This window comes from Podarcis liolepis (assembly GCF_965112155.1).
Source record: "Podarcis liolepis genome assembly, chromosome: 5".
Lineage (NCBI taxonomy): Eukaryota > Metazoa > Chordata > Lepidosauria > Squamata > Lacertidae > Podarcis > Podarcis liolepis.
In genome coordinates, this window is record NC_139556.1 from 59,955,233 (window position 1) to 60,068,732 (window position 113,500).

Below are 113,500 nucleotides of genomic sequence, written 5' to 3' on the forward strand. Positions count from 1 at the left end.
ACGCTTGTAATAACCATAAGCACACTAAATGCACCCTTTCCCCTTTGAATGGTATGTGTCCTATAAATTAAGTATATGCGTATTGGAAGTCATCATGTCTATGCACACAGATTGTAAGCACATGTATAGAGAAATATACATAGCAATCTAGTGTACAGATATATGTATTTTTGTGTTTTAAATGTATCCTTTTTGGGAACGTATTGTACAATGTATTCATGGTATCTTCCACATTCAGAATACAACTGTGGATATCAATGTAATAGAGTCATAGAGCTCTCTGCCCAGTTGTGGCAGCAAAACACTGATATGTATTATCTGGTTACTTTTTTTTTGGTCACCTTTCTTCGAAGGTCCTTTCCTGACCCGCTCATTACATCCGCTTCTGTTCATAGCTGGCCTAAAATCGATTGTCTGATTACTGTCTTGGATATTGATATATAAGGGAAAGGGTGTGTTGCGCATGGATTGTGTTGGCGTTATGGGTTCACCTTGAGCAACCAGTGAAATGTGACAGAGGCCCCTACAATGCAGAAATGAATAAGAAGCATGACACTTCCCCTTTACCACCTCGGCTATTACAGTGGGACCACACATATTAAAAACTGATGCCCAGAACCACGAGTCCCGATCCCAGAGGTGATCTCTTCAACAACAGCCAACCCACTAGAAATTCAAATAAGACAAATTCAGGGATGATAGGTCTTTTAATGGGCATTAGGCAGGATAGTGAATTGAACCTCTCTGTTGACCAGAAGTAAGAACGCTTCTACCAGGGAGTGTCTATCACCACGTCCTGCTTGTGAACATGAGACTGTCCCACTGGAAACAGATAGATGGACCTTCTGTGATCTGGCAAGTCACTTCTTGTGTTTTTATGGAACTGCCTCAGGCCCCAGGGGTCCAAAGATTCATTTATCATATTTGCTGATGTCAAGGCTGTTTCTATATCTCAGATAGTACTGAGCTTGCTTTTAATTTATGAAATAAGAGGCAAACATGAAGGTCCTTTTTTCTCTAACCCTAAATGTGTGGGGGGTTATTTGTGGTTAGTGAGCAGTGATGGAAGGGCACTCTGCGTATGCTCATTCTATTATTGCTCCTCATATTGTAGGACTCATATTGAAAAATGGTTGCAAGGCTAAATCCTGAAAATCTCTCACAAACGTGCTTTCTCTGAGTTCCTTGAAAAACATTGAGACCTATAATTTGTCTTCATGTGTCCTTACCTTGAACTGGAGTGTCATAAAGTAAATAAGTCTTTATCTTACCCTGATTTCATAGCATGGTCCAGTCTGAGGTATCACCATATCGGTTGTGATTTCTGCCATGCACCCTTGGTGCCCTCTAGAACATCACTCCTTTGCAGTCAAAAATAGTTGTTATTGTGAGAAGATTTCTACACACACACACACACACACAGCTATAACAATGTTCCAGCACAACCCAAAGAGACTGTGGTGAATTCTTCCATGGTTTGCAGGGGGAAAGTTGAGCATACAACCTCCATGTAGCAGTGTTAATTGTTCTAAAAGGAGGCCCATCGGATAAATGCATTTGGTTTTCATGCATTACTAGATGGATGCCCCTTAGATTCAACTTGTACACAGTACAGTTTGGGTTTCTGCTATATCTTTTCAGTTGGAACTTACTGTCCAATCCTGCAGATGTCAGCAATATGGCCCATTGAGTTCAATGTTGGGTATATATAGGATTGCAGCCTTAATGATCTTCAGGCCCAATTCTGTTCAGAAGCCTTCAACTCTTTGCCTCCAGAATAATACTCCATTAATTTTTCTGGCACAACTTCAGAGAAAGTCTCCCTGATAAGTCCTTACTGTGGAAAGGTTTGCAATTGATTTCCCAATGCTAGTTTAAAAATCTTCATCATATATTCATTCACTTATATTTTAAATTTGTATCCCGCTTTTCCTCCCAAAGGAACCCAGGGTGGCAAATGTCAAAACAGCAGAGTTCTATGGCAGAATTTGTACTTAATACCAGGCCTTCAGAGGTCTTTAATAGAATGTCGTAAACTTCATTGGCTCTTTGGTCACTTGTGGGGTGGGGGGAAGAAAATATTAACACTTAACATTACCAAAATTATGAAAACATCCAGGGCTTAGTCTTCTGTCTATTGCCATCGGAGTCATAAGGAGAACCCAGGAAGAGCCTTGAGTCTAGACCAGGCATCCCCAACCTTCGGCCCTCCAGATGTTTTGGACTACAATTCCCATCATCCCTGACCACTGGTCCTGTTAGCTAGGGATCATGGGAGTTGTAGGCCAAAACATCTGGAGGGCCGCAGGTTGGGGATGCCTGGTCTAGACAAACATTCAAGTATTCTACTATACTTCATCACCGGAGACATGGAACTTAAATATTGTCTTGAATGTCTTGTTTCATCCTAGCCCATTCACCCCTCCCCCAAATCCTGTATGTATGGCAGAAATTGAGAGAAGACTAAACTGGGAAATAACCTTTCTGTGCTCTAGAGTCTAGACTAAGGATGGAGAACCTTTTGCCCTGCCCACCTTCCATGCTGGCTGGGGCTGATGAGAGACAGAATACAACAATATCTGGGAGGGTACAGGTTCCCCATTCCTGTTCTGAATTGTAGATTATTACTATTCTATGATGAGGACTTCCTAAGTTTATTCAGCACAGGCTCGTCTATAATGCTGTCTGCTGAACAGACACCACCACTCCAGATTTTTCATTTCCTCTTCTTAATTTTACATTTTATGATTTGGCAAACTTTGGAGATCAAATATGGCAATGGTTGGTTGCTAGATTTCAACCCACAAATCTTATTGTTGCCAGAAGCAAGAAGATGAGGGTTTATTGTTGCGCTTTTATTATGTTAACTCTGTACACTGCCTTAAGATTTTGTGAAAGGCTGTCTAGTTTTTTTAAACTATAAATAAACATGTATAGAAAAGAAAGAAAAGAGAATAGTTTGAAACTGTGGGTTGGTTTGGGGGGTGGGGCCAGTGCCAGATACAAACACAGATGGCGCCAGTAAAAAAATGTTGCCTATAGAAAACAGCTGTGGAAGCAGGAACAGCTATGAAACACATACAAAGATATCCTAAAGCATAGCTGTCAACTTTTCCCTTTTCTTGCGAGGAACCCTATTCGGAATAAGGGAATTTCGCTTAAAAAAAGGGAAACGTTGACAGCTATGCCTAAAGTGGTCAGTCCACAAAGTTAATGCACAGCTGCCTTCACCCTTTGTGGTGGAGCCAGCAAAAAAAACAAAACCCAGGACAGGCAAAGAGTAAGCTAAACATTCAGTTCAGGAAGGGACCAAAGTGCCAGAGTAGAGCGCGTGCTTTCTATACAGGACGTCCCAGGGTCAGTCCCAGCTTGAACGGCCGAAGCAGGGCAAGAAGAAACCCGCCCCATAGATCTTGGAGGTCCACAGTGGAGAGTTCTTCGCGGGCTCGCGGAAGCTCCATGCCTCCATTTGCTCCAAATGTCTCAGGGCTTTGTTTCATCTCGTTTTCAGTTTACCCGGAATGCGTTCCCTGCCTAGTTTTATTAGCTGGAAAAGCTTCGCCGGACCCCGGTAAGGAGAGGGCTGTAGACGTAACCAGTGCAGCACTACCTCAAACAGGGCCCGGCTATATTTGCACGCCTTATTATTTTAATAAGAGGAAGGGTCTGCGACGTTGGAACCAAAGCAGGCCAGCAATCAAAGCGACCGTTCCGCAGCGCGTTGATAAGACGGTCCATCAATGAAATGTTCTCCGATTTTCAGGATCGGGCAGTAATTTTCGCTCCCTCCCCACCTCCCCCAGCTAGCGAGCTGCCTGGCAAACTACGCACAATAGCTCCTCTAATGACGTCAGGTGGGGAGCTCTAAATCATATCCATGATGGGGGGGGAGGGGTTCAAAATATTAGGATTCTCCATCAAAGGTAGTCCGTGAACTTCTGACCAGGTTCTTCTTTCATCAGATCCTCACTTTTCAAACAAGACAAAACTTAAAATTAGGGTGCAAAGTGGTGGTATTTTATCATTTTAGAGCTGTGAACGCACTATACCTGTACCTTTAAGCTCATTCCCCCCCCCCTCAAAGAATTCTGGGCACTGTAGTTTGCAAAGTGTTGCTGTTTAGCCCCCACTCTCAACTACAGAGCCCAGAATTCTTGGAGAGGAAAAGAAAGTGCTTTGAAGGCACAGCCGTGGTCTTGATTTTGAAGATGCGGTAATCCAACGGACGTTTGCTTACGATAAGTCTCGCGCATTTTAAGCACACCCCGCGCTTTCTGACCTTCAGAACAAAGCAGCCGTCTCTCTGCGGTGAACTTACGGGAGGAAAAGAACCAGACAAGTCCTACAAATTGCATATGGACCTGGAGAAGCCTTGCTTCTAAGAGTGCGCACTTGTCCTCACAAGGACGGTGGGGAAGAAAAGCACGAAGCTATAAAGCAACCCACGTTCAATAATTTTATGTAGATTAGCACAGTGTCTGTGCCAGTCTCCACTCGCCTTCAAGTGGAAATCCTGGATTTTTTTTGATGGGGGGGTTGCGGTTGGAACAACTGGAAGAACCCCTACATGAATTCCTTCCATTTTCAACAGAGGGTGGGAAGCTACATACACCTGGGGAAAAAAATGTGTGAAGAATGATATTTAAAATCATAATTTACACGAAAAATGCTAAACAACATACGGAAGGTGTTTGTTTTACTTCTACATACCGTAATGAAAGGCGGGGAGTTATCTTCAATCCATACAGAAATGTACACCTTACCGTCTTTAATTAAAAGAGATTGCAATACATAGACCTATGGACAGCTGAGAGCTTTGGACAATGGATTAGTTCATTCGCAGCTGATTAAGCGTGCAATCCTATAGACATTTTCTTGGGACCAAGTCTCCGATTTTCTAGGGAAATGGGTGTCGTGATTCAGGCAAGACAGTCTTTCGAAGGGTTACAAAAACCATTATTGTCCCCAGAATCACTTGTATTATTAAAGTAAAGCCCTAGATAACTCTGTTAACTGTTTGAATAAGCTTGATCAAAAATTAATCGTCATAAATCGAGACAAGTTAATTCCCCATCACTTCCAAATCACCCGAAATAAATTTATTTAGAAAGAGCACATGGCGAACTTCTAACAGTCCCTGAAAGTCAATGTGACATACTTCTGTCCCAGAGAACTTATTTAGTATGGGAGTGTTAGCTGACACACATTCAAGCATTCTACAAAACTTCACACACCAGAAACCCACCCAACTGCTTTGAAACCAATCAGTTGGATGACGATGGTTGGGAATGCATAGGCTGCCTGAAATCCTCTGAATTTCGGACAGTCACCAGGCTAATTGTAAGCAGAGAGGCTCTGGCAGAATGAATGCTCTGGCAGAATGAATGCTCATGAATGATCATTCTTGTCTAGGTGGAAGAGACTGGACCAACCGACGGACGGACAGGGCATCACTTCCGGTCCTTACCTTCACCCAATTGCCAGTAGCTGAATTCCAGGCAGGGCTTCATCCACGAGTCCCGCAGAGGTTGCATTGCCAAGGCAGAACCAGGTACTGCTTCTGAGCCATTTTGCTCGATTCCTTATAGTACTGTTCGGCCCGCTCTGAATTGGGATTAAATACTGTTCCGTTTAAATTCAGGGTTTGTTTTCATACTGACGTCGATAAACTCGGGATTTCTTTCAGCCAACTCAATCTTCCTTCCTGCACACCTGGCATGAAATCATTCCCTCTGCATCACTTTTCCTGGGCCCTTGGTCTGCCGTCACCTGCCTTTTTAAGGACTCTCCTGTCAACAGGAGCCTGGAGCCTTAAATAACCAGGGAGCAGGCAGGTGTGGCTTGGGCTGCGTCCACACTATACACTGAAAGCGTTTCTCCCGCCTCCAAAGAATCCTGGGAGCTTTCGTTTGTTAAGGAAACTGTAGTAAGCTACACCCCCCAGGGTTCTTTGGGGTGGGTGCTTTAAATGCATGGGGCGTGCTCAGCCTTCTTCTCTCACCGCTGAAACTGAGAGAAGCACCATATTCCAGACTTCTACTGCGAAGCCCTCGCATTTATTGATGTATCTATATCCCGTCCTTCCGCCAAGGAGCCCAAGGTGGCATTCATGATGCTCCCCTATTTTATCTTCACAACAGCCCTGCAGGGCAGGTTAGGCCTAGAGACAGTGGCTGGCCCAAGGTCACCCAGTGAGCTTCATGATTGGAGGCAGGAAGCTTCTGAAAACCAGTTGCTGGAAACCGAAGGCGGGGAGAATGTCCTTCTTGCGGGCTTCTCATAGGCATCTGGTTGACCACTGAGAGAACAAGCTGCTGAACTAGATGGGCCCAATATTGGCATGATCCAGCAGGTTCTCCTTGTGTCCTTGTGGCTGAATGGGGATTTGAACTCCGGACTCCCAGATCCAACCGTCGGTCCACTACACAGCACTGGCTCTCACTTGTTTGGGCCACTTCTTGGCGCTTGGAAGTAGCATTGCCATCGCTTTCCTGGTCCTACTGCTATGTCTTGAATGTCAATGCAATCTGCTGACCCACAGATATGGAGCCGATGGAACTCGTGGGATGGAGATAAAATGACCGGGAAAGCCTCGACAATTTTATGTCTTAGTCTCCGACTCCTGTTGAAGTCATAGGATTGGGGCCAGAAAGATATACTAAGCAGTCCTGGACGAGAAGTTCACTTCCCAGGAGTATCAAATGGCCGCTGTTGCCTGGTAAGAGGTACAGATTTGGGGTGGTCAAAATAAATGGTATCCATGACAGAATCTCAGTGATGGAGATTTGCTTAAACACTGCTACTAGAAATTCGCTAATGATTGAGGAGCGTTGAGAAGAAGTTGAGAGGCGGTGAGGGGTGATCTTTAGAAGCTTCAGATAAAATCTGAGTAGGGTTGGCAAGTGATCTAATATTTTTTAGAAGATGAGCCATTTCACTGACCGATTAAAATACCCGAGGATCTCAGCGGCGAAGATAAGGACCGCTGGTTTAAACGGTACAGGCATATCACGTGTTCATAGGGAAAATCTTCCTTAAACTCCTTATAAAAGTACGGAGAGAGAGATTATTTACAACTAAACAACTTCGTTTTTAAAAATCTGTCTGTCTGTCGGTGATATATTAGCTAATCATAGGAATGATCTATCGGTGTTGTCACAGGTGTAAACAAAATCCTTCATTGGTTCAGTTGGGTCATTTTAGAATCTGGACGAATCTGGGCTTAATGGTTTTAGGCATTACTTCACTCCCTTCAAAACGCGGTCAGCCAACCCCGCTCAGTTTATCAGCGTTTGTGGAAGGCTATGGTAAGGCATAGTCGCGTTCTACTCCCATGTAATCCTTGTTTATCTTTATTGCCCTTTTAGTTCATGCTCACCGCAATCCATGAGCTGATTCAATCTAGACTAGGCTCTCACTGAGATGGCAAATCTGTGTTGAGGCTGTACCACTTCAGACTGCAAGTGGGCGCTCACGCACTTGAATGCTCCTTCATCAAAAAAAAAAAAAAACAATAAGGTTCTCCAGTCTCTCTTGTTATGTGTTTTCTAATACCTTCCTTCCATCTACCTCTGAAGAGTCGAGAAGGTGGATGAAAAGCCATCATCATTTCCCTCCCAAGGAGTAGGAGAAGCCATGTCTTTGCGAGCATGCAAATATGCCAGCATCCAGGTGAAGTGGTACAGCCCTGACCAGGGAAAGCTATTTCACATGATACTGCTGCTTGTGGAACTGAGCCTTGGGGGCGGGGAGTGTGTTGCCCAACGCTTGTTTTGGAAACTTAGACGTGTACTGTTGTCCGCAAAAAGCTTTCGCTACAACACTCTGTACTGTTTTCTGTTTCTTTGTTTTTGCTACAACAGACTAAGACGACCCACCCTTCTGGAAATTGTTCCAAGCTGCCCAATAAATCCATGGCAGAGGCAGGATCCGAACTGCTGTCTCCCGCTGATTGAACCGGATTGACTAGACCAAAACCGCCGCCGTTCCAAGGCACGTGGCCCTTGCGTGCTTAGTTGACTTTTACCTGCCTGGTATATTTCCGTGCGGCCGGGGCGCCTCCCTCTCCAGACACAAAAGGCATTCCTGCGGAGACGCACACTTGCCCCGCGCGTCCAAAGCACAAACAACCGAGCCCATCTATCAAAGAAGGAGAGAGAAGGCAAGGATTAAGGAGCCCTAAGTAACTTGATTCCCCCTCTCCATCTACTCTTGCTTCGGCAGCCCAAATAGCAACAGCAGGCACGCCAAATATCTCCATCTCAAAAAATGATACCTTTGATGTACTGAAACAGATGTAAAAGGTTACGCCGTGGAACCTGTGCATCTGCTTACAGGCATCAGCCATTAAGGGGAGAGGGGTCAGGGGTTAGATTATGTAACGACCCAAAGGAAGCATCCAATATTGGCCATGAGGACCGCTTTGGAAGCGCGACCGTGGGGGTGTAAAAGTATGTGTGGCTCTACCCCACAAGCGTGGCGTGGTTTTCTAAGGACCGCTGCAGGTGCTCCCTAGGAGGGTCTTGAGATTGTGGGTGCTGGCAGTGTAGGGTGTGTGGTAACATTGTCTTCCATGAAGCTGTGTGCAAACGTTGATGCGCAGGCCACGTGCGTAATGGTACGTAGGTACCGTAATAGGGGATTTATTGTGGGTGGGCATGTATGGCGACACTGTTTTCTAACGGTGCGGCTACAGCTATGTATTTCTGAAAGGGGGGCGGGTTCTGAGAGAGATGCGCACTAAGTCCTAACACTTGGATGTAATGCATGTATATAATGTTTGTAACAGTGGATGTATATATACACACACGTGTACATATATGTGTGTGAGAGTGTGTGCACACATGCCTGCGGGCACAGCTATCAGCACAATCCCATTCAAATTCATCTGGAGATATTTCTATAGGATTGCAGCCCTGCAGCGAATCTCGAAATGATCTTAACTCCGAAGTACATTTGGAGTGGTGGGAACTTAAATATGCGTAGGAGTGCAACATTTATGCCTTTGCCACTGATCCAGCTACCTAGGTGTGAATTAAGCAGTGTATGATTTAGATAGGGTCTCTCTCTCTCTCTCTCTCTCTCTCTCTCTCTCTCTCTCTCTCTGTGTGTGTGTGTGTGTGTGTGTGTGTGTGTGTGTGCAGAACTACAACAGGAAAGAGGAGAGATGCGACTTCAGCTTCAACCCCAGAATCCGAATGAGGGAAGGAGAAGAAGAAGAAAAAAAGCGCCTTCCCTTTCAACAGGGACTCATGCATCAAACTTCAATTTTCCGGACGATTGAATTAGTGATTTTTTTTTCCTCCTGAACTAAAATACACTTAAGTCTTTGGGATTAATTACCACGTTCTGGTCTCTCAGACGGTAGTATTAGTTATCGTTGCCACGTCTGACATCAACCCTGACACCTCATAAAATAAGGAACTGAATTTCACTGACTCAACCGTCTCCCTCAGTCCCGCCAGAAGGGAGGGACGCGGGGAGAAGTGAGGGGGGGGGTCCTCACTGTTACCTTTGGGAGCCCAATGCGAAGCCAACCAACAAAGGCGAGCCTTTAAGACAGCAGGAGGCAAATTCGGGTCTTCCCTCGGCTCCCAAAGTGCGGGGGGGGGCTAAGGATGGTCCTAAATTAAGGCTGAGGTGTGTCTCTGTGTGTGTTCCTGTAAGGGAGGTGAGGGGCGGGGCGCTCCAGCGCATCTCCCCCTGCAAAAAAAAGGGGGGGAAGGAGCCGAGCTGCAGTGGGATCAGATCTGCACATTTCCGGGGCCAGGAGGGGATTGGACAGTGTCAGCAAAACACGGGGGCGTTTCCGGCAAACATTTGTCGCCCCACGTGCGAGCGCACACACGAGCGAGTTTAAAGAACCAGGCAAAATGTTGGTGATGGCGGAAGCATAATTATGGGAAGGCACGCGATTCTCATAGGTTATGGAAAGGGGTCAGAGTAAAACTGGGGTTGGGGTCCAGCTGGAGGGTTTCTTTGTCTGATTAACTCTCCGGATGCGCCCGAAGCATGTCCGCATTCGCACCCAGCACCGCCGCCCCGTCCCCCACACTCCCACCAAGGCAGGAGGGCGAACCCGGCGCCAGCTCGGAAAAGCGCACCTGCTGGTGACAAACAACACCCAACGCGGATTCCGTTGGCTAAACACGCGCTCCCAACACGGAATCGGCAGCTAATCTAGCGCGTCCTACAAGCGCAAATGACCCCCCAGCCTGCCGCTTCGCCGAGCGGCGCGACGCAAGGGGGAAAGCGCGGATCCAGATGACACTCGCGCAGCAGGCCTCTTGTCCCACCTCGCGCCCCCAGGGCTCAGGACAGGACAGGACAGCGCCCCTAAAATAAAAAATTCGGGGTGGGGGAATTTACATGACAAACAGACAGCTAGAGGGAGACTAGCTCAGACCCAGCGGTCTGGAAACTTCAGAGAAATTACAGTAGGATCAATGGCATAGGGATAACAGGGGGCGGTAAAGGGGGAGGGAATTAAGGAGGGAGGGAGGTCCCAGCAACACAGTTGCGCCCCTCCGGAATTAATTTTTTGACAGGCTTATTTTTCCTGCAAATAATAGTTGCTCCTGGCTATGCAACATTGCATAGGAAGTAGAGTTGCGTATGACTTTAAGGATTCAGTCGTTTGCACCGTCGCGTAGCAAGTCCTCCTTTGGACAAAGTCGGGCTAAGTTAGTTCTGAGTGAAGACACAAAGGAGCCAGCTTGCAAGATTGCAGCGCCAGGCAGACACTTGGAAGGTTTAGGGTCCTGGTGTCAGACTTGCTTGGTTTCAAATACTTTATTCCACACAGAGGTGCCATCAAAAAGCACCCCCGCCCTGATCATTCAGAAGTCTGCCCAACTTACCCGAATGGGGCTTACTCCCTAGTAATCGCCCAAAGGGATCCAGCCTAAAACTCACCGCTCCCTCCGCCCGCACGACGGAGTCTCTCATTTCTGAGAATCTCCTATTAGAAGAAGAGGAAGACATTGGGTGTCTCTGTAATTCCAAGACTGCCAAGTTTTATTCGTGCTAATATTGAAACCCGGCTTCCGCTCTTCTTAATCAGAGAGATACCTATTCCGTTAGGCGTGTACAAATTCTTTCTAAAAACAGACATCCAACAAAATATGACCGGGTTTTGTTTTGGGGTTTTTTTAAATGCCGATCGCCCCGCCGCTCGTCTCTCCCCCCCGCTCCCCACCGCCCTCTTTCCCCGCCGTCCCTCTTTTGGCGAGAGATAACAGTCTCCCTTGCTCGGGGCTTTTGTGTCGAGTGGTGATTTCATCAAATGTCCACTCAGCTTTGGCACGTCTGGGTGTCAAGATGTCTCTTGTTTCGCCTGGAACACCCCTTTCCACAAAACTCCGTCTGTCTCGGAAAATATACAACCTATCAAGCTCCAAGTTGGGGCTACCGGAGAGAAAGAGAGATACAATATACCCTGAGAAGGAAACATGTATCGCTTTTGTCTGGTTATAATTTTTCCTCCCGGTTTGCGGGATGAAGTCTCAAGAGTAAAAAAACTGCGAGGAGACAAGAGGGAGCAGGCAGGGCTCCCTTCCACCGAAGGGCCACGACGACCGGTTTGATCCGAAGTGGCATCTATTCAAATCCGGCATGTATTTAACCATCGTGTCCCCCCATCATTATTATTTTTTAATCAGCCCTTTCCATTAAAAGCAGAACGCGGGGTGAAAAATACCATATAGCGAGAAGATCAATCCCTTGCTCTAACCGTCTGAGTTCTGAAAAGTCTTATTCCATCTAAGCTGGAAGAACAGTCTGAAAACCAGGAAGCTTGAAAGACCCATTCGCGAGAAAAGAATGGAAAGCCTTGCCCGGGCTCTTCCCTCTCTCGACCCCTAACCTGGTCAGGCGGGAATCTGTCCCCCACTGGACGCGGTGGGGCTTCCGGGGGCTCGTGTGTCGCGCTTTGAAAGGTTGTTGACAAACCCAGCAAAGCGATCTGCAGTCAACAATCGGCCCCGTCTTTTCTGGCCAAATTAACATGCTGCAAGAAAGGGGAGGGGGGGGGACCCAAGCTAAAGAAATCAGCTCTCTGGCTTGTAATGCCACGTGTGGCAAACTTGTGTGGTGCTTCTCTGGCTCCATCCATCTCTTGCGTTTGAACACTGGAGTCAATAGCTCACAAGTCCAAATGAACTCCGGTGTTATCCTACCCTCTCCTCAACCCCACACCTCCTCTCTCTCTCTCTCTCTCTCTCTCCTCCCCTCTTCAGCCCTCAATCTCTCTATTCGAAAACAAAACAAAAACACATTTCCTTGCTTACATTGACTTGCATCGGTTTTTGCAGCCTCATTAAATCTATTCGAAGACAAAAGGATAAAAAGCTTGGGAGGTGGGGCGGGGGGGGGGGAGAGAAGAGAAAGAGAATCCGGAGGGGGAGGGGAGGGTAAGAGCAAATAAAGAAAACAAATAAAGCCCTTTAACTAGATCTTCACATAAATGTCACAGTTTCTCAGCCTTTTACGATTTGCCTGCTTAGCATAAAAACACTTAAGGACAAGATTGAAGGCTTCGCGTGATATCTGGACAGAAGTCAAACAAATCCATTGCAAACAGACCCCCTCATCCCCCTTTAAAGGGAAAAGGGGGGGTGGGAGACAAGTGCTCTCCCAAATAATACTAAAGAAAGTGCCTTTCATTGTAATTCATAGACTTGTTCCAAATGCCAAGAGAGAAAGGAGAAGAATGGGCGGCCCGTCTAAAGGCGCAGATGCCCCAGCGCAGGGGAGGAGGGGGCGATGGAAGTGGGGGGCGGAGGGAGGAAAGGGAGCTCCACTCCCATTATTGTGGAGTTAAACAGTGGAAGGGAGGGTTAACCTAATCCATCAAATTGTCTGGAAATTGTGAGGAAAATTCAAAAACCATATGGTCTCCAAGCGGTTCGGTCCTTTTCGCGACGGAGGCGCACGCTTGTTTCAGCATGGCGAGCCGCAGGAGGCAGAGCATGCTCCATTGTCGCTTGTCACTTCACAGAAGAGGCCTCATTTGTCCCCAGTTTTCATGCTTTACGCTAAAAATTACAACGCCATCCATTTTCAAAGAGGAGAAAGATTGATTTCGCCTCGGAGAAACTGGCCCCCCAAAAACGCTCTTCTCTCTCCCCTCCCCTCCAAGCCACGCTGTCCCCCCTCTCGTCGCCGGAACCCAGTTCCTTCTCCCAACCCCACCTCCCCCCCCACTCTTTTAACTAGGCCACTATGTACACCAGATTTGTGCTTCTCACATAAATTTTACCAAGAATAGGGAAACACCACGTTGGTGGGTCAAAAAGGCAGGGCGCGGTATTTGGGGGGGAATACACGTTTAGAAAGACATAAAGGGGGAGCTGTAAATTAAATTAGCATTTGGTACATACGCGATAGTAAAGAAAGCAAAATTTACCTGAAGGGTTTTTGTTTGTTTGTTTTTGTTTTGGTAGCTCTGCAGGGGGAAAAAATTAATCCCCGTTTTCTCTTTAATCCCCCGTTTCCCTTTGCAGTCCCCGCCCGCGCCTCCTTAAAACAAGCGATTCTAACATGTTACTTTAATTGTCTTTATGAACACTGGACGACTCCGCCATGATTTAGGGATAGCTCTCAATTATTGTGTTTGTTTGTTTTTTTAATGTTGTTAGATGCAAACTGAGGGAAGGGCTCTTATCTATGTGTGCTACGTATGAAATGCGTATATATGCAAAACACGGATGTATTGCTGCTTAACCGTGTTTTCTGTATAGGCTATATTTTGGAATGGAAATGTATGGTGTATGTGTGGACACACACACACACACACACACACACACACACACACGGCTCTATAAGCCATTATTTTTATATCCACGGATGCTTCTGGATTTGGTGACTTACATGCCTCACCAGCCTTATTACTTTAGGATAACGCTCCCACCCAAAAAAGAAATACAGTTTCAGTTCTAAGTAGATTTCTACGCGTAGCTTGTATGAAATGCAGATTTCCCGCTGTCAGTTCAGCCACCCCAAAATGCTGGCAACTTGGTGACACCCAGAGCTGAAACACATTTGTATCACTCCCCAAAGTGACGAAAGGAACATCTTTTATATATAACAACGGATAAACGGGATATCTAAAGACTTTCATTCCCAAAGAAAACCTTAAAAAGTGTATATTAAAATTGTAAAGCTTTTATTGTGTCGGAAAAAGACTTGTCTGTACAACTCTAAGTGACAAGATATAAAGCAACACCGTCCCTGTTGTAACTTAAATAAGCAGGCCTTAAAAAAATTATTTTTACAGATCAAAGAAAAACATTTCAAACCTGTACATTTGTATTTATAGCGTTAATATTCCCATCTGTTGATGGCTGGATCTGTTCTTCATTATTGTTGATATTATCATTTTGAGCAGCGGTATTAGTCTTATTATTTCGGCAGCATGCAAAAGAATTCTAAAAAAGAGTAAAAAATAAGTCTAGATTCTTTTCTTAAAACTACCTTCATATAAAAATACGAAAGGTAGCTTTCTTTTTCCTTTTTAATAAAAGCACAACAATAGCAGTAAATGGTAAAAATAGCTTTTAATTGGTAAAACGAGGCAGAAATCTCATTGGAGACCGAGTCCTAGGCGCTGGGGGTGGGAAAGAAAGTATATATTTTAAACTTGCGATAGAACCCAAACCCCCACGATATCCCAGAAAAATAATAATAATAATTGAGAATTAAACAACCAAACAAAAAAGCCAAAGAAAAGGGGGTGGGGAAGAATCGTGCATATAGGGAGCATGCGAGCAAAGGGAACTACGGTTTAACTTAATTCTCACATAAAGTGGATTTTGAAAACCTTTCAAAACAACCGTCTAACCAAGCATCAAAGAGGTGGCATTTACTCCAAGGTTAAGAGTCCTTTTATAAACAACAAAAAAGTATATCGTTATTATTATTCTTTTTTTAAAAAAGGCAAACCCTCAAAAAAAGAAAATACCCAATAGATATGCTTAAATATTTATACAGAAGCTATCCATAATTGCACCGTTCCAAAAAAAAAAAAAAAAAAGTGATAGCTACCTGGTTTGGCAGCCGTTGGGATATTGTTTCCTACTTTAATAATAATAATTAACAATAATTGTGATTCTTTTATATTGCTTATTGCTTTTGTTGAAAAGAAACCGCCTTTACTGAGTCGCCAAGGAAGCTGATTTGCAGTTCCCCCTAAAGTCCGGCGTGGGTTTTGTTTTTGTTTTTTTTTTTTTTTTTGTTCTGTTTATTATTTTTTTTATCCCCGGGTGATGAGGAGGGCGCAGGAGCGGACACTTTCTCTCCTTGTGTCTTGGTGGAAGGGAGCGCGAGGAGGAGGAAGGCGGGGAGGAAGAGATTTGTCAATTTCTTCGTTTGTTTTTGTTTGCGGGGCAAGAGAAGGGCGGGAGAGAAGAGGGGGAGGAAGAGGAGGAGGAGGAGGAGAAGAGGAAGAAGAAGAAGCAACCACCACCACCCCTCAGTCATCCACGTCAATTTCCACGTCTTCGTCTTCCGAGCAGTCCTTGCTGCTGCCCGGCTGGTCCGTGAGCGGAGAGCCGGGGGAGAGCTGGAGGTGGCTGTTGCTGCCTTCCAGTCCATGCTTGGGGAGGGCAGGCGAAAGGGAGCGCGACTTCGCTCTCCCTTCGGGGGTCGACTCCAGCTCGGCAATGGCTACCAGATCCACCTGGGTGCTGGGTCCCAGTTTCTTGGCAGACTCCACGTCTGCTTTCATCTCTTCCAGGTCCCGCTTGAGCTTGGCCCTGCGATTCTGAAACCACGTTATCACCTGCGCATTGGTCAAGCCCAGCTGCTGCGCTATCTGGTCGCGGTCCGCGGGGGACAAGTATTTCTGGTACAAAAAACGCTTTTCCAGTTCGTAGATCTGGTGGTTTGTAAAGGCCGTCCTAGACTTCCTCCTTTTCTTGGGGGTTTGCCTCTGGCCAAATATAGTCATCCCATCCCTTCCTGAAAATAGGCAGAATAAGGCTTTTCAGTCTCACGCTCACCCCCCACACAGGCAGCCCAACGAGACTTATCCAGTCTCTCTGTCTCTCTCTTGCTCTTTCCCAGGCCACAAAGCGATAGGAAGCCATCCGGCACCCCCAAAAACACCAGCAGGCCCCTCTTGCCATCTTCCTCCTCCCCCCTCCTTACTCTGGGGGTTCCCTTAACTGCATTGGAAGAAGGGAATTTAAAAGCAAAACAAACCACCGATTCAGCCAGGAGGACTCTCGAATCCCAGCCCAGAAGGAGGAAAGTAGGCCTCTACTATTCGCCCCCAACATCTTAATGGCCAAGGGGACTTGATGGAGGCCGGAGGGAAGAAGGATAATTTGGGCGGGCGGGCGGGTGGAAGGGGGAGCCGAAACCGACTGGGTGCACAAACCAGGCTGCAGTAGTCACACCGATTTCACGCGTCGGCTGCCTCCTCTCTAAAGACATAGCTTGCGCCTGGGGGAGGGGGGAGGGCAAGAAACCGCAGAGCGTTTGCGGGATTCCTCTCAAAACGGCCCGGCGTGGCTGTAGGGGCCAGAGATGGGGCTGCCCCCTTCTTGTCCAGACCAGAACCCGCATCTGTGGTCCTCCCTAAGCCCTCGCCGCGCCTCCATCCTCAAAGCGCCAAGTTCTCCGCCGATGCTCTCCACAAACGCGCCACCATCTCTCTCCCCTCGCAACACCCCCCCCCACCCCCAGCTAGAAGGTAGGCAGGGAAAGGGGGCAGGCAGCGAGCCCCTGATCAGCCCGAGCTGCGTGCGGCGGGTCTTACCTTCGGCGGCTTGCAGGACGCTGACTTCGAGCCCCTTGAAGGTCTTGCTAGCCAGCTCCTCGAGGGCGCACAGAGGCGACGTTTGCGAGAGCAGCGCCCGACTGGAAAGCGGCAGGGCGGCCGGAGGGTGCTTCTCGGCGGCCGAGAGCAGGTGGGCAGTCCCGCAGATGGTGTAACTTCTCCGCACCGAGGGCTTGTTGAGGATGTCCTCGATGCTGAAGGGCGTCAGGGGCTTGTTGGAGTTGGCCGGCGGAGGCAAGTGGTCCAGCGGGCTTCTCCGGCGCTCCTCTACCGAGGCGGCTTTGCCGTCGTCTTTGGAAGTCATGCTTGGCGGGCGTCGGGGATTCCGGCTCCTTCCCCACCGCAGCACCCCCTGTGCCCCCTTCCTACTCTCTCTCTCTCTCGCTCGCTCTTTGCCTGAAATGACCTCCCTCGCTTTTCTGCAGTCGCCAACGCAGAGCAACCGAAAAGGAGGCGGGGAGCAAAAAAAAGAAACCGAGGGAAAAAATTAAAACAGAACAGCCCCCCTCCAAAAAGACTCCCCAAAACTTCAGGTCCTCAACTCCACCAGGAGGCAGGTCTGCTGGCCCTGGAGAGAGAAGAGGGAGGACGGGGCCAAGGAGGGCGGTGGGAAGCCGTCCTTGGACGGCCAGGAAGGGTCCGCAGTCCTGGCTGGGAAAGAGGTGGCCGAGGCGCTCCTGTCCCACTTTATTTCTCTCGCCTCTCGCTTCTCTTCCCAGCTGCTATTTTAGGAGACACCCCCCAAATCGTCCCAGATCTGTCTTTCGCCCCCCCAGCTCGCCCTCTTCCCCCAGCGAAATCCGGAGGGGGGGCTCCTCCAGAGCGAGGGGAGAGCGAGAGGCGCCGGAGAGCCTCTTTTCCTCGGGCTGGGGGGAGAAAAAAAGACGGCGAGAGGCAGAGGCGAGGTAATTGACTCTTGCTAACAAGTTATTGTTGATTGGGAGGCGATCCCTTCGCCTCAATGACACTTTTCGCCCCCTCTCGCTCTGCCTGTCTCTTTCTAGCTCCCTCTCTCAAGTCTGGCCAATGCAGGCTCTTGCAACTTGGTTAGGCCATTAATTGGGAGGCGGATGGTAGGTGGAGCCCACTTGAATTATAATGTCGAAATACACTTGTCATATTCTGTCCCCACTATTTGCTTGGACGTATGTATTTTAAAATTACATTACAGCCAGGCTTTATTGCATCAGGATAATACAGTGTGCTTGGAGGAAAAATTAAATAACCCTCCAAAATCCCATCAATAGTTCCTTTCCAGATTCCCCCCTCCCGACTTCGATTATGATTATGATTAATATTTTTTTTCTTTTTTCTTTTTTAAATATTATTTCTAACCAGAGGCAGAAGGAACGAACAGATCACCAGGTAAGGGAAATCTTTCGTTCAAAAGCTTATTCTAATCTTTTCTGTGTGTTTTTTTCGCTTTCCCCCCTCCCCTCCCCCCCAAATAATATGCACTTTATTTTTCGAAGTTGTAATTCCGTACCTTTAATTCGGTATTTAAATGGTTGTGGCTGATGTCTTAAAAAATAAATAAATACCCGTCTGGTTAGCAGGCGACAAAGACCTACGACATAAACTTTTTGTACTGTTTTTCCTTTCCTTTCAGCATGCTTTGGAAGAAATAATTATTATGTGTTATCTATTTATCTACAGGGGGACGCAAAGCGTCTCTGCCTTTGCGTGCGCTGTTGTACTAATTCTGTAACCATTTATGTCAGGTTATTGTTTTTCTAAAAAAAGAAAATAAAGAAAATATTGACATATTGTTTGATGTATTGGTGTAGGACTTTCACCTTGATCCAAGTAACATGGCGACCTCCTGCCTTTGAGATCAGGGTAACCAAATACGCAGTAGCTGTTGTTAGTTCCTGCTGAGACTAGTTTCTTTCCAGTATTTGTAATATGGGTGATCTCATTGGGCTCAAGCATATTATTATTATTATTATTATTATTATTATTATTATTATTATTATTATTATATCATCACCATCACCATCACCATCATCTCTACATGTCAAAGAAGGTGGTGCGATCACAGAGCTGTGCATAGACTTTCGGTAAATATATCATCGCTGGTAATACCTAGAGGACAGCAGAGGGAGAGCGAACGAGAGCGCTCAGTCCCCCTATACTTCTAGCTAAATCCTTCTCTGCTATAATTCAAGTGCAAAGGGCCACCAAAGACGGAAGGGATATATTTCATTTCCCTTAAAAACTCCAGATGATTCTGACAAGGAGGGTTCCCCCCCCCCACCCTCTCTTTTCTCCTCCCCACTTTCCCTACACCAGCCTCGTATGGCTTCACTCAAAAGCTGAGCAGAAATACGGCTCTTTGGTGGTGACGGTGCTGAAAGGCTTGGGGACCCGCGAGGTGGAGGCTTTTCTTGCCCTCTCCTCCCCCCGCCCCAGAAAGGCTCCCCGAGTGACTGGGAGCAGGGCAGAGGGTCGCCGAGAATCTTTGAGGATCCTTGTCCTTGAGGAGGGTTTTTTTTGTTTTAACCAGGGGGTGGTAGTAGTGGCGGTTAAAGAAGAAACCATTTTGGTTCTCCCTTTGGAACGAGATGAAAATATGATTACAGCATCACGTTTCCGGTTATGATGAGGATATTATTCGGCAGGCGATCTTGCAACATCCCCGTGCCCTTTATGAGATCTGTAGAGAGAAGCGAGCCCTTTTCAAGAGGGGGGAACGAGGGGAAGGAAGGCGGGGTGGGGGGTGGAGAGAGAGATGTAGCCTTCCGAAGGCCCTTTGTTTATAAACAGAGGAACCCTCCAGTTATTTCGGTGGAAACCAGTTACATAAACTAGGATCCTGATCCCTCCCTCCTTCTCACGCGCCCCTCCTCTGAAATCAGTGTAGCCAGGCTGGCTCTAGGCTCGGTTAAAGTCAAGTGTTGTTGTTGGTGATGCTGCTGCTGTGGAAATAGAGACGGGATGAGCCGGTGGAATAGAGACCCCGCGAACTGGGGACGTGACTCTTCCGCCTGCATTTCCAGCGCTAGGAGCCTTTCCACAAATGATTACCTGGGATCACCGTGCCTCCCCTCCCACTGCCTCGCCCCCCCCCCCATATTCCTCTCATAGGCTCCAGTGAGAGGAAATAAACCGTTCCCCAATCCCCTCCCCTGTTATTTATTATCTGTCCCCGAAACTTCATGTCTGTAAAGCTAAAATTCCATAAATCTCTCCGACGCCTCCCGTTACCAACACGAGCAAAAACCAGAGGCACCATATTTTAACGCCGCCGCTCCTATGGAGAAGGGAGTTCGGATCCCCGCTCTGTAGTCAACCACCGAAAGAGCAAATATTTAACTACTCCTATAAACCACGGTATCGTTCCAGGGGGAACAAAGAAACTGAACAAACAAACACAAATAAAAGAGGGTGAGAGAGAGGCAACAACCCGCGTTTGCGGTGAAATCCAAAGGCTCGCGGGTAGAAAGAAGCGGATTAGTTTGCTTCGTTTAACCTCGCAAACAGAGCGGTTACAAAAGCGACGAAAACGAGAACGTTATTCGTCGCTGGGGTTGGGCTAGATGATCCTTTGGGTTCCCTTCCAGCTCTACAGATCTATGCTCCTGTAGCTCGTTCCTGGCTGTGGACGAAGGTGCGGGAGTGTGTCGGGGACTCTGGGTACGAAACATGCCGCTGCCGTTATTCTGGATTAAGTATCGCGGTGTGAAGAGGGCCGTCTTAGATCCGTGGATAGTTCCCCCGCCCTGCGCATATAGACAGGATATGGGAAGGGGGGATTTAATGCCTTTCTCCACTTCCCAACCTGAGCACTCAGGTCTTCTTTCAGACCACAGGGGAACCTCTGGAGACGGGGGACAGGCTCGCCTCACCCCCACCTTGACTCCCATCCAGACGCGCCTCCGTTTGTTTGTCCTCTGCGCGCGGATGCTGGCAACAAACACCGAGAGAAAGTCAAAGGGCTTCTCTCCTTAAAGCGCCCTCCTTCCCCCTCTTTTTTTTATTGCTCTCTGGGAGTCTCTTTATGCAGTGACCTATTTTTAAAGGCCTATATTGGGTTATTCATCATATCAAATACTGCGAGGAGATTAGGGGAGGGGAGAAATTACCCTGAATCTAAATCGTTAGGTTCCTTGCCTTGGCTTTGCCGAGAGGGGTGGTTTCCTTTCTTTTGGCTTCCTGCTTTGATAAATGATTGGAGTCTCTCCATCACGAGACACACGCAGAGAGAGAGGAGCAGTAGCTCGTTGTAATCAATGGCAGTTTCCTTTGGAACAAGTGTGCTTTGACACAGAGGTTCAGCGGGCATCTTTGAGCAGATCAAGAGATGCCTGCCGAGATTTGATCGGCCTGAGAGCTTCGAGGTAGGATGCCTCGGAAGCTCGGTTTTAAACCGAGACAACAATGGTGGGGTGTCGGGTGAGGTACACCCATAAAACGTCGGTCCAGGCTTGTGTTCTCTCTCGGTGTGGACTGGAGTCACTTTGGGTTGGGTAATGTATACTGAGCGCGCTGCAGCTCACCCCATTTCAAAAGAAGAGGGCGTCGGGGGAGGCCTGTCCCTCCCAAGACAAGCCGAGAAGCTGTCGAGGAGACTCACATCCTCCTTCCCCCCTGCAACTTAGAGGCGGCTGGGGCTGGTGCTGCGCCTTAATCACATCAGCTCAGTGGGCTAGAGACCTTTCACAACAGACGTATCTAAGCAATTTACTTCAACTTAAGCGTGCTTAGGATCAGATCGGCCAATTGGCTTTGTCCCCTGCGTTTGAAATAAATAGATCAACTTTTTCTACACGCGCCTCAGAGGAACCCTTGGATACTGGTGGCCTGCCCTTAAAAGAAAACGACCCAGATAAATGAAAAAGAAAGCAAACAAACGAATGCATACTATTTCACTCACACAGACCCTTAAAAGATTTGCACACGTGTTTAGAATATTGCTTAATAAGCGTGCTTGCGTTTCATTCTCGCGAGTCCTCTTTGCAAGGGCTCGCCACAGCCCGCCCATGCGCGCGAAATGTGCGCACCGGTGAAGTCGACTTGGAATAAGATTGAAAAGAGCAGTCACACGAAATAAAGTAGGTCCCGACTCTCCTCTCCCGGTGGATCATCTCCACTGTTATCTGGGCAAGCACTATTGACTACGTCACTGTATCAACGCCCTGCTATTAGCCGAGCAAGGCACGGAATTAAAAAATTCCCTCCCTTTAAAGTTCTGGAATTGTTTGGACTATACTCCCCCCCCCTTTACTCGTTTCCCAGCTCCATAGTTGCCTTGAACCATGGTCAACATGGTTAAGAAGGGACCTATTTGGAGAAATAGGGTGGGTGAAGATGAAGATGAAGATGATGATGATGATGATGATGATGATGATGATGATGATGATAGGAGCCTTGGTTGAGCAAACCAAAGGCCTAGCTACTCCAGCATCCGGTCAGCCAGGTCCCTACTCAGAGCTTAAGTTTAAATACTGGCGATATTGGGAGTTCCGGGAAAAGAAGAACACATGCTGACCACTTCCGTCATTTATTTTAACTCTTTTATGTCTGAAGGGTGTGTGTGTATGTGGAGGGTGGGGATCGAGATCTTGCTGGGGCTAAGGAATCTCCTGTGTTCTTAAAGGAGTCTCTTTTTGCTGGGAGGCGAGACTGGTGCGTCCTGCAAAGAGAAGTGGTTGAAATGGGATCGGTGGGCTCTCTGGAGTTGCTCCAGACTCCGGGTGTCCCGAGGTTTTGTTTAAAAGCCTTTGCGAACACAACGTTCACGTTTGCTCTTTTAATCCGGAGTTCATTAATTCGAAGTAAAGGCAAGTGAGTGATCCAGAAACTACAGATGGGGATTTGGAAGTGTAAGAACGAGCTCTGAAAGTGTCGGAAGGGCTAGAGGTTGATTTAATGTTTAGTATCTTCCAACGCAACCTGAGTCTCCTTCAATAATGCCAGCATCTGCATTTGTGCTTGCAAGCGATTGTGGTATAGACAGAATATTGTTGTTTTTAGCATGTGTTATGCTTAGAACTAAGCAAAAGAGAAACACGAACAGCTAGATTCTAAAGGGATTGTGCATCAGAATTGAGGTAGTTTGTTCTTCTGATGTGGAAGGAAGCTCTTCTTGTTTCTAGCAGTTTCATTTTGCTGGGGGGTTGATGGTTGAAATGCTAATGCTAATGCTAATGCTAATAATAATAATAATACCCCACTCATCTGACTGGGTTGCCCTAGTCCAAGCTTCCTCAAACTCAGCCATACAGATGTTTTTGGCCTAAAACTCCTATGATCCCTAGCTAGCAGGGCCAGTGGTCAGGGATGATGAGGACTGTAGTCTCAAAACACCTGGAGGGCCGAGTTTGAGGAAGCCACTCTGGGCGGCTTCCAACAAATATAAAAGCATAATAACACATCAAACATTAAAAGCTTCCCTATACAGGGTTGCCTTCAGATGTCTTCTAACGTTGTATAGTTATTTATCTCCTTGACATCTGATGGCAGGGCATTTTACAGGGTGGGTGCCACCAGCAAGAAGACCCTCTGCCTGGTTCCCCATAACATCATTTTTCTTAGAGACAATGGTGCAGTTATGCAATTTTGGACTATAGACTGAATGGTCATAAATGCTATCATCTCTTTAGATCATAGTAAATATGCAAGTCCCTCCAACTCATTCTGCTGGTTTGCATCCTTGACTTTTGCCCACAAAGTTCTTTTCTGAGTGCACCAGGGCCTACAGCAAGGCTGGAGGAACCGGTGGCCCTCCAGAAGCTTCAGGGCTGCAAGTCTCACTGTCCCTGACCACTGGCCATGCTGGCTGGGGTTGATGAGAGTTCAACAACAGCTGGAGGATCACAGATTCCCCAGCCCTGGCCTAGAGGTCAACTTACCACAAATGACAGGTCAAGGTCACAACCACCAAGAATCAGAAGCGCCCTGCACGTAACACTCCACTGACCTCAATGAGTTGTGACAATAATGAGTGTGCTGTCCATGATATCCCATCCCAAAGAAGGTTTACATCTGTGTATAACTTTTGAGATCAGATCACTCTTTATGGTACAGAGAAAGTGAGATAAACCCCAAGAAAGCAGAACAAAGCAGCTGAAAAGTGGGAGGAAAACTGAGGCTAGGTGGGAGGGAAGAACAAGCCATGTTCCCAACAGACAAACACATTACTTACAAACACATTTAAAAACGTGTTCTTTAAATACATGGTGTGTCCTGAGCAGTTTCCAGTAGGCACTTGGAATTTGGATGGATTCAGTTCCATTTTAAAATGCCATTCCAAATTGCTGATTTTCAGATACCCCTCTAATGACGTCAGGTATAAGAAGAGTAAGTCTTTGATGGCATTGATACCAAATGGGTTGGAGATACCATGGCCCTCTCTGGACTGGCTAAGGTTCACCAAGCCCTACTGGGTAGTTTAAAATACCTGGATCCAAATCTCAGTTCTCCTCCATTGACTTCAATGGGACATGCTCAGATTAAATGTATGAATTTCCTTTGTAACTGGACCATAGATTAGGTTGACAACTATAAGTCATCTGAATTTAAGGAGCCTGAGGAACTGACTTCTCCCCCACCCACTGCCTTCTTCTGCAGAACAGATTATTTTTCTTGAACTGAAGCTAACAAGCAGTTAGCCCTCCAAGTTATGTTTGTTTTGCTTTGTATTCCCAAGGTCTTTCTCTTGAAGGGAGTCAATGACATGTTATTTCAGCTCTTAGTAACCATGCAAGAACCCGGACTGGGTTGGAGCGGGAAGGAGGAAGAAAGATTGCATTTATTTTCAAAGGTGTGACAAAATTTTACCTTGATCTTCCTCATCTCCAATCCTGGGCCACTGTCTGTCACTTCATGTATCCAAGAGGCTAAGTTAATGTTGTGGGCTGTCTGCCTGGACGTTGCATCTCGTTCCGTTGTATTTCAGGACTGATAAAGGGACACTTCGTCTTGGCTGACCTCTGCTAACTTTTGTCCAGGGAAGTGCCACCTGTCACAGAAATATAATTAAAGTCGAAGGCATAAATCATCCAAGTGTTGATCACCAAAGTGACTGCGTACAAGTGACACCTCCTTTTCCCGGCATAGCTGATCCCTGCCTGTCTCTCAGTTAGTTATGTCTGCCTCGTTGAGTCACCCAAACATGTTTTGACTTCTCCTGAGGACAGCGCGGAGACAAGCGGCAATATCAAACCTTTAGAAACACAGATCCCTGTCCTGTGTTTTCCAGAAAGGCCAGCCGGTCCCGGAAGGGGACAAATAACAGGCAGAGCCATGAGGAAGAGGCGTGGGAGAGAGAAAGAGCACCTCGATGTCATTCCCCACTAGCCTGTCTCAGCTTCCTCAGGAATTAAGTCTCTGTGTCTAAAGCACGTGATCATGATCTACCAAGGAAGAGGTGTTTTTGACCATGCGTAGAATGCCTCCCGCTCGCCACTAGGCAACCAAGCCTTTCCCAAAGGGGATCAAAGCCAAAGAGCCAAGGTCAAAAGGCATCGCCTACAGGGAGGCTCAGGTCCTTGCATTTCTCTTTGTACAAATGCAGCATGGTATATTCCAGAGTGTATTGATACGCTGTATTGTGTGCGTTTAAACTCACTGACTTTCTGAGATTTTTACTCATCTTTGTGAACTCTTCCCCGCCTCTTCAGAATCATGGGGATGGAAGTAATCTAAATGTTGTTGTTGTTTAGTCGTGTCCGAATCTTCGTGATCCCATGGACCAGAGCACGCCAGACACTCCTGTCTTCCACTGCCTCCTGCAGTTTAGTCAAACTCATGTCCAACCATCTCATCCTCTGTCGTCCCCTTCTCCTTGTGCCCTCCATCTTTCCCAACATCAGGGTCTTTTCCAGGAAGTCTTCTCTTCTCATGAGGTGGCCAAAGTATTGCAGCCTCAACTTCAGGATCTGTCCTTCCAGTGAGCACTCAGAGCTGATTTCCTTAAGAATGGAGAGGTTTGATCTTCTTGCAGTCCATGGGACTCTCTAGAGTCTCCTCCAGCACCATAATTCAAAAGCATCAATTCTTCAGCAATCAGCCTTCTTTATGGTCCAGCTCTCACTTCCATACATCACTACTGGGAAAACCATAGCTTTTACTATACGGACCTTTGTTGGCAAGGTGATGTCTCTGCTTTTTAAGATGCTGTCTAGGCTTTTCTCCCAAGAAGCAGGTGTCTTTTAATTTCGTAACTGCTTTCACCATCTGCAGTGATCATGGAACCCAAGAAAGTAAAATCTCTCATTGTCTCCATTTCTTTCCCTTCTATTTGGCAGGCGGTGATGGGACCAGTGGCCATGATCTTAGTTTTTTTGATGTTGAGCTTCAGGCCGTATTTTGCGCTCTCCTCTTTCACCCTCATTAAAGGGTTCTTTAATTCCTCCTCACTTTCTGCCATCAAGGTTGTGTCATCTGCATATCTGATAAGAATGGATAGGTTTGATCTAATAATCACCTCTCTCCCACCCATCAATTGATCAACTATCTTTTCCTGCTCCATCTTATTCATCTCCTCTGCATTTTCGCTCTCAACAGTGATTCCTGTTAAGAACCACCTGGGTTCTTGTGCACCAAACCTTATGCAGCATTAAACCTGTTGGTCATGAATGTGCTACAGAAGTGGGTTGGTGTGTGTGTGTGTGATTGGCTTCTTCTAGGGAAGGTAGCCAGGTGTTTTGGACTACAGCTTCCATCGTCCCCAGCCAACATGGCCAATGGTCAGGGATGAGTGGCGTTTTAGCGCAACACTTCTGAAGGACACTGCCTTGGCTAACTCTGGAGGTTCGTTTTCGGAGGAAACCCAGATATAACCTTCTAAACGAGCTCCGTCAGTGGAACTGCTCAGTGAGTTACCATACAACGCAGTAGACCAAATACCTTCCCTGAATAAGATGGTGGTGATTGTGGTGGTGGCCGCGATAACAATAATAAGTCCCAACGTTCTGCACATAATGTAGTAGTAGCTTACGGCAAGGCAATTAAAACACAGTAGAATCAATTACGAAATTTAGGCCCATAGAATCAAGAATTAAGACCAATGGATAGTGCAGTCGGTAGAGCACGAGACTCTTCATCTCAAGGTTGTGGTTTCGAGCCCCACGTTGGGCAAAAATTACTGTATTGCATGGGGTTGGACTTAGATGACCCTGATCGTCCCTTCCAATTCTACAGTTCTATGATCTCTGGAATCAAAAGAGGGAAGTCTGTCTAGACACACTCAGTATCAGTGGCGTAGCGTGGGTTGTCAGCACCCGGGGCAAGGCAAGTAATTTGCGCCCCCTAACCTGTGGATTTGCGCCCCCTAACCCTAACCCCCAGATGTTGCGCGCGGTGCGGCTGGCCCCCCTGCACCCCCCACGCTACACCACTGCTCAGTATTCCTGTGAATTGAATTAGGATTTCACGCCAAGACTCCCCCTGTGAAGACTTGCTGATTTCCACGGGACTTACTCCCAAGTAGGTGCTCAAAGGCTTACAGTTGTGGGGCACAATCCTGTGCATGTTTATTCAGTAGTCGAGCATATTTCCCTGTAAGCATGCAGAGGATTTTTAGCTTTAGGCAAAGCAGAATAATACTTTTCCTGTACTTTGGGCCCACAAAATACTTTGGGCCCTTAAAAGAATCACTCCAGAGTATTCCAAATTATTCCTTCATAATGTTTAGCACTTTATTTAAAAAGGAGAAAACGCATAATGCACAGACCGGATCAACTTTTGCCTGTTTTGTAAGAGGAGGTTAAAAGTTCTGATCAGTATAGTTTCCTTTTTCAACAGCTAGGCAACCCGTTTCTTTATACCTGCCATGAAAGTGACTACAAAAGACCTAATGCAGATTCATTGGAAAGCAGAGTGTTGTGTAAATAATATGATCTTACAGTTCCTAAGGAAGCGTACATGGAAAGGAGTCCAGTTCAGCTATACATTCTCCCGCCCAAGCTCCATTGAGACAAAGGGAAACTGTACAAAAACATTTTCGTCCCCCCTTCATCGCAACGAGACCTGCGCAAGGATCGTATGGAAGACAACTCCACTATGGATTAAAAATAAAACAGAACAACGGCACTGTTGCTGTTTCTTAAGTCACCTTTTCCAGCGAAACATTTCTGTGCTGTAGAAAACAAGAGCAGGGTACAGGAGAATTGTTTACATCTTGACCTTTTCAAATGACCAGGATCGATTTTTAGCTAGCTAGGCCAAATATCAACTTTCAAAAAGGTCTATCCGAACTACGTCGGCTCAGCTGCCCGGTTTTCACGGCTACAATCTTTTACTCTTAACGAAACTTATAGGCTCCTACAGAGGTATCTTTGTCAATGTCAGCTGGCCGGCACAAGTCCTTTAAATACAAAGGAAGCCAACCGGTGCAAACGCGCAACTGAGTTCTCCGTCAACACGGTTTGTAATAAACCTTACAATCCCATTCCTACAGCAATGTAGAAGAGAGGGGGGGGGAAAACAGTTGCAAAAGCCGAGGATGAGTAACATCTGGCAGGAAGAGAAAGTAAAAAAAGCACCACCACCCGCTTATCCTTTGTAAGTATCGCTTATGTTTGCAAACTGCAGAAAGATAGGAAATGCATTTACTTTAATTTCCTATTCCCCAGATATTTTCCATAATCGGTGTCAGACATTAGTTCATGAGTTCATTCCAGAGAAAGATAGAGACACCGAATAGAGATTTTAGTGGGATTTACTCCCAGGGAAGCGTTCGCTGGATTGCATTGCCTGGGAGTAAGTCCAACTAAAATCAATGTGAAGCAAGCACTTAGTCTTAGATGTTCAACGGAGTAATGAGTTTGACTGCAATCCTAAACCCACCTACCTACAGGTTAGTAAGACCCACTGGACTTGGGGGGGGCACTTATTTCTGAGTAAGCATGGTTGGCACTGCGCTGGAGAGTTAATTCGGTTCATATAGGAGCAGTATACACTGCATAAATAGTTCACTTGGGAAGGGGGGTTCCGAACAGGCATAGCAGCATTGGAATCTAGCAGAAAGTTGAAACAGACTAAAAGTTGTTCAAAATCTTTTGTCTGGGCTCCTCCTCCTCCAAATTGGGGGTGAGGATCAAAGGCAAACCCGCCAGAGCCAGAAGCAACACCTCTTTGGAACAAAATCACAAATCAAAGCCTCTGTCTAGCAGGGATACGGCCCTCTTCTTTCAATGCCTATTTACCTATTTCAGGGTTACCTAAGCGCGCTCGCGCGCACTTTGCCACTTGTTTGAAAATAAATCCCACCGAAAGCAGCAGGATGTCCTCCCAATTTTTTGAAGCGGGAGAATAGGTCTCTTTCGCCATTCTATTGTTTCATTATTTCTAGGGTGACCCGGAGGACCACTGGTCCATTCTTGTGTGTGTCAGCATCTGTGCTTCTTGAAAAATTCCGGATTGGTTGAATTTAGGTCAGATTCCGCGAGACGCGTCTTATTTTCTTAGGCAAGTGTGTATCTCCTCAATATTTCTTAAGGCGTGAGAAATTTGTGCGAAGGGAGCAAAAGGATGCACTTTTGCGCTGTAGATATAAAACATATCCCTGGGCCACGGAGAAATAACAACCACACCTATATCTGGGTTGCTATTATCGCTACTTCTACTATGGCTATTCCCGAGGGCACTCCTGTTCTCAAACTTCTGCTGTCCCTTGCAACGGAGGCCGCCAGGAATAGTCTCATGGGGAGTTTACATACTTCAGCTGCTTCTTCAAGAGGCCGTGGGGAGGGAGAAGGTAACTTTAAAAAGAAACTCCGAGAGGAGTAGCCCTGGTAGTCTCTTGCAGCAAAACCAACAAGTGGCGTCGACTAAAATACTAACAACTTTACTAAGGCGCAAGCTTTCCTGGACTGCAGTCCACTTGCATCAGATTCATGAAGAGTTATCCTGAGTTACGTAGATTTGGGGGTGACGATTGCAAGCAGAGAAATGCAGCTATGGGAAAAGAAAAAGGCCGTGCGCGTGGCAGCATCCTCGACCTTGCTTGTCCTTCCCAAGCGAAGGTCCCAACTTCGTTCAAGAGGCACCGCTAGGTGATCCGCTTCCCCCTTTTTCTCTCGTAATGCCGGCTCTTTCTCTTCCCTACGCTAGGAAAACTAGCGTTGCCCTTGGGCGCGCAGTGGTGATCCAAAGGAAAAGAAAAATGAACTGATGCTTTTGGATTTTGGAGTGAAGGAAGGAAGGAATCTGGTTGGAGCGACGCAGCGTCGCAAGCGGCGAAGGAGCAGCGAAGAAACTCCTCGGCGTCCTGACTTGGAAACAGCAGCTGGTTTCCTCGCTTAGTGCGCCTCCAGGTCGCCACCGGGTCGTCTTGGTAGCCTTTCTCTTCGCTTCCACTGGAAGGACAACTTTTCAGGGGACAGCTGCGGCCAAACGTGAGCGACGTCGAGTCCTCCGGGGGTCAAGAAAAGCGGGGGTGGGAGACATCCGGGATTGCCGAGAGACAGAGAACAAACTTGAAGTTTTGCTTTTGGCTGAGTACTGAAGAAGGACACCCCGCTCCTCCACTCCCTTTTCTCTTTGTCTTTTCCCATAAGTTTTGACTCAGTTTTCGGGATGACTGACGAAATTCTGCAGTAGGTACTTAAAAACCCGTACTGGTCACGAATGCTCTGGATTTTCCTCTCTGCGCAAAACAAGAGCAATTTTTATCCCAAGCTCTGATTTCACACGCCAGTATTCTAGCCTTGGACGCATTGTCACTGGGCTGCTTGACCCTCCCGGGCACGCTTACTCAGAAATCGGTCCACCCCCGTGCTGTACCGCTTAATCCCAATGAACAGTGCAAGGGCCTGTGAAGATACCGAAGCCCCACTTTTCTTCTTCCAAAAAATGGGGGATAAGATCAGGGGTCGAAAGCAAAGTCGAAGCAACTTGAAGATGGACCACTAAGAAAAGAAATATCTCAATGCTACACTTTATCTCCAGGTATACACACTCAATCAGTGGGGATATGCTTAAAGTTGGGATTTCCATGCTAGGTAGCTGCAATCCGTTTGCCACGGACTTCAGAGTTTGCATCTGATGAAGAAGGCATGAACCCACGAAAGCTTATGTCACAAATACCACTTTTTATACTTCATAGTGCCATGAGTTTCTTGCCATTTTCGATACAGCAGATTAACACAGTTATTCTTAAACATCTAGTAAGAACAAATCCATGCAAATTTGTTCAAAGTGCTTCCCATGAATTATTTAGCTTTAACTCTTACAACAGTCTTGTAAGGTAAGTCAGGCAAACCCCATAGTGCAGATGGAGAGACTGAGCTACGAGGCTCCTTGGGAGTTCTGAGCTCATGCTTCAAAGCTATGTACCAGGTAGCTGAAATCTAGGTAAATGTTGGCCATGGATTGCAGATTGTACATCTGATGGAGAAAGCTCAAGCCCATGAAAGCTTATGCCACAATTACACTTGTTAGGGTCCACATGCAGCCCTTCAGTCCTCTCTGTCTGGCCCCTTAGGTTTTCCCTAAACCACAGCCCTTCACTAGTCTTGCTCCACACTCACCTTGAATGTTTTTGTCTGGCTGGAGCATAGAGAGGAGCCTGTAAGCATTTGTAGAAGCCAGGTAATATTGACATTATTGCCTTGCTCACTTTTGCCTCTGGCCTGTGGTTCCCAGAAAGTTGTCCAGAAAGTAATGTGGCCCCACATCTGTCGTATACAGTTACCTGGGAGTAGACCCCATTGAATTAAGTGAATTACTTTTGACTGGACATGCCCTGGGTTTTGTTGTGTGTCTTTCAGCAAAGATGCAACAGCAGGCACTTTACCTCATTTTTGGTTTGTTCACTTTTGTTATGAAAATATTATCTCCCATTTTAAAACTTGCACTTGTAGATCCAGTCTTGAAATTATGTATCTCATAAGAAGGCTTTTCTGCTCCTAGTCACCCCATCTCTTAATATCTTAGGAGGCCAAATGTTTGCCTAAGAGATTTTAACCAAAGTTTGCTAAGAGTTTTGAAGTTTGTTGACATGTGCTATAGAGCTGAGAGCATTGAAGTCCACAATTCTCCAATGTGCAAAGCCCCATTGAAACCAATGAGTGTGGGGTCTTCACTGGTTAATTGGTGCAATCAGGACCCTCGTACCTACAGGACTGCCTCTCCTGGTATACCCTGCAGAGGACCTTAAGGTCCATAAATAACATTTTGGAGGTCCTGAGCCTCAAGGAGGTTAGATTGGTCTCAACTAGGGCCCCACCTTTTCAGCACTGGCCCCGACTTGGTGGAATGCTCTGTCACAAGAGACCACGGCCCTGTGGGATTTGACATCTTTCCGCAGGGCCTGCAAGATGGAGCTGTTCCACCTGGCCTTCGGCTTGGACTCACTCTGACCCCTTATATGGGATTTGGTATATACATTTTCCCTTGGCTTTTTTGCTGGCCCATGTAGGACCAGCATGGATAGCCAGCTCAGGTTAATATCTGATGTTTCCTCCCTTTATGGCCTTGATTTATGGGCTACTACTAAAATGAGGCTGCATTTTAAGCTGTATTTTAAGCCATATTTTACATTTTATTGTAATTTATATTTGGTGTTAGCCACCCTGAGCCTGGCTCTGGCTGGGGAGGGTGGGGTATAAATAAAAACATTCTTCTTCTTCTTATTATTATTATTATTATGACAGAGCAATGGTGGATTTGGACATTCTGATACCAGTCATGGCATCATAGCTATAAGCAGCTGTCTTACATTTACTGATTCAAGGAAGGAGCTTAAAATTTTCTTGCGGCAATAAATTATTTGTGTGTTACTTTAATTATTATCATTAATAATCATGGCCATAATACCATTAATATGCTGTTATACATACAGGGCACATGGCTCGTTACCGAGTTTGGTAAGCAAAAAAGGAGATTAAAGTTTAAACTGAAGCCATCTTTATCAACTGTTTTGAAATACACTGGATTCTGACTAGAAACATGAATCCTTTGACTAGTGGGTGAAAAGCAAGGCACTTCATCAGTTAATAGATGGAGTCCCATGACAGATCTAAAGCCATATTTATTTGCAACATAAAGCTTTTGATGGAGAACCCAACATTCCATAATGTTTAGTGTTGAAAGCCATGAGCACAGTCCAGCCAAGGGCCCAGCACCTTAGTCACATCTGTTGAGAGCAATGAAATTTAAATATGCTAACTTCCATGGAATAGCGCTTAATGCTTCCGAAATCTTAAAACTTTTTTTTAAAAAGGTATCAAAATAATCACAATCAATTATTATTGTTGGGTTATTGGCAAATGTTAGCGATATGCAGTTTAACTGCAATGATTTCAGGGGGTCTACTCTGAGTTGGATATCACTTCTTAGTGGAACAGCTGGTTTTTCTATCATTTTCCATTGAAAGGATGTTGGTAAATTATAAGAAAACAACATTCATAGACACATCCTCCTCTTTCTTGCATCACACTGTGTTACAACATTTCCAAATCAAACGAATTAGCCCCCCTAAACTTAACCCCAAAGAGTCAAAGGCTGCAACCCATAGGGATTTTGTGCAACTCCTCATCATTTGAATAGACCTGTGCAGAATATTTTCAGAATATTCTGCTTAAATTGCATTGTTCTAGAACTATTTTCTTGCAAACAATACACCCTAAGACTGCGATCTTGTACTCATTTACATGGGAGTGTCTCACTGACCACAATGGGCCTTATCTTTGAGTTGATTGTACTACAACTTTAAAACCCATCAATGTATGTGGGAATGTTTTGAGTTATTTTGAGTTGTTAAATACGTTAAACATATTTACAGCCCAATTCCTCCGCTCCCCCCCAAAAAAACAGTGATTTCATCGCAATTTACTTCTCAATGAGTTATGTTTGCGATTGGAGTTTAGGTTGGTTAAGGATTCCAGCGGCACTAAACTCCCGGATAAATATTGTTTTACTTTGAAGAATATTGAAGTGGAAGCTAAACATCTAAAGCTACGAATCTGAACGCAAAAGCTAACGTCCTTGCCCTTCTTTTGAATTGTCAATCGTGGTTCGGTGGCCTGTATTAATAAATTTGCCATTTAGTTATTCCTCCATTAATTTGGCTGCTTTGGGACTTGGAATAATCCTTGTTAAAATGAGGAAAAAAAGATTCACATTAGGGCACGGGTGCTAAAACGCAGCGCAAAAGCCTATTCTGCTAGTTCTTTGTTTTGCCAGGACTTGGAAAGTGTTAGTAACCCTCCAGCGAGAGGAACACCCACCCACAGCCTGTGAGAGAGAGAGAGAGAGAGAGAGAGAGAGATTTCAGTGGGTCGTCATATTCCTTCCAAGCTGGATAAGTTTCTTGATCTCAACAGATTAGAGGCTGCTTGTTGACTCGCATCCAACGCCTTTTTAACGACTTCCCAACCACCCAACTCGGAAAAGCTAAGGCGGGCCAGTTTAACTTTCTCTTTACAAACGTTGCCAGCCAGAAATCCTGGTGATTTTGTTGTTGTTCCGAATGTAATATTTTGCTTTTACTCCTCTTCCTTAGACCACCAGACCAATAAACGTGTGAACTTATTCATGGGAAGGGGTGCGTGCGTGGGAGACAAGCCATGGGTGGGCAATGGGGCAATAGCGGAGATCATACTTTGAAAGTTGCAAATGTGCTCTCGGCAGGCTTATCTCTTCTCCCTGGAAGAACATACCATTCTAGTGAAGTTAGAACTGACCCTGGGGGAGCAAGAGAACAGGAATCGCGCCTTCCACCTTGGACTTGCTGTTATTTGAAGGGTGCTACGATGACAGTTTTGTTTTTTGTTTTTTTTAAATCATTCATTTATTTTCCCGGGGAGGGAATGCTGCTGGCTTCAGCATGGTTATGCTAATACAGATCGAAATGCAAAATGATCATTTCATTTCTGAGACCTTTAATATCTGCTTCCTTGGGCGGCTGAGTGCACCCGTGAATAATTTATTCCGGGTGCCAAATGCAACTAGCATTTCTTGAAGAAATTAAAGAGTTTGCGGAATACTCTGGTTTTTATTCATTTCCTTCTCTTTTAGGGGGCAGGAAGATGTGCTTGAAATCAATGGAAACTTAATAACCAGGGGAGGGGGGGGGGAGGAAATCAAAGAAATAATCCCGCCAAAGCTTCTTATAATAAAACAGGTGGCTTTAATAATTCAAGACTCCGAAATAAACAAATCATTGGATTATATCGCAATATGAGAATTGATGCATTTCAGCGGCAATCCGGACAGACAGGGCAATAATATTTTATTTCACCTTCCAATAAATTATCCTAGGAAAAAGTTCTCGCTTCAGATAGGTTTCGGTATTGCTCACTTGGAAGGCGAGGTTCTTCCCGCCCCCCCTGCACGTTAATTTTCTTTTTGCAGTTCTAAGAACTCCAGTGATGAAATTAATTAAAAAGTAATATTTCCCCCCTCTCGCTGAAATAAAAGCGAGGCGGTGGAAATAGAATTAACTCTCAACATTTGCTCCGGATTTAATAATAATAATAATAAAAACTTTCTGGATTCTATGGCCAAGAAAAAGATAATTCGGATCGTTCCCCTTCTTGCTCGTTCCTTCTTTCTTCATTCCCTCCTCCAATAATCTATTTTTGAAGCCAGCTGTAAAAAAATAATAATTGTTTGCCAAATATTACCAATTAAAGCCCCTTTCCCCCCAAACAGGGTATTATCATCACCAGTAAAACAGGAACTCGAAAACACGGACAAGATGTCTTCCTTGAGAAGCATTTGGCGACGAAGCAACAACTTCCTGACAAGTGAAGAAACAGTCCGGTCAAAGCTATTCCCCTTTGGCTGTCTCGCTCTCCAAAAGCCCTTAGGCACAAGTAATCCCCGTGTGTTGAGGTGGCAGTTCCTAAACCGACTTACCTGGGAATACTTCCCACTGCAGTGAGTCTTACTTCTGAGTAAGCATGGCTAGGATTACACTGTTGCTGGCATTGATTCTTAAGGAGGTGCTTACAGGAGGCGTAGGTGGAGAACTCCCATACGCAGGAGGGCTGGCTTACCATAGTAAGGAAATTGAAGTATATGCACAGGAAATTCCATCTAAAGAGTTCCACCATTCTCATGAGACCATTAAGTCCAGTGTCTAAAATTACCAAACCACATGGAGCCCATTCCAAAACACAAACTTTGCTGGGCTAAATATTCATTCGTTCGTTCAAAAATTTATATCCTACATTTCACAATTTTTAAAAGAAGTGCTCCACAATAAAATATACAATATGCAAAATTTAAAATTAAGCTTCAAAAATTTAGAACCTCAAGTATTTAATCACAAATAATTTAAATGGGGTCTTAAGTTTTCTTCTGGAGATGTTGCTGAACGCCTCTGGACTTACATATGTGTATAATTAAAAGCTGGGTGATTGGTAATTAGCACACAACTGAAGGGAGGGAATAAACACAATTATAAGTCACACTTTATCCTCTAGCAGTGTTCAATTTAGGTGGCCAGCAGTCCAGGCTGGCATAGAAGCTATTCCTCCCCTCTTCTCTACTCCAAAAAAGAGAACAATCACACTTGAATGGTGGGTCTCACCACTTTTACATTTTAGGAATGTGCTGAGGTTTTAAAAGCACATATATGCATTGTCTTTTCCTTTGCAATTCCACAATAATCTTCAAATCCACCACATATCTGGAGTGTGAATGTAATGACAGGAATCACATAAGATTATGTAGATTTTGTGCAGCTGGGCCCTAACAATATTTACTTAGATATAAGTGTGTTTAGGATAAGAATAAAATCCTAATGATTAAATGCAGTGGCTATTTACACAGATATGGTCCCTAAATGGCTTCTGAACATCTACCTTCAAGAGCGTGCATTATCTATATAATTATATAACTACAAGCATATATGCCCATATTTAAGTTTGCCTCTCACACTTCATGAAAAAGTAAAGAGAGATTTATGACTAGTATCTCCAAAATAAGATGCACAAAGGTAATTCTTCAGACTTATCCATGCACCTCCTGGACCATTAAAATAATGTGTTCTGATGGCTTTGAAATCCACCTGATTTACCATTTTTAAACTGAAAAAGAAAGAGCAAAGAGATCTCTGATATAAATCTGGGAGGCAAAATCTTTTGTAACCCCTCATATTCCTGTGAATAAATTAACATTCTGCAGTTCATTCTTAGAATCTTAAGTTCTGCTGTTTTAAAAATATTTTGAATGAACACACTTTGTGTAAACTTTGCATGAACATGCAGGATCCTGAGTTCATGTTTTTCTACAACCACTGCTAGTTTTCTCAATTTAAAAACACACACACACTTGTTTCAAGGTTTTCTGAAATCACCCCTTACGTTTATACATGCAAATGAATGCAGGAATAAACATATACTTTTAAACAATTGGTTTAAAATTATGTATCTCTCTCCTTTTATCTTAAATGTTCAGAGAAAAGACAGTCACATCTTGAGGTTTTTATATGAAAAAGAAGCCAGACCATATTTCTGAGTGCAGGAATTAAGGAAAGGGTCTAGTTTCTCCTTTAAAAAAAGTTAGTGGAGAAGTTTACCTCTTTCCCCCTCCTTTGATAAAGTTACCCCCTTAAAGAAAAATACAGCTGTTGCTAATCTCCTCTGGAAGGACTGAGTCAATTGTTATTGACTTTGGACATAGATAATGTTGACAGAGATTTGGAGTTAAGAAGGGCAGTCAGACAAGAATGCATGCAAATGGGTCTCCTCACAACTAGACCCATTGCAGGATAACCTTAAGGGCCCAGGTTTTAGGCTTCGTCACAGGCAGGTGATGAAGGAAAATCCAGGTGAGTTATTTTGGGGGTCATTTTATTTTTATTTTTATGTATATACCTGCCCATCAATAAATATTCCTTGGGTGGCTTCCTTCTAAGCACTTTATATCTGAAGCATCTTCCCCAGCAGCCAGACATGCAAAAATTTCAACTGCAGTCCAGCTGCGATTAAGCATTACGGACAGTTTCTTCTCATCCTAGGAAGATCCTTTTGATCCAATTGTGGATAGAACTCAGTGATGACAATGTTGTTCATGAACTGAAGAGAAAGGACACTCCATGTGAGAGGAATCAGGGACTCCTGAGTGAGAAGATCAGAAATGGCAGACAAGATTCCCTGAAAGATAGATTGCCCACAACCACTGTTCTTCCCTCCGCCCAACAAGGTTCAGCTAAGCAAGGGGATGTTGGGTGCATTAAGAGGCCTCACCAGCATCCCGTGTCACCTCAACACATGTATACTCCAAAAACTTTTCCAAGGTGCAGGGGTTCCATAGCAGGCAAATAGGTGTGGAAAGGGTGTCCTAAAGGCAGAAAATGTGAAAACCAAGTCATGGCTATTGGCCCCAGGTCCTGTTTATGCATCTGGTTGGACATTGTGGGGAGCCTGATCTTCTAGGAGATAGGTCTTTGATCTGGACTCTTCTTATCTTCTTATGAGTTGTAACTCAGTCCCAGATAGCAAAAGCTGCAAACCGATATCAGGGGTTGTTGTGGTGCCCTATGTTGTTCATGTGAGATTGCTAGCCCAAATAAAAAAAGATGATTTTGAGTTTTCTTACACTTTGAGGGTTGTTGTTTTTCTCCCAAAACTCATACCAAGAAGCAAAATAGTAATTGCTAAAGTCATTCTTTGAACATCTGTATTTGTAGATAATTATGAGTAGATTGATTCTGTCTTGCCATGGTGTTTACTGCAATATAATCCAAGACAATTAATGGAGATCAATGGCTTCTAGTCATGATGTTTCTGTGTTCCAATCCACTATCAGAGACAGTATGCCTCTGAACACCAGGTCACAGCCACACCATACATTTAAAGCACATGGATCCTCAACCAAAATATCCTGGGAACTGTAGTTTACCCCCACATTGCTATAATTTCCAGTACCCTTAACAAACTACGGTTCCCAGAATTCTTTAGGGGAAGCTATGTGCTTAAAATGTATGGTGTGGATGTGACTCCAGTTGCTGAAAAATGTGAGTGAGAGAGTGCTATTGTTCTGCTGTCCTACTTCTGAGCTTCCCATAGGCATCTGGTTAGCTTCTGTGGGAGCAGAATGTGAGACTAGGTAGGCCTTTGGTCTAATCCAGAAGGGATATTCTAGCATTCTTAACTTATTTGTCACATTTTTATCCTATCTTTTCTCCAAGGACATCCATTCAATTGCCAATACCATTGTCATTTTGGCACAAGGTCAAGACCCACCTGTTTGCCTGGGCTTTGGGTATTTCTATTTATATTGCAGATGTCTAAACCATTCACATCACAAAGCTATTGGAATGGTGTAAAATTAGATAAAATAAGAAAAAAATATAAAATGCACAGTCTCAATCAACTAAGAACAATTAAAAATATTTCTACAATTGCACAGTTAATATTTCATAAAATGATGGGGTCACATTTCATGGAAATTCAGTGCAATATTAGTGTGTGATTGCAACGAAGGAGACTGTGGGTAATTTCCTTATTTAAAAATGAATCATAATTTTAAAGTTTTGTTATGATGTTTTTACCTGCTCTTGTAACTATACTGCAATTGTGTTGGTTGCATTTAATTTTTTTATTGTACTGGGATCATGTAATGAAGGGTGAGTCATAAGTACCCTTAACAAATAAAACAAATAAAAGCTCATCTGATTCAACACCCTGCTGAAAACAAGTGTAGCTAATATTGTTGCTTTGCTAGAGAGGCAATCCTGGGCCCACACCCCATTTGATGTAATTTAACTTACTTCTAAATAAGCATGCATAGTCTTCTATTTTGCTATGGCTTTCATTGCGCCAACTGAAAATAGACTGTAATGACCAGTTTCCTAGGTGATCCAGGATCTGATTTACTGAGAAGGAATAGATCCCTTTCACTCTAAATGAGCTGTTATACCTAGTGAGATCATTGCAGGTTTTGCTCTAGATCCCCTTTCCAAAGAATGTATTTTTGTGGTATAGGGTGGGAGTGAGGGTAGGAACAGGGGATTCTCTGTTGTGGCCTCAGCCCCTTTTAATCCCTCCCCTAACCCTACTGAAATTTCACATGCCGTGACCCTGCTGAGTTTCAGAAAACAGCAGAACGTATTTAATGAATCCCCATTACTGTACTTTCTAAAGTGAGATGTGTACTGTATGTTTATTTTATACAAAGACTTCTGATGCAGATTTTATCAGTCATACTTCAACACAAGGTTATACGTGCATAAACACTCTGACGTGAACAAGCATGCTTAACTCTGTGCTGGATTCTTATAACAGCTGTGATTATGATGTTTGTGATCTTTAGGGGATTAAGGCTGCAATCTAAGCACACTTAATAGGGAGTAAGCCCCATTGGACTCACTGGGACTGACTTCTGAGTAAACATATTTAGGATTGTACTTTTTTGTATTGGCATCTGACTCAAACTTTTTCAGGATGAAAAGTGCTTTGAATTATTCGAAAGACAAAGCAGTACAGAATTCAATACATAAATTGCTATATTCATCATTATTTTGCCGCTACACAGTCACATTCAGCAGTATTTCACTGCCTCTGTGTTGTATTTTGTGTTGCTTTTGTCTTCTCTACCACTTGATATAATAGATTAAGAAGCACCATTGCTTTACAGTAAGATACAGGCTTTTGTGGTTATTCTCCTTTGTATACGTTTGGCTTATTATTAATTTCCTTTTAAGCAGCCAAATAATGAGACTGTCTTGCATCCCTCTGCAGCATGTCCTCCTCATATTGACATCTCATTACCTGCAGGATTTAGCTTTGACCTTAATTTGCAGAGTTTCGTTCTCCCACTGGTATTATGTTAAACTCTCATACTTTTCTGGTTTAATGGAAGAGCAGAAGACAAACTGAAACAGAGGTTCTCATTCTTGGAGGTGGAAATAGCTATACAAGTTTCCCCAAGGATAACAAAGACAAATTAAAGATGGGGAGCTCATTTGGCAGCCATCGCTTTTATCCTGCATCTGGGAACAGAGAACAGAAAGGTTCACGCATGTGTTGATCTGTGTCCCATTGGCCTCTAGCGCTATCATTCAGCGCAACAACCAATGAGGAAAACACTGCCTGCACAGTTTCAACTTCCTGTCTTTTTCATATATGCACATAGCTTGCTGGCGGAAAGCAGGGACACACATACTGCCTAAAGGTCCTACAATTGTCAGATCTTCTGTGCCATCAGAAACTCTAGTACAGTGGTACCTCGGGTTAAGAACTTAATTCGTTCTGGAGGTCTGTTCTTAACCTGAAACTGTTCTTAACCTGAGGTACCACTTTAGCTAATGGGGACTCCCGCTGCTGCCGCACGATTTCTGTTCTCATCCTGAAGCAAAGTTCTTAACCTGAAGTACTATTTCTGGGTTAGCAGAGTCCGTAACCTGAAGCGTCTGTAACCGGAGGTAGCACTGTACTCTGTGATGCTAGAGGGCCTTTGGAAGTCATGACCCAAACCACTCACTGATTAATGGAAAATTCTAGGATCCGAGGTCCCAAGTGCCATCTTGGGACAACTCAATGAGTTCCCAAGTGCCACCACTATAGCCTTCTGCAGAACATCACTGCTTTTTCAGAATTCTGCCTCCAACAGCTCAGCCACTAATTTCCAGTCACTCAAAAAGGGAGAAAACAGGCCCCACTGATTTCCCTGGGAGCTCTGTCCTCGGAACTGTACTCCTTAAAACAGTATCCCTATCACTCCAGGCCGAGGGCTGTTTGCAAAATTAATCATGATCATAAATAATAATTAATAAGAAGAAATAATGAATAATAAATACTAGACACCCTATGGCCAAAACCCCCTTGGGACTTCACACATCTAATTAACAATATGCACAATTTACTGCACAAATAAACCTACAAGCAGGGATCAAGAGTTCCCAAGGAAAATGACAAATGAGGGAGGTGAAAATGTGAGCAGTTGTCAAATCCCTATGATAAAGGCATTTTACTAAAGCATTTTCAATCTTCACACCAAACCAATCCCCGGTCGGTCCCCCCCTTTTCTAAATTTAGAGAATGTATATATGTAGCATCTCTACCACCAACTAGCAGACATGTGGGTTACAAGACAAATCAGAGAAGCTGCCATAAATCCATAGAACTGTAGAGTTGGAAGGGACCCCAAGGGTCATCTAGTCTAAACCCTTGCAATGCCAGAATCCTGCCCACAGCCATCCCTGGGTGGGCTCGATTTACCAACCTTCTGGTTAACAGCCAGACCCATTGTGTCAGAGCAATGAGGGTCTTTCAGAACTTGACAGAACACTACAGAATGGTGACAGTTTCCCTAAATGAATGGTTAAGGACAAATAATCCAGCTCTGTATAATTAATTTGCACAATAAAAACCAAGTGAGTCTAATTACATTTCAGTAGTCAAAATCTACTTTGTATGGCAATCGGCCCTACCTGGACTGTTATGCAAAACCAACATGGGGGTGGTTTTAGGCTTATGAAGTCCAGTTAAGGCTGATTGCTTCATAATGCAGGTTTTGACTGCTAAACTGTAGTTAGACCCTACTAGCGCTCAACACTACCATAGTGCAACATCTTCACTTGAATGCCAACACTTGCCATGCATTTCCTATATGCATAAGGCATGAATCCAATTCTGCAATGTGGTGCTAGAGATGGGAATGATCTGGAAACACAGATTTCATACTAAAACCTGTCTATCTAATGTTGCCTTGAGCAGTGGTGCGATCTACCAACTCAGCTACATGATATGAAACTCACCAGCTAATTTGAACAAGCCTTTTGCCCCTCACAGATGAGCTGCTTGATTAGATTGAGAAAGCTTTGGAGAGAAATATCTGCGGAATATTTTGCAATGTGAAATTGTAGACACTGGAGCAGCCCGTCCTGAGCTAGGCTTACAAAACTAATTGTCCTACTAATTTGTGACTTCCTAACTTGTGATGATAATGTTGATATGGCACAATCTTGGGCCATATGATATGGGCTGCTGTGCTTCTAACTATTTAATGACCATAGTGACATATTATGAAAGGCTGAAACAACAAACAACAAGTTAAATTGTTTCTCTGATGCCAGTCAAAGGGAATGACCATTCTCAGAAAGTGCATATACCACATAGATCCTATCGGGCAGGGATCATGTTTTATAAAACACAACTCAGGGCTGTCCCATGCCTCCCCCCCTTTTTTTCTCTTTTTATTTTTCTTTGGCTGCCTGAGTCCAGGATTTTCTAATGGCGCCCCACTTCCCCCACCCCCATATCAAGATGCACATGAGAATAATAAATTAAATTATTAACAATTTCCTGCCCTTTCATGACACCCAAGATCATCTGCCTGAGGCCTGGCTGTACAAAGCAGAGAATGGGGAACCTGTGGCCCTCCAGATGTTTCTGAACTACAACTTCTATTACCCCTGACCATTGGCCATATTCTAGAGACACAATCCATCTGGTCTTATGGATTCCTCCCCACCCCTACTACCCACATTTCTATTATCAGTGGTGGCTGCAAGGGCAAAGCAGGGTGGAGTGGTGTTGCTTCCCTGCCCTCCCAATGTGGAGGTCACTGCCAGTAACTGCAGGTACAGTGATGGAGCCAATCCAATGCCCCCACTGCCTTGTCCATGCCAACCTCACCACTGTCTTTGCCCCTGACTTTTGGTTACCAGGAGTGACCTTCACATTGGGAAGCCAGGTAAGCAATGCCAGCCCACCCTGCTCCACTAGCCGCTACTGCCTATGATTTAATTATATGCATATTCCACCCTTCTCAAGGATATTAAAACAACATACCTGGGGTTTCCTCCATTGCTTCTTAACAGCCCTGTGAGGTGCAATTGGGCTGAGGTGTAGCCGTTGCTTGAAGACCATTCAGTAAGATTCATAGGCGAGCAGTGGTTTGAAACTGGGTCTCCCCTGTCCTAGTCGGACATCTCATCTGCTACTTACACACTGTTTCTTCTCTACATATGAAACCTTCCAGCACAACAGCCCTATGCATTCTGGGTAATTTACTGCCCACAGACCATACTAAAAGTTATATGTATGGTAGACTGGAGAAAGTCTGGCTTTCCAAAACAATGCTGGACTACAGCTCCCATCATCCCTGACTATTGGACATGCTGGATAGGGCTGATGGGAATAGGAGTTCAAGGACATCTGGATGGCCCAAGGCTCCTCGCTACTGATGTGCAGGCTGTAGCAAGGATCCAAACACTGGGAGACAGGCAAAAAAGAAAAGAAAAAGCTGGCAACTGCCTGTGACAATGACTCAGCAAATTAAGATAATGGGAAATGGAATGGGTTCTACAGAAATACTTTGCAAGTCATCCTTTGTACTCAAAAACAGACTCGTTAGGGTACCAATACTGATTGTTTTCTGTGGGGGTAAAGGAGAAAAGTTAGGCTAATAAACATTCTTCTTTGCAGGAACTCATGCTTACGTTCACAAGGCAGATGTTATATCGTCAGTTCAGTTCACCACTACAGCCATTATGTTCAATTTATGCTTCACTTTATTGTTTGTTTGTTTGTTTGTTTGTGGGTGGGTGGGTGTTTTTATTTTACATTCCTATTATTGTTTCACTCTTGGAGAGGAGGAGGATATAATATATTCATCTTTATTATGCAAAGGGGGGGGGGGAATCTGTGTGAAGCATTTAATAAAATCCTGCTTCCCCACAGCCAGGAGCAGTACAGTTAGCTGTTCTTAAGTGAATGTTCCTGTTAAAAATGGCTGGTGACTGCACTGGCCAAAGCTAGCATGGGTCAGAAAAAGAGCCATGCTGATAAATAAGGGCACATGCAGCATATTCTAGATTTACTGATGCCTTATGATTAAAACCATTAACTTAGTCTTAGGCAGAAGCTCTGCTGGTGCAGATGACTTTCTCTGCTGCTCTTCCCCTTGGTTATTTTGGTGCTCAAGAGTTATCCTTGGATGGGAAGAGAAATCTTAAAGTTACCTTTTTTAAAAAAATGAAGAAGATTGCGCAGCTCTTTATGCTACCATGCCACATGGTGACACAGATAACAAAAGGGCAGGTCCAAAAAGGACTAGGCAAATTAAGACAGGAGTGAGGGACCTTTGGTCCTCCAGATGTTGTTGAACTACAACTGCCATCACCTCTAACAAGCATGACCAGTGGCCAGGGATGATGGGACTTGAAGTTCAGTCTACCAAATGAAATAAATACCCGTCCTTTTCAGCACTCCATACGGTGCACATTACTTGTAGGTCTGAGTTGGAATATCTAAATAATAGCTTGGTAGACTCACTGAAATGGAGATGATACCCTGGTGCATATGGTTGATGTTATGGCCAGGGTCATCTTCTGCCAACCCACCAGGTACAGAGGTGTAAAGAAAGTTGATATGAAGCTCCTGGCAGATCAGTGTGATCACCAGTGAGTTGGCTGATGTCCCATTGTTTAACAATAGCAGCAACCCCTCTGCTGCCCAAAATTATAGTGCTGAAATTAAGAAAGCTTAGGCTAACCAGGGGTGGAATTTTGTGTGGAAGAACTGTGAGCTCCGTTCAGTTCTGATTGTCAAAACAAATTCCTGGGCTCATAATTACTTAATGCTAAGAGTATGTCTTTTGCAACAGGCTGTGGTCAGTTGATCTTGGAGTTCTACTAAAAATAAAAATAAAAATTGATGGCACAAGCTTCAAGTCTGCTCACTCCATAATCGGTCCTCCCACTTCCTGCTGCAAGAGAGTTGGGGGAGAACATGTATGCACTTGCAGACATGGCCTAAGCTAATGCTTATTGCATTTGGAAAACTTAGGTCTTATCTGCAGGGCACATTCATCATACTCCCACCTGTATGGAAGCAGGAAAAACAAATGCATGTCACTATCTGTCAGAGTTCTGAAGTGCAACTGGTTAAACAGGGCAGCCAGGTAATAATTCACTAGGGATAGTATTCCTGAGTGTTCACAGCACTGCAAAGAAAGTATACAATCTTGTTTTAATGCAGTTCCATGCAAATCACACAGGTCCAATGTTCATCAGTTAAAGACTATCCATAGGAAGCAGATCCCACAATGCTTGGCTGATATCTGCACATTTATTTCCAGTTACCAGAAGCGGAAAACATATTTTTCAGTTTAAGAGAAATATCACATCAATTATGCTTTTACCATATAAGGATATTCTTCTTTCTTTTTACAACCCTTTGATGAAGATAATTCTGTTTTACCATGGTGGAACTGCGATGGTGGAATAATGCTTGCCCAAGACTTCCTTATGAATTCATAGCTTAGGTTTTCGGGTCCATATCCAAAATGCTGTCTGCTGGATCACACTGTAAATATGCATGCTGTACCATCTGAATATGTCATACAAGTCTCCTAAAAGAGAACTAAGCCAGGGACATATGTCAGATATACATGCCTGCGGCAAGCAATAGTACAGAACATATAACAGAAAGCACTGAACACGTCAGGGGGGGGGGGAAATGGAGCTGTAAACAGCAGCAGACAAAGAGTCCCAATCAGAAATGGAGCCCACTGGCATAGCAGTTGGCATAAGAACAAGGAATGACCAGACAAAACTCCAGGAACTGTAGTAAAATTCTATCCTCTTTGGTAAATGTGCAGAGTGCAAATGGAAAAACGTGTGTGTAAAGCTTGAATGGTGGCTTTATTCGAGAGAAAGGGATGAGCTGTCTAGGACACAATGGAAGGAGAAAGAAGCAAGTGCCACTGATGCTTACTAAAATTCAAGCCCATGACCTCCCCTCCCTGTGACCTATAGCAGCACATATGAAACCAAAGCAAAGCGGCTCAAAGAAATCACAGTGTTTGGAGAGCAAAAAGGTGAGATTGAAATCCTACTGTAGGTTCCTGGGCCAGTGTGTGTAGCTGTCACTCAGCTACAATAGTGGAGCAATCACGGGGGGGAACATGTGTCAGCATCCACAAGAAAGCAATTAGCCTTGGACTCACACATTGGTTGGGTTCGTGGCCTAGCCGGGCAGATGTGTGTTGTATAGCACCGGGAGATAAAAGCTCATATTCAAAGAGGAAATTGGGGGCTGATGGTATTATATCAATGCCTCGAAAATGATCTGTGCTCACAGAGATGGTTTCAAACCTGCGAGGACTTCTGCAATTCTTGAGCAAAGAAGGAGGTTCTCGTTGCTTCCCTACGCTATTATTTGCTCTTGCATTGTAGAGTTGCAAGGGACCCTGATAGTCCAGCTGCCATGCTACCTAGTAGGGTTGCACTTTCAGACAAAAAAGCAGCGGGGGGGGGGTAGATTGGTCACATGGGTTGCCAGGGGGTGGGCCAAAAGGGTGGGTTGGCCCATGCAGTACTCCTCCTGATTGGCTCAGGGGTTAGTCCCAATGAGGAAACCACAGCGCACAATAGAGCAAGGGCAGTCAGCACCAAGGACAGCTCCCTAGTGAGCATTTTGCTCTAAGAGTGTCTGGGACAGGACTGGGACCTTTTATGCCTGGAGGTCTAGATCATTCATTAGGATGTTGGCCTTAAAGAGGCAGGCCTCTAGCTTACAGCCTAGCACTTCCTCCTCCTCTCTGTGGATTCCCTCCAGGTTTATTACTGGTGTTGATTTGCTGACATGGTGGGTATGGGTCTCAATTTCTGGGGATGAGGTATTCATGCTCTGTTCATGCTTTCCAGTCCCTAGATGATATGTCTTCAACCCTCATCCCAGAGAGGGCTGTGTGCATGTGCCTGTTGTATTTGTGGGTCTGGGGTGCTATGTGGGCACCGTGTTGTATGTCTTCTCTTGCCTTGCTTTTTCATCTTGTTCTCTGAAACAGTGGTTGTGAAGAGCACAAGGCCATTACAATGCCTGGGGACCAACAGCGCTGGGATTGTTGCTAGCTGTGCAACTGGGGCTGAGGGAGTACTCTGGCATCACTGTGCCGTGTGTATGTGTGTGTGTGTGTGTAGATGCAGGGGTTCTGCAGAGGGCATGTCCCAATTGTCACAAACTCATTGGCTGACTCCATGGGTGGATGGCATGTGTCTGTCATTTTCTCACTGTTTTTGTATTTTGTTTCCATTGATTTTAATTGTTCCTCTTCCTGGCTTGAGCATGTACAGCAGTCTTCCTCAATGTGATGCCCTCCAGATGTTTTGGGCATTATCACTGCCCAAAAAGAGGCCATGCTGCCTAGGGCTTGTGGGGATTCTAGTCCAAAACATCTGTAAGGCCACAGTTGGAGGCTGATGTATAGAATTCAGGAACCATTTTGCCAGTATATGGCAGAGATCTCTGGACCTGGAGTACAACATTCTTTGCCTCATCTCGTAGATTTAAGCACTTATTTAAATCTCTCCCATTGAAACTAATTTGATTTTAAAATGTTTTACCGGTACATCACCCAAATTAATACAAATCTCCTGACTCGGTCAAAGAGAGCCTTGAGAATGTGAAGGCAGTGCCTCTGAAGCCAAGGCTGGGGCTCAGTAGGATTTCCAGCAGTCCCTAGGCAAAGCTCCAGTGACCCACACCTTTCGTTCTTCCAAATGGTTGTCTGAAACAGGATAAATTATGAAAACTAAGCACATGCATGTACATTTTTTTAGTGACACCTGTAGTTAAGGGATGTAATTTATTGACATTATTTAGACTGATTATAACTGAGCAGTTCTTCCTTCAGAATTTGGGTTACTTTTCTGCTAGGTGTTGGTTTAAGAAAACAATAATTGTGCCGCCTATAGACAACAGCGCCCAGTCATTTGTTGACATAAACGTAACTTGCAGTCTTGTTGAAACTAGCATAACTAAGACTGGACAAAGATGGACAGCACCTATGTGATCCAAGACATACCATAGGAATATGAGCCACTATTGAAATGCTATTCATCTAGATAATCCCAGGAGCACCTTTTTTTTGCCTTAAAAAACCAGTGGACATCACCCTGGCAAAGAAGTCCAATTGATTTCAATGAGAGAGTTTTTAGCACTTTCTTAATCTTTTTCAGTGGAACTTAAAAGATAAGTTTAGATAGTTATTGCACAATTATTTAATAAACAAGACCTACATAGTGGCTCTCAGGAACAGATATAGGGCCAATCTAAGCAACACAAATGAAAGTTGAAAGAATGCTTCAACATGGTTCCATTTATGCATCCAAAACCAGCCTGGGAATACAACTGTGATTGGCTAAGTGCCACAGCGCAGAGTTCAACCAATCAATGGGCTCCACTCAACTGATACCAAACCCGCACCCACCCCCTATTCAGTGGGCCTGTCAGCGGCAAGGATCGTAATGAAACAAGCAAGGCTTGATTTATGCACTGGAGTCTCTGCTCTGCCTCATTCCAGCAGAGCTGAAGTGCCGGATTTCCTGTACTGGGCCCCATCATGGTGTGAGATTCTGCCAAAGTGCGAGTGAGATGTGCGGTGGGGAGTGTATCAGGGGTGGTATTGTCTACACGCAAATGCTCAACTTTATGTACTTTTAACTAGAGGTGTAACAGATGGTTCCGTTTCAGTCCAAGCAGTGGAGAACCGTGCCCATTCTGCCTGTAGCCAATCAATCCAGTCACTCTGGGGGAAAACTGCAAGCTGGGCTTGGAAGTCTGGCTGCCAGCAATCCAGAGGAAAAGCTTTTACACAGGCTAATGTGGTCGGCTGCCATGTGAAACTGGGGAAACGAGGAGGATGGGATTAAAAATACATCAACGCAAACAACCTCATGCTGGGCTTTGGTCAGGAATAATGGCTGGGAAGAGAGGGGAGAGCAGGCACAATTTGGAAAATTAAAAAATGTGCTTTGGCCTGTACCATTAACACCCGATCATTTTAAACTGGCAGGCATAAGGGGAAGGGAAATTAACTACTTTATGAGAAGAGAGCTGCCAATAGAGGAGTAAAAATTTGATGTTGCACAAAATGGCTGTAGCAGGTTGTCTTGGCCTTTTAAATGCTTAAGCATCTGCACAGGGCTGCTGGAGCCAGCCTTCCCTGTGAATTGGCAGAGCAAAACAGGGCCCTCCCTGCCACATCTCTTTGTCTGCCTGTCTGCAAGATCATAACTTTTTGGAACTGGGTCAAATCCATTCAGATCTTTCAGCAGATGCCCTGAGCATCAATGGGTAGATCTCTCTACCCCACCCCTCTCGATTTGGGGGAAGCTTATTCTTTTTCTTCTTTATAAATGCTGCACCAATGAAATGTTTTCATCAGCATGACTTGTGAGTTTTAAATTGCATAAAAAACCTATGGAGGACTGGACAGTCTTGATGCAGACGGAGTTGGTGGAGGAAGGCAAGTAACGATGAGCCAGAAAATAGTAAAGGTTTATATGGGCTTTCCAGGTTCTGACCCACAAGCAGAACACCAAGAGATTGATTGCCTGAGATTTAAAAAATGGAGAAGAGGGATTTATCACCAGGCTTCAAAGGCCCTAGTAGTTAACTGGTAGGAGGAAGGGACAGGCCAGTCTATTTCTACCCCATGCAAATTTTGCATGTGCTCATTCATAAGTCTATCTTATTCTGGTTTTGTAATTCATTTTTTAAATCTCTACATAAAAATGCCTGTTTAATTATGTATTTTATTTCAATTTACACATTTCTAAATGTATTTTATCATAAAATAAATGAATTTTATTTTATTCTAAAATCAATGAATTCTGGTAAAAAAAACTGAGCCAAAAAGTGTATTGCAAAATTCAACAAAGAGCAAAATCCAAAGGATAGTTACTGGCTGCTCTGCACATTAGCCCAGATCTAGTCAGTTCATACTGGAATTCATAGAAACTGAATTTCTCAACCAGCCCTGTGGCTAGACTGCATTTGGCTTGGTGGGTCATGAATTGAACATGTGACATGGTCAGGCTCAGTTGTCGGAGGCGACATCTAGTTTCAGAGTTGAGTTGCTTGAGCTGGAAGCTGAGGCCAGCAGCATGCAGAAGGCCTCTCAGTAACATGACTCTCAAGCAATCAGTGTCAAAGTTTATGCCTCTTGCTATGTGATCTTTAATATGTAATCGACACAGCACCCCACATTCTCATGATCATGCCAGCAGCCTTAAATCAGTCACTTATGGGGCTATATAAATCCTCCTTCTATCTGAGTTTAAGTGAAGAATGCATAGCTTCAAACTTATCAACTGAAACTTGATTTCCCCTATACCATCTGCATTGTTAACAAACTAGAAAATATTAAAATACTGCTTTGCATTCGTCCTCTGCCACATGAAGAATCAGTGCTGCATGATGAAGTCGCCCATCTTTCTTACCTGGTCCACTCTTGGTACAAATCAAATAGTCCTTACCGGTTCTCTGCAACATTTCGTGGAGTTTTGTTTTGCCTCATAGTTTCACTTTCCGTTTGCAAAGTCTGTAGTGTGGAACAAACGAACTTTACTTAACCCAGCAATTCTTACTACAACAATTGTGCAACCTGCAACTGCCCTGGGTTTCATTCCTCTTCTAGAGTTCCCCCATGCACAGGGCACTTACTCCTGCAATACTTTGATTCCTACTATCATTACAGGGCTGCTTTTGCAGTCTAACCTAATCATTTAACTACCCTTCCTTTTTATATTTGTCTGTTGTCATCACTGGTTCTTGCCAGATATGATAAAGAGTTAGGCAGGTCTGAAATAATATTCCTTGGAATATGTTAAGAGATGATGTAACCCATAAGTGAGTCATTTCCCCCTCCCATCTCCTTGGAAGCAAACTGCACTGCCTGTTGCCAGACAGACCCAGCGCCAGCTTCCAGCATCCTTAGCCTGGGCACCAGCAGAGCTCAATACGGATGTTTGCCCTGGGGTGCCCTTTAAACAAGTTGCTTTCCAGAACTGTGCTTCAGTTAGTGCCTGGCAGTTGGGTCTTGGAGCCACCATCTGCATTTCCCACAATGCCTCTGAAGCAGTGTCACTCTGGGGAATTATGGGGAATTAAAAGGGCAATTCAGAGACCCAGCTGCCCAGCACTGTTTGCTGCAATACTGCAACCTGATGTTGCAGCTGAACCAGGTAAACCCACCAGAGGGGGCACTGACACAGGAGGGAGCCAACCAGAAAGCATGTTGCTCAAACCTGGAACTGTCCCTGTTGATGGAGGTGGAATCCCTGTTGTCACTACATGGGGAAACAACTGCATTCTTATGTCTCCATAAATCAACCGCAACTTGTATGTAATGAAAACATGATATAAAAATTCACATATCATGCCTATGGTATATCGCAGAATCCTCCTATCATCTAGTCCAACCTCCTATGCAGCTGTCCCATATGGGGATTGAACCCACAACCTTGGAGTTATCAGCACTATGCTCTAACCAACTGAGCTATCCAGGCTCCATCGCAGTATCTTGTCTTCAGCTATTACTTAAATCAGAAGCAGGGAAGTGGGAGAAATTTGATTCTGTTAGCATTTAAAGGCAAACTTACCAAATTCGCACTCTCTGAAACAAACATGAACTGAAACACAGCAGTTCTTTGACACTTGCACTTCTATGAATTTTGCAAGGCAGTTCTTCAGCCAAGAAATGCATACAAAAATATATATCCTAGTTCAGATATAGTGTGCATAAACATGCAAATGCTAGTGAAATTAACATGCAAAAAATGTGTTATATTTGGGAAATTTGTTTTTCAAAAATGTGTATGTTAGGACAAACACATATATATTAAGATAAATTTGCATTAAAATGCTGGTGAATTTAGATGAGGACTTAACAAAAATTCCCAAACTAATGCAGAAATATGGAGAATTGAATTTAAGAATGGAAAAATGTGAAACTGAGTGAAATCAAAATTGATAGAATTGCTTATGCCTAATCAGATGCTACAGAGGAAATATCCAAGAAACAGGACAGTTCAGGAAAGATCACCAGTGTTCACTCGCTTGTTCTGATTTTCAGTTTAGTGTAGTTCTCCCCAGTTTTATTTCCATGTTGACCACAGGTCATTAAATAAATGCAAGCTACAATATATAAAACGTTTAACGATGGGACTCATATCTTACGAATGATTACAAATGGCAAGAGGTAGGTCAACTAAAATTAATTGTTATTACAATGATCATTGCTAGCCATTCACAACAAAAGCAGCATGCGATTTAGATAATTCCAAGGAATAAATGGTTGGTTATATAATAGTCCTTAACATCTATTTGCTAATAGAAAGTCTGTCCTTTGAAGATCTGACCAATTTTCCTTATCTGTCAACAGCTGAGGAAGAAATTTGATTCTAACTGATATGAGAAAGGAGCATGTCAAAAGATAATGCGCAAGATCCTTGGTTTCTCGTGAGCCAAAAAAACATAATCAGGCTTCATATGAAACATGAGAAATTCTCCTTTCCAGAACTGTTGGCATCAGATTAAGCTTTATTGGTTAGGAGCTCTTCTCAGCAGGAAGTAACTAATTTGAATAATATCAACTTCTAGACAATGCTGGTATTTAAACATAGCAATCTATGGTGCAACTGGGTTGCTCCTTGCTTATGCTGTAATCAGGTAGGTTGAAAGTGTTATACACCTTTCACCAGAATTCTGACTTGGCCCAGCATCATACTTAATATCTAATTTTGCTGTATTTTCAGACATCAAGAGACATTCTGATTTTGTCCTTTAGTGGACACTTGCAGAAAAGATTACAGGCTTGGGTTGCTTTTAGAACTCATATAACACCCATTCTGAAACCCCTGCATTGGTTACCAGGTTCGTTTCCAGCCCAATTCAAGCTGCTCATATTAGTGTTCAAAGCCCTAAACAGCTTAGGCAACAACAACAACAATAATGATTTATTATTTATATGCCACCCATCTGGCTGGGTTTCCCCAGCCACTCTGGGCGGCTTCCAACAAAATATTAAAAAATACAATAAAACATAAAACATTAAAAACTTCCATAAACAAAAGTCAGATAGTTGTTTATTTCCTTGACATCTGATGGGAGGGCATTCCACAGGGTGGGCGCCACAACCAAGAAGACCCTCTGCCAGGTTGTCTGTAACTTCGCTTCTCACAGTGAGGGAACTCAAAGGTGGACCTCACTGTCCGGGCTGAATGATGAGGGTGGAGACGTTCCTTCAGGTATACTGGGCCAAGGCTGTTTAGGGCTTTAAAGGTCAGCACCAACACTTTGAATTGTGCTTGGAAACGTACTGGGAGCCAATGTAGGTCTTTCAGAACTGGTGTTATGTGGTTTCAGCAGCCAAGTATCTGAAAGACCGCTTCCTTTCCTTCAGATCACCCTGAGGGGATTCACTTGGTACTTACACCTTCCTCAGAGGTTTTCCGTGGGGTGGCTTGGGAGAGAGCATTCTCTGTGGCAGCCCCAAGTTGTGGAATTCTGTCCGCACAGCAAATGCTGAAGGTGCACCTCTTTACACTGACACCTGAGATATGTATGTAACACTGCAACTGTTTTTAATTCAGATTTTCAAAATTGTTGTAACCCACCTTGAGATCCCACCCTGGTGAAGGGTGGATAGTAAGTATAGCAGTAGCAGTAATGAAAATATACAATATCTCAGTGACCATCGGTATCAATGCCTGAGTGTAAACTGCCTTGGGATCTTAACCGACTCATGCAGTTTAAAAAGTGAACAAATAAAGATCGGTCCACAAGGTAATTGAGCAGATGTAAATTGCCTTAAATCAGTTTCAACTAATTACAGTGGGGCTCCCATCAGTTTAAAGTCTGTCTTAATTGATTTGTGGACTGCGCTGTAAGCCTTTTAAATCTCCCACCATAAGGAACCCCTTTCACTGTCACTACTCATTTTCATTCCTCTTTTTAGTACTTAAAAAAAGTTTCATTATATCTTCTTTAAGATGGTGTGACAAGACCCATACAGACTATTCAAATGAACGGATATCTCTCTATTTAGGGGCATTAGGCATATTAAATGCACAATCTTTAGTTTCTTAATCATCCTACCTTTCTGATGACATCCCCCTCCCAGTTTTTCCAGTTTCACAATGGCTCCAGAACCACTTCCGGATTTCTACTCACAAATTAAAAACACGCCTGATTACGGCAGCATGTCTAATGTGTATTAACACACATATATCAACAGCTAAGTCCTTAAGTGCTGGATCTCACTGTCTCAAATAATATCAAACCCAGAAACATTTAAAAACCGTATGTACATAAAACTGTTGTGGGCACACACAGTAATCCCACTTGCATGATTCTTGATTTGGTACTTTTCAGCCCTTTAAGCAACTCAGCCCCATTCTTAAAATAGGGGAGTGGGGCAGGGGAGCACTGGCACATGAATGACTGTCATCCCATTGAGTTGAGGATCATTTGAGAAGCATGCCCCCCAATTTTCAAGTTTCTGCCTAGATTAGGCTTCCAAATTCAACATGGCTGTCAGGCCACTTCTGACCTCATTTATCAATCGGCTGAGTAATGTTCTGCTGATGGGAGAGAAAAGAAAAGAGAGGGAGCGTAAGTGGAGACGGAGTGTCTCTGAAAACTGAGAGGAGGGCAGGGGGTGGAGAGCAATGGAGACATCTGACCTGGGCACTGGGACAGCAGATAAATTAGAAAGAGCATAACCCCACGGAGATGCATGCTCCGGCTCATGCAGCAGGCATTAAGGATGAAATATTTTCAGAGTAACAATTCACCTCTAACTGGAAGGACAGGGACTCGCTGACATTCTGGGCAATGAACACAGCCTGCTGGTGCTCCTCTTGGAGGGTTGAGACGTGGGGAGAGAAGTGAGGAGCAAAAGCAGAAGGATTTATGCAATCCCACTTCCTAAGTTCCAGGTTACGCTTACCTTGTTGGTTTAACTCATTTAATAGAGTTGTAGGACTGAGAAGGACCAAAGTAAGAGAAGGACCTGGAACTAAGGACCAAAACGAACATGATGTTGAGTAGATCTCCTCATTTAAAAATAAATAAAAAATAAAGCCATTGTGGGGCTCTCTGATTTAGATTGGAACAAGATTTCTGGGAGGCGGGGGTATTTTAAGCCAATTCTGCCTGCAACATTTCCCCATTCAAGATCATGCAAACAAAGATTGAAAGCTGATATTACCCCTGCTGGGAGGAAAGACTGCATACGCATATCCCTCCACCTCCCTACAGTGACACTGCTCCGTTCAGAATGGGAGCTCCTGCCAATTGAGAAGGTCAAAAGAGCCAATTACCATTCTCTCATAGCATGTCTGTTTGGACCTTCTTATTAAACGGATATCAACAGGACATACTTTCACGAAAATTCATTTCAGTTCAGTTCTAACCACAGAGACTCCCAGCTCTGCAGCCCCAGTCATGGAAGGGGTTTGCTGCAGTGAGGAAGAAGGATGTTTCATTGACTTTGGAGAGGCCATTGAGGAGGATTGTAGACACATTCCTTTACCCTGGAGTTTGTGCAGTCAAGGCTGGTTTAATCAGGCAACTGAGCAGAGTTGGATAGTTCCTCTGTTACTTACCCAGTACACTTCAGCTGCAGTAGCACAAACCTTACAGCCAGTTTGTTTGCATGCTGTCTTTACCACAAAGACATTGCACTCAAAGTGGTTTACAGAAAATGAATAAATATGATAATAGTACAGTAGCCATAATATGTAATAAAATTATAATATTAAAACAACAACAACAACAACAACAACAACAACAACAACAACAACAACAACAACAACTTATTATTTCTACCCTGACCATCTGGCTGGGTTTCCCCAGCCACTCTGGGCAGCTTTCAACAGAACATTAAAATCAGAATAAAACATCAAGCATTAAAAACTTCCCTAAATGGGAATGCCTTCAGATGTCTTCTAAAAGTCGGATAGTTGTTTATTTCCTTGACATCTGACAGGAGGGCGTTCCACAGGGAAGGGGCCACTACTGAGAAGGCCCTCTGTCTGGTTCCCTGTAAACCTCACTTCTCACAGTGAGGGAACCACCAGATGGCCCTTGGCGCTGGACCTCAGTGTCTGGGCTGAATGGTGGGGGTGGAGATGCTCCTTCAGGTATACTAGGCCAAGGCTGTTTATGGCTTTAAAGGTCAGCACCAACACTTTGAATTGTGCTCGGAGACATTATATATCGCTGCAATATATATCACTGAAATATATACAGTACATATTTAAATAAAACTTGCCAATATGCCATTTAACAATATCCAGTATTGAACAATATACAGTACCCATAACCAATGTGGGATTGTTCCATCAAAATAATGGATTTGAAAGATATGGGTCATCTAGTCCAACCACCCCATTCGATGGTAGGACATGCCATTTCCAAATATTTCTAAAATATTAGTTCAGATTTATGCATTTGATTTATGGGTTCATTTATTAAATTTATGAATTGCCTCCCATGCAAATATCTTAAAGCGATTAACAGATAGCAGATAAATGAAGCTTTAGTGGCTGCATTCAGGCTCCCTGTGCACAGATGTCACTTTGGGTTATTTTCTTCCGCGGTGTGAGCTTACCTTTCTTCCAACATGGCTCTTTGATAACACAGACTTGCTTCATCCAAGGCTGATTTCTTTCTTCTCCTCTTTGCCACTCTTCCATTGGGACAGCAGTCTGTCTTTCTAATTGTTTCCCCCCGCCCTGAAGTGCTTTGTCTGTTTGTCTGATTAAGCATTTTTCTGGCCTATTATTAGTAGTATAAAAATAACACTAAATGTTTTAGATAACTTCTCCAAGGGAAGGGGAGGTGGCTTCAAGATTGTCAAAGGGCTACCAACCAGCACTGCTCTTTGGCTGCAAACAGGAAAAAACAGGATTTCTTTGATCTGAAACTTTGCACGCCCACCCAAAGTGTAGCAAGTGTGCTGCTGCTCCACCACTGCCCACCCATGAAAATCATGTGCACGTGGATACACATACAGTATCTGAGTATATGGAGATTGTATGGTGTGCCATAGACCAGAAGGGGAGGAAGGGGCATAGGGACTGGTGACATGACCCATGTCAGAAGCACTTGAAAGGCAAGAAATGCATTTGGTGAAGACACTTCCAGATGGCCCAAGAGAGCTCACTGTGCTGCTTGCCAGGCAGGGAAAGTGAGAACAGCCAAGGCACGCCTGTCTCTCTGACCTCAGGCAAAATGTCTTCTCTTTCCCAGCTAATACAGCACACAACCACTTGTGTTACACTGATTGAGTTGCAGGGAGAAAGTGCCAGCCAACATTCTGCCTTCAGGCCCAGGCAAGGCAGACATAAAATATGGGATAGGGGAGAATCAGTGAAGACAGAGTTGTGTCCCTCTTAGCAACTGTCAACATCCACCTTGGGATGCTTTCCCAACAATTGGAGAAACACAGACCCAGACAGATGATGGGCAAGCTCGATGGAAGCATGTCCTCCCCATCCCCTGAAAATATGGCCTCCTTCTCTTGAGGTTGAAAACAAAGTTGCTGATGAACTATCTAGAAAGGAGACAAGGGGCATGTGATCATCTACCCTGCAGACAAAACCACTTGGTCATTCCACCTCTCCAGGGGATGCTGGGAGTTGTAGTTTTATGAGGGGGGCTGGGGAACTCTGAGAGAGGCTCCCCAGCATCCATACCAACCTACAGCTCCCAGGATTCTTTGGAGGAAGCCACTGCAGATATTATACAATAGATATAAATTTGCTGGATATCTAGGCCCTACAAGAGAGATTTCCCCAGTCAACGGCTCAGTCAATACATCCACACGCTGTTGCCCAATATAGTATCCATTTCTATACAATGGAACTCAGCACCCTCTCTCTGAGAGCAAGCCCAACTGAAATCTGATTATGGAATCCCACTTGGCAAGCCCAGCAAGGCACGTGATCTGAAGGAGTTTATGTTAATCCATATTATCCCCAAAGCTGCTCCATTCCTTTGATGTGCTGTGGAAAATAGCAGCATTTAAGTTTTCATGGCATGCAAATGGCGGAAATGTAGATTCTCATTGGCGCAGCTACTATTTTGAGAGATTGTTAACATCATTGGATTGGGGGGAAAGCAGGGACAATTGCAAGGTGAAGACAAACAGAATACCAGAGGTGTCACCCAAATGAAGGATCTGGGTCAATTAATAGTCCTGATTTTGACTTATTATTTGATTAATTTGATACAGCATTTCAGTGAACGTGATATCATCTCAAGATCTTTGATGGAAATAGTTCCACAGGCAAGTCATTCATTGTCTGGCAAATGATTGTCTGGCAAGTCATTCTCTGAATGAGTAAATGTGATCAATTGTTTACAACAACACCTTCCATACTGATCCCTCGCACATAGACAGAAGAAGTCCTAGAGAAGCCTGATTTAAAATTCACCTTTTAATATTTAAATGGCTGTGATTATCAAGTCTGTCATTTAATCATATGGATTAACTGGTGAATGCTTTCAGCTCTGGACAACGCCTAGGAAGGAAAGAAGTGAGGGCAGGTAAAAGGAAATATCACACATCAGCTATCAAATCATTGTATAAAAATATCCCCATTGAAGCTGTTGCAGTGTAGTATGTCAAAGTATTTTCTGGACAAAGGAGATGCTGACAAGTGAGTATTTTAACTGATGGCTGGCAGCCATTCTACCAAGCCTGTCTCCTAAGCTAAGTGGTCATGTTTTCAGGTCAGTATTAGGGTGGGAACACCCTCAGGGCAGCAGGAAATGGGACTGTGGATTAGTAAGAGTCCCCTACCCTATGCTTCTGGTTCAAATGCAGTTACCTTGCTATTCTTAACTTCTGCCTCATTTATTTATTTATGTATCTATTGGAAATATGTATTCCCTCCTTTTCTATTTACTCCTTTATCCACCAGAAAGAGATTCTAATGATTTTTAAGGAGATTCTTATTCAGGACATCCAATTACATTCTCAGTATTTATTTGAATTAAAAAATGTTTTCTGCTTCCATTATTCTCCTCTTGCCCCCTCTCTCTTCAGCTACTGGGTCCTGCTCAGGACAAAATTCTTAAAACACAAGTCTATGGTTAATAGAATACAGCACCTGCCTATTAATCATACTGATTCATGAGGCAGATGTCAAGGTAAACATCACAATGAAAGGATAAAATGAAAGTACTTAGAACAAAGTCAAAAATTAAATCTGGCAGAAAGACATGGCAGGAAAATTGAACTGCATTAGGAGCTGAGGAGAATGCTTTCAATCTCATTCTAAAGATAATTAGGGATGGGATTTGGTGAATGAAGGGAGGAGGAAGAAGAGTGGTGTAGCAGTGAGGTGCCATAGCTAAAAAGGCCCTGCTCATTGTTGCCACCCAGAAGATGGAAAGAGGAAGATGAGCTCTGCCAGCCATGGGTGCAGCCAGGATTTTTGTTGTTGGGGGGGGCAGGCAGAACCACAGTTAGTTTTTTTATTGATTTATTGATTTATTTAAGGGGCCAGCTGTCCCCCTGCCCCCTGGGCTATGCCCATGCTGCCAGCCATTGGCTCTGGCTCTATCTACTGCTGACCTTCCTGTATTTCACCCTACAAGCCCCACAGGGTGCCACCCACCATTGCTAATGACTATTTTGGTCAGGGTCTGAAGGAGCTGCAAGCCCCCTCCCTGTGCCTAGGTCAGGACTGTGTGAGAGGTTTGCCCCTGCTATCTTTTTCCATGGAGAATCATTTCTCTGAAGATGCTATTAGCCTCAACTAGACAAAACTTGCAGGCATAACACTGTATGCTGACTGTGTTCTTCTAAATAGCAGCTTTGTGGTGTGTCGGTGTGATTTTCAACAGGGAAATCATGTGTGTCGGCTGGGGAAGGTTAACCTCCTCGCAGCCCCAATCCAAGTCTCTACAACTGGTTTTGTAAATTGAAAAAAATAAATAAATTGTGAAATCCATTCATAGAATTCCCATGGCACATCTGATTTGACAGAAGCTCTTTATTTCCTAACCACTGGGAACACTTAAGGGAGGGTGTCAAACTGAGCTCCTGGCTTTTGGTAGTTAATGTTATGTTTGTGCCTGAACTTCAGAACAGAGCAGGGAACTAACACAGTTACATTTGGGGCACATGAACTGGAAAGTGCAGATTCTCATGCTTGCATTGACTGGAATACTCCATCTTATTGGCTCCCCAAAGTTCCCCAGGAGGCCTTTGAAGTCCCACATTCTCCCATCTCATCCCAAAGCAGCCAGCCCGGATATAAACATGTCTCCAGTAATTTTAGTAGTATGGGTTCTTCTGCTCTGGAGGGCAAGGATAACTTTCAGCCAGGATTGGACCTGGCTCCTTCCCCCACCGTCAAGACCTGGGAAGGACTTGGAGGTTTACATTATCCCAATTTTAACTACAGTATCTCCTCAAAAAGCTCTTAAAAATCCAACCAGGTGCAACGCATCATTGATGAAAGCTGTACAGGGTTACACCATAAGAAGTTTTGGCCCATGTTACGATTTCACAGCTGCCCTGAAATCTGGTATTCAGCGTTAATATATCCACAGGAATTTTTATCCCATTTGGTTCATTCTATTTTATTTTATTTTTATTCTGTTAACTTTATCCTATTGATTCAAATGTGTTTTCATTCCCCCAGATGGTCCCCTTTTGCATTTGCTTTTTTACGGAAAAGGCTTGTGCTGGAAGCAATATATAACAAGGCTTCGCTCTGAAATCCGGCAGGACTCTGCCCCACAAGTTTTCATGCGACTGGATTCTCTCCCCTCCCCTTTTAAGACCATGTTTTGAATGCAGAATGGAACAAATAAATGAGAACATGACTCCTGAATGCAGAAAGAAACCCCAAAGGTCAGTTGGGTTATAGGTATGCAGATGACAAGCTATGATTCTGTTGATACAATTGCTTTTCCTGGCCCATTCCACACCTGCTGTTTGCTTTCAAACATTAATAAAAGCTGTTAAAATGCCACTGTATTGACATTCTAGTGCTTGTTTCCTGGGCTCTGTAGCTCTTTGCCAGGCTTGCTAAATTTCCTGCGGTAAACCTTTCTATATTGGCGCTTCCTTTTAAAACATTTATTCTCCAAGCATCATTTTTATGTGATGTCATGATTTTGGCTTACACAAAGCTTGGCACTCCCCCTTGTAACCCTAACCCCTCTCCCTTTCAGAGTGTTGGATAGCCGTATTTCTGAAGACAACACACATTCAGTTAACAAATTAATGTTATTAATTGTGTTGCTGCCACAAAGTGTCCAAGGTGATGTACAATTTCTAAGAATTCAACTAACTTTTAAAAAATGAATTCATGGAGTTTGCTACCACAAAGATGGTAGCAATTTGTGATTTGTATTTCTTCAACGGGTGTAATTTTATTGCTGGTTTTATCCTGCTTACCATCATGATAGTTTCCCCCCCCCCTTAATGTTGGCAGTATAGAATTTTTTTGCAAAGGAAATGTTGGTGGTTCCCAGCTTAGTTGGATCTTTTAAATGAAAATTAGACAATTCATAGAGGATTGGGCAGTCGATCCTTACTGTTAAATCACATCCCCATATACAAAGACAGCATACCTCTTAGTATTAGATAACTGAGATAAACAACACAACAGGAAAAAGCTGTCCTCTTCATGCTCTGCTTACAAGTCTGCCCAGGGCCATCTCACAGCTCAGTGGAAACAGTATGCTGGGCTGTGTTTGGATCCAGGGTTTTTTATGTTCAGTGTGTGATTTTGCTCCAAGTTCAGGATTTCCGCCTTTACTTCAGTAGCTGGGATTGAGACAAAAGACCGAGTCACACTGAGGTTGTATGCAAAGTGGATTACACAGAGTTTAGCATGTGTCTCCCAAGACTTTGCTACATGGTCATCATAGTCAATTGTTTTCTTAACCAGCACCTGGTTCAGAATTCAACTCAATATTATGATGTGTGGGAGGAACCAAAGCCATGAGCATAGCCAGGCTTTATGTTAGTGGGGCAGAACCTCAGTTAAGTATTTCGTATTGATTTACTTGCTTTAGAGGGGGCATCTGCCCCCACTGCCCCCCTTGGCTACGCCCATGCAGAAGGTCCCAGGTTCAATCCCCATTTTAAAAAACAACAGCAATGTATTATTAATTAATTAATTACTTTTCACATGAGTCTCAAGGCAATGTACAAACATTCTATCTATTTTCTATCTGTCTTATGCTTTTATATGTGTTGGAAGCCACCCAGAGTGGATGGGGTAGAAATAATAAAATTATTATTGTTATCATTATCATTATTATCATTTTCTATCCACATGCACACATATACAGTGGTACCTCAGGTTAAGAACTTAATTCGTTCTGGAGGTCCGTTCTTAACCTGAAACTGTTCTTAACCTGAGGTACCACTTTAGCTAATGGGGCCTCCCACTGCCGCTGCATGATTTCTGTTCTCATCCTGAAGCAAAGTACTTAACCCAATGTACATTTCTGGGTTAGCAGAGTCTGTAACCTGAAGCATGTGTAACCTGAAGTGTCTGTAACCTGAGGTATCATTGTAATTTTAAAACTGTATAAAAAAACTAAAAATGAGTTTGAAAACAAAGCAAAATAAGGATCCAAGGCAGAGACCAGCTGGTAATGCTTGTCAAAACAAAAATGTCCTCAGATGTTTCTAGAAAGTACAGATAATGGGCACTTTCAGGAATTCTGTATCTCGACAGGAATGTTGTTCCACAAAACACAGGCAGCCCCACCAAAAGCCCTGTGCTGAGTTGCTCTGGAGAGGGCTTCTGATGTTTTAGGAACTCCAACAAGAAATTATGCTGCAAAACACCGTGACCTACTGGTTATCTAAGGGAAAGGGTGATATCTCAAGAAATCTGGTGGCAGCCAGGTAATGGGAAGGACTAAGGCCCTGGAGAGCTGTTGTCAGTTGCAATAGACAGTACTGGCGTGAATGAACAAATTGCTTGACCTGAAGTGTAGAAGAAAATACTGAACAACATAGACCATTGGTTTGACTCATAACAAAACAGCTTCCTATGTGTTTGCTGATTGGCTATTCCTGCAGAAAATTAATTTGAGAGCCCCTGAGGTCAGAGTGTCAGAATAGCACCTGGGAGAGACCAGGGTTCAAACCTCCACTAGGCCAAAAAGCTCACTGGGTGACCTTGGGCCAGTCACTGCCTTTCAGTGTAACCTACCATAGCTCACATTGTTGTTGTAGGGCTTAAATTAGGAAGGGGGAGAACCATGTACATGCCACCTTAAGCTCCTTGGATGCAAAGATGGGATATAAACGCAATAAATAAATGGCTGGAAACTGCAGGAGGGAAGAGTGCTCTTGTGGTCCAGGCCTGTTTGCAAGCTCTCCACAGACATCTGGTTGGCCACTGTAAGAACAGGACAAATCTTTGGTCTGATCCAGCAGCGTCTTCTTAACACATTGTGACAAGAATCACCAAAGTTTGAGGAGACTAAGTATTCTGCTGACTATTTCATGTTTGTTGAGAGCCAGTGTGGTGTAGTGGTTAAGAGCGGTAGTCACGTAATCTGGGGAACTGGGTTCGTGTCTCCACTCCTCCACATGCAGCTGCTGGGTGACCTTGGGCCAGTCACACTTCTCTGAAGTCTCTCAGCCCCACTCACCTCACAAAGTGTTTGTTGTGGGGGAGAAAGGGAAAGGAGAATGTTAGCCGCTTTGAGACTCCTGAAGGGGAGTGAAAGGCGGGATATCAAATCCAAACTCTTCTTCTTCTTCTTCTTCTTCTTCCATTCAGAAATAAGGACATGATGAACTTGTAGTGCATTCCTGGTTCCTACGTTTTTTGTTTTTGAATTGTTTCTTAGCTGGTGAAGAATGTAGCAGAGGTGGCATCCCCTGTCTGCACAAAGATTGTGCTGCCGTGCAGTTGTTAAAGACACAGCAACACCTTTCAAGGCTAAATGCCTTTGTTCTCACAGAAAATCATTCAAACTGGCAATGTTAACATGCGCCTCAATTTGGGAATGTTCCACAAAGTTCTGTCCACAGCTAGAAGGAATATAAGTTTGGGGCATTTGCTGGAAGATATAAATTAGAAGCGTCACCTCCAGCAGTTAGAATCCGTGGGGTCACCAGCTTTATTCCAAAACTGATAGGAGACAAGCAGGAAGTGTTTCTAGTTTGATGAATTAGGTGCATAAAATCCATGAAGAGATAATGAGTGAAGATACCTTTTCCTTTTTTCATGGGGATAATATTTCATGATTTCGGGAGGGAGAGATGGGGTGAAATAATTAGCCATTTGTGATTAACTCTGTTCATGGGTATTCTGTTTCTTTGTTCTGTGATGCTGCCTGTAGCTAATTTTTAAAAAATGATCCAACAACAACAATAGAAATAATTTCTCTTAATAACTAATGGCTATGTCAAAACCTGGAAAGCAAATCAAAATTGTCCAAAAGTGAGACGCAGGTTGAGGATTCCTTCCAGCGCTAGAAAATGAATGCTCACAAAGAAAGTTCTAAAATGGTACAAAGCAAGTTTTATTAAGTCTAGTGCCATTGCTATAAAACTGTCTGCTACATGTTTGGGTGTGGCAAAACGAAGTGCATGATCTTTATCTCACTTCCTCCTGATGCTATAAAAATGGTGGTATTCAGTCATGGTCATTTGGGCCCTGAACCAGAAATGTTGACCTTGGTCTTTTCTTCAGCTGGTACTACAAGTTCAGTGAAAGACCCTCAGATCTTTGTCAGGATTAAATATGAGTCGCCCACAATCAAATCAATCAAATCTCCCCTGGTGTGTCCAGTGCTTGGACTTCAAATCCTTTGGCTGTGTTCCTGGTGGCCTCACCATCTTAAATCCCTCTCCAAACATATATTCAACTTGGAAGCAGGAGATTCCTTCATTTAGCCATTGAAGAAAATCGGATTGCCACCTGTTCTCTATGCTTGTCAGTGATAAGGCAGAGAAAGAACTCCTCTTTTTAAGCAATGTCTGATTTCTATTTTATTTTTTACAGGTACTCATTCCTAAGCACAATAGAGTACTTGAGACAAAATGTCTAGCTCCCCACTCTAGTTTGGTTTTCCACTGGTTATTGTTTAAAATACAGAGATTATGAGGTCAAAACATTCACAGCCAATATTTCCCCTAATGAAAAATGTAGTCAGGCATAAGTCAATGATCAAATCCATATGCTGAGTGTTCCATGCTACAGTGATTTCCACTAGACAGGACTTCAATAAATCTAATTTTGAAAGAAATTATATGCATCTGATGCTGTTGTCTTACCAGCTGCCACCTTTGTGCGACTTTTTCCTCCAGATTTCAATCTCTGTGCCAAATGAACTGATACCACACTGATGGGCATGATAAGAAGGTTAAGACAACCAGAAGCATGATAAGAAATAAAACCCACCAGCAGCTTCACCTGGCACCATATGTGGGTTACTGAGCCTGTCTCAGTAAATGACGCTACATCAGATCACAAATAGAATGAACCAAGTTATCCTGGTTATGTTATTTACTCGCTTCCATAATGCAAGAATTAGGACTTCTGTGATGAATTTAGCAGCAAGATACCAAGGAGTCAACAGATGTGATTTGTGGTTGTCCTGTGGAACTCAATGCACATCAAGGCACATTGTGAACATTGGTAGAATATCTAGAGTTCATAAAATGCTTGCACAGATAATTAGTATAACATATTTATTCAGTTGTTGGCATCCATATGTCTCGGGAGAAAATGGAGGAATGTGCCTTTGGGGGTGAAGTCAAACCATTGGAGAGTTACAGCACCTGCTGTAGCTATAGGGACTGATATGGGAGAGACATGTTTTAATGCAGCTGGGGCAGATGAAGGCATCTGGTTGTGCTGATACAGATGTGCTGTGGCCTTTCTTCTCTCTGTGCTACTCCCAGCAGTGGTGGACCTTGGGATCTCAAATTTCAGCAGCACCCTGTGTGATGTCAAAATTTTGTGCCACTCACCTCTCGCCTTCCATTCTACATCATAGTTCTGGCACCCCTGTGGTGCCCCCAAGGCTCTCTGCCCAGTGCAATCGAACTTGTTGCATTCCCGATAATCCATCTCTGCTCCCAGCAGTCATTTCTCCTCTGCTCACTGCTATGGATGCGCAATCTGACTGTCTCCAGGTACTGTGATCTTCTGCAAGGGATTTCCACACAGTGGGGTTGATGTTGCCAGCCTTCATGCCACCTTAACAGACATCTTTGTAATGCAGAGTTGGTCTACCAATGAGTCCTGTGCCTGAAGCTAGCTCCCTGTAGAGCACATCCTTGGGGATCCATATTTATTATATTTATTATATCATTATGAACTGACAATAAATATTATTACATAAATGATTACACAAATGATAAAACTAAAACCCGCTAGCATGCCAGAGTGAGCAAGCAATACAAAAATCTGGTATTTGGAACTTGGAAAAGACTTCTGAAGCTTAAAAGGAAATGTTCAGGTCAAGAATGTTTGAGGTGGTGATAGGAACAGCCTTTTATTCCTGGCTATAGTGCAGCCCTCTAATACCCAGGCTGGACAAATCAGAGGCTGAACTGTGCCAAGCAGTCTGGAACAAGAAGGAAAGTCCTCATTCTCAGTGCCTTCCTGGGGAGAGAGAAAGCATTTTGAGTGTTGAGCCACTGAGTGTTCCACTGCTCTCCATAAATGTTTAGTAAATTCTATAACACCTATGTCAGTATTTCATGTCTTGTCTGTGTAATCAATAGAACACTTCCATCTGCCATTAAACATATCCTTCCTCCCTTTGCGTGCCATATATCATCCTTTCAAACGCTGCTGCCAGGAAAGAGGACTCAGCCTGGAGTTGGCTGACAGCAGAGCAGCTTTCAAGTCTTGCAAAATAACTTGATTTGTTAATGATAATGATGTCCTTGTTGACAGAATCTAGCAGCAATACATAAAGCACCAAATTTTTTTTGTTTCAGATTCCACATATTAGCAATCTTTGAATAAGTCACTTATAAATTGCACACCGAGATGGATTACCCAACGGAGCAGGGTCAGAAAGATTTGGAAGCATGTGGGGGATATTATGCTCCATGCAGCTGTCCTGCAATGGTGTGTGTGTCTGTGTGTGCTGCACTCTTTAGATGGTCTATACTTCATTTCTTTCAGCCTGTAGTAAGCCAGACTGGCTTCATTTGGGGCCCTCCTGTGCCCCTGGTGGTACAACTGTGGAAGACTCTGGCAGTACTAAAACCTAAGCCTACTTCTCCAATTTAAGGCAAGCCTCATTACTGTAAATGTTAGTATACATGCATTCCCATTTTTGTTTGTTTTTTGGTCTTGGTGAGATCCATTGAGCCACACAAATGTGAAGAAAATCTATGGGGAAATTGTGAATTTATAAATATATGTGTCGTCATAGCACCCTCCATATATACCAGGTAAAGTTATAGCTGTTGTAGCCTTACAGAGGAATGAGCAAGAGTCTAAGGCTGCAGTACTGAACTAGGGAGGAAGCTCAATCAAACAATTTGGAACTTCATTCAGAGAAAAATGTACACAAAGTTGCACTGCATGAAGATGAATGTTGTATGGTTTTAAACCAGGCATAGGCAAACTCCGGCCATCCAGATGTTTGGGACTACAGTTCCCATCACCCCTGGCCACTGGTCCTGTTAGCTAGGGATGATGGGAGTTGTAGTCCCAAACACCTGGAGGGCCGGAGTTTGCCTATGCCTGGTTTAACCAATCAAATTTGGGGTGATTAAATAAGTCAGACCCATGTTTTGTCTCAGTGTGACCTCAGTTCTGATTCTCACTTCAAAGCATAGGGGCTGGGTTGGCTCTGTTGTATCGCTTGGCACCTTTGTTATGTTCCTTTGCACATGATTCAGATCTGGGGCTGTGTGTCAGGGGGACATAGTGAGGTTATGACCTTTACATAGCTGTCAACGTTTCCCTTTTTTAAAGGGAAATTCCCTTATTCCGAATAGGATTCCTTGCAAGAAAAGGGAAAAGTTGACAGCTATGGACCTTTACCAAGGCCCCTAGCAAATTATCAGATTGAGTAAAAATGGCTACTTGGTCCACTTGCAATTAGTAGAATTTGGCACTGCAATGGATGCATCCCAGATTTAGCAACACCCCCTCCCACTGAATCATAGAGTTGGAAGGGGACACAATGATAATCTAGTCCAATCTCCTGCAGTGCAGGAAACTTTCACCCAACATGGGGCTTGAACCCACAACCCTGACAATAAGAGTCACATGCTCTACCAACTGACCACTCTCCAGAATGTATGAGATTCATCCTCCCGAAGTCCCTGCCTTCAAAGCAACCAGCTGAGCCTCCATCTGCATGAACTGCCACTCTACCTTTTGATCGCAACTCACGGCAGTTCTTCTCTTCTTATCGGCAGCCTCCTCTCGTAAGAATTTAAGAATAGCCTGCTGGAACAGGATCATGTCCCGCTAGCCCAGCATCCTTTTCTCACAGAGAACAACCAGATGCCTGTGGGAAACCGAGGAGAAGAACATGAGCACAAGAACACTCTCCCCTCCTGTGGTTTCCAGCAACTGGTACTCGGAAGCATTGCTGCTTCCAGCTCATCATCACACCAAGCTATAACTATTTGTCCCTGGCCAACTTGGACCATAGCTGGAAAAAGGGTTCATTGGTCCATCTGGTGCTCTCATGATGAGTCTCTCATTCCCTCCACACACAATGACCAGATTTGGCCCAGGGACCTCCAGCTGTTGATTCCTGATTCCTGAGGAAACGACGCCCATCTTACTCTCCTTGTTGTTCCTTAGGCTAGACAGCCATGGCTCTACCTCACAGATTGTTCTTCATCCAGAACACTTGCGGTCTCCTGGGTCTTTGCTGTTTGCCTGTCGCTCCCTTTCCCCTGCCATTCTGTGCCCCCACCCTCCATTCCATTCCACCAGCTGCAAAGCAATTTTGAAATCAATATTTTTCTCCTCCAGATTGTAATTGTGTTTTAGGTGAATTAGGCTATAGATCAGGGTGGGATTAGTTTATAGATCAGCGTCTGGGCTGGATGCAGCTGATGTACACACACATTAGCTCCCCCCTCCATCTGTTTGGCCAGTGTCAGCATATGCAAGCCTATCCAGCCGCATTGGGTGGGCGGAGAGGGAGGAGAGCAAGCAAGATTTAGCAGGCAGAAATCCCCCAAACATAAGACACTTTTGGTGCTCTGTGTGAGAGGGGGTATTTGCTTTATGAGTCTCCGTGGAGCTCGAGGGTTCTGAAATAAGGACATTTCTTCAAAGTAAGTGACATATAATAGTCCTGAGAGTAAAACAAGGAAGACTGGAGATATGTAAAAGCTGTGGGGAACTGGGAACACAGGAGGGAGGGAGGGAGCAAATGGCTACCAGCTCTGTAGCATACCAGGAGAAAAAGAGCCTGGTCTCCTTCACCCACCTCTGTAGATGCGGCCACCACCATTTTCTCCATCTGTCTTGGAGAAGCTAGAATCTATCTTCAGTCTGGCATTTACCACCAGAGCCTCCAGTGGCTATTATGGACATTAGCAGGTGAAGCCTATAGCCCATGGATTCTCATTTTGATAGGGTTTAGGAAATTACTGAAATTGTTGAGGTGTTTTTTAAAGGTTTTTTTAACAAACCTGCCTTTGAAATCCCAGTAAAGCCTCCGGATTTATGACAGCCTTAATTTTGGGGAAGAAACCATGAAGAGCAAAAACAGGATGGAGAAACCTATAGCTCTATAGGTCCATGTCCACCAGCTTCTTTCATAGTGGCTCATCACTGATGCACAGCCACAGCATAGTATCTGTGTTGAGGGTTCCTTTTGCATCAGGTGTGCATCAATGCTTAATCGACTGGGCCAGATTAAGAACGTTAGAGGCCCTAAACTCTGAAAAGATTATGTTTTCCCCCCATGTGTCATTCAAAATAAAAAGAATACTAAACCATAAAATAAAAACTTATTTTCCAAAATGACACAAAACTCACATGTCTGCTGAAATTAAAATAGCTTCTTTCCAGATCTATGACTGTGCAACAATTTCATCAATTTATCTTACTCCCCTTAAAAAAAAACCCCAGGCATTTCTGATTTATGTTAACTTTTTAGTCTCAAAGCGACCTGTCGGTGAACGATAACATCTTGCCCAGGCCGTCCAGTGAGCTTCAGAGGCAAACAGGGACTTGCCCATGTCCTCCACTGCCCCCTCGTCCTCACCTACCAAGGCAGAGCTGCTGAACAGTCTTGGCCAAGCTGAGTGCTCTACTTCCTTTCCCTTTGGCCTACCAAAGCCCTTCATTCTGCCCCCTCCACTCCTATCCAGGCCTTGGATGAACCTAATGCTGGCATCTCCCCAATCCAACCCCTGCTGAGTTGCCTGATGTCCCTTGTTTTAAGAGATGTCCTATATTTCAGAACATCAGTGTTTCATAAAATGTAATGGGCACCCTTTATTTCCGGAAAGCAGCTCCATAGAATTCCCTGAAACAACCACCACGTCTATTAAATTTTGAATGGATACCCGTAGGCTCACGGCATGCTGGCACACAGGCTTCCTTGAAGCTTTTCTCTTCAGTCCTCCTGTCCCGCGCCCACCCCCCGCCCACTCTCCCCACTATCTCTTCCCTCTTTTGGCACCAGGGCAACACAGGCTGATTTACTCTAATTAATGATGCCACCTGGGTTGGATTTCATTAGCTTCAATTTACATAACTGACTGGCTCTCCTCAGCCCAAGGCCTCAGGCCCTCCATGGATCTGCCATCCTGCCAGCGGTTAAGGATGATTCTCCATAGGCCTGACTTCTATCCCAACATGGCCAATCCTCTCCTTTTCCATTAGGCCTCATGTAGCTTAAATGAGGCACTGCCTACGCAGAATGCCAATCCCGACCACTAGCTGAGAAAAACAGTTTCCCTCCTTTAGCTTCAATGCACCTTCTGCTTTCTATAATTAGTAGTGTTCAGGTCTGCCACTTCAGGGGCTTCCCTTTAAATAACCCTCTCCCTCCCTTTTCTCTTGAACAGGGCACGCAGAGAAGATAAACTGCAGCTAAAATAAGCCGCTCTGTTTAAATCTGAGCAGCCATGCATGACATATCAGAAGTTAGGAGTCATGTGTGCAACAGAGGCTGTGCTCCAGCTCATTTTGCTTTGATGATAAAATCTACTGTGTCCCCACCACCACCACAGCAAGGTTTCTTCTCTTTCTTTTAACAAGTATCAAGCTATTTCAAGGAAGGGAGAGTTTCCCTCCAACAAGTGATATGGGTAGCGAGGCTAGAAAGGTTATGGGGAAGAGTTTCCTGGATAAGAGATGTCCATTTCCCTTTCTTTCCCTCAGCCACCGCCATTTATTTTCTGAAGAACTCCTTTGACATGGAGCCGCAGATATTTGACGAGATGAAATATCGATGTAGCTCAACAAAATGCTGCTCCCTTGGTAAATGGATAGTGAGGCAATGACATGACTTGTCCCTGGCATTCTGCTCCAACTTTCCGAAACAACCCTCTCTTCGTCTGCCGTTCTCCATATGCAGCTAGGAAAGATACTGGGCCAGGACTTCAGAGATCAGTTACACCCGTAAATCAGTCAGGACAGATAGCAAGCTCGGTTTCACCCCTCATAAATCCAGGGTGATTCCAAAGGAGTCAGTGGAGTTATTTTGGATTTACACCTGGTGTAATGAGGATTTGGAATCTGAGATCCAGGACTAGAGCTTTCAAAAGGGAGGTCACTCTAAAATGAGGCATGGTGTGTTGGAGAACAGAATCTGAGTGTCAGGTCCTTTTTAGATCAATGGGTCTAGACCTAGCATAGCTTGTAGCAGATTAAAGTTTGTGTCTCAGGTTCTCTTAGTCTGATTGTTCCAAGTTGTCATTATCATAAACTTTTGTTGCACTAGCAAGAGGTCATGGCATCACCCAGAAACATCAACAGCCACTAAATATATGGTAGAACTGCAGCCCAAAATTGCTCCTAGTGTAAACCAAACAGTTTCAGTTGGTTTTTCCTCTTTGTTTACCCCTAGTTTGACTGAGATTAGAACCTGGGAGTCCATTCCAATGGGCTCAGGTCACAGGAACATAGGAATCTGCCTGATGCTGAGCCAGATTACTGGTCCATCAAGTCTTCATTTGCACTGACTGGAAACAGTCTCCAGGGTCTCAGACTGAAATCTTTCCTATCCCCACCTAGAAATGCTGAGGATTGAACCTGGGGCATTTTGAATCCAATGTATGTGCTCTGCCATCAAGCTATGATCCTTCATAATTACAATTAGCCTAAGTGCTCATGTTCTGATATGCAGACCAGAATCCACTAGACTAGAGCGATTCAGTGGCTGAAGTGCTAGACTGGTCCCACTTCAGCCATGAATTCATAGGCTGACCATGGCAAGCTGCTGTTGCTAATGCCACACCCCCCCCCCCACATGGCTCCCACCAAGGAATCCTGGGAATTGTAGGTTACCCCTTACAGAGCTACAATTCCCAAACCCTTAACAAACTACAGCTCCCTGGATTATTGGGGGAGAATCCATGTGCTTTAAATGTGTGGTGTTATATGACTCATTTTTCCCTTGGCAAATTGTGTCCTTTTAAACAGGATTGCTGTGAAGATGAACAAGACAAGGAATGGAATGGGCTACCTTTGGAAAATAGTGATATGATAATCTGAATGCATACGTATTTATAGTGATCAATTTCTTAAGATTCGCCGCCTGCCGGTAAAAAACACAATGGTTTACTGTTTTCTATGGGTCTGCTCCAGTTTTACATCTGGTGCTTGTAACTGTTCAGATGGATGCGTATTTATGAATAAATTCATGTGAGTCTATGTGTATGCCTGTGCCATTATGAAAATTATCAGAGCAAACCGCCTGTTATTATTTAGTGTAATTTACTCGTCTCCCATTGGATTCTTTCATCCATGCACAAGGAAGCCATGTGGAACTAAACCAAATAGAGGATTACACAACTTCAGCCGGCAGTGGGAAGTGAGGAGGCGGTTGAGTGAGGCCAAGCCCTGCAATGAGCAGGGGGAGGGGGAAGGGGGATGAGAAACTCAGTGATGTGCTTGTATTTAAAATGCTGATGATGGATGAGTGTCATCCTGCAGCAGAGGCAGAGAGGGAAGAAGAACAGGGAGAAGGGAGCAAATCCAAACACAGAGGCTGTGCCAGAGCTGCGTTTGACATCTGCACTGATCCTCATCTGTCTGTGATGATTCGTTGAGAGAAGATAGAGTATAACCTGACAATATGCAGAGGATGTACAATTTTTGAGGAGGAAGAAGCGAAATGAAGTTTTCTCTGTTTTCAAGGCAAGCAATCTGAGGTCAGTTCAGGAGTGGAATATGGAGCTTACGAAACTGCAGATAAATCCAGACAAAACAGAGGAACTGTGAGTCAAGAACACTGCTGATCTAGGTGAGGTGGTTCAACCTGGATGAGGTTGCACTGCTCTTCAGGTAGGTGGTATTTAAGCTCCAGAGTATTCAATGATCCATCACTTTCTCCAGATGCTCAGATGGCCACAGTTGCTAGGAAGAGTGCCTTTTACAAGCTTTGGCTTACTTGGAGAAAGTGGACTTGGCTTCCAGTCGTTCATGCTTTGGTTACTATCAGACTGGTTGCAGTGGAGACTGGTCCATTGCCCCACCAGTCTCGGCCTGCCTCCAGCTGCCACCTGCCTGCCATCTTACTTGCATCCAGTCCAAAGTATCCACTGGCTGTCAGCTTCCTTCTGCTTCATGTCAGTATTGCCCTTGTCTACTCAACAGGGAGAAGGATGGAGACAAATGTAGAATTAGCTGGCTCTTCCTCCACTTACTGTTGGCCTCTCTGACCTCTGCCCTTCCAACCACCACTTGGCAGCAGGGACCCCTTCTGAACCACAATAAGACACTTAAGGTGCTAAGCATTTGTTAAGGCTTCCACAGCATCTTTGCAAGGGAGGAGGATGGGGAGAAAATGGTCCACATCCCTGTGACCTCATTGGCCAGGGTCCCATGACTCACTAGCAGCCCTGCCAGGTCCACTGACCACCAGTCACTACTGTCGGGGACCATTTATTCCAGTGGTCTGCCCAGAAATGAAGATCAATGTCAGAAGTCTTGCTCTAAGTGCAAGGAGATTTGGTGAGGGAGCACAAGAGAAAGGGGCTTCTCTGTGTTGGTGATGCCATTCCAGAACACCCTTGATCTTCTTGTGTCTTTTGCTAGAAATCGAAGAAACTTTTATCTCAGCAGGCATTTCATGTGTAACATCTAGTTTCATTGTTGCTAGTTTTACTGCAGGGTTTGTTTGTTTTTTAAAATTCTTGCTACTACTAGGTTTGCAATTTGCTTAGTTTTAAATTGCTGGTTGTATTTTGTTATTGGTTTTAGAAAGTGCTTGTTGATCATAATAAAAGTTCATAATAATAATAATAATAATAATAATAATAATAATAATAATAAACCAATCATGATTTTTATTTTTTATTTCTTAAAGGTAAAGGTACCCCTGACCATTAGGTCCAGTCGTGGATGACTCTGGGGTTGCGGTGCTCATCTCGCTTTATTGGCTGAGGGAGCAGGCGTTTGTCCGCAGACAGCTTCCGGGTCATGTGGCCAGCATGACTAAGCTGCTTCTGGCAAACCAGAGCAGTGCATGGAAACGCCGTTTACCTTCCCACCAGAGCGGTACCTATTCTACTTGCACTTGATGTGCTTTCAAACTGCTAGGTGGGCAGGAGCTGGGACAAAACAACAGGAGCTCACCCCGTCGTGGGGATTCAAACGGCTGACCTTCGGATCGGCAAGCCCTAGGCTCTGTGGTTTAGACCACAGCACCACCCACGTTCCCATTTTTATTTCTTACTCTACCCCAAATATAACTTCAATAAAACCAGACAATGTGTTCTCTCTTGTTTTAGAATACACATCACCCACAAATCACTCCCAGTCAATGGTCTGCCTTTCCATTTTGGCTCACGTGTCATAGAGGTATGTCAGGCTGGTGGCTGCATTGTTCTGCCAGCACAGGGGAGACAAGAGCACAATTCTCTATGTAGTGGAAAGGCTTATTCATTTTGGCTTGTAGCTTGCTTGCTCTTGATAGCATGGAAAGAACCTAATTCCTACATAGTCCCCATCTCAGCAATGATTGGCTATGAAAGAGGTTCCTCCTGGGCTGGATGCCTTGGCTTGTGATCCCCAAACTTTGTGCCCCTAAAAGGGGCAAAGATGTGCTGGGGAGAGAGAGAGAGGGAATATCCTATGATTGTTTTCCCCCATGAAATATTTTTATTGGTTTTTCAACAAATAACAGATAATAAACTCAAGAAGGTAGGGAGGCATTGAGTATGGCCAGGTACATACGCAATGAGAGCAGCAGCAACCTTGTATTCAAAAGTACACATATCCCCTCCTTCCTTGTTTGGAGGCCAATGAAGTTTCTAACTTTTGTTCCTATTGCTAAGAAAAGGGTACCCTACCACATCAAACCTGCCATGTTTAGCAGACCCCTTGATTACTTACTCTCCCATGGTGCTCCAACTTTCAAAGGTTATCTGGTCCAACTCTCTGGCCAATGCCAGATATCTGCTGCTACAAATGGCCATGCAGCAGGGTTACCAACTTGCCAATATTGAATAAAATATTGGGGGAGCGGACAACAAGAAAGCCCTGCCTCACATAATCGATCATGAGATGCAGCACATGCACACCATTTGAGTAATATAATAATAATATAATAATAATTTATTATTTATACCCCACCAATCTGGCTAGGTTTCCCCAGCAACTTTGGGCGGCTTCCAACAAAATATTAAAATAAAATAGTCTGTCAAACACTAAAAGCTTCCCTAAACAGATGTCTTCTAAAAGACTGTCAGTTGTTTTTCTCTTTGACATCTGGTGGGAGAGTGTTCCACAGGGCAGGTGCCACTACCAAGAATCAACTTGAGGGGGGGTGGCCTCCTCAAATATTTTATTTGGGGCACCTAAGGGACCTTGGCCCCTAGGAGTTGGCTCCTATGCCATCCAGCATCTGTTAAAAACCTCTAGCATAACACAGGAGTAGAGAACCTTTCCTTAACAGGATTGGCCTTGTGGGCCAAATTTCTTATAATTTGAATTAGGTTCATACCCTCTGGTGCAACAGTCTCATGCATCGTCCATTCCCCCTCCCCCCAGTCAATCAGTACATCAGTACTCATAATCCTAAGGGAGATCCATTGCACTCCAGGAAGTCATTCTACATGTGCAATGGTTGGGTATGAGCCACCATTTAATTTCCACCCTCTTACCTATCAGGGAACACAGCAGAAAACTCAAGCAAATATCTATTGGGAAGACACTTCAACAATCTCATCATATTTTTAGCGATAAACAGGTCAATATTCTTTAGCATCTCTTGGTCATGCTTGTCCTCCATCCACTAATTCATGCTTGTAGCTCTTCACTGCATCTTCTCCAGTTTTCAAGATCCTGGGTATATGGTGGTCAACAGTGAGGCTGCAATCCTAAGCCCACTTACTAGTGGGCTCCAGTGAACATTGTGGGCCATATAGTGCGACTTACTTCCATGTAAACACACATACATCTGCACTGGTAATATTCAGCAGTGATTTTGTTGACATCACATTGAGTAGGACATTAAAACCTACCATCCTGCTCCCTCAGTGAATGTTCTTATCCAACATGAATATGATATTTGCCATACTGAGGCAAATTTTCTGCTCTACTGAGGAGGCAATTTTGCTTTAAAGCTGAAATTGTTATAATGAAACAGAGGACAGAAGACAACCCATTTACTCTGCACATCTAATATGACTGAACATTGGTCTGTACACCCTGATCCCAGCAGATCTGAATGCATTTGCCAGACCAGGTCAATATTAGCCCTGGAAGGCATCCTGCGCCAAGGCGTTATGGGGAATGGTGTTGACAAGTCAACAGGTGACAGTCATCTAAGTCTTCACTAAGTCAATCCTATGGCCCCAGCAACTCATTGCCTTTCCCACCTCTGACGGCAGCTGTTTTACAGTTCACAAAAACCCTCTGGAGCAATTGGAAGAGGCAGAAGGGAGAAGACTGTTTCCCATTTAAACTGCAGGGGGTAGTCAGGGAGGCAGAAGGTAATTTCCCAATCTGGAAGGTGTCCAGGATGCCAGGACTTCCACACATGAGATGTTTGATAGCTCAAGAGACAAACTTTCCTGCTGCACAGATCTCCTGCTGTGCTGCCACTCAGTAATAATCAGCAAGGCAGGCTAGGTTGGGACACTGCCAGCAAGGTAGCCCAGCCTTATTGCAGAGTGCAGAGTAATAGGGCACAGAATGCCCTTCAGTTGTCACACCAGGGCATAGGGGCATTGCTCCTCTTATTTGAAAAGCGGGCAGATTGCAAATATGGGCCTACTCTTGCTCCCTATGGCACCCATTTCTTCTTTGAAGACATTGCTTCTTGCAGATGGGCTCAAGGAACCAAATAATTGCTAAGGATTTCCTAGAAATATCTGAAATACACATGGCTTCTGATTCTGTGCTTCTGAAGTCACAGAGAACAGAGGAAGCAATGCCACTTTCAAGACACAACCCATTGCCCATTCTAAGAGAATATTTTCGCAAGATCTTCTAGATTCTTCTGATTTTCGAGTTCCTTTCAATATGAGACATCAAAAAACAATGGCTTTATTAGGTTAATACTGAAGTGGATGAAGTGAATAATGTTTATACAGTGGTACCTTGGGTTAAGAACTTAATTCATTCTGGAGGTCTGTTCTTAACCTGAAACTGTTCTTAACCTGAAGCACCACTTTAGCTAATGGGGCCTCCTGCTGCTGCTGCTGCGCCGCCGGAGCACGATTTCTGTTCTCATCCTGAAGCAAAGTTCTTAACCTGAAGAACTATTTCCTGGTTAGCGGCGTCTGTAACCTGAAGCGTATGTAACCTGAGGTACCACTAAATATAGTGGGTAGATGAAGAATAGGAAGTTCCTTAGCTTCTTAACTTTTTCTCACTCTCTTTTCTCTTTTCTGTCTCTCTTTTCACTTTCTCTCTTTTAATTCCTTTTCTATTCCTTTTTCTTTTTCTTTATCTCTTCCTCTTTCTTTCTTTCTTTCTTTCTTTCTTTCTTTCTTTCTTTCTTTCTTTCTTTCTTTCTCCTTTTTGCCTCTGGATTAATGTTTTAGTTTGGACCCAAAAAATATATTTGACAATAATCTTTGTATTTTTCTTTATAAACTCTAATAAAATTTATTTTATTTTTAAAAAAGAGACATCAAAAAACAAGAGGGGAATTTATATTCCTAAAAATTGTGTTGTTGTTGTTGTTGTTGTTGTTGTTGTTGTTGTTGTTGTTATTATTATTACTTGGACCATCTAGGAAGGGGGCATCGACCAGTTTATCAGAACTGTAACACCTGAATCACAGTTTCTCCCTTGCACCTTTTTGCACCTGTCCATTTGTCTTGAGAATTTAGCCTGTCAGTGCTGTACTTGAAGAAAGAAGCAACCATTCATGTTGTAGGTATATGACATACACAGTTGGAGATTATTCTACTCAAATCTTTATCAAAATGTGAACTCATATGCTGGAAGGCAACCTTGAGAAATGACGAACTGCAAGCAAAGGCGCCTGTTTTGATGCATATAGTATGAATGTTTATTGGGTTCAACAGCAATGAGGACTGCACAACATAACTCTTCTGTCTGAGGGAAGATCTTGCCTTGTGGTGGGGTGGGGAAAATACTGTTCATGCTTAGATAGCAAAAGAACTCTCCGTTGGTGCACTGGGGAAAGAATAGCACTTTTTTTGGAGGCCAGAACTAAAAAAATGAAAGCTCCTGTTTGTTATCTAGAATAAAGTTGTTGCAATATAGAACTTTGTGCTATCCTTACAACAGCGAGAGTCTACATTCTGCAACCATTTGCACCATACTGGACCTAAGATACAAAAATGCCCATCTTTATTTTAACCAAATCCAGCCACAGCACATCTCCAAGGCTCAAAGTAAGCTAAAATAAACATCACACATAGTTATTATGTGTGTATGACATCAAGTGTATGTAGAAAAGTACTAGGCTGTCTGCTTTGCCAGTCAAAGCAGAAATTTTGTATTGCAATTCTATCCATCCATCAACCACGAAGGTGCCAGGACACAGGTTAATCTTAGCTCACCCACTGGAATGATGTGCCATTTCTAAAACAGACCTGTGCAAAGAAGTTTGGAGCAGGACATTAGTGTCTGCTCTGCATAAAGATCTAAGGATTTTTGCCGAATGCTTTGGAACCTTTCTGAGTTACCTCTTTTGCAGAATGCCTCCCATGCAAACACTGCCTGATCCCCTGTGCCCCTTAGGACTTGGACAATTCAAAAGTGAATTCCTCTGTTTAGATTGTCAAGCAAACGTTTTCGACCAGTGTGTGTTGCTCCTGTTGCCTCTCTCCCTGGTATCCGCCTCCGTGGCTCGTAGCAATCCACTGCATCATCCCCTTGTCGAGCGCCAAGGCAGGGCAGGGGATAACGAGCAGCCAGAGTCATCTTGGTGCCCATCCATCATCGCTTGAGCTCTTTGTTCTGACAGCTGCATTTTGTCTCCTAATTTTAGAGCAACACTCCATCAGAAAACCAGGAGGAGAAAGGATCCTCAGCTTTTGATTGAAGAGGTAGGGCAAGAAGATGTATCCTCCAAACCACCTCAGGATACAGGACTGCTGGGAGTCAGCATCCTCCTAATTCCTATCAAGAGCTCTTGAGATGTCTCAGCATAGTCACGCTCCTGTGATCTCATAGCTTGCCTTCCACCTCTGCCTGTTTTCTCAACTTATTAACACTCATGAATAAAAGCAGCTGTGCCTTTACATTTGATTGTTGCCATCACCGATGGCATCCTTCCCATTCCTCTCTTGCTTTCAAAGGTATATTTCGTCTCAGCTGCATTTTCCATAATCCAACATAAGGTTCGCAGTGAGTTATCTTGAAAAGGAGGACATCAGCTAATCTGAATGAAAGCAGACTGGATAAACATCTGTGGTGGGTGGTTAGGTCTGGGGAGTCCTGCCAATCCAAGGGAACCAAATATAAGACTTTTCAGGTAAACTATAGAAGCAAAGCAGGGTTAACATCCTAATCATCCTGGGTTTTTAGTTTTTGCTGAATAAGAACAAATATCAATTTGAGTCAATAAATCCATGGAATGATGTTTGCTCCGATTGAGCTTTAAAGAACGAATTTTCTCAGGGAAAGTTCTGAAGCAAAAAAAAAGGTGCTTGAACAAAGAGCTTTAAATTGTGGACTGTGCCTGGAAAGAGCAAAGGAAATTTAAGTGTGGGTGAGGCCATAATTAATACCATGTTTTGGGACCTGGTTGATATATCCTATTCTGAGCTTTGGTGTGATGATTCTGAGAGCATTATAAACAAAATGTCAAGGTTCATGGGGAAAACCTGAAAGTTTTATCTATAGATCTGAGCATAGGTGCCAACTTTTCCCTTTTCTTGCGAGCAATCCTATTCGGAATAAGGGAATTTCCCTTTCAAAAAGGGAAACGTTGACAGCTATGGATCGGAGAATTGCTTTCATGTATCTCTTGTTCATATGTTCCCCACCCCTTAAATGACAGCATGTCTGACTTCTGTTCTTTTCCTCTTGACTTCCACTTTTTTAATGGGTTCTGTATTCTGAACCCTCCTCAATTTTATTTTGACTCAGACTGATGACTTCTAACTATACTTCCACCGCGGTCTAACATTCAAAGTTTTAATAAAACAGGCACAACCTGTGAATTTGACCAAGCAGAGGGATGCAAGGGTAGAGAAATTAGCCATATAGGAAGGGATCAAATGGTCGAGCTGCAGGCATTCGTGTCGGATCCGATAACAGGCATAAGGCGTGAGAGAGGCTGTGAGCATGAGCCAATTCCCACAGAAACAAAGGGGAAGTGGGATTTTGTCACTTTCCCTGTGAAAAGTCACGTTTGCTGAGGGAAGTCATGAAACCGAAGCCTCAGATCAGGTTCTCAAACACTTTGCACAAGAAATAAAAGAGAAAGAAATCAGGGATGGTGTTTTATGTCCTGTCATGGACAGTGTGGAATGCAGACCTTTTTGCTGTTTCAAAGGAATCACAATTAAGAGCTTGTATTGTTCACATCAAAGGCATGTTTCTTTCCTCTCTGTTTCTCCAAGTCCAACAGCAGGTCTTTCTGCATCCAAGGCCATGCGACTGATTCCGCGTTCTGTCATTCCTGCAAACGTTAGAATTTCCAGCTGTATGGGAGAGGAACTTAGCCTGGAGAGGCAGCCAGATGTCACTGGCAAAGGAGAAGCTGTGAGGATAGTGCATTTTTTTGTAAAATGAGATGTTTGCAACATCTCCTTCCCTCTTTGACTGTGGTAGAGCATCATGGCTTCTGCTCAATTGCCATTTGTAAAACCGAGCCAGCCAGGTGAATGGAGTTGGGCAGTCTAGACTCCATCTTCCACAGCTGTCCCACTGCCACAGAGGGTGCTGAGTGCGGTGGATGAGAGGGCTGTCACAACAAGCTGCTGCCATTCTTTGCTCTCAGGCTCGGATTGCGCTCCAGAGTGCTGCCCGAGCTGATAATTCTCAAAGCCTCATGGCACAGGCTGAAAGCGCATCATGCAGTCATCTTGCTGAAGCTAAGCAGGTCTGGCTGCAGTCAATGGCTGGATAGGAGGCTCCCTGGAAACCCTATGTACATATTCTAGGTGTTCCATAGGGAAAAAGCAGAACGCACAAGAAATGAATGAAATTAAGCCAGTCCTGAAGCAAGACACTCAGAGAAGAGTGTTGAGTTCTGTCACGGGCATGTGTATATAGTGTAGCCTAGCAGAAACTATGTGGACAGTTGGCATGGAGCGTTACTATCTAATCCAAACTAGTGTCAGGAGAATGAGTGCAAGATTTGTAGGACGGATGGGAAATCTCATTCTGTGGCTGAGTGGTTTGAAAGAATAGTTCTTCAGTTACTTCCAGCATACATCGTCCAGAACATCTGGAGATTATCTGGTGGAGCACAGGTCTTTGTCCACTGTGTTACAGAGGCCTCAACTGCCACTTTCAGGTGGGTTTTTTAAAAAACAACAACAACCAAGCACAAATATTATGAAATAAAATTTCGTAATGGGAGCTGGGAGCGGAGAGGGTGTTTATTGGCTTGTGGGATTTTAAAAATATTTTTTTGTGTGTATTTTGTGTTTTATATTGTATATTTTTGTTTTGAGCCACCCTGAGATCTACGAATGAGGGGTGATATACCAATTAAACAAAGAAACAAGAAGTCAAGTTGCTGGTTGCATGCTGCAGGACACTCTTCCAGCAGATATCCTCACTATTAACCTATTCAGCTATTTAAATTGTTTTGATTAGCCAGTCATTTTAATGATTTTTAAAAAAGCTACCCCCCCCCAGTGTTTCATGTTTTATCATATACTACTGTATGTTGTTGTTGTTGTTGTTTAGTCGTGTCTGACTCCTTGTGACCCCATGGACCAGAGCACGCCAGGCACTCCTGTCTTCCACTGCCTCCCGCAGTTTGGTCAGACTCCTGCTGGTAGCTTCGAGAACACTATCCAACCATCTCGTCCTCTGTCGTCCCCTTCTCCTTTCCCAACATCTCCTTTCCCAACATCAGGGTCTTTTCCAGGGAGTCTTCTTTTCTTATGAGGTGACCAAAGTATTGGAGTCTCAGCAATATACTACTGTATATTGTATGGCAACTTGATATTTTTACATGGGCTAGTAGATATTAAAAGCCTCTATAAATAAATACAACAACTGTATATACCTGTAATGTGTATGGGTTGCTCGTGCGTAAGTTGCCGCCTCTCCAGGCTTTGTTGCTTTGCTAAACCTTTCAGTCTGGGCAGCCGTTCACTTCGTGGCTGCCTCAGTCGCTAGCAGAATCCGTCAGTGGGCGTTTCTTAAATCTTTTCCAACATAAAAGTTGTTTGACACCCAGTCTCCTCCTACTCTCTCTGCACGGAAGTCTTCTGCGCAGGGTGGGCGTGGGTAGCGGAGGACCCTTGCTCTCCCCGCTGGTGTCCGGTGAAGAGTCCTGGAGCCCTCTCGCCGATTCCCCCATCAGCCCCTCTATATCCCTGGTGTTGCGCTGATTTGCTTCCCCATCTGCGGAGCTGCCTCTCTCCCTGCTGGGCCCTTCTCCAGCATCATTTGAGAGCCTTCCCTCCGCCTCTAGCTCCGATGTCAGTTCCCTGACAATACCTAATAGCCACCTGCAGAGGTTAGGTCAAGAACAGCTCAAGGAAGCATTTTAGTAGAATTGCCCACAAAACTACTAAGTTGTTTAAAATTGTTTTTAATATTTCTGTTAATGCTGTAACCCACCCTGGGACCTTAGGGTGAAGGGTGGGTAATAAACAAATAATTATTATTTATAATAATAATAATAATCAGAGTGGTGCTTTGGCAATGCCTGCATGTGTGTTGGTGTGGTGCATTGGAGTGAGAGAAACCAATTTCAGATACAAGCATTACAACTTAATGGACTACAAATGTTGGGTTTTACTTGAAAATTTTGGGCCTTGAATTTCATGTGGCATAAAGAGGGCCTTAAATTTTGAAATCTTGAGATGCGGATTTTATTTCTACTCCTCCGCAAGCCATCATGACTGGCCCCGGACACTACAGAATCTCACAATCTCCACTCTGAGAGTGGGAGGGAAAATAAAGGAGATGTTTACTCTTTGAAGTTAATGGAGTGACACAGTGTGTTAATGGGCTATTTACCAACACTGCCTCCTCTGTCTCTTGTTTTACAAGTGAAAATGCTTCATGGCTGTGCTTTGGCATTGGGTTGGCCCAAAAGGGGTGACTCTGGCTCTCCTCCACTCGCCATTCAAGCACAAGTAAACTGAAGGGGGAAGAGGAGTGATTTTTTTAAAAAGAAAGAATGAGTAAGGGAATGCAAGACCCCCACTTGTAAATTAGACTTTTTATAAAAATGCAAATTTTTGTTTTCAAAACTTCCTAAAATGACCAACAAATTTAGTCACACTTTCTTAGAAGATTCAAAGTGCAAAGAGACGTGTGAGAATCAAGAAATACTCACACACACATAAATATACTTTGAAAAGGAAATATTTTGTGGAGAAAGACAAATTGGACACCGTTATTCATTTCATGGGGACAGTTTCTGTTGCTGAGCATGCATGAACTTTGAATAACATCCAGAATGGATATTACATTGAGCATGAGATTTCTTTTTCTTTTTGCCTGCAGGGCTGGCTCAAGATTTTGTGCTGACCAAGGAAAATCAGTAAATGGTTCTCCCTCCCTGCCCAGGTCAAGGTGCTTAGAACTCAAGATCTCTGAGGCAAAATGTGCACTGCTATAGCTCAATGGTAGAGCCCATGCTTTGTATGTAGAAGGTCCCAGGTTCAATCTGGGTCATCCCCAGCGAAAAAGATCAAGCAGCAGATGATGGGAAAGACCTCTGCCTGGGACCCTATTGCCGGTCAAAGAAGACAATGCTGGATTTCATGGCCAAACAATCTGATCTAGGGCTCGCCCATACTCCCACTTGTCCAGAGCCTAGAAAGCATGGGGCCTAGTGGGTTTCTGCTCGTCCCATGCTTTCAAGGCATGGGCCCAAGTGGCTTTGTTTTCACCCTACTGCTTTAGCACTAAATTGGAACAAACGGCAATCCACAGAAAATCCAATTGCTGTTTGTTTTGATTTAGCACTGAACCACGCATTTCCCCAGGGGAAAGCAGTGGGGCCAAGATGAGCCCCAAGTCTAAGGCAGCTTCCAAGGATGAATGTCCCTAAGCTGTCACAACAGGCAAGCAAACTCACCCCCGCCTACTTTCCCCCTTATCCTGCTCATGCTCCCCTTCTAATACAGAAAGTGAATATCTCCCAGCTGCTCCCAGGTGAACCGGCAGCTCTGAGGATTGATGGGCGTGCTTTGGAAAGTGTATCCTTCCTTTCTTGAAGGCAGATGCTACAAGCAAAAATCCCATTGCAGCCTTTTGGATTATAGAGAAATGGATTGCTGTGAAAATCTATAGGGCTGCACAGCACGTTATCGCAAAGCTGTCCACCTGTGTCTTGCCACAGATGGGAGATTGTAAAACACCATGCGAGAGACTGAAGCATGTTCCCTGTTCGTGGTAATGCCACCTGCTATGGGAAACAAAGAACAGGGGAGTTTGGCACTTGAGCACACTAAGGGAATTTAACCTGTATTGTAAATTATCCCACTGAGGAGGAGAACTGAAAATGGGGAGGTGTCCCCCCTTTCACCCACTTAAGTGGGGGGGGGGGAGACAAGGGAGAGTATGGGGCAGAGTCAGGGTGTGTGTGTGTCTAAGTATGGAAAATGTTTATTCTTCCTCTCGTTGTTATTGGGCAGCATGAGCTGACCAGATAGGAGGAGGGATCAGTATACCACATTTTTCATGTATAAGATGGCCCCATGTATAAGACGACCCCAATTTTTTTTAACCCAAAATTAAGAAATTAAGTAGTTTAGCTTTGGGGGGGGGTGTCATTTCCGTCAATCGCTCACCTGCCTGCCCAACACTGCCAATCGCTTGCCACAGCCACTGCTGATCACACACCTCACTGCAGCCACCAATTGTCTGCCTGCTCGCTGCCACCAACAGCCCACTTGCCGCAGCTGCCAATCGCCTGCCCAATTGCCACAGCCACAGCCAATCGCCAGCAGGCCTTGCCACAGCCACCAACCACCCACCCAATCTCTGCTGCCAATCTTCTGCTTGCTGCTGTCGTTAATCACACGTCGTCATCCCCCGCATTCACTATCCGTGTATAAGACGACATCCAATTTTTGCCTAGTTTTTTTTAGCAAAAAGCATCATCATATACACGGGAAAATACGGTAACTAGAAGGAGTCTGAAGGTTGCAGTTCAACTGTCTTGAGAATCCAAAGATGCTTTACACACCATAAATTTAAAGCAAAAATCCCAGAAATTGACGTTTGCCCTTCACAAAGCTTTAATTGCCAACACACTTAAAAACTACAGTTCCCAGGATTCTTTGGGAAGGTGCTTTAAATGTGTGGTGTGTATTTAGCCCTAGACTGTAGGCCAGGGGAGAAAGGCCTTCAGGCACATAGAGCAGTGCTGTATTTGTAAATTGGGAGTAGGGTGGCCACTTATGCACAACCACCACCACCCCAAAGAAGACACAGATTTGGACATAAAACTTGAATATGCTAATTTATATGTATGGATAGAAGTTGGAACATTGTTACTACAATTTAAACAGAGATTATACAATGTGTCTCACCATAGGTATATAAGGGGCAAGTATTTATTAAGGACTTAAACATCAGGCAATGGCAGGGACAGCATGCACATAAATTAAATCAGGGAAGAATGTGCTCGGTTACCATGCTTAAAGCAAACTGCCCAAAACATATTAAAGCCCCTTCATTTTGGCTGGAACCTCCTCTTCTTTACCTTCATTTTGGGCAAGTAAGGCTTCATTGCATCCTTGTAAATACTCTTCAAGCACTTCTAGTTTTGTGCCTGTAAGTGTCTTAACTAAGGCAGATTCATTAATGAATCATCGCTGTACAGCTGATAAGAACTACAGATTCCTATGCAGAAACCCCCACTGATAATCAAGCAACATGGCACTTGCTTCATTCAGGTTTTTTTGGGGGGGGGGCTTCTTTAGAGTGGGATGCCTGAGAGGGAATTTGTACAGGTGAAAAGTCTGCTTGGAAAAACTCTGCTGCCACCCAGGTGATAGCTTTTGAAGAGCATCTTCCAGACCCTACTTTCTCTTTTTCAGATCTTTGAACCAGACATGGCAGTCCTTCAAGAAGTGTCTCAATTAGATGGCTGTCCTCTGCTAAGAGGAGAATAGGACCACCGTAAGGGAGAGATGCTGGAATGAAATTGTCCTTTCTCCCTATGATGGTCATATCCCAGCTGCAGTGTTGATTTTGCTTGCTCTCAGTAAAGGCTTTTCCTTCTGTCCTGCTTCCCATGGCTTCACAGTTGGTACTTATAGTGCCGAAAACACTCTGCTCGGCTAAGCAATGCTATTGAGGCCTTGGACTGAGTCCAAATCCCCACTGAGCCACAGAGCTCCCTGGGTGGTCCCGGACATGCCTGCCTCTCTTTCGTCAATCACCCGCTCACCCACTTCAACATTCGTGTGATTTGCTGCATCCTCCTGAAGATCAGAGCCCCATCAAACACGACACAGTATTTGATTTGTTTTTTCTCATGGCAAGTTTTCAATGCAGAAAGAAGAATAAGAAGAATAAAAAGACAAGTATTTACATATCTGTAGGAATAACTGTGCTTTTGTATTTGCAGGTTGCGGAAAAAGATTTCTCCCCGAGTTCAGCTGGACATTTGGGTAAGTATAGTTAAGATTGCGACCTGAAACTTTCAGATTGTGAGTCCAAGCTGGCTGCTGCTAAAAAGGACAGAGTTGTCAAATGCTAATTGTTTGGCTAAAAGCCAAATTATTTTTATCCTTTTTAAAAAACGAAAGGAAGAAAAAGGTTTAAATATGCAACTGAATAAATACGGAAGAAGTCCCTGCTTCTGAAAAAAGAGCTCTTCTGTAAAGATCGGCTTTTCAAACTGGAATTGCAGAATCGAATTCGGCTTTCTTCCTGGACTTCAGGAAACTCCTTTCACGACGCTTCACAACACTCTAGCCTTCCAGATTGCTCTGTGGGAAGAAGCCTTCATTACAGATAAGCATTAACTAATTAGATTTGGAGTTGATAATGTAGGTGACCTTTTCAAATGGCTTGCGGTGGCCTTCCCATGCACAAAGCTCTCTCTTAATATTAGCTAGAGTTTATTTACCAATATGTGGAACGTGCCACTGCAATTAAAGTGTTCCACTTTTCATGTTCTGAGGGATGGGGAATGCAGCACTGAGGACCAGCTAAGGCAAGGTTTCTCTAATGGTGCAGTCCCAACCATCCTTGGGCATACAATTCATTGTAGCCATCATTTCTTTTGCTTTTACCTTTTCTCCTAGGGACAGGTTTCTGCTTGCTTTTTCCTCTTGCCCTTGTTAAGGATCGGAAGTTGTTTCTCAAGTGGTGAGTCTGGGGTATTTTACGGGGAGGGAACTGAACTTTTAAGAATTATAATGATTTTTATAATTAATTTTTGTCTATTTTGTAGGTGGCACAGAACCAAGATACTAATGTTGTTTTATTGTTTTTGGCAAATGCGGGGCTGAAAGGCAAGGTCTTATTGGTTTTTAGCTTATGGGAGAATTGGGATTATTAAGACCTTATTAAACAGCAGAAGAAAAGCATATGGTAAAAGCACATTTGGTTGTTTGTTATATAGAAGTGACCTGTGTTAATTTGCCCTGAGAGGGCTGTTTGTGGTTGTAGGTTTTATAAGAAATGATATCTGTAAACCTGTCTCAGAGTGACCATTCATTAGGCTGCTTGTTTTTATTTTGTCGTTATGAAATGTATTACAGTAATCTTTACGGTGTATTAGTCATATATGCAGCCTCCTATTTCTTGAATATTGCACATCCCAACTTGGTTGTGCCTTAGGTTGCAGTTTTGTGTCGGGTTTGATTTCCTTTTGTTTCTCATTCAAGCTCTAGAATATTCCCACATGGCTTGAGAGTGATATTCCTGGAGTTAAGGCAGCAGCAGGCAGTGGTGGCTGGTCCAATGCAACCAATGGGCAACTGCCCCAGCAAGCTCAGTCTGCCTTCAGCCAAGCTCCACCTGCCTGCCTTCATACTTACAACCTGTCCATGGGGTGGCGCTGTCAGCTTCCTCCTTAGTCTCAGGGCCCGTCTACACTTCCTCTTGTTCCATACCTAGAAAGCATGGGTCTGTGTGTTTTTCCCCTTGCCCCACTCTTTTCCCAGGGAAAACCTGCTCTTTAGCTCTAAACCAGAACAGATGACAATTCACGGAAAGCCTGAATTGCCCTTTGCGCCAACTGAGTGCTAAAGAGTGGTTTTCTCCAAGGGATAAGCCCTCAGTGTTGTAGCCCTTGTGGGAGGAGGGTTGGGAAAATACTATAACTAATTGACTTTGCCTATCATTGCCTCTGGCTCCACCTACTGTTGACCTCCAGCCTACAGCCTGAAATAGCATTGGTCTGTGGGAAATAAAAATGGCTGCCCCCCATTGGGACACTGCTGCCATCAGAAAAACCCACAGCCTTGGATAGGGGTTGTGGGCTGTGCCAGGGTGCTGGGGCACTTGCAGCAGCCAAAGGATGCCAGGTGATGTCATTAATGCCCTAATGAGATGTGGCATTAAAACATTTCATCTTCCTTACCACATTGAAAAAAACTATAAATGCAGTCTGACGAAGCTGTTATTTTGCACAGAGAAACAGAGATGGGGGTGTTGCCTAACCCTTTCTAGTCCTGCCTTTTTCTGCTGGAAATTACTCGCTCTGCTATTTTTCTACCTGTGGGGTGGTAGAACGTATCCACATTTTTCTCTGCAGGAAAAATACCACCTGAGAGGGGTGGTGGTGATTGTGAGCTAAAAAGATCATAGTCCCTTGCTGTTGACCCTTCAAACTTCCCCTTCCCACAGAATTGCAGTCGTTACAGGCTGCTTTTGGGTTGCTTTTGATGATGTTGTTGTTAAAGGGAAATGACACTGGGGAAAATCTACAGGTGACTGATCTTATATAAATCTGGATATCTCCAGGTTGGATTACTTCAGTGCACTCTATGTAGGGCTGCCCTTGAAGTCGGCCCAGAAGCTGCAGCTAGTGCGAAATGCAGTGGCCCAACTGCTTAGGGGATCAAGTATCACCACCATATTATGCCACTGCTGAAAGAATTGCACCAGCAAGCTAAGATCAAGGCGTTGGTTGTGGCGTACAAAACCATAATCAGCTTGGAACCAGAATACTAAAAAGATAATCTCACCCTTTATATCAATGCATTCCAGAAAAAGGTATCTGCAGGCATCTTTCAGATACCATCTTATCAGGAGATCTGTTCCATATGATGTAGGAATTGGGTCTTTTGTGAGGTGACAGTTCCCTTACAGTATGTGTGTGTGTGTGTATATCTATTGTCTTTTCGGCACCTATGGAACCTTCGTCAACAAGCCTTTTAAGTGGAGATCTTTATTCTGCTCTCTATCTGCATTAGATGTAAAATTAGTTATGTACGAAATTGTTTTTAGCTGTTTTTACAGACTGAATTGTTATTACTGTTTTTCATATAGAATAGTAATTGTTTCTCTTGTTGATGTTTTTATTGCAAAATGGCTTTGAGATATGTCATGGAAAACAATTCCATCAGCTGGATCATATAATTATTATTTTTAAAAGTTACATGCTTTCCACCTGCACACCTGTGCTGTGTTTCACATAGCCATATCTTCGGTCCTACTGGCATTCATGCAGTCACCTTAAAATGCACCCACAATCTTTCTCTCCTCCCCCCCCCCCACATGCATGTACTTGCATGTATATTTATATGCATGGACACAGGGACGCACTGGCCATTGGGTGACAGTTCAGGCCATAGAGAGCAGCACCGGATTTTGATTTGTTGGCTGTCAGTCAATGACTTGAATGTCATGGGCATTAGGACTGGGAGATCAGGGAGAGCTGTGGCTGTCACAGAGCAGCTGTTGACACTCATCTGATGAAGCTGTTAATTTAACTGGAGTTTACTGAATGGCAATTAGGCGGGGCCTCATTACCAGCAACGAGTAGAGCAAAGGCACATTATAAGAACCCAGGGAAGGAGAAGGCAGAACATCAGGGAAATGGTGCCAAAGTGTCATTTAGGATCTGGAGTTATGCATCTGAGCGCCCTCTGATAGGCTGCCCTTCCAAATGCTCACAGCTGGAGTTAGGCATCGCAGGCTGACAGGCCTGCAGGTCTGGAGATGAGAGACTAAAGGAGGGCTCTCAGCGGAGGATGAAAGGAGGGGGGTGAGAGTCTGCTTAAAAGTAGCAGTAAACAGCAGTGTGTGGAAGCAAACACCACATTCCCCGAAAGGAGAAGGGGCATTTCCTCTCCATCACATCCAGGCTGTATGTAGATGGTCCTAGGCTTGGGGACGTATTTCAGCCATACAGAAGTCTAAGGGTGCATCAGGGCCAGATTAAAGGGCATGGGATCCCTATATTGTGGGGCTGAAAATATTTTCCATGCACTTACCCCTGTGTTCACATTCACATACGACGGCTGTATAAAGGTATACACCCCTCCCTACCTCATATCCCGGCCACCCCCTTTATCCTGTCCCACCACTCAAATGTTCCCTAAATGAGAACGACCCAGCAAGCAAAGGTCTGCATGTTGGTACATGACAGAAGAAGTGTACCATTTTGGCCACTGCAGGGCTCACTTACCTTACTGAAACGAACTAGCCAGCATGCTCTGAGGTTTATTGGAGTTTATTTGTTTGCAGTTGTCAAGGCACAATTTTATAAATTGATATCAACATAGGTCAATGCAAAAACAACATATAAGGGCACACCAGAATTATAAAAGAGAATCCGCTTTTGCAAACTGTTTCCCAGGTTTTGTGGCTGCACAAGCTAAAACAAATTTCATGTATTTGCTAGTTAGCAAATATTTGGAGACTGAGAAAGAACAGCAGTCCTGCCCAAAAATGACACCAACGGATCATTTCAACTTGACACAGAGCCTTCAGTTACACTCAGTAGTGGGACCATATGTTGGGTGGTGGCTGTTGCCCTGCTTGATGGCTTCCATGAGTTATCTGGCCAGCCACTGTTAGAAATTGTATGTTGGAACTAGATGAACAGTCAATCTGAACTAAGAGGGCTCTTAACAGTGGCAAGAACTGTACTTGAAAGAGGCCACAGCCTCTCTCTGGCTCCACTTCTGGCAGCTGCTATCACAGCATAGATTTGGTGTGCATGGCTCTGCCCTTTTCTGGGCAGAAAGTGTGGGATTAATTAACAGATTAATTCGCTACTCCTTTCCACCACACCATTCTGTTGTGAAAGGCACAAAAACGGGGAGCAGCTAAGAGCGGACATTAAAATTTCAGAGGAATACAATAGCTGAGGAGACTCCTCTCCACTAGCTGAGAAAAAGCAAATGAGGAACATTTGCTTCCCATGAAGCTCTCATCGGAAGGCACCTGGTAAAATTAACATACTAACAAGTTTTGAAATGAACAAACATTTCTTTGCACAGTCCAGCATTGTTCTCTGGAGCTCACTTCCATAGGATGACGTGATGGCCAGCTGTATAACTGGGTTAAGTAAAAGACCAGACAGATTTATGAAGGCGGGAAGATCAGTGGCCGTTAATGAATGCCACAGTTCAACACACTTCTCCATACTTGTCCCGCTACCTCCAGCCTAATGCTACAATCCTATGCAGACTTACTTGGGAGTAAGGAAGGGGGAGAAATGCAATTCAGTTCATATTTAAATGCAAATCCCACTTTCAGGAACAATTTGTGAACCAAGACACTGCCATTCATTGAAATTCACACTCCTCCGAATTTTGCAGTGCGGCTCTCCAGCTAAGCAATGTGTGCAAAAACACATAAATTTGAAAAAACAAGATGCAAAAATAAATTAAGTTACAGAAAATTCATTTGCAAACAAGAATAGGCAGAATGGCATACAAAAACTTGTTTATTAGGGAGAAATTCACAATAAAATGCTGGTGAATTTTCATTTTATATATATATATATATAGAGAGAGAGAGAGAGAGAGAGAGAGAGAGAGAGAGAGAGAGAGAGAACTGATGTGCAAATTTGAAGAACTGACCTTAAGGTTGGAAAAATTAGAAAATGAGAGAAACATCATCATCATCATCATCATTATTATTTATGCACCCTTCACCTGAAGGTCTCCGGGAGCGTTAAAACAATTTAAAATACAACACTAAAAACACTTTTAAAAACATACCATTACCAAAAAATGCAATCACAAAAAACAGGGGGAGTTCTGAAAATATACATCTCAGGTGTCAAAGGGTACAGAGAAGTATCTTCTTGGCAGACTCTCAGCAGTAAGGGTTACTATGGGGCTCACTTACCAATTAACATGCTTAGGATCAGGATACATACTTGTCAGTAGTATACTTTTTCTTACCGAGTACTTTATATATATATTTATCATGAACTCTTTGGCTCAGAGATGTTTAATAGTGACTTACAAAGCTGTGAGAATGGCTTTGTATTTTGGTGCAGGGGCCTGCATTATATTTTTTCCAAATATTTGACTAACATCTTAGGTCAGATGCAACTAAGTTTTACCCAAAGTGGAACCACTGAAATAAATAAACCTATCTCAACCATGTTGAATACCACCCCAAATATTCCAGAAGGAAGAAGAGAGGAATTAAGTTCAGCTTTGTTTTCTAATGCAAGCTTACCTGATTTGCCTGATTTCAATCAATATACAAACCAAAATTCAGTGATCCTTCAAAATTCACACTTCTCCAAAGTTTGCAATGACTTCTCCAGTTGACAAAGTGTACAAAAAGTACCGTATATATTGGGGAAATGCATATATTTTTTAATAACAGTGAAAACAATATACAAAAATACATTGTATTAGAGAAATGTTCATGCATGTGTATTACAGGCGGAATTGCATACAAGACTATGCATATTAGGGGAAATGCACACTAAAAAAGAAGAATTTATGAGGATTTTTCAAACAAAGAATCACAAACTGATATGAAAGTGTGGCAAACTTGACTTAAGACTAGAAAACCGAAAAACAACCTGAGAGAAACAGAAATTGACAATTTCATCTTCCAACCAACTATATATTTTTTACCTCTCACCATTGTATCTAATCACCAACATTTCTCTAGCATCTGAAAGGGTATCTCTTAAATGGTGAACAAATCCTATGAGTTTGAGTCCAGAAATCTGTGGTCTAGAGTTACCCTGTTTCCAGACAAAGCCTGCATTGTTAAAAGCTCCAGGCCTAGACCCTCACAGACTCAGGTCTAGTGAGGGTGTTGTCACTGTCACCACTGCTACAGAGGGGAGATGATGGGTGGGTGCCTGACCTAGGTACTGTCATGTGAAGGAAGCGAATGCAGGACAAAAGGCAAGGCCGTGAGTGTACTGAAGTAAAGGGAAAGTGGCAATGATGTGCTGGACCTTGCTAGGCTTGGATCCAGATCTGGCAAAGCCCTGATTCACATTGGGACACACAGCAATTAGCTTTACCCGCGTGATCCTTGAGCTCTGACTGTTGTCAAGAAGGAGAGGGCAATTATGACAATGACTTTGCCTTGTGAGGAGTGGGTTCATGAGGCTATCAGCACATCCTTTAACCTGGGTGCATGCATAGTTAAGTTTTCTTCAGGGGGCCTTGGTTCTCCAGCCCCCCAGCCCCAGCCCCAGCCCCAACCCCATAGCAATCTTTCAAGGTTCCCCATACAAGTCCACAAGGGATGGCCTCCAGAATGCACTTCTGAATTATGGCAATTTCACATTTCACTAGCAACCCCAGATACGATTAGCAAGTGGGTGTTGGGAATCCTTTGGCTCAATGGTCAAGGTGCCAGCAGTATCTTTAGCTTGGCAGATTTAGACCTGGGCATGCCAGGTAGCATTTTCTGGCATCTGATTTGACTTGAGCATATTGGTAACTAGATTAATTCTTGGCATTTACATACCACTGTAATGGGTCTCCACATCCTTTCTAGCATCAAAGTGCTCGAAAATCACTCAGCTCTATACAATGTTCACTATGCAAAGTTCAGCAGAACCGGTGAATCTCAGCTTAAATTCCATCAATTTATTTATACTTCCTGCTGCAATACTGAGTGAGCCAGCAACACAAGGAATTAGGGGTAGGGGTAGGGAGGCAATGGGGGTCCAGTTCAGAAAATTCATTCATACGATGACCAAATGCTTCTGGTAATTGAGCAAGACACTCACAAACAAACATACACAGAGAGAGCCAGACAGTGGTCTCACACAATTCCACTGCCTTTTAATGGTGCTTGTGCTAGAGCACTTCCCAATGGATTGTTACCCTTTATCCCTTAGATCCAGAAGGCAATTCAAAGAATCAGTCAAGGAAAGGGAAGCGAGACTGAAATCCTGTGTGTGTCTGAATCGATGCAGACCCTGAAAGCCAAAGAATCCCCAGTAGGACTCGGCCGGCTATTGTCCCAGCTCCCCCTCGCACCAATTAGCTTAATTCATTTTTCCTCTTGCCTGTTCTGAGCCAGAGAAGGGGGAGGGAGGGTTTAAATAAAAGGATGAGAATAGTCCCTACTTGACCTCTCTTTTCCCCTAGGAGTTGGCAGGGGAGAGGAGAGGAAGCCGTGAATAAAAAGGAACTCGTGTTTACAGGAGTGATTCTCCCATTAATGGCAGCATATGTTTGCATTTATTTAAACCTGCGGGGGAAGTGTGTGCGCCTGTGTGTATGTGTGTGCTGGGTGAGGGGGGCGGTGGGGGGAGAATTTCAGCCGCAGCAGCCGCAGCAGCAATATTGCACACAGCATGCCAGGTGCTTGCTGTCAGCCTAAACAAAAAAGGGGATGTCAGCATTCTGTGTGCTGGGAGGCAGGGGAAGGGGAGCTGGCAGATTCCTGTCATCGTTGCCTTCTGCCTTAATGCTCAAAATCCTGTCTTCCTACACAGAGACCAGATCAGACCAGACCGGCCTGGGGGCCAGCAAACCCACTGCCCTGGCTCCCAGAGAAGCTGCAGCACCTGCTCTTTCAGAAGGAGCAACGCTACCAGGATCCATCCAGCACAAAAGCACCCATCCTTGCCCCAGCAGCTGGGGCTGCCATAAACATGCTGTGCCATTTCAGCCACTGCAAACACACCTTTGGCCACTGTGGACACAGCCAAACACTCATTCCCCATATCTGCCTTTAAGCAATGTACTATACTGGGGATGGAATAAATGAGTAAGGAAACCCTCAAATCCCAGGTTGGGTGCAGGTTCCTTGTTCTTTTTGCACCCATTCAGGTGAGAGGGCAAATATGCAATTGAAAGAACTTTCTCACCTTGATCCCTATGTAGATAAAGAAAGGAAACATGAGGACACAACTTTATCCTTAGTGGGGCCATTTTGCCTCATGGGAAGACAAAAAATAAACCTGTGCAATTTTCAAATGTACATTCATGTGATAATGCAGATACAAAGCGGCTCAGCACTAGACTGGCCTTGTTAAAAAAGAGAACAGGGCTCTTGAACCGTTACATTAGGAGTAGCCAACGCAGTGCCCTGGAGATTCTGTTGGACTTAAAATTCCAATAACCACCTACCCATTGGTGGTGATGGGAGTCAGGGTCCAAAGGTCTCTGGAGGACCCCACATTGACTATCTCTGCTTGACGTAATTGCTAGGCAAGTTACACCTGCTGAAATGCCCTCCCCACTATGCAACAATTAAAAGTGCAAGGGTTTTGACTTCTTTTGCATTTGACCAGGCTAGTCATGATCTAGAAGAGTATCTTGTGACTTGTGAGGTGATCAGCTGAACTGCAGGAAGTTCACATGACTCAGTCAGTTGAACCACAGAAGGGTAATATGCATAGCTTTGCAATGGGGATATAAAATGGGGGAAAGTCATGTCTGTAGCCTGCCTATGGCTGGGAGTTTAAACTGTAGCTGCTGACTTGACTTATGCAATTATGTATTCCTGTTCTGAGGTTGTTATATAACTGCCTAGGAAGAAAGGTAGGCCTGTAAATTTGTTTTCTGAGGCAACTTACACACACACACACACACACACACACACACACACACACACGTTGGAAGAACTGTTTAATCATGGAACTGAGTTCCTCATATCTCAATGCCTGTTGGTGGAAAAAAATTATTTCTATACTGCTTTATATTTTTAATAAAAATCTAAAAGTGGTGTACAGCATATTAAAACAAATAAAACAATAAAACAATAGCCGGGCGATGTTCTTCTGGCTTCATGAGGAGCCTCTTTTGTAGAGCTGGTGAGTGTGGGCCCTGCCCCCTAGGGCAGGTGGATAGAGCCTTGCAGGGAGCAGCCTTGACGCCTCACAGCCGGGCAATGTTCCTCCGGCCTCATGAGGAGCCTCTTTTGTAGGGCTGGTGAGTCTAGTTAGTTCCATACAGTGCAAACCATGGAGAAAGTAATCTGTGATCCATGTGGATTGTTGTGGGGCAGTAAAAGAGAGCAGGGGAGACTGAGATCTGTAGCTACAAGATGCTGCAAATAATCAAAACATGCCACATGTAGCTAAGCGTGCTATATTTCACAGGGGAGTTTGAAGAATCTCAGCCTAGTGTGCTAGAAAATTGTTTCTTGATCCCAAATGCCATCAGAATAACCCAGATCATTTAGAACAAGACTCGGGTGGCCACCTGAGTGATCTCTGTAGATCAAAATCTCAAAATCTTTAGCAGACTGAAATGGAGGACCATTCATGACATCTCTGAAGCGATCAGATGTTGCTTTCCTCTGCATAAATTCTGAGGGCAGCTTCACAGGACAGTGTATGCTGTTTTCCCCACAGGTAGAAAACTGTCATAGGTGAAACAACCGTTGGAAAGAAGAAAGGCTATGGTACATCCTTAGGTACCTCTGATTCTGCCCTGCAGAGGCCAATGGTGGATCTTCACACTTGCTTCCTTATTGTGGTGCACATAATCTGGAAGCTGATGGAAACCGTAGCCCTGGATGGCTCCGAAAAGCTGATCTGTGTAGGCTTCTTCCTACACTGCAGTTTCCCTCCAAAAAGCTGATCAGCACCAGCTGTCCGGTCCATATTGTGACAGTGAAGCAAATACTCCCACCCCAATTCACACTTGATGAAGCGCATGACTTCTCCTACACAAAGATTATCTCTATATACGGTGAAAATAGAAAGCAAAGAATGAAGCGGCCTTGAGGTTCCATGTCGGGAACGGATACCCTTTGAAAAATTGGACGAATGCCTTCACCACCACCAACTTACTAGCCTACTCTATGGTGCCAACGGCAGCTAATAGATGTTTCTGAAAGCAAGAAAACATCTCTTCTTATTTCACAACTGCTCGTTCGCCACATGTTCTCTCATTGCATTGTGCCGGTTGCTCCCACGTCAAGAGAAATCCGATTTATGTAATGGCAGCTTGTCAGCACTTGGCTAAAACAGTGCTTGCTCTCCGCTAGCATAGCAGAACAAACATAAACACAGAATTACTAGGCAGCCAAGCTTTGCTAATATTTATCTATGATTAGGGAGATCAATCACTGTTAATTGATAGCTTATTGCTTTCACATGCCACTTTGTATGCATTTATCCTTTTATCTTTGCCACGAGCCTTTTAGGCTCATTTTTTCTGTGCGTGACAAGGTATTGCAGAGCAGGAGGCAAAAGTTGGCCATCTTTGACCTGGACCTTATTGGTGGGGAGGTCAATTGCTTCTTCCTTTCTGTAATCACAACAGTATTCAATGCAGGTCATTGAAATGCAAGTGTGGAAGACAAGGCCCCCAAAAAATTTCAATGAAGAAATATTCTAAAAGCAGGTACTCTCCTTGCTTTCTCTGGTTTTGCTTTCCTTTTCTTTAAAAAGCTGCATCTGGAAAATCTTTTTTTAATTTTATAAAAATACAAAATTATTTTTAAAAATGGAGATATGAAAACACCCATGACAACAGCTGTTTGCTGGTTACACATGATCCATCTTAGTATTTTTCCACCATCAGGTTTGTTTGTGAGCAGATCTATGAGTTAGATGCAGAGCAGAGGCTTAGAATACAGCTGCATGCTTGTAAGCCACGACTGCACATGCATACCATATCAACATGCCCCAGTGACCAGCTCTTTTGTCATCCCTTACTGGGGTGTCACTTGGCTAGAAACTCCACCAGCCTCATTAGAATGCATTCATCCTGCAGGCTGAGCCCCAGTGATGACATTAAAGGATTATTCCCCTCTAGTTCGTGCACGTCTGTCTTGATTGTCCATGTGGCCTGTACCTGCTCATTTCAAAGATATAGCTCACAACTTTATCAGCACATATCTTAACAACCTTTATCCTGTCTTGCTGACATCCTTGAAAAAAGACCACCCCCAAGTTGATCGCCTAGTCTTGGCCACAGACTAACAAATGCTGATAAGATGGTATCAAGGAGGTGCGCAGTGGAACGGCTATAACCTATGGGACAGCACAACTTTACACGCCAAAGATCCCAGGCATCAATCGCTGGCATCTTCACTTAAAACAGGTATGAGGAACCTTTGGCTCTTCCAATCTTGCTGAACTACAACTCCCATCAGCCCCAGTGAGCAATCCCTCCACAAGGGAAAGCTGCACTGTTCAATTTGGAACTAGTTGAACTCCAGGATCCAATTGCCTGGTGCTGTATAAAAAACGTACATTTAAAACACATGGCTTCCCTCAAAGAACTCTGGGAACTTTAGTTTGTTAAGGGTGCTGGGAATTGCTCTATGAGGGGTAAACTGCAGTTTCCCAGCTCTTTAGGGGAAGTTACATGTTTCAGTTGTACAGTGTGTTACAGTTAACCAGCTAGAAGGCAAATCCAGTTTGGCGCAACTTGCTTAGAAGCTTCTTCCAGTAAGAACAGGAAGATTCCTGAATGTACAAGCCAGATGAAAAGTTAGGGTCAGTGGATGCATCAGTGTGAAGGCCTCTCTAAGTTCTTCCACATTGCTGCTGTGATAAACCTCCCTGTGTCACCAGTCACCACCCAGTCAGAAGGGCAATTTTCTCCACAAGCAAACCTTTAGAAACTGAAATTTTGGCTCTTGCATAGAGAAAAATCTCTCCAACTGTCCTGGCATTCAAACTGCACACAAACCACCACTTCACACACACACACACACACACACACACACACACACACACACACACACGATAACAGATGCCACATGGGGTGATTTAAAGCTATCTTCACATTGCAGCTTTAAACTAGATTATCTCTGACCTCATCCAGCTATAAAAACCTGTGAATGTATCAAGCCCTTGTCAAAGCTATAATCCATAACTTGCATTGGGTTTGCTACTAGCTTTTGTTTCATCACAAGGCACACACTCTCCTCTCCACCCTATGTTTTTGCAAACATCTGTTTTTCAAAAATAACACAACACACACACACACATTCTTTCACCTCCCTACCCTGTTCCCTGCCCACCCTCCTTGGCTGCCCTCTGTCCGATACATTCCTGGCTCTCTCCTTCCCACCCACCTTTCCTGCAACGCTCAGATAAAAGCGTTTGGGTAGCGTCGCCCTTGTCATATAAATCCCACCATAATTCTCTCTTTCCTGTTAAGCGAAAGAAAATAAACGTGTACGGCTGTTACTGGAAGCCAAGCTGTGGGACTGCTTTAAATTCTCTTCTTATTGAGTCTGGGCTGAAAATCATTCAATTCTGCCGAGGACACAGATATGCGTTTGCACACACACACACACACACACACACACACGGAGGTGTGTGTGGTGGGGGAGAAAAAGAGAGAGACAGGGAGCAAGAGGCAGGCGTGTATAAATATCTCCAGCTCTCCAGATATCCGTCAGATTTATTCCTCTGCCAAGCCTGCAGAAAATTGACTTGTTTCATGGAGGCAGGCTATTGACACATTACCGCGAGGAGGGTTAGGAGAGAAAGCAGTGAGACTGGCGCCCCCTCTATTAGACGATAATGTAATCAGCAGTGTGGGAAATGAGTGTGGGTAAAATGGCATCGCTGACATTTATATTAGAGGATATTGATGGTGGGAGCTGTGACCGCATCTATCCTACCTCCCGTTTGCTGGGATTGACACAGACGGCTCTTGTTTGGCTGGATTCGCTCTCTCTCCCTTTCTTCTTAGCTGGGTGGCTGGCTGCTGTCACAGCAGATAGATAATTGAAAAATGGATCTCACCTTTCCAGCAAACAGGAGTGGTTCAGGCAATTACTGTAGAGGTTACCTACTCAGTCTGAAGGCTTCGTCTCCGAGAGAGATTCAGAGGAAATTGGATTTTACATGGATGTTTTATTCTGGCAGCAGTTTTAGTATAAATAAAGGCAAGGAGACAGAGAAGAGGTGTAAGGATGAGTGAGAGCTGCACAAAAGGGACTTGACAGAGAGGCAGCGTGCGCGTGTGAGCGCGCCCGGGTGCGCCTGGGTGAGATTAATACACCCGCTGCCAGCCCTCCAGGGGATTTCTGGTTTGTTGTGCATTGTGTGCGCGCACGGCTTTTAAAAAAAGAAACAGAAAGAAAGAAATCGGAGGCTAAAGGAGGTTAACTTCCTCAAGGCCGCACAACTAAGCCTGCCCTTGGAATAAAAAAGAAATGGAAGGGGGTGGGGTGGGGATTCCATTCCCGGAGGAAATAACAAAAGGTGGGAGGGGGAGAGAAAATAAAGGAGGAAGCGTAGAGCCCCCATCAAATGCGCTCTGGACATCTTTGTTTTTCTCTGCTGTCCCACCACCCAGAAGATTAGGCCACAGGCCTCCTGTGTTTTAACAGATCTTGCTGGGATAAACCAATGGACCACCTCATCCGCTATTGAACCTCCTACAGGGGGAATATAAATGGAGGAGTGACCATGATGACAATGGAAAAGAAGTAAATAACAGACATCACAAACAGAAAGCTTCAACTCTTGACCATTGTTTCCACATAGATGTTCAGGTTTATACTCAGTACAGGACCAATGCCTTGGCCATCTAGCCATTAGCTCTTGACATTCAACTGCCTGATGGCCTCCATATCATCCAGGAGATTTCAGCCGCAGGGATAAGAAAGGAAGAGTCGTTCTGTTGTCTGGAGAGTCTGCATTGAGAAGCCGTTTTCAACGGAGGCCAGCAACGGAAATGTGCAGTTGTATTGAGCCAGCACCAGGTGTTGGAATTTTGTGCCCCTAACAATTTTGCGCCCCGGGCAACCGGCCCTGTGCCCCCACCCACCCACTGCCTCATAAACATACAGGCTTCTATAAGGAGTCTCAGAGTGCACCTGCATGGCAGCAGCTAAGGGTGCTTTTCAAACTTTGCCTCTGTGCATTTGTCAGTTAATATATATATCGGTGTATAGATCGGGGAGACCATCTTGACTATGAGTCCTGGAAGACTCCTGCCTTGCTGCCTTGCTGGCCTTCCCCACAACCTGGCCTGTGAGGGCGGGGCCCTGACTGACTCCAGCTACAAAAGCTGAGGATGCTGAACAGACTCTTGGATTGGGGTATTGGTTAGGGGTTTTTGTTGTGGGGGGTATATTGCTGTTGTTTACGTGTGTGTTTTTTGTATCTTTATTTTGGATCCTATTATTTATGTGGAAATTGTTCTTTTTGGTTGTGTACCTTTTGACATTTTGTGTATTGTTTATAACTACTTTTGTTACATTTGTAGTTATGTAATTTTTTTATAGGTTGTAAGCCACCTTGAGCATGGTTTTAACTTTGGAAAAGTGGAATACAAATAAAAGGAATGATTGACTGATATTACGATGTGATCTATATACCGTATTTTCTTCTTTTTCAAAAAAGTAGCTGGCATTCCATTTTGGCTGCTAATGACTATGTCATGAAAAGCCTTGAGATGATGTTTTTCATGACTCTCAGAGGTGCAATCCTGTTCATGTTTACTTGATCATAAATCCCACTGGGTATAGTAGGGCTTAATCCCAGTTAGTGAGTGTAGGATTGGCGCCTTAGTTGCCATTCCTGAGTTGGGACAATCATGCATATAATCCAGCTGTATATATGCATAGTTTTCATGATGTTTACGTGTCTAGATTACTGTATATAACGGGAGGAAAGATTTCTGAGACTCATTTTAAATGAAATAGATGTATGCTTCTGAGTGCAACCAGAACGTGTTCTATATGATTTTATGGTTTGCCATAATTTGGGTTTTAATATATGGTGAGCAGTGTTAGATGGAGTAACCTAAAAGTGGCCTGTAAATAATAAAATAAATAAGTAAACTAGCGTGGATTCAGGTGGCCTGACCTGGATTTGAGCCCCTCTTCACACCCTTGCTTGTGCAGTTGCAGACCTCTGGTGCTGTGCCACCCTTTACACAGTTCTCAACCCGCTGCCTGGGTGTAAACCTTGACTTCTCTTTGCTCCCTTTTTTTCGTTCTCCTCTGCCTGTCCCCTAATGTCAGCTCTGGAGGCTCCCGTATCACTTTCTTGCTGATTAAATCATCTCTGACATGCACCGTGGCAGCCTTGGCCTCATGTGAAGAGACTGTCTCTAGGTGACTCTCACCACTCTCCAGCTAGTCCATGGCAAAAAGCAAAGATCGGTATAAATGAAATAAGAACAAGGCAACCGCAACAACCACGCTTCTAGGTAAGGAGTTGTGGCAGCAAAAAACACAGTGTCTTGCAGAACCCTTGAAAACTTAACACACTGATTGTGTCATGAGGTTTCACAGCCAACTTCATCAGGTGCCTGAAGTTGGCAGTGAAAATATGAGCTATGTGACAGAACTCTGCTGAATGTTCACCTTTTAATATTTTCAAGGTTACAAACACACACCCTCCCTCAAATCTACCTGCTTACAGGCATTGATCCCTCAATTTGCTGCTGTTTCATTTTGAAACCTGAACAGTACATTTTCCTTCACTACAAGATCCCCCTCAATCCATAGTGATTGTGATGACATCATTGGTCATAAAGCCAACCAGATGTGGTTTCATTAAGATATATGCACATTTAGATGTTCAGCACAATGTGCATTCAAACACACATTCCATTGACAGCAATATAGTGCAGAACAGCCTTCACTCGCATCAGCTGGGGCTGATGGGAGTTGTAGTCCAAAATATCTGGAGGGTGCCATTTTGGCAAAGGATGGTATAGATCAGGGGTCAGCAAGCTTTTTCAGGAGGGGGCCGGTCCACTGTCCCTCAGACCTTGTGTGGGACTGGACTATATTTTGAAAAAATAATGAACGAATTCCTATGCCCCACAAATAACCCAGAGATGCATTTTAAATACGGTAAAAGCACGCATGTAAAAACACCAGGCAGGCCCCACAAATAACCCAGAGGTGCATTTTAAATAAAAGGACACATTCTACTCATGTAAAAACATGCTGATTCCTGGACCGTCTGTGGGCCAGATTTAGAAGGCGATTGGGCCGGATCCGGCCCCCGGGCCTAGTTTGCCTACCCATGGTATAGATAGATAATACACTCAGATGTGCATCCAAGCTGATGCTCTCTGTTTTGCCTTGCTGCATTGTGCTGCAGTTGTTTCACTGCACTATTTAGCATGGCAAAACAAGGAGCATCAGCCCCGTTGACCAAGCACAACAGAAACGTACTCCCTCTCTCACCTATGGACACCTTGGCACCTTTTCAAACACTCCCCTAAAAAAAATCACCAAAACTGAGGGGCCTTCTTCAAGGGGCATGGAAATATTCACAGAAGCACACTCATTTTGGCCCATTCACACACTCACACATGGAGTAGCCACTTAAGCATCACTAAAAAAGAAGAAATACACCACCGGGACAAAAGAGGATCCATATTCACGTATATTAATTAATATGCATAGATATACATAAAGATGACCAGTGTGTCAGCTCAGTCTTCTCTCTGGGTGCTAACTGCTGATGGACAGCTTGAAACCCTGCTCATCCTTCTTACGGTTCTTTATATTTAAACTGGACTTGGGCTGTAAAGCAGGCCTCATGGCACCCTACACACACACAAACACACACAGCCTTCACGGGATGATGCTTAGACTGAGGCCTGATTCCAGGGGTCTTCAAAGTCCTTCCTCAAAAAATTTTATGAATGGAACTACTGGGTTCCACGCAGGAAATGTTTAGATGGAGCTGGGTTTTTATCATGTCACATCTTGAATCAGTAGAACCTGGGAACTCTTGAATGAGCATGCAGACTCAGAAACAGACCCTGGCATAGACAGAGGCCTTTTTATGCACATGCTTCCTGTGCACTGCTCATAAAGTATGTCATTGACTACATGCTTTACTACAGTCATCTGTGCATGTGCACAGTCATCACCTCAAAAATGCATGCACATGGTGTAATGAAGTCATTGTGTGAGGTTATGTGCCTGGTGCTTCTGCACACATGCAGAGCAGCCTAGCAGGGCTCCCAGAGTGGAACATGTTAGATCTTCTGCAGAAGCATTTTGGTTAGGCCTGCTCCTGGTTCAAACCCAAGTCCATCTGGCTCAAATCCACACCAGTCTACTTCAAATTCAGGTGAAATCTGGCAGCACCCCCATTTTGTTTTGCCCACAACCAAGGGAGTTAAATGGTGACTGGATGTTACCTAGACCTTCTATGCCTGCTTATGCATGATATGAGGGTTCTCATCTCTATACCGCAGATGTTGCTTCCATCATCCCTGATCATTGGCCGTGCTGGTTGGGGCTGATGGGAGATGGAGTCCAACAATATCTGGAAGGCTCCCGTTTCCACTTTAGAAGGTGGAGGTTATTTCAGAGAAATCAGAGTAGAATACAAGGGTGTGCCCTTGTTAGCATGATGGTCCCATGGGTCTCCAGGCTTTTTGGAGCAGTGGGCAAATGTGGGAACCTGACAAACTGCTGTGGGCACCACATGCATGCACCACAACCATGCATGTGCTGCTGCCATGCATATATGCAACAGGCTCACTCTCCACCCACCTCAAGAATTAGGCTTCAAAAATGTGGTTTTTTAAAGCTTAATTGTGGAGTGGGGAATATGAACTTCCTAGAGAGTGCTGCTAGGTAGGGAAAAGTTAACTTGCAATCACCCTGTATAGCACACACCCTGCAACAATTAATCTTGAAAAAAACTCTTCTATTGAAGTCAGTTTTCAAATCTGATTGCCTTGGGTGGGGTGATGCACTCAACAGAAGACTTCCCCCCAAAACCCCCCTAAATTAGGGTTATCAGACATCCCCGTTTCCCAGGGACAGTCCCCAGATTTGTGAATATCCCCGGATATTCCATCCCCGGAATGTCCCCAGATTTCATCGAATGTCCCCGGGAAACAGCGGCAGTCTCAGCAGCCCAGAGCAGTTGGCTCTGGCTGGCTTCAGGAGCTGCTCAGATGTCCCCATACGATGGTGGTGCAGGGGCTCTAAGATGCAGCTTCCGGGCTGCCTCCACCTTCCCTGACCCCAGCAACTAAGCTGTGAAGGGAGGCTTCATGCTGCCTATCGGAGCAGCCTCCCAACTCCTACTTACGTGCAAGCACGGGATGGGGATCTCTCAGTTGTGAAGGGAGGCTTCACACTGCCTATCAGAGCTTGCATGCAAGCAGGAGGGGGTAGGGATCTCTCAGTTAGGCAACAGGAAGCCTCCCTTCCCAGCTGGGGGATCCCCATCCCTTCCTGCTTGCACGCAAGTAGGAATGGGATTGGGGCTGCTCCAATGGGAAGGGAGGCATTGCGCTGCCTGAGCCTCGCTGCCACCACCACTCTCGGCCCTCTTTCTCCGCCTTCCATGCCTGACCCACCGCGCATCGCTTCCCTGCCACCACCACCAAAGAACCAGCAACTCAGGGGCTGCCCAGGCTCATAGATAAAGGAGATAGAAGCCTCGGAGGAAGGGGAAACATGGGGGTTGAAGTCAAGGTGGCAGCCACCCCTCTGCCACCGCCATCGCTGCAGCATCAATGTCCTGAATGTGTAGAATTGATTGATTGTGTCCCCGGATTCATTGAAAAAAAATCTGGAAACCTTACCCTAAATGTAGGAGTGGTACAGGAAAAGGAGGAGACACTTTAGGTCCCAAGGAAGGTGTTGGTGGGTGCATGCATTGTCCATTCCACTTCTAAGCTCTACAGAATATTTCCCCCACACATACAGTACTCACTACCCGCAGGCCTATGCTTGTATCTAACTGGGTCATCACAGAAGTGTACAGCAGATGTTACTGTCTATTTATTTGCCCATCCTCCAGAACTGAATGCTTTCATAGCCCTGGAAAAATGCGAATCACTGCATCACACAAACCGGCTACACACAACAGCGCCTGTTCAGATGAGGGGGCAGCCAAAGCAGTAGGTCCCCAGATTTAAGCCAATTGCTGATCTTTCCCATTAAAAGGACTCAGTTGTAGGTGATATGGAACACCTCTGCCTGGAAAACTACTGACAGTCAAGGCGCTGGTGGAGGATCGGGGGCAGGGGGAGCACACTGCCCCCAGCACCATCGGGGAGGGGGGTACCATTGCGGCCGCCCCCCAACACGTGCAGCCCCCCCCTGCGCCGGGTGCCACACCACCGCAGGTGGCGCTCCACACCCCCAGGGCGCACGGCATGCTACCATGGGCGATGTTCCATGCCCCCAGGATGCGCACCACGCCCCCCCGGGACATGCGCCAGCCACACCCCCACCTGCTCTCCGCCCCGATGCAGGAGCATGCAGCTTCGCCACTGAGTCAAAGTATACAATACTGATCTGGATGAACTAATAGTTTGAATTGGTATGAAGTGTGGGATATTTAAAGCACAGTCAAACCAACAATTCGTGTTTTGCTAGACAGGCACCTGAAAGGAGCTAAAGCTCACAGAATTTTCCTGTAAACTTGCTAGAGAGGACTCTGTGAGAGATGCTACCACTGTGCAGCTATATATTCTCTTACCTGCCTAGGCACGTTCTCTCTTCTTTCCATCTCTTTCTGCTCTGTCAGCAATTTGAGAACATCTGCAAAGTCTGAGCTCCAAGCTCAGAAACCATTTCAAACTAGACCTAAGTATGTCTTTGTAACCATTTTAAGTCTGCCTGAACAAAGCTGCTGTATCTGCTACTCTTCAACAAGTAAAGTAAAAGTGAGTAAAAAAAATAAAAATCCTTTTACAAGACTGCTTGTGTGATTATTAAGTGGGAGAAAACAGGGAAATACCAGAAGAATCCAGTCTGCCTTAAAGGATCCTGGATTACTTAAACTAAAAGGCTAAAACTAGCCTATCTAAGCTTCCCTTTAAGCTGCAGAGGGGTGGCACTCTGCTGAACTCACATGCATGAGGAAAGAAGGATAAAATCTAATAGATATATCCTCTCCTAGCATCTATTCACATCCAAACAGGAAGCAGCTTCCTTATGTTCCTAGGCTGTCAGTTTGCAGGGTCTTGCCCACTATTTTTGCAGGAGGTAACAAACACTTCTACATGCAGAGTTTAGTTCACATTGAAGGTTACATACATGAAATGCATGACCCCAAAGGTCTGCTCCTATACACTGTCATATGTATAACCTACATGCCAGGAAGACGTGTGAACTGGTCTTTTACCTGCAGCTAAAACACGTTGGGATGGTGCCATTTATGTCTAGCTTAGCATCAGTGGCTCAAACGTTGTGCCGGGTCCTTGGAAGAGGCAGATTCTAGTGTTGAGGTTTCATTAGGGTCGCTTGCTGCCTTTCCCTCATTTTCTGTCTTGCCCTTTTTCTTTACTGACTTGTACTACAGCAGCTTTTCAGAACGCAGCCGGCTTTCATAATGCACTTCTGTCTATTTGCAAACACAATGGGAGCTCTCTTGGTGTTATTTGAACACAGTGGAACACAAAAGCCATGGAGGCATTCTCAGCGAGTTCATCGCCTTGCCACAAGGTGGTACTGTGATGGCATAGGTATCATACTGTGGGGCACAATGCAGACTCATTGGGAGGTCTTAGTATGCCGCTGCTGCCACCTCCTGGAAGGAATCAGAGCTGCACCGTCTTCAGTACGGGAAACAAGCTTGCTTAAGTGGTGCAACAGTACAAAGCTTGCGACAAAATCTGATCATTAGGAGAAACTGCAAGATCTAAAATATATTAATAAGGCTTTATAATTCATACCAGGAAGTAGTTTCTTGCAAAGTCAATAGGCAGAGGGTGATTACCGATCTTAAACACAGAGTTATGCACTAGCAAATGACTAAGAATTTGGTGACAGCACAACCCTTTGTGTGCTTACTCAGAAGTAAGTCCTCCTCTTTTCAACAGGGCTTTCTCACAGGTAAGTACATGGAACTGCAGCCTTAATTTTCCATGTGCTTGCTGCCCCGTATTTGAAACTGTTCAATCTTAAATCAATCCTTTGTCAATGAGTTTTCCAAAAAAATTTGAACGGAACAAAAGCAGTCTGTCTTGCCCTGTTCTCTCCTTTCCCACTGTCAATCCTTTCCCATGTCCACTAGGAAACACTCTTGACAGTTGCTTGCAATCCTAAACTGAGAAGGCCCCTGCATTTCTCTCCCACAGCCAAGCCTGTATCGGTACTCACTTCAGGGCACAAAACGTCTGGAACAGAATGGTGACTTCTTAAGACATTTACGTATTTATCCATTAACTATGAATCCTGCTCATCATCAGAAAGAAGCCCTAAGTGGCAAGCATCAACATGTTAAACCGATACAATTTAAAATAAAACAAAAACATATTTAACATATTTTTTTTAAAAAAATAAAATGATCTAAAAGCATTTAAAACCTCTAAACATGTTTTAAATATATTCATGTAAGGGAGGTAGTGGAGGCACATACTTAAAATAACACTGTTGCCCCAGAAAGGTGCTCCTTGCATGGGCAAAATACTGAAGCCACCAGCTGAGCCAGGCCATGCTAACTGCCAATCAGCAGCAGAACCCCGCAGGTCCATGTGCCTGTTCAGCTCTGCTCAACATCCCTAGGCTGGAAGGTTGATAAATGCATGCTTTAAATAAATAAAACATCAAGGCCTAAGCAGGGCAAGCCTCAAGGGTTCTGTAGTATTGGGCATCTGCCCAAAGCCCACCCATCCTAGGAGAGGCCCCACTGATAAGACCTTGTTGCATTGGAGAAATGGACTGACTGAGAGAGCTGGGGTGCACAAAATGTATCTTGCCCAAAGGCCTGGATCTGACACTGACGGCAAGCATAGAGGAGACGGCGTGGGGCATGTCTCCTCAATCAGTGCATACGTACTAGAAAGGATCTCAATTGTATCAAGGAGGAATTGAGAGTTATGTAGGTGCTTGTGGTGGGAGGCCCATGGAGGTTGTTATGGGATGTGCACATGGCTGAATACTGGATCTTGATCCAAGATGTTGGGCTAGAAGAGCCATTGGCTTGATCCTGCAGTCTCTCCATAAGTTCTTGGAAGGGGCCACACAGGAAATGACGTACAGTCACTCTAGCTGGGGGATGAAAGACGAAGAACCTCAAAAGAGCATTCAGAATCTCTTAGCATCTCCAAAAAGCTCCTGGGATTACCAAAACTGCTTCTCTCAAGAACCAGACCTAGGGAGGCTTCCAAAGAGAAGGAAGCTGACTTTCATCCCATCTCCTGTTGTTTGCTTTCCCTCATTCAGTCCTTCAGCAATCTACGCCTGGCAAAGTTCACGTCTGTGCTCATTAATTTCTTCCAATCTCTCCACCGAAGGCTTAAAGCAGGTCAGGAAAAACAATTGACATTTTCCATGTTGGGCAGCTGTGAGATCAATTGACACTGAAGGTCAAAGGGCAGGAATTCTGGAAGGGCTGGAGCTGGAGGCACAGGCAGGCAGGAGAGGTCCCCTAACAATCCATGATGACTCCAGATGGAATGCAGAGAGACCAAGGGCAGCGTTGGGCACTAAATAGCAGCATTTGCTTAGGAAGGGAAAGACAGAGTGAGGTTTTAAAACAACACCAAGCAGCAAAGCTTAATGTTTTCCATTTGAGGTCTACTGGACAAGTTCCCTGACATTATCAGAATTATACTAGATTCAAAGACTCCTCCTTGAGCAGCTTTAGTTGGAGGAAAGAAAGGGCTCCAGAGGGCTGGTTCACACTGCTAAATTCCTCCACATGGTTGTATAGATGGCAGCATAGAAATGCAGGTCGGTATGAACTGGACTGTATGTATTTGGGAGAACTGATTGTGGCTTCAGTTTTTCCACAGCAGTTGCTGGCTCAACATGCATCCCCCCCCCATGCTGAAAAGCTGTCCTCTCCCGTACAGCCCTGTAAGATCTCTCAGATCATCTGGAGAAATTCTACTCATGCACTGTACAGAAACAATGGTGGTGGTTGACCCCCAAATGGGCATTTTCCATTATTGCCCCTATACTATGCAATGCCCTTTCCTCTGTCGTTCATAAAGCAGAAAGCATCCATTGCTTCAGATGTGTTGTGAAAACTTTTTATTTTTTGCCCAGGCTTTTCGGAGCCATAAGATCAGGCCCTGTTTTTATTTGTTTTTACTATGATTTTATACTTCTCTTATACTGGCTTTAGGCTTCCCTTTTTATTTTAATGATATTGTTTATTATCTTGCACACTATTTGGATATTTTTTTTGAACACTAAACGGTTTACAAGTGCTTTTAAATAAATAGCTAAGCTATTGTATGCCACCCAGTGAAATTCACCTCTCCCTACAAGACTGTGGATCCATGCGTAGTTCCACATATTTCACCATATTCACCAACGGGAGCAAGCCTAGACTCTTCTTTTTCTCAGGCTAGATGGGCCACTGGACTGATGCAGCAGGCTCTTCTTAAGTCCTTACGATAAAACAGGGTCGCCATAGCAAGCTGTGTGGGCCAGACAATGGACTCCACAGCTTTCCTGAAACTTTGCAATAAATTATCGATTCTAATTTGTGAATCACTATCAGGAACAATAACAAAAAAAACATGAGTCCTGTGGATTTCAGTGTCTACCTTTGAGATCCAGGCTGTGATCTCCTGTGCCATGAGAAATGGAGAAAGGCATGGATTAAGAACAGACTGTAGCCGCTACAAAATTGAGACTTTCCATTTCCCTTTTAAACAGACACACTTTGTGAATATTGCCTTCACATGGGAGCTTGAAGGAAGAGAGGTCAGCTGCCACACAGTGCATGTTCATTGGGACCATCTTCTGAAGTAGACCCTTGAAAGCCCATCTTCTTCAAATGGCAGGGCCCAAGACCCAGAAAGTATGGCAGAAGCTTACCCATGGCTGATAAAAGTGGAGCCACTGAAATGATGCACTGTGGCCACTCATGCAGTGCTCTCTTTGGTTCCACTCCAGAACAGCATTAGGTTGTGTTCAGTTTGTGACCAACTCCAACCTTCTGCTGAACTTCCACCATGGTGGACTCTTCACTGCAGTACTACTAAACATTGTGCCCTTCCCAGGCATCCCCCATATTGCATTTATAACTTTTGACCTCTCTTCTTTCCTGACGTTAGCATGCCTATTGGAAAGAGGCAGCAACTTTGAGGATCCATTCCAGCGCAGTACCTATGACTCTTGCTCTGTTTTCTTCTACCAAGGTCAAACAAGTTTTGTGTCATATGGCAACCTGCCGCCCAGCTCCAATTCTATGGGAATCATGTGCAGGCATGTGACTGGCGGCCGCCGCGCAGTTGGGGGTACCAGCTGCCCAAGCTGCCAAGAATGATGCCTGTCACTCAATCCCTCCACCCAGACCAGCTTCTATTTCTGAGCGTGCCTGGTTGGCGGTCCAGGTTCTTCCGTATAGGGCAATGAGGCTGTTCTTAGGCAACAGCACGCAGCTGGGCTCTGGGAAAGTGAAGCCAGTATTACGTTGGACGCTGCGGGATGCAGCAGTTCAGTAAAGTCCCCAATAAAGGCTTGGTGCGATGGCATTTCCTGCTGAATTTTACCTCCTATAGGTAAATGTGAGCAGCTGCTGTCCTTCACTGTCAGGGGCCAGATCAAGGAGTGGTACCAGAGACAAGGAAGGAGCAAACTACATTATGGCTTACGCGTGGAGGAAAGGAAAAAAACACACAGAAAGAAGAGCTTACTTGGTAGGGCATATTTTATTTTTACAAGCCACCCACATGGACAAAAAAATCTCTCTGGACCTGAGAATGACACCTGTCAGAATGCAAGATGTTCAGGAAAAAATCAGGCTGTCCTTCCCGGAACAAGGAAGAAGGAGAAATGTGGAGGGGGACCCACACAGAGAAATCAAAACGTCCATCTGGAAAAGAGGAGGCAGGACTCAGAGACTCCCAGGTGCAAAGTCCCAGGTGCAGGCGCCCCATGCCCCTGTCAATCAGGCATCCCTGGGGTTGATGCACACAGTGCATGACGTTCAAGGAGCTGTCAAAACCTTGGTCTTGGCCCAAGTGGCCCCTGACTTGAGCAGCATGACCAAAGGGATTAGGCAGCCTGTAAAGTGACACTTGGCTCTATCAGTG

The 113,500-nt window shown here is 44.3% G+C and overlaps 1 protein-coding gene and 2 long non-coding RNA genes across 4 annotated transcripts; 2 read left to right on the plus strand and 1 right to left on the minus strand.

Annotated features, from left to right (window-relative positions):
- Positions 1–14,187: 14,187 nt before the first annotated feature.
- Positions 14,188–17,769, minus strand: LBX1 (ladybird homeobox 1). 2 transcript variants are annotated; one of them, XR_014526738.1, is made up of 3 exons: positions 16,760–17,769; positions 15,043–15,957; positions 14,188–14,605 (listed from the first exon to the last, which is right to left on the minus strand). XR_014526738.1 is itself a non-coding variant. In XM_083505265.1 (2 exons), the coding sequence occupies exons 1-2, from the start codon at positions 17,082–17,084 to the stop codon at positions 15,470–15,472; spliced, it is 813 nt and encodes a 270-aa protein (XP_083361391.1). In that variant the 5' UTR covers positions 17,085–17,769; the 3' UTR covers positions 14,188–15,469. The 2 variants fall into 2 exon arrangements, 1 of the variants encoding a protein (XP_083361391.1); XM_083505265.1 differs by having other exon boundaries at positions 14,188–15,957.
- Positions 17,770–18,021: 252 nt separating this feature from the next.
- On the plus strand, positions 18,022–80,240 carry LOC310707832. The gene is made up of 3 exons (XR_014526741.1): positions 18,022–18,145; positions 61,140–61,351; positions 80,068–80,240. It is a non-coding gene; the product is annotated as an uncharacterized lncRNA (long non-coding RNA).
- A 7,560-nt stretch (positions 80,241–87,800) lies between these two features.
- On the plus strand, positions 87,801–97,590 carry LOC310707834. Its single transcript, XR_014526743.1, has 3 exons — positions 87,801–87,844; positions 88,484–88,547; positions 96,073–97,590. It is a non-coding gene; the product is annotated as an uncharacterized lncRNA (long non-coding RNA).
- Positions 97,591–113,500: the final 15,910 nt, after the last annotated feature.

Bases quoted from the DNA above. Each gene is read 5' to 3' on its own strand.
- LBX1 (XM_083505265.1), bottom strand. From the start codon at position 17,084: ATGACTTCCAAAGACGACGGCAAAGCCGCCTCGGTAGAGGAGCGCCGG. The intron at 15,958-16,759 runs GTAAGACCCGCC...GCCTATTTTCAG, and splicing joins CGTCCTGCAAGCCGCCGAAG to GAAGGGATGGGATGACTATA.